Source organism: Gopherus evgoodei, chromosome 3, assembly GCF_007399415.2.
Source record: "Gopherus evgoodei ecotype Sinaloan lineage chromosome 3, rGopEvg1_v1.p, whole genome shotgun sequence".
NCBI lineage: Eukaryota > Metazoa > Chordata > Testudines > Testudinidae > Gopherus > Gopherus evgoodei.
In genome coordinates this window covers 217,376,197-217,520,375 of record NC_044324.1, presented here as the reverse complement: position 1 = coordinate 217,520,375, position 144,179 = coordinate 217,376,197, and the positions used below count along the sequence as shown (strand labels likewise).

Below are 144,179 nucleotides of genomic sequence, written 5' to 3'. Positions count from 1 at the left end.
GGAGTCCAAAGTCTTCGCTTAATACCTTAAATGCAAGTGGGGCCCAGGTCCTCCCCCAAGAATCTCTCCTTCCCTTTTTACTATAACTTTGGCATAGCTGGCATGTCTCCACTTATACAACACAAGGGAGGTGGAGGAAACGTATCTTCTCCCTGACAGAACTTTACTTTTGGAAATTTGTTTTTCATTGCTAAAACTTCTGCCAAACCAAACTGAAATAGTTCACAAAACTAATCCTGTGAATAGGGTTCTAGGAAAACTATGGTAGCACTTTATAAATTCATGTCAGGATAAATAGTAGCATTTTTTAAAATAAATTTAGGTTCGTAAAAGAATTTCATAGCAATCTGTAACACATGCAGTAATTTAAATCTGTCTGTCTTTTTATCTATAGTCCCCACCATGATCGATTGCATTTGCCAAATGCTGAGAGGGTGTATGTTCTCTTTCCCCATATAAATCATTCTGGATGTTTATAAAATCAAATAGAATTAATATTTAAAGTTTCATTGCTTTGTATTTCAAGTTGCAAATCATTTGTCTGACTCACAAAGGGCATATGTAGCATTAAGTAATCAGCATATGAACTTTTTAATATTCAACAGATAAGCAAAATGCCATTAGGTAATAACTGGAGATATACCAATCTAGAAGTGGTAGGGACCTTGAAAGGTCATTGAGTCTAGCCCCCTGCCTTTACTAGCAGGACCAATTTTTGCCCCAGATCCCTAAGTGGACCCCTCAAGGATTGAACTCACAATCCTGGGTTTAGCAGGCCAGTGCTCAAACCATTGAGCTATCCCTTCCTCCCTCCCATTGTTAGGAGTGATGTGAGAAAGTTACATTTTCAGTGTGCTTCCACTGCCCACCCCATAGTGGGTCCTAGATCCATGAACAATTTCTGTGGGATCTAGAGAGAGCAATCACTTACCAAGGATTTGTCCACATAGCGAAATTAACCAGCATAGCTATTCTGGAATAAGTATTCCGCTGTTGCTAATCCGGAATAACTTTCTCTAGATAAAATGTCCAGAGTAACTATCCCAGAATAAAATCACTTTAAGTCACCCCTGTCTTTTTGATGTGTTACTCAGTGCCGTTCATTGCCCTTGTTAGGAGTCGTCATTCAGTTTAAGGGTGCTAGAATTGGGTGGGGAAGACAATGTGCCCCCTTCCCTGGTGTGACTGGCTGCTCTGGCAGTCAGCCAGTTGCCCCCTCTTTTGGAGCTACAGCAGCCCCTGGCGGAAGAAAGGTGTAATTGCAATGCATCCCCAGCAGAATCTATTATTCCGTGTGGGGAGGAGGGTATGTGAAATCTGTGGGGGACATGAATTCTGTGCTTATGTTTCTTTTGCTAAAAAGCAGGGGGAGGCATGGCCCCTGGCCCCCCAGTTCTGGCATCAGGGCCATGAGTGCATCAGCATAGTGATCCTGGGTGAGCTTTAGAAACAGGGCCAGATCCTTGGGCCTTAACTCAAAATGAGAAGGGAGCCCTGGGGAGAAGAAGTTAGAGGAGAGGAGTCAGAATGCCATAGGAGTGGGGGAGGAGTAAGAAAAGGGGACATTGCAAAGGGGCAGCGACACCCGCAAGATACTAGAGGGGGAGCAGGCCTGCCATGCCAATCCACTCCCCCAACGATGCTTGAGGGGAGAGCACAGCTGTCCCCTCATTCCCTGCTGACAGATAACTAGCCACCACCAAAGCAAGGATAGGGGGGATTCAATGTCTGTTGGAGGGAGGGTTGTGGAAGCCTCTCTAGGACAGGAGAAGATTCAGAGACAAAGCCATGCCTCTGGATGCCAGGCCATCCCAGTGCTGAACTCCAGACCTTTTCAATTGCCACCCTTGCTGGTTCAGGGACATATCTTTGCTGTGTCGAGGCTGGTTTTACATAGGGTTTCCCCACACATTGCCTATTTTTTGAGGCTCCATCCTCTGTCCAGGAGGATTTTTCAAATAACAGGCAATGTCCAGGATTTTTGCAGGGCAGATATTGCAGCTCAGAAAGAGCCCCAATTGGTCTGCTTCCCAGTTGATCCCTCCCCTGCATCCATAGCTGATTGGTCCATTCCCCTGAAGCCACAGCTGCCAGATCCCGCCCTCCCGGCTCCCAGCCCTGGGGAGGGGGTCCCGCAGGGAGGTGCTGACTGACCACAGTCGCTGCCTCCTGGCTTTGCACCAGCCACTGTGCCACAGTGATAGGGAGTGACACTGCTCCCCACCTCTATTGAGTACCCCCACTGCAGGTACCCACTCCTCCCACTGTTCCCCCAGATTCCCCCCCAGCAGTGTCCTCTTTGGGGGAACCTGAAATAAGGTAAACCCTAGTTTTGTGGAGGGTCTTTCGAGGGCTTCCATAACATTCCATCATTGTGACATAACATCCTCCCACTCCAGTGCACTGGCACTGCACCCCACATACGCTGCTGGCTTCTTCTTGTTTTAATATTAAATAATTCTCTCCTTGCCCCCCACCCCCATCTAACTGAGAGGAGGAGGGGAAGAAGAAGTGAAGAGTTAAACGTTCTCCAAAACCATGCTCAGCCTCAATCTTCAGCCCCTGACTGGAACTTGGCAGATCTGCTTTGGAGCCATGAAAAAAGCAGCCATCTGCTCAAAAACACCATGGGGGTGGGATGGGACTCTCTGACCCAAAGCTATTTTATGTTGTGGATTTCTCAACTTTTCGGCTAGGAAAAGTAAACCTAGAATCAGCGGGTGGTTTCCTCCCTCAAATCTACACACATCATTAGCAGCTGTCAATCCACACCCTGTACGTCCATCCAGTCTTACTCCAGATGTCATCTGTTCAAATGGTTTAATTTTAAAGGGCCAGATTCACAACTGGTATGAATCAATTTTGCTGCATTGGAGTCGAGCTATTTTAATGCAGTCTTAGCTTTCAGTATTAAGACAAAAGTACAGTCAAATCATTTTGACTTGGGATCTGATCCAGCTCCCACTAAACTCCGAGGGCGAGCCAAGGAAGGAGGATAGGAAGAAAATTATACAATACCGAATGTTTTGCTGCTTTGTGATATTCCACAATTGCAACACAGACAAGAGGCTTCTTGCAATGTTCAGTTGATAGCCCTGATCCAGCTTAAGCATGTGCATAATTTTAACCATGTGATTAGTCTCACTAATGTCTGTGGAACCACTTGCATGCTTAAATGTATGCATGTGCTTAAGTGCCTTGCTGGATATAGCAATAAACTATACAAATAATACAATACAGCTTTATCTTTAAACAGGGCCTGATCCAAACCACTCAACTCAATGAGAGTCTTCCATTGACTTCAGGGGGCTTTAAAGCATGCCCATCTAAGGATCTTTACAAACCTAGGAGACAAGGTTGCACCTTTCCGGGGGAGGAGCATAGCAAACCCATCTCGAAAGGAACATGCAAGCTGCATCATTGCTTTGGATGATGCAGACTTACCCTTCTGGCTGGGGCAGGCCAGCTCATTGGCTGGGGCACGGACCTGGTTTCTGCATCTATTATTCTGTCCCTCCCAGCCTCTTTGGAGGTGGCTTGCCCTCCTTTGACCAGAAGGGATCAGTCCATGTTTATCACTGTGTGCAGGAATTGCAGCACAGAACTGGATTTGGAAGGGCTCTTTGGCCTTCCGCCACCACAAACCCATGTAGAGCCAGAGGAAGTCAAAAGTTAGGACATGGAGGATTTAAAGATTCCCATGCAACCTTAATTCTGCCCCCCTTGTGATGATGCATTATACAGTCTTTAATCTCATGGTAACATACCCACTCTGTCCCTCTGTGAGCAAAGATGGAAATGATATATAACGACTTAGGAAGAGGCTTGGCCTGGGAGAAGAGAAACATGCTATTTTCCAGAGCGATCGCACCACTCATGTAGCAAGAATGGCTTTTGTCAGTTCATCTGGCTTCGCACTCTTTTCTTTAAACATGATATTCTTGACTAGTTTAGGTAAGTGAGTGGCATTTTTACTCCTGGGGGAATTTTGTGCCAAAAAATTGAAAATTCTGCACAAAATATTTTAAAATTTTGCAAAATTCTGCATTTTTGGGGTCAAAATAATGCAATATAATCAAGCTGGTTTCAACTATTTTAGTAATTTATTCAAACTACAATACAATGGATGGAGAATGGGAATGGGGAGCATTGGAGGAAATCCCCCAAACCCCTCTTTCTAGCTAGTATCAACCTTTTTACTTCTAGTTATTAGTCAACAAATATATGCAGCCATATGCTCCGTGTTACGTCATAGGAAACTGAAGAGCAAGTGAGGGCTGGGCACTCAGAGTCACAATTTATACTGGCTACTGACCGTCTCCAGAAAGATCAGTAGCAAACAGTTCATGGAGCACATTTTGATAGGAAATTTTTTCAGTCTAAAAATTTATACCAGTTCTAATCACTAAAGCACCATAAGCATTTATAAGATCATACTGTCCTTTACAATAAGGCTCCTTTACACCACTCTGGCAATGTAAAGGAGCCTTAAAATTTTTACACCTGTTTTATGCTCCTAGGGGAATTCACTAAGAACAATGGGAACAATTCACTAAGCAGGCAAGCTGCTACATTCTGCTCTGTCTGAGGGAACAGAGCTTGCCCCACACCTAACTCTTGAGAAACATCCCAAAGCCCTGCCCGTTCACACCTAGCGTACTGCAATTGCAAGCGAGAGGGATCGAGTGTGTGTCTCTCTCTCACACTCATGACCACCCCGTCACACAAACACACCCCGTGGTGATTTACGTCTTTACCGGCTGCTCTGAGTGCCCAAACCAAACTGCCTGCGCTGCTGGAGAGGAGTACATGACTACTCTTGTGGCTTCCCTTTGCTTCCCCTTCAGAAGTCATTTTTGTGCAGGAAAGCAAAGAAATCAGCGGGGGCCATGAATTCTGCACAAGCACAGCAATGCAGAATTCCCCCAACAGTAAATCACTTTATGGTGCAATTCTTCCAGGCAGTACATTTTCACTGGAAAAGCATGAAAGAATAGTTTTTTAATGGTCAGATTTTGGAGAAGCCAGAAGGACGTAATTAATAACAACAAAAATCAATGTCAATGATCTAGGTAATTTTTGTGACATGGCTTTGCTTTTGGTGCATGTTCTGAACAAAAGCCAAAAGCTCCACATTTGGGTAGCTTTTTTTGCAGTGAAAAAGAAATGGATATCTACATGCTCATTGTATGCAGCAATGGCAATTAAATGTTATGGTTTACTCTTGCACAAATACATGTCTGCTGCATGGTCTGTAGGAAGGAGCTAATGCAGTGGCCCCAACGCAGTGCTCGCGGGCACCATGGCGCCTGCTGGGGCATCTATCTGCGCCCACGTACTGGCTGGCGGACAAGCATCCGCCGAAATGCTGGTGATAAGCAGTATCATCAAGAAGGGTTGCCACCGAAATGCCGCTGAAAAGCAGCATCACCAAGAGGCGTCGCCGCTGAAATGCCACTGATTTTTGGCGGTGACACCTCTTGACGTTGCCATTTCTCGGCGGCATTTCAGCGGATGCTTGTCCGTTGGCCACGATCCTTGGTGGCTCGTTGTCCAGCGCCTGCCACCCGGAAAAGGTTGGGGACCAATAAGCTAATGTGTATTGCATGGCTAGAGCTTCATGTGTCCGTCGTTGCTGGAAATGTAAGTTTTCCAAGAGCATTCCCTATTGGGCGACAGAACCCGGGCAGACACAGCAAATGATCTAATGCTTCATCTGCTGGAAGCACAATCACAAGATGTATGAGCAGGTTCCAGTTCAATCTCAGAATTCGTGACAGTGGGGTGAAATTTTGGAAAAGCTGTTGTCAAGGTTACTGCTGAACTGTTTGGTACATAGGGGTAGGGACTTTTCCTGACATTTCAAAGGCAATGTCGACATCAAATAACTAAGAATGGGGATATGACTAAGAGGGTGATCACGGACAAGATCTTGAGGGTTTAAACATCCAGGACAAAGAGATGGAACTAGGAATAGTCAGAGGAAACTGAGCAACCAAAAACCTAGACTGAATGTCTGGAAAATGTGTGGTTTAAATCAGTCTATTAGTAGTAGCACGGTAATATTTCAATAGCTCAGTTGAGCTCTGGACCCTATTGTGCTAGGTGGTGTACAGACACCATAAAAGCCAGTGCCTGCCCTGAAGGGATTACAATCTAAATAGACAAAACAGGTGAAAGGGGAAATGAAGGCACCAAGAGAGAAGTGACTTATCCAAGACCATGCAGCAGAGCTGCAACTAGAACCTAGCTCTTCTGAGTCCTAGTCTAGTGCCTTATTTGTTGGACACTGTTGTCTCTACTGGCCCACACTGATTTACAGCAGCTGGGGATCTGGCCCTACAAGTGACTTGGACTGCCTGAGCCTCAGGGCTGCCCAGAGGGCGGGGCAAGTGAGGCAATTTGCCCCAGGCCCCGGGCCCTGCAGATGTTCCCACGAGAATATAGTATTCTATAGTATTGCAACTTTTTTTTATGGAAGGGGCCCCCGAAATTGCTTTTCCCCAGGCTCCCTGAATCCTCTGGGTGGCCCTGCTGAGTCTCCAGAGTGTTATCTGGGGATGGTAATCTTGTTTCATTCCCTTTCCCCGATTTCTGTATTGACTGCTTTTACACTGCTTCTCTCCTATCTCTTTTTTGTGATTGTGTCTTCCATTCTCTTGGTCTGTTCTTGTACCATTCTCCCATCTGCTGGACTCTCTCTGTGCCTTTCCCTGCCTCCTCATGCCTGTGTTTCCCCTCCCCATTTCTCTCCTCACGTCCAGCCCTAGTCCCCCCTTGCCTTCATGAGCCTAGCCTGTGACTGGGACTACAGGCCATGCTGGGGAGAAAGAGGGCATAAGAACTAGCACCCTCCCACCCAAGCACGACCTACCCCTGGACATAGCAGGGGGGAGCAGGAAATGGCCAGTGCTGGCCTTCTCATTGGTGGAGGCCGGCAGCAAAGTACTGCACCCACGGAGCAGGGGAAACTGAAGGGCACTGTGCTTCAGAGGGAGGTCTCGGGGGCATAATGCCTCCTGAGGCTACTTTTGCAACACTGCTGCCCTTATTCAGGGCTGTGCACAGAGATGCAATCTAGTGCTTAGAGCAGAAGCGTGGTCCAGTGGTTAAAGCAGAGGATGAGAAATCATCATTTTTTCCCCATGATCCTGAGCATGTTGCTTACACCCGTCTCTATGCCGTATTTGCCCCAGCTGTAAAATACTAAACACCTCACAGGGAGGTTATGAGGCTTACTTGATAAGCGTTTTGAGATCCCTGGGCAAAATGTGCTATAAAAATACAAAGTATTGTTATTTGTCGTTTTCTTTTTTTATTCCCACTAGCCTGCACTCTGCATTTCACTGTGAATGACATAGTGGCTGCCATCCTAGTGGTATTTGCATTGAGAGGCAGATTTCGACACCAAACTGGCATTCTTATCGGATCCATTTTAAGAGGTTCTCTGGTTAAAAGCCTGGCTCTTGAAGTGAGCTGTTTTCTGCCCCTCCTTAGACAGGCGCCAACACTTCAAAGATCACTCCATAGAAAAAATGTCATTTTGCAGATTTAGGGGAAATGTATAAACTGGGAAACCAGCTAGAAAAATAATGACATGAGGGCATGCTCCAATACTGCTTCAGAGGGTCATAATCACAGCACTCGTCTAGGGAAGACACTTCAGTGTCTTTACCACTGGTAAGAAAAATCAAAATCACCATCACCATCTTTTGCCATGGATTTAAATATTCCAGGGCACCAGTCTGCAGCATGACTATTGATTAGTACAATTTCAAAAACAATAATAACTCTTGGGTTCTTGTTAACCAAAGGCAGAAGGCTGGTCCAGTGGTTAGGGTACTAGCCAGAGACCTAGGTTCAAATCCTTGCTCTGCCGCAGACTTTCCTGTGTGATCTTGGCCAAGTCTCTGAGGTCCAGATTTAGGCTCCGTAATCAGTTAGACATTACTAAGCTGAAATGTGTCCTAGTGGCAGTGCTACGGATCCATTCACAGACCAGGCATCAGTCTGTATGTCATAGGGGCCCATTCCTGAGTGTTAGCCAAAATGGAAGGGATTAAAAATGCAGCCAACATCCTTCAGGGAAAGCACATGAACTTAAAAACTCCTGCAAACACTTCAAATTCGGGACAGCTTGAAAGCATTATAGAAAATCAGCATGACGTTGAATATGAGTCCCACTTGGAACAGCAGGATTTCCTTGCTCTGTCAGAATCCATATGGTATCTTGGTCCTCCCCACTGGATTGATTTGCAAGTTACTAATGTATTTAACATGTCATACACTCACACTCTGCGTGAGTCCACATTTGTCATTGAGATGAGCCATCCTGCATGAATCTGTCATAAAGCTGTTTCTAAGTTGTTTAGTTGAGCTCCATAGCACATCAGCTTCTTCTTTCAAGACCTAAAGAAGAGCTCTGGGTGTAGCTTGAAAGCTTGTCTCTCTCACCAACAGTAGCTGGTCCAATAAAAGGTATCACTTCTCCCACCTTCTCTGTCTCTAATACCCTGGGGCCAACACAGCTACAGCAACACGACAAACATCTGTCAAGAGTGGCACTGCAGAATGGCAAAAAAGATCTGGGATCAAGTCGGAAATGGGCCCAGCGCAGATTGTTCTGTTGCATAGCCCAAGGTTCAATGGTATTTGGCTCAAATGTTTAGCTTCTGGCCCCTCTCTCTCATTTGATGAAGAACATATCAACACATATTTGACAATGGTAGCCTCAAGGGAATGAGGCCGACCATTTGCAAGATGACTTCCCAGAATCAGTGCTTGGCATGGTCTGAATTGCTGTATAGAATTAACCGTTAGTAGAGCTGTAGAGCTGATCTCTGGGGCATAACAATTCTGGTCTCCTATAAGGTCCCTGAAGTCACTGCACAAGTCAGCCCCCAAAATGGGCATCAGCTGTGTGTGCCTATGGCATCTCTTCACTGTCTAAAGTGTAGAGAGGCTAAATTAGCAGAGGACAAGATGGCCATTGGAGCAGCCTGGAAACAGCTATCAGCCCTGCATGCGGTGTCTCAGGATCTTCCTGTAGGTCTAAACATTCCAAATTCAGATGTTTAACCCGGACACTCCGCTGCGTCTTAATAAATCTTAGTATAATTTGGCTGCACTCGTAGGATGGAGCTGTGTTGCAATCAGACGACTCCTTAGACTCCTTATGAGCCTTATATTCCTGTACAGAGATGAGGTACCAAGAAGCTAAACAGGGAGAATGACAGCACCAGAAAGCTGACAAAAGAGTCTATTGAACAGATTGTCTCCCCTGCATTGGCGTGCAAAGAGGCAGCCACAAGTAGATGCCCAGGAGGTCCTGGCTGCAGGAGGAAACATGCACTTTCTGCTGATAATTTAGGTGCAAGTTATTATGGTTGTGATGACTGTTCATTAGAGTAGAAGCAGCAAGGTCCTGATTTAGCAATGCACTTAACTTGATCCCTGTGGTAGTTCCATTGAAAAGCTTCATTTACGTATCTTGCTGAACTGCAGCCCAAGAGAGGGGTTCCCTGCTGTGGACCTCTTAAGATGCACGAAGCAGGGAGTTCCAGAGGTGTGCACATTGAGCTTTTCCTGAAAATCTCCCACCATTGTCGCACCCGTGGAGCTGAAACAGGGCTAGGAACCATTGGGAATGTTTGCACAGACCACGTGCCAGTATTTTTACCACTGAGCTGTCTAGCCCTGATCTGAGCAGGGTGGTATTAACTCCTCTGTGAGCCTTTGTTAGCACTGATGGAGATGCAGTGGTGCCACAGGAGGGGTGGGAGGTGTCCAGAAGCTCTGTGTAGAATCAGCCTTACTTGCACATTATGGAAGTTTCCTTTTTTATCTTTAGTCTTTCAATAAAAAACTAAGCTGCAGAAAAATTGTGTGATACTTGACAGTAATTGGGGAAGAGTAGGTAATGGTAATGCTACTCTTGCTTACATTCACGGGTAGCTTCTCAAGTGTCTGTAAAAACCCATAGGTCTACAAACTAGGCCTGTAAAGCTACTAAGCAGCTTAAACCAATTTGTGCTCCACTTCCCATGACCCACCCACTGTGGTGGACACAGGCCATGGGAAGCTCTGCCTCAAGGGCTTGACAGACAGCAGCCCCCTGGCTCCTGGTTGGCTCCTGGCCCTATATAAACCCAAGTGTTGCTCCAGGAAGTGTCCTGGCAACAGTTTGGATGTTCTGTAGCTGCCAGGACCATTCCTGCTTCTTGCTCTTGAATTCCTGGCTTGACATCAGCTGATTTGGACTTTGCCTCCTGACGTGGACCCTGAAACTTGACTTGGACTCTGACCCTTGGTATCAACTCTGATCTGGACCTGACCACGAATTCCATGCCACTCCCAGCCTCAAGTTTGCCTCTGCTCTGACCCTTGCCCTTGACTGTCCTTGTTTGGATCCTGAGAGTAACCTCATTTAAACTAATTGGACTGCTTTCAGAGTAAGGAGCTTCTCAGCCAGAATCTGACCTCTTATGGTAATGCATATTCACAAGAAGACAGAGTTGAGATTCAGGGCTAGATCCTCAATTGGTGTGAATTGGTGTAGTGCCACTGAAGTCAACTTTGCCATGTCCTGACTTGCAAGTGATTAGCAGTGTTCTCCTAGGGTAGCTTTTGTTTGGGTGGTGGGTTAATATTTTGTCTGGAATAGAGAGTTATTCTATGTACACAGTTTAGTTCCATGTGCATATTGTACAGTTGAGAAATAAAATGACTGTGGCATTTGCCTGGTACTGGTCTGATGAGTTGATAAATCATTCAGATTTATTTTAAACCACATCTTGAGTCCTCAGAGAATAATTTCTTAAATGCAAATAATCTGCAGTGTTATAACATATTATGAAATTTTACTAATATTCATTTTAATTTAGACCTGGCCTACTCTTAAAAATTACATTGCCCAAGGCTGTGAAAAATTTCAGTGTAGAGGTGGCTAGGTCAGTGGAAGGGTTCTACCAGCTCTTGGACAAGTGGATTAACTACCTTGATGTAAAAACTCCTTCCATTGATGTAGGAAGTGTCTACACACTGTGGTGCCACAGCGGCACAGCTGCAGTGGCTATAATTAGAAATTAAGGATATGTCTAAATCTGAGCTAAATCCTCTCTGTTACAATGCTTGATGTTACCTACCACTAGACACATTTTTGAACTGAGAAGCATTGTCTGGAGTAGAGCTGTGTGAATAACTGAGTTTTTGGGTTGGTTAAGTTGAAAAAAAAATCACTTTGGATCACCCCAAAGTGAAAATGTTTTGAAATTTTAGGAGAAATGTTTTGTTTCATGTCAGCTAAAATGTTTCGGGCTGTCTGAAAACAAATGTTTCACTTAGATTTATGGGGCTTTGAAAGGGGCTTTAAATGGATATTTTTAAGTAAAATTGAGGGACATTCCAAAATTAAATACCTTTTTGAAATGAAAAGTCAAAATGTTTCATTTTGGAAATGCTGAAACTAACCATGTCAACACTTTTGAAATTATTTTCCAACCAAAACAATTTGCCGAAATTGACACAAACTCACAAATTGTTTTGATCAACTTGAATTTGCATTTTTTAGCAAAAACAGGTTTTGTGTGAAAATTTCACCCAGCTCTAGTTTGGAGGTTTCAGTTTTTAAAAAATGTGCAACACATACCATATTGTAGCTTCTCACAGTTCCAACACTGTAGATACATGTGGGTGGTATGATTCTTCTAGGAAAATGACTATATTGGCCTGGCAGTACACTAGTCTACATTACATACTGTAGAGTCTTGGGTTAATTACTGACCATATTTATCAGCGGTATGGATCTGGAAACACCACCCATAGCTAGCTTTGCACACAGTCCTGCCAAAATAAACAAGCAGGATTTTACATAGCTACCTTTAGATGATCAGGAAAAGGGAATTCCCATGATCACATTTGGAAATGTAATTGTTATGCTTCTGCCAGAACTTCATCCCCCATGCTAGCTCACAGCCTGTTTGACATCTGAAAGGCTGAACATTAAGAATTTACCTCCTCTGAGGGGCTGCTGTAAAGCTCTGCTGTACACACTGAGGCCCTATACCCTGTGAAACCATTGCAAAGGGGAAACTTACACACAGCCATCCAGGGTCAGATCATGGGCCTGACCAAAGTCAAGGGGAGTTTTGCTGTTGACTTCAATGGGACCAGGATTTCATCCCAGCATATCTTCATATCAACTCATATCTGATTGTTATTGTCCCTTCCTGGACTCATGATGGGGCAGAAGAAGGAATTGGTCATGGATTAAAGTGCAATTCATCTGCTGCTTACATGGTTAACCTGTGGAACTCATTGCCAGGGATTTTGTGATGGCCAAAAGTATAACTGCATTCAAAGAAGAACTAGATAAGTTCATCAATGGCTGTTAGTCAAGATGGTCAGGGATGCAACCCCATGCTCAAGATGACCCTAAATTTCTGCCAAAAGCCAGGAAGGGAAGACAGGTTTCTCTCTCCAAAATTGTTCTGTTCAGTACACTCCCCCTGAAGCTGTAGTAGAGGTCTCTGTCGGAGACAGGTTACTCGACTAGATGGACCATTGCTCTGACCCAGTATGGCCATTCTTATGTTCTATTCACACAAGTAAGTGTATCAGAATCTGACCCTAAGTTAGTTTAAACTAGTCAGAGTTTTATAAAATGCAAATAAGCAGCCTATATTGATCAGTTTAGGCACCACGTAAACATCACAGGGTCCAAACAAACCAGACTACAGAAGTTGTAGTCCCACATCCTGCTACGTGGAAGCATTTATTGGTGAGATATGAGATGAAGAGAAAGTACATGGTCTGAACAATCTATAGTATGGCCATTAGGAGTGGGTTTAAATAAATTATTTTATTTTCAATATAGTAAGAAAACCTGGACATTCACCGAAAACTCAAATTGGACTTTCTCCATTGTTTAAAATATGGTGGACAAACTTATTTTCATTTTCCTACATCTCTGCATTTGTTGACTCTGGCCAGGATTGGAAGAGAAACTGACGAAAGGCTGTTGCAGTGTGTGAGGGGGCTCGACTCACTGCTGTGGTACCTCCTGCAGGCTGTCCTGGGAATTAGCTCTGTATGCCAGTGTGCCCCCATCTAGTGACATCTCATCACTACCACATCTACTCCAGGAAGCGCGTTGTCACAACAAACACAGTGTCCTCTTCAGGACACAGTCCTCCGGCAATGTCACCCTATTTTCTCCTCCTTTTGGAGGCAACCATAGTCCATGCTCCATCCACTTCTTGGGGAGAACCAGGCCCATCCATTACTTCAGGTCCCGGACCAGGGATCCTGTAGATGGCAGCTACGTTCTGCATCCCCTCCAATCCCACAGTCTACTTCCCTGGGCCTTTTCCCCATAGCCCCAGCACCTTCTCCGCCCTTTGCTCAGGGCCCCAACATGTCAGCAGTTGACCAGGAGCTCGCCCTCACTCCCCTGATCCTGCCCAGCATGGCTCTATCCAAGGTGCTAGCTGCCCTCTGCCTGCAAGGCACTCAGTCCTCCTCCTCCCTCCCCAAGCTTCAGGGAGTGACTGACCTGCTTTGCCCTGTGGCTCTTCTTATATGGGCCTGCCCGGCCCTGACTGGCTGCTCCTCATAGCCCTCTCCAATTGGCTGTCTCCTGCACAGCCTCCCTAGGTCCTCTTTAATTGGCTGCTTGTTGCACAGCCTCCCTAGGGTTCTATTAACCCTTTATGGGCTGGTAACGGTGATCTGAAATGTCCAGAAACACAAAGTACCAGAAATTATTATTAATATTATAGGAATTCCTACAGACCTAGCCAAGATGGGAGCTCCACTGTACTAGGTGCTGTACAAAGATTTAATGACACATCCTCCTTGCCCCAAGGAGCTTATAGGTTAAATAGACCAGACAGACAAAGGGTGCAAGAAAGGAAGGATTATTATCCCCATGTCACAGACAGGGGAATGTGGCTTAGAAAGATTAAGTGAGTTGGCCATTTTAATGTTGTTATTTATAGTGCCTAGGAGTAGGGGTCCCACTGTGGTAGGCACTGTACAAATGTACAACAAAAGATGGTCCCTGCCCAAAATAGGCTATGACCTAGGTCAAGAGACAACAGGTGATAACACCAGATGTGGGAGCACAAGGTAATTATGCAAAGTGGGGGCCATTAATGGTGGTTTAGAATCTTGATGGCTCCCATTGACTAGGATAATTGGTTGTAAATGGTTTATTTATCTTCAAGTCTTCCTTTATATGTGCCAGCCACCCATGGAAGAATGAAGAATGAGGTCTTACAGTAACATGTGATCATGTCACCTGAACTGGAATCCATTTTAAACCTGGTGCTTCTCCATTTAGAAGGAGGGGTGGGGACACAGAGAAACCAAAGATTCCCACCTTGTGCCAAAGATATAAAAGGGACTGGAGCAGAACAAAAGGAGGCTTCCAGTCATGAGAAAACCCCTAGTTTCCACCTAAGATGTCTGTTGGAACTTATAAGGACTGTACCGGGGGATAGGACTGGGCCCAGACTAGGAAGGAGTCTAGTCTGTGAAAGAAGCTTATTGTAACATATCTGAGGGTGATATTTACCCATAATCAGTTTCTTAATGTATTAGGCTTAGACTTGTGTGTTTTGTTTTGCTTGGCTTGGTGACTTGCTTTGTACTGTCTGTTATTACTTGGAACCACTTAAATCCTACTTTTTATACTTAATAAAATCACTTTTGTTTTTTATAAATCCAGAGAAAGTGATTAATATCTGGGGGAGCAAACAGCTGTGCATCTCTCTCTATCAATGTTATAGAGGGCAAACAATTTATGAATTTACCCTGTGTAAGCTTTATACAGAGTAAAACGGATTTATTTGGGGTTTGGATCCCACTGAGAGCTGGGTGTCTGGGTGCTGTAGCTAGGTGACCTGCTGAGCAGTTTTTGGTTAAAGTCTGCAGATTTGGGGGCGTGGACCAGACCTGGGTCTGTGTTTGCAGCAGGCTAGTGTGCCTGGCTCAACAAGGCAGGGTTCTGGGAAAATGAGCTCAGAGGTAATCTCAGCACATCAGGGGACAGTCTCTGTGTCCAAACCTGTCACAACATTTTCCAGAGGAGAGAATTTCTCACCCTTAATTATAATGATTGATGGCAATTAGCAGCATGGCTGCCATGCGGCTTTATACATCTGTGCACCTTGTCCTAGTCCTTAATGTGCTCATGAGAATGAAAGAGAGCCAGAAAATGTTAGTTCTCTTTAAATAAGGGCATTTCCTAGCAGAGGCTTCTTAGCCTATTAATGGACATTGGTTATTCCCCAGCTCCAGATGGGTGTCTTGAACTCAAATCCTTTTAGTCTAAAAAAAAAAGGTGAAGCTAGTCAGTTGAGCTATAGTCACATGGATTCAGCTAGCTATAAACTTTTCCATTGCCTCTCTCTACCAATGCAGCTTCTTCTTCAATGGCTGTTTAAACAGCATGGTTCACATTTGCAGCATCTCCTAACAATACAGGGAGAAGAAATACTACATTATGTCCAGACACTGTACTTCCTTCTGGAGCTGTGAGTGGCACTGCCTCCTTTTTAAGTGCTCCACCCCCCCCCCCACCCCCCCCCCCGACTTCCAGCTGCAAAAGGCTTTATGTGGTTAGAGTGAATTTCACCAACAGGGAATAGAGCAGGGCCGATTCACCCCATGGTCCTTTCTGTACTTAACATATGAATGTTCCAGAGCAAAGGGGAATGTCACACTTGTGAGTCAGCTGTCTGAGGTTTTGTGCCTTCCCCAAATCATAGACACTGTATTCACTCGACTAGGCATCTGCTGCTCTCAATTTTTTCTGACCCTTCAAAGTTCTCCCCAACCTGCCTTTACATGGCTATGAGTCTCAGTATTGCAAGCCCCAGCTGTTCAAAAGTCAGGAGTCAGCCCCCCAAAAATCATGAGACTGGCTTAAAAATCATGAAATTTAAAAAAAAATAGGGTTCTCTGTCTTTTGCCTTCTGGTTTCTCAGCCTTTAAGAGAAGCTCAGGTCACATTTTCAAGGTTTTCTCCACCACTGCAAGGGCTAGAAACTTACAATTTTTTTTAAGTGAAAGCTGAGATTTCCACTCCAAGAGCTGGGACTTCCAGAAAAAAACCAACCACCAAATATCAGAAGATCACATAATTGTGAGAGTTGGCAACACTGCCATCTTAAGGACAGAATACCAGGCAGCTACACAAAACTTTGACCACCAAGGAGCTGTTATAAGCAAATGAAGCACCTGATCTTAGGTGCCTCAAGTAAGCAAACCTCCTATCTCAATGCAGCCTTCTCTGAAATCACACAGGAAGGCAGTAGCTAATAGATCCAGGATTGAAGCCAGATCTACTGAGTCCCCATCCTCTGCTATAACCAGGACACCAGCTTCTCTCTTATATTGTTGAGGTTTCTTTATTATTTAATATATTTACATTAAAACTGGCTATCGCTGATGTGCTCATCTGATCCTGCAACTTTTTCTTCACCCAGAGCTGCAATTAGATGTGAGCATGAGCAGCAGCATTAGGAGTTCAGGAACAGGAGCTGAGCTTTTCCAATGGCTTGAGGGGCAGAATCAGGAAGCAAATGAATTTCTAAGGAACAGACTGTTTTTTTTTAAACAATCAAACGTGAAGGAGGGGAAAAAATATGCACCAATGATATATGAGCAGAACAATTCTGTATTTATGGTTACATTTTCAAACAAAGGAGGTGCACAGTTATGTGTGCAACTGCACTCCTAGGACATTCAGTGACTGCAGTTGTGCATGCAAAATGGGCAAATGAATGCACAAATAGCCAGAATTGCATGTGCAGTTAGCCAGTTTGCACTTGCAAATACAGTATTTGAGCTCAGGAGCTGTACCATGTTATGATAGCAGAGAATGTGTGCATGTTACGCACCTAATTGGTTTGAAAAGCAGGACCCTGTATCAGTGTCCACATCGCACTCCCCATCAGTACCCAGCCTGGCCCAGGGAAGCTAATGATCCAACCAGCGGGCCAAATTTGGTGATGAATCCTGGTCACGTGCCACCTAAGGTACGTTGCACATGTGCTAAGAAGGAGGAACTTGAAGTGGGATATCAGACTGGCACTTTAACCACTGCATCACCCTTCCTCTCTCAGGTTTTGTCCGATGTAATGCCATCGTTTTTCCTCTGCATTGTTCTAGCCACCCTGAAATAACACTAGTGTCCCTGATTAAGCAAGGCCATCTGATGTCTGAACAAAAATCACTGTGGTCAGTGAAACAATGGAGGAAGTTCAAGAGTAGAGTCATCCAGCAACATTCCTATTTCCTTCATTATACACCCCACCTCGCCTGTCTGGGCAGGAGAATCATCTCTGCTCCCATTTCAATAAAGAAGTCCCCACAACTTATGATTCGCAGAGAACCTCTGCTGAATCAGCAGGAAGAGAGTGATAGGGGAAAGATTCTGGCTCACAGCAATGTGTATGTCTATGGTCATATCACCCTGAATAGTCCTAATTTTGGAAGCTAAGCAGGGTCAGGCGTGATTAGTACCTGGATGGGAAACTACCTGCTGGGAATACAACGTGTGACCACCTGCCCAGGCTCTCCATCTTCTCCAATGTTTTTTTTTTGCTTAAACCATCTATAAGAATTTGAAAAGGGCAGAGCTTACACTTACATTGCACAGAGTTACATTGGTCCCCAAGATGCTCCGTCATAGACCATTTACTTCCAGTTAGTTTTGACCTGCTATTATTTTCTCATGTGTAACACAGTAATACTTTCCACTTATGTAGCATCTTTCTTATGAGAACCCAATAATAATAATAATAAACAATAATAATAATAACAACAACAGTACCTACCTCTTATGTAGTGTTTTTTATCTGGAGAGCTCAAAAGCACTTTACAAAGGAGGGAAATATCATTATCTCCATTGCACAAATGAGGGAACTGTGGCACAGGAAGTGAAGTGGATTCCCCAAGGTTATCCAGCAGCAGAGCTAGGCAGACAAGCCATGTGTCAGTTCTGTGCTTAATTCACTAGACCATAAGCACTTTGCAAATATTAATTAAATCTCTCGTTGCTGTATGAATGCAGTACTATCCCACCCATTTCATGGATGGGTAGATGGAGGCCCAGTGAGATGTAATTTGCCCAAGAACACAGCATGTGAGAGCCAGAACTGAGAACAGAAACAGGTTTTGACTCCGCCTCCCTTGTTTAATTACAAAACCATGTGGCCTCCTGGCTATTCATTAACTGGAAAAAGTCAGCAGCCCCTCATCGTAGTAAATAAGAGTGGTCCATTTAGAGACACCAGGGTTTGAGAGGCAGCCCTGTGATGTATTTAAATTGAAGATTGCCAGTTAAAAGTCGTACCTTATCCTCAACAAGCAAAATGTGATTGGGGTTTTCATTAGTAGTTGTCTCATTTAAACAGATGGAGAAAGAGAGAAACTATGGCAGTGAAAGTGTAATCGGCTTGCTCATCTCTCGGCAGCTTACAAATCATACCACATCTGTCTTTGAGATAGTATAACTCACTGCTAAAGGACGTTATGTGTTATTTCAACTGGTAACAGCCCATAATTGCTTTCGATATGTGGAAAATTTGTGACACAACAGCATTTTTGCAGTTCAGTCACACAGGAAGGTGACTAAACTTCCTTTCTGTTCCGGGCAGTCAGGATTTTGAAAGGAATATCCCAGTTTGCCAAGGAGTGGGTTCCCCCCACCCCTTCCAAAAAAGAAGCACTACATCAGGCTGAAAAGTTATGGTTCAAAGCAGATACAGGTATATTTCTGTCTGTAAAGGAGGAATTTTTCCTCTCTACTGCCTGAAAGAGTAATTGTTGCAACATTGTATTTATAAAGAAGTTAGTCATGGATGTGAACATTGGTAAAATATGCTCTGTTTTACTATATATACTTACATGGCTGCTGTCATGGTCCTGGCTGAGTGAGCTCCCATTTGTGTATCTCACCAGGCAGCTGTGTTTGGACCCTCAAGCTGGATCCATGTTTTTCTAAGCTTGCTGGGTCTGTGCAGCTCCGGACACAGTCTCTGGTCTCACAGGTACACTTCCCAAACACGGAGTGTTTGTCTGGTACCAGTTCTAGGAAATAGGAGCCAGCTGCCCTGGGCCTCCAGGACATGTGCTGACTCCCCCGACTCCCCAGTTGCTCAAGCCCACCCTCCCCAGAGCTCCACCCTTGTGGGTACTCTGGTTTATAGTTTAACCCTTCAGGGACGTGTGATAGTTGAAACAAATACCCCACAGACTTTGTAGAGGACTTTCTAAACAAATCACACTTTACTCATAGACAAAGCACAAGAAAGGCACAAATCTAGGCAAAATAATGAACTCTTAATCTTGTATGCCATTCCCTCCCTTAGAGTAATGACTACTCTTGAGCATTCTTTGGGTTTGGGACACTGGTCTCAGGGGTCTCGGGTCCTCCCTTCTGCACCCCATTCCTCCACTTCAGTCTTCTCTTCCTGGTTCCGGACTCTCCTCTCCTGCAACAATCTTCCCTTCATTTGTTCAAGTCCAGCAGTACAAAGTTTCCCCCTCTTAGCTCAGCAAGCATGTCCCTTTTTAACAGCAGTTTCTAGCTTTTGTCTTTGTCCTTCTTTTCTGATGGCGATTTTCCATTGCTCCCACCCCCTGCAGACAACCGGGGGACATCTTTTTTCCCCTAGGCTGTAGCCTTCCTATTGTTCAGGTTAGTGATTCTTCATTGTTCCTGTCGCACCTGCCTAGCCCACATCTGCAAGGTGCATGGCACAAGCCCTGATAGCAAAGGGCTGACTCACTACACACTGAGGCGTTCAAAGATACACTTGTTGCATAAAATTAACCAGAATTCATAAGCTTTACATAAGCACGTTCCCCAAACCATCACAGCTGCCATTATAATAGTATCAGAGCACCACACAGTCCGTAATGTATTTGGTCAGCCAGCACCCCTATGAAGTATTATCATCATCCTCATTTTACAGGTGGAGAACTGAAACACAAACCATAAGTAGCTCACCTGAGGTCTCACAAGAGGTCTGTGGCAGAGCAGGGAATTAATCCTGGGCCTCCTAAATCCTAGGCTAGCACCCAACCATTGGAGCACCCTTCCTCAAAAACTACCTCTAGCCCAGGGGTGGGCAAACTTTTTGGCCTGAGGGCCATATCAGGTTTCAGAAATTGTATGGAGGGCTGGTTAGGGAAGGTTGTGCCACCCCAGACAGGCAGGCATGGCCCAGCTCCCACCCCCTATCTGACCCCCCCTGCTTCTCGCCCCTGATGGCCCCCCAGGACTCCTGCCCCATCCAACCTCCCCATTCCTTGATGGCCCCCCCCGGACCCTGCCCCATCCACCCCTCCTGCTCTCTGTCCCCTGACCGCCTCCAGATCCCCCACCCCTAAATGCCCCCTGTCACCCCATCCAACCACCCCTCTCCTTCCTGACTGCCCTCCAGGACCCCTGCCCCATCCAACCATCCCTTCTCCCTGACCCCCCCCGGACCCCTGCCCCTAGCTTCCCCCCACCCCAACTGCCCCCCACCGCCCTATCCAACACACCCTCTCCTTCCTGACTGCCCACCCGGGACCCCTGCAGCATCCAACCACTCCTTCTCCCTGTCCCCTGAGCGCCCCAGAATCCCCATTCCTGACTAGCCCCAGCCACCCTATCCAACCCCTCCTCTCGTTCCTGACGGCCCCCTGCAGGACCCCTGCCCTATCCACCACCCCCTCCCGCTTCCTGACCACCCCCAGAACCCCTGCCCCTGACTGCCTCTCGCTGCCCCATCCAACCCCTCCTCTCGTTCCTGACTGCCCCCTGCAGGACCCCTGCCCTATCCACCCCCCCCCACACACTTCCTAACCACCCCCAGAACCCCTGCCCCTGACTGCCTCCCGCTGCCCCATCCAACCCCTCCTCTCGTTCCTGACGGCCCCCTGCAGGACCCCTGCCCTATCCACCCCCCCCTACACACTTCCTAACCACCCCCAGAACCGCTGCCCCTGACTGCCTCCCGCTGCCCCATCCAACCCCTCCTCTCGTTCCTGACGGCCCCCTGCAGGACCCCTGCCCTATCCACCCCCCCCACACACTTCCTAACCACCCCCAGAACCCCTGCCCCTGACTGCTTCCCGCTGCCCCATCCAACCCCTCCTCTCGTTCCTGACGGCCCCCTGCAGGACCCCTGCCCTATCCACCCCCCCCACACACTTCCTAACCACCCCCAGAACCCCTGCCCCTGACTGCCTCCCGCTGCCCCATCCAACCCCTCCTCTCGTTCCTGACGGCCCCCTGCAGGACCCCTGCCCTATCCACCCCCCCACACACTTCCTGACCACCCCCAGAACCCCTGCCCCTGACTGCCTCTCGCTGCCCCATCCAACCCCTCCTCTCGTTCCTGACGGCCCTCCCCAGGGCTGAGTCAATAGTTCAATAGCAGCCCAGGCCCTGGGTCAGGGCGGGGCAGCAATCAAACAGTCAGGGACTCAGGCCTTTCAGCAGGGGCTGAGTCAATAGTCAAATTGTGCCAGCCTCTCCAGGCCAGGAAAAGGAAAAGGGGGAGCCTGTCACCCAAGGAGTGGGTGGCAGGGGGGGACGCAGGCCCTCCCTCTCCACTGCGTCCCAGCCCAGGGCCCTAGCAGCGGCAGAGACTCACTGTTTAGTCAGTGGGGATCCTGGCCGCAACACACCGACCTAGGTTCAGGCAGTGCTGCAGCCAGACTGGGGTCAGCTGCCCTAGGGCTACTTCCACACTCCCCCTCGTAGGGTACCTGGGTCGTGCTAGCGTCCTCGGTGGTCTCAAACACCATCGGTTCCTTGGGGTATGCAGCGAAGGGCAGGCTCGGCTGTTCCTTGGGGTACGCAGCCAAGGGCAGGCTCGGCTGTTCCTTGGGCTACGCAGCCAAGGGCAGGCTCGGCTGTTCCTTGGGCTACGCAGCGAAGGGCAGGCTCGGCTGTTCCTTGGGGTATGCAGCGAAGGGCAGGCTCGGCTGTTCCTTGGGGCATGCAGCGAAGGGCAGGCTCGGCTGTTCCTTGGGGCATGCAGCGAAGGGCAGGCTCGGCTGTTCCTTGGGGTACGCAGCGAAGGGCAGGCTCGGCTGTTCCTTGGGGTACGCAGCGAAGGGCAGGCTCGGCTATTCCTTGGGGTACGCAGCGAAGGGCAGGCTCGGCTGTTCCTTGGGCTACGCAGCGAAGGGCAGGCTCGGCTGTTCCTTGGGCTACGCAGCGAAGGGCAGGCTCGGCTGTTCCTTGGGGTATGCAGCGAAGGGCAGGCTCGGCTGTTCCTCGGGGTAGCTGGGAAGGGGCAGGCTCGGCTCCTCCTCGGGGTAGTTGGGAAGGGGCAGGCTCGGCTCCTTCTCGGGGTACCGAGCGAGGGGTAGGCTCGGCTGGCTCGGTGCGACGTCCGGCCAGTCGGGGCCTGCTGCTGTGTCCCAAGAGGGAGCTCGGTTGCAGACGTCTGGTCTCTCCGGCGGCTGGTTCTCCACTGAGCTCTGCTGGTGAGCTTTTATACATCCGGGTCGGCACCGTGAGCTCTGAGGGGTGGGCGCAGGATCCAGTGGCTCCGCCCACCTTGGTATTAGGACCAGTTCGTCCCTCAGCAGGGCTGTGGGGTATCCCACCACCTCGCTACAGACCTGCTGCGAAATTGCTTCTGACGCTTCATTCATTCTTTGGCGGCAATTTGGCTGCAAGTCCTTCTCTCCAAGAGGGACTCAGGGACCTGCCTCTGAGTTGCTGCCGAAGAATGAATGAAGCGGCAGCAGCAATTCGGCAGCAGGTCCTTCCCTTCAACAGGGACTCAAGGACCCACCGCCGAAGAGCCTGGAGGTGGCCCTTGCCTCAGGTGCAAAAATTCCTTGTTACGGCTCTGCCCAGTGTGGTTGGGCAGAATTTTCCTACTCTTGCGTCCTCAACTTAAAAGTCTTTTGCTCTGAATAAATACAGGCTATCCTAAAATAAGAACCTCTCAGCCATGAATGGAGGCTGATCTTCTGTCATATAGAGATGATGGTGGTATTGTTTTCTACCCCTCCGTTATCCTCACCACAGCAGCCTAAAGTTTCAGGCATACAGGGCCAGATCCTCTGCTGGTGTAAATCAGCATAGCTCCATTAATGTCAGTGGAGTTATACTACACCTCTACCCCAATATAATGCTGTCCTCGGGAGCCAAAAAATCTTACTGCGTTATAGGTGAAACCATGTTATATTGAATTTGCTTTGATCCGCCAGAGCGTGCACCCCTCACTCACCCCCCGGAGCATTGCTTTACCATGTTATATCCGAATTCGTGTTATACTGGGTCGCGTTATATCAGGGTAGAGGTGTATTTTCTACCAGCTGAGGATATAGTCAACAATTTCTGGACAAGAAAAAAATCTACATTTCAACCAGCCATTATCTCACTTTTTATCACTGTTGTCCAAGGATTACTTTCCAGATGAAGAACTAACTTTTTTCCCCCATATACAAGTGTCTTCTATCAGGCATGTGTTCTGCAGAAAGCCATTGTAAAGCATCTTTCTTTTCTATCCACAGCCATTTTACTATATCATCCAACTTCTTTAGTGGTCCAAATTCTTGCATTTCTTACAGCTATGAAACAGTGAGATACTTGCCCGCCCTGAGGCTGTGTGACAATGAAAGAAGCAGCCTTTTAAAAGATGACTGGATTGTTTACAAAGCCAACCATCTTAACGGTTGATTGCTTAGATGACTATAACATTAAGGCCACGGTTAGTTGTTTTAAAAACAAACACCGTCATCAGAATCATCTGTACTTTCCCCAGCACTAAATGAACTAACAGCAGGAAGCCTAAAGTCGCCCTGTGACAATGCACAGCTGGTTCTGTTCAAGAATGACATAACTGGTTAGTGGTAGAACCAGTGCTTAATTTGAAATGAAAGAGGTGCTGGCACTCAAGCACCTTTTTTTGCATTCATAACTGATGCAGCCAACCCAGAGGTCCCAGGGCTATGAACTGCCAAGCTCAGCCCTGGCAAGCCCTGACACAAATTAAGCACTGTGTATAACATAAAACGTGATTGCTATATGGATTGGGTTAGATATACATGTTATGAATCCAAATATACTTTATGGGCTTGGCTTGCTCCTCATTATGCTGAAGTCAATTGTTTTGCCATCATTTTCAGTGGGACTGGCTCCTTTATGTGCACAGAATCAATCTGCTTTAAAAACTGGCTTCTCTACAACTTGATGCCTAATCATGCAGGGACCCTGAACATTTTGGGCCGGGTTCTCTGCTGCACTACGAGGTGAAATGCAAATTGAGAGGTGGGGTGGCACGAAGGAGCTGGTTGCAGCTCTTGAATTGAGGGCCCAAATATCAGCATATTTTAGAGTAGCATTGAGTAGGTAGACTATGGTAGGTAGTAGAGGACCATTTGCCAGCTGAGAATTGCAAATTCTCAGTACAATTTTGCTACACTGCCTCTCCTTCCTGCCACTTCCCTTGAGCCATGGCTGCTTGAGGGGTGACGTAGAAGCCAGCTGCGATGGCTCCAGAGTCCAGACCAGTTGGGGACTACTCCACTGAGGGGGAATAGTCAGCTGGGGAGATCCATCCAGTTGACCGTCCATTTGCATCAGCAGAGCAACAGAAAGGGGCCATGGTGCAGGGAGAGAAACTGATTCATTCATTTTCTTGTAGCATTTCACGTAGCTCTATGTATACACACACTCAGAAGTGTAATTTCACTGCCATCCAGAACCCCTTTGGCCACCACTTTGGGTCCATGCAGAAGACTCAAGTTCAACATCCCTAAGTCTGCTGCTGGCCAGCTCAGTGCAATCTTGAAAGCAAGGTCTGCTGACTTGCATAATCACCTCCACCTTCCTCTGCTTTATATGCAATGATTTTTTAAGAAAAGAAACTGAATTAAACGTATTTATACTTTTTCTAATGGAAGTGAAACCACCCGACACATAAAATAAATAAAATAGATGGGAAAGCAATTGTAACATCCAAGGTTTTTTCTCTTGTATATTAAGAAAATAAGCAGTGCCATGTGATCATGAACTGAGTGCAGAACCCAGGGGAAATAAAAGAAATAGCTTGTTGAAGCATATTTTAATTATTGGCTGATTGCAGATTGGATACAGCTTTTTGTTTTCATTTACTGAGCCTGATCCTCAGCTGCTGTGAACTGGTGTCGCTCCATTGGAGCTCAGAATTAGCCTAGATGAGCCCAATTCCTTGCTCATTTATACTTGTGTAAATCCAGAGTAATCCCCTTATAGTCAATCAATTTCCAGTGCTCTCAAATCATTATGAGATCAGAATCAGGGGCCAGATTTTCAAGCTGGTGTCCATCAGTGAGGCTCCATAGGTTTCAGTTGATCTATGCCAGTTTATACAAGGTGAGGATCTGGCCCCAGGTCTTTGAATTTTCAAGCACTTTCTTAAGATTCCCTATGAGCATATGTAGCATGTTAGTTAAAGAAGGCAGATACCAAAATGAGTAGACAAATCCCCATGGTTTTAGATAATAAATGAGGGCGTTAGTTTGATTCATTATATAGCTTAGTTTCTGGCAAGGTTTTTTCTTTTTAATTTTTAAAAGCAACATAGAGAAATGGAATAACACACAGCCACGAATGTGCATAAAACTACTTTGCCTTTCAAAAAAGGGAGTTCTTCCCACCAGGCCTGATATTATATAAGGAATCTCCCCCCCATGAAATCCATCATCTTTGTGGGAATAGTTCCATCCTGATATTTTCTGTGTATCTAGCATGAATCATACGCTCTCACTCTGCCTTTACACTAATGTTTTGAAACAAGTTGTCCTAATGCCTCAACACACCCAGAAAGTCTGATCTGTATTTTGAGTTGAAGTTACAGCATGTTTCCCCAGCATCATTTTCCAGGATTTAGAATAGGCTGCAATGCTAACTAGCATCACTGGCTCATGTACAGCTGTCATATTCTGGTACCCAACAGGTAACATCAGGCTTCTGTGCATTTATTCTGAATGTGACCTCTTCATGTCATTCCAAGGAGAAGCTTCCCCTGGAGGAGACACATCCCTAGCTGTCATCATTCACAGGGTTACAGGAACACGGGCCTCTCATTCTTGCCCTGTTTACAGAACATTTCCTCAAAGGCCAGCAGCTCCGTGCAAGCGAAACAAAATAGTCTTCCAAGGAATTGTTTGATATTTATTAGAAAAACTTATTTGCCAGCCACAAACCGCAACATGGAAACAACCCACCCCAAAACACTTGCATACATTTACACTTTCCTTCTAGAATATAGATTATTATTCAGATGAGTTCACTGACGAATGAAGGCTGTGGCCACAAATTATTTCATTTTGCATTAGTCATCTTGGGTTCTGTTCCATTTTCCAGCTTTATGCACAATAAATAGGCTTCTGGGTGGCTTTTTTTTAAATATAAATGAAAGAGCTCTGGTACCTCACAATTATCAGAGCCAACTCCTCAACTGGTGTGCATCAGCTTAGCTCCACTGAGTTGACTAACACCAACTGAAGAGGTGGCCCACCAGCGTTTTGCTTTTATCTCTCGAAAAGCCGTTGGATCCCAGTTCAGTGATCGCGATAGGCACAGGGCATTTTTCGGCTTGAATAGGTAGCTGGGCCTAGGAGGTGTTCGTCCTCTCTGCTGTGTGACCTCTTATGCTCTGTAAGTGGGTGTGTGCATCATACAGAAAACTGGTAGCAGAGATGGAGCCAGATTGTGATCTAATGGGCAAAGCCTGCCCAAATTCAAGGATTTTGTGATCCGGGACTTTTGGCTCTGCCCCGTATAGAAATAAAGGCAAACAGTAAAACTGAAGTGCAGATCGAGGTTCAGATTCCAGCTCTCCCATCACGAAAGCTGTGAGGTTTCGGTTCAGGCCCATCTTTGGCCAACAGAGTTCACTAGCTGGATGAGTCCAGGCAGGTAATACAACGTGCACAGCCAAAGGAATAGCAAGATGAAGAATGTATTATAAGATACTCATTATTAGTAGCATAATTACCCCATACATATTGTCCTGGAACTATCTGTTGAGCAATCGGAAAGAATTTCTGTATTAAGAAGGTAAATGTTTCTTAAAGGAATAACTGATTTCCACTTATCACCGTGATTGCTGCCATTCTTTGTTCACTCAGTGGCACATGTACACACACACACACACGTGTGTGCACATGCACACACAGAAAAAAGTTACTAGCTTAATTCATTTAATAAAAATTCAACTGGCACTAGGGTGACCAGATGTCCTAATATTGGGGGCTTTGTCCTATATATACAACTATTCCTCTCCCCCTCCAACCCCCTGCAAAAAAAAAAAAGTGTCGTAATTTTTCACACTTGCTATCTGGTCACTCTAGTTGTAAGGTTTTTAAGAGCCAACAACTGTTTTTGTTCTTCAGCTTTTTTGCTTTTAAAGCGGTGGCAAAAGTAATTTTGTAGGCATTTATGTACTTGGGGATCTTGTAGAGGGACCCTGAATGGGCCCAAACAATATAGAATGTGGGCAGGGCTGTCTGGTGAAGGGGGCAGCCAGGGCACCAAGGAGAGGTGCCAATTTGGGGCCAGAGTCCAACATCCTTACTCACCTTAAATAGTATCTTACTCAATCAGGGGTACAAAGTCAATGGCACCATTTGTAGAGAAAGATGTTACTCTTTCGCAGATGGGGTATCAGACTTTGGCCAAGAGCCCATCTCCTGGGCTTTGGCAGCAGTGCACATGCCCAGTCACAATTCAAGGGCCAGACTGTAACTTTACACAATGCCTTGAACAAACGGTGGTGCACAAGCTGGCCTGTCCCAGGAGTAGCTCTGGGACATAATGTACTTCCAGGCCGCCCTGATGAGTCACAATTCCTCCCTGCTTCCTCCTTGCTTCAAGGGAGTAGTCATTTGCTGCTGCCCTATACCAGCTGCAAACGACAACACTTCCCGTGCCAGCTCAGCTATTCTGCCCAGCATGGGGGGGTATGGACCCAAAGTTCTACCCATTCCCCACCCACTTCCCTATCACCTGCTCGAGGATCCCAAGCTGTCAGTCCCCTCTTACTTCTGCACACCCAGGCCCAATGTCCCACACTGAGACACCTTAAAGTGGCCTGATTTTCAGAGAGTGCTGAGCATCTGCCCTTTGAAAATCAGGTACCTTTAAGATGTCTCATACTGCTGAGAGACCCAAAATCACAAGTCACTTTTGAAGATCTTGGCTGTAGCCCTCAGAACTCAGAGCATCCAGTGCATCAAACCAAACTCATACATAGAAGGCCAAATCCTCAGCATGAAGCAATATGGATTTACACCAGCTAAAAATCCGACCTTTACCTTTATCATTGGGGAGTCTACGCATCTGTTGAATGTTTTGTATTTTCCTTTTTCAATCCATGATTTTGACATTTCTGAAGTTGTTATGACATAAGCATATCCTTGTTGATGGATGATGGGCAGCTACACAAGGGCAAAGTTAATATAAAGCAAATTCTTGGCAAAACTAGTGCCATTTGCTGACTTGTAAGATAAGCTGTTTTCCAGCCAAGCATATGAGCTGTAACAACAATGGGAAAAGTGGCAAAATAAAAGCAGGACTTTGTACAGCCAAACAATTAAAGTTCCTTTGGTAACATACTCTTTTAACCCTAGAGTTGACATAATTTTTTCTGGGTTACAAAGAGGTGCACCATTTGCAAGTTACAGATGGAAAATCCTGGTCAAAATTGTTATTCTTTCATTGTTAGCAAGTGTTTCAGTAGTATAACTGTATCAGAGTTCAGGTTCTGGCAACAAATAGCTGCTATCAAATTTGTAAAAAGGTCCAAATTTGGCCCAAAACGCAGCTTGGTTTGGAATTTTTAAAGTATATAATATCTCTTGGTTGCAATTTTCAGACTCCCATTAATTTCAGTGGTTCAGTGCTCAAATCTCCTAGCTGGCTTGGAATATCTCAACTGATATAAACAGAAACATTCTCTTAATTATTATTATTATTATTATTATTATTATTATTATTATTATTTTATATGAAAGTAGTTCTTTATTGGGTCTAAACATTTATCCACTCCAATGAAGTGCTGAGCATTGTCAGTTCCTTCATTGAGAATGGTCAGCACCTTGCAGGAACTGTAACATTATTAGGAATAGTCATGTAGGGTTGTTATAAAATGTTGCTTGTTCTGTTTATCTAAATGTATAAGATCTTGGGGAAATGCATATTGTCAGCTGTGATATAATTCTTTTCAGTTGCTGATCATATCCTTAGTAAAGTCCATTCTGCCTGAACATATGTTTGATTCATTTACTGGTTACACATAACCTTGCTGCGCATATATTATATCCACACAAGCAAACCAAAATGTTGCAGTGTGCCAAACCATTACCGAATTGAGCCCGGACACTGCAACATTCTACTTTGCAGACAAGATGGAAAATTAAACTGACTAGAAAGAAACCATTCTATCATCACCATGTTGATGGCCTCCCTGTCTGAACTACATTTTCCATTAGGCACTGTGGCAGTGGTGGGCAGCCAATAGCTAGATCTGTCTCACCCCAAGTTTGAGTCCTCTAATGTTCTTGTTTCTTTTCTTTTTCTCTTTAACTTGACTAAACAAGTTGATTCACTTAGTAAGAATTCATTATTTGCTATCCAAATGTGGAGTCTTTAGAATACGTTTTCTAAAAGAAAACAATAGAAACATCATTCCAAGAATACCCAGTTTGGTGATTTTTAGCAGAAAACTCATTTCCTTAATTTCTGGATTTAACGAATGGGCACACTAGAAACAAATCTTGACTGTTAAACAATTATTAATCCTGTCTTTGATGATCTTGCACATTCCAAGTGCACAAGATCAAATGCATGCTTTGGACTAAACAGAGATTAGAATGATCTTGCACATTTCCCATAGCTATTACAAATATACATTCCTCTGTAGTGATTTGTGATCGTTGAACAGCACAGCTGGATTGGAGCGATTGCCAACAGAAATTGAATTTCCGCTCACTCCTGAGGAAAGTTAGCAGAGCTCAATCAAATTCACAGAGTAGAAACAACTGGCCAAGAACCTAAATGTCACTGTATTTATGGTGGTGAAAGGAAAAATTAGTTTGAAACAGGAAAAATAAATAAAGCAAAGACCCATTTTTAAAAATTGCTGGAGAAAATAATCACAGAGAGGAAGAATTGTCTTGCAGTTAAGGTACCTCAGAAGACCTTGATTTAGTTTTTGGCTCTCTCATGGACTCCCTGTTTGACTTGCGGTAAGATCCCTTAAAAGGGAATTGTACCACTGACTTCAGTGGGAGCAGAGTTAAGCTAACACTAAGCACTTTTCAAAGTCCCACTGGGTTGGGGTGAGTTGCCCTTTAAGATTTTGGGAGGTCTGAGGTGTATAAGGACCTAGGGCCAGATCCACAAAGGGATTTCAGTGCCTAAACCTCATATTTAGGTGCCAAAGTCCCAGTTTTAGGCACCGCTGTGATCCACAAAACCTCTGCTTGTCTGCCACCAAACCCTGCAGGCACCTAAATGCACTCAGTGCCTATGTTTCTGCTTCTAACCATGTGCATTGCTGCCTCAGGCAGGTGCCCACATGCTTAGCTCACCCCTAAGCCCCAGCACAATCCACACACTGGGGGAAGATAGATGTTCCTCCACCCAAGGGGACCTATCGGGTAGGCATGATCTCGCACTCAGGCTGTGACAGACCTGGTTCAACTCCCCCTTCTGCCTGACAAGGAGAAGGGGGCTCCCTACCCCTCAGGTGAGTCCCAAAGCTACTGGCCAATGGGATATTCGGATGTGGGTCTCTCTTGTTGCAGTTACTTTAGTTCCTTCATAGTCCAGTGGTGAGACCAGTCACCTAAGAGGTAGGGGAGCCCTGTTCACATCCCTTCTCATCAGGTAGAGGGGGGAACTGAACCAGGGAGGGTCTCCCACATCCCCGGTGAGTGCTGTAATCACAAGGCTAAAGATTATAAGGGAGGCTGTTACCACCTCTCGCTCTTTTCTGTGGGGTTAGACAAGTTCCAGAGTCCTCTGACTCCAGGAGAGGAGTCCCCAGTTGGGATCACTGGTAGAGCTAGGTGTCTCACTCCTGAGGGGTGGGGCTTAGGACACACACCTCTCAGTGGCATCTCCCATGGGCTAGCTTAGGCAGCTCCTGGCTAGCATGCTGGCTTGTGGTGATCCCATTCAGAGGTGCCTTGTGCATTGCACAGGGAGCCTAAACAACTAACTCAGGCTTTATGGATCCCGTTGTTGTTCCAGCGATTTCTTTGGTGCCTAAAAGTTAAGCATGGGCACAGCAACACCTGGTACATCCCTTTGTGGGTCTGAGCCTGAGGAAATACCAGAAGAGAGGAAGCAATCTTGGGAATAAGTAGTCTTCTTTGGGAAGAAAACCCATTACAGTCTCTTTTAAGGGCCCTGGACCAGGAGCCTTGGAAAGTCTACCCTTTCTCCCAGCCAACTGGGATGAGCTCTGGGAAGGGGACCAGCCTATCTGCCACCTCCTCTGTCTTAGCAGGGAGACACCATCAGGAGAAGATCTGCCTGCTGAAACTCTAAGCTGGAGGCTCAGTTGGGGAAGAGGGCCCAGCTGAAGGAGAAGCCGGCTAACGTACAACCCTAGCTCCAGGAGCAGGGCTGGGGGGACTCCTGTCCTAGGGATAGAGAGTGTTGACTGACTGTCTAAAGTATGACCCAACGGCACTCAGAGATGCTGGGAGGGCCTTGAGGAAGCTCCTCAGTAGCCAGATGGGAGGGAGGGAATAGCAGAGGACACCGAGGAGCAGGAAAATGTCGGAGCAGCCCAGGGAAGTGACGAGGGATTGGAAGGAATGGTTCCTAGCTGCCTAACACAGGGTCTGTGGGCTGGAACCAGAGGAGAGCGTGGGCCTGGGTTCCCCTCCTCTTCCCCAACAAGAGGGGAAGTACGAAACTCTGGACATAAAGAGGCAGAGACAGATAAGTCTCACAGGTGGCTGAAGGCCTAGCATAAAGGCTGTTAGATTCTGGGTTTTCTAACTGTACCTTTTCTGTTACCTCAGAAGGGGTCAGTCTCCTTTTGAATTCATGAAAAGCTGACAAAACTGGAGCAGTTATATGACAATTCAACATTGTCCTGTGAATCTCTTTAGAGATTTGCAAATGCACTGCCTTTCAGACACATTGTGAGACTCACTAACAAATGGAAAGTAATCAGAACACTTACATCTGGGTATGATCAGACACAGAACTGTGAGCCTCAGCCAATGTCAATTAAATATAACTGAGGCATTATTGAAGACTCACGGAGCAATGGCTGGGAACATACCTCATAATCTGAGGCTTTGACTGTCTCTCTAAACTCCAGATGTGACCTGAGACCTTCTTACTCAGGGGTTCTCAAACTTGGGGTTGGGACCCCTCAGGGGGTCACAAGGTTATTACTGGGGGTCGCAAGCTGTCAGCCTCCACACCAAACCCCGCTTTGCCTCCAGCATTTATAATGGTGTTAAATATATAAAAAAGTGTTTTTAATTTATAAAGGGGGTTGCATGCAGAGGATTGCTATGTGAAAGGGGTCACTAGTACAAAAGTTTAAGAACCACTGTTCTAAATGAATTCATTACTCAGATCTGCTTTAGTATAGAGAGGACTGCATTTCTGGTGCAAAGGCCAGCACGGATGCCTGAACTTTACAGAGGATCCAGAAGCTGAGGGGGAGAAATATGCACTTACCATCAGGAAGTTTCTGCCTGGAGTAAATCTTCTGAAGTAGATTTTCATTTCAACGAGGCACTGGAGCTATACCAAATATTCCTACACTCCCATTTTGTATCTTTCTATCATCTAATAATCCTACTTCACGCATAAAGCTATTGTTATGTAAATAGCCTAAATGAGTTTCAGTGGCTACTCTTGTCTTTTCTGTTTGGTAGCTGTTAGATAATTATGCCCCAAGAAGCAGTGTGTATTCCTGGTGTTGTCAGAGTGGAATGCAAATCACCAAAGCCATCAAGTCACTGGACAAATTTTGAGCTTTAGATTCAATGTATAGTTGAAAACGTTAAAAAACAAATGTCTGGAAACCTGTTAACTGAAAATGTTTTGTTTGTGTGACTCATACGTACTTAAATGACATGCTTACTTTCAAAGCGTGTGCTGGTGAAAATTACATGTTTCGTGAACAGCCACCGTAACAATTGCTGTAGGCAATCCCTGTTTTCTTCTCTGCAGGCTGACAGCTACTTTCTCTGAAGTGAGAGTCAGTGCCATGGTTTACAATGGGGGGGATCGATCTAAGTTACGCAACCTCAGCTACGTGAATAATGTAGCTGAAGTCGATGCACTTAGATCGACTTACCGTGGTGTCTTCACCGCGGTGAATCGACTGCCACCGCTCCCCCGTCGACTCTGCTTGAGCATCTCAAGGCACTAGACTACAGGAGTCGATGGGAGAGGGCTCGGGGGTCGATATATCGCATCTAGACTAGACATGATAAATAAACCCCCGCTGGATCGATCTCTGCCCACCGATCCAGCGAGTAGTGTAGACATACCCAGTGTTAGGACTGAATTCACTGGAAGCTCACAGTGAGAGCTAGCCTCTAACTGGCAGCATACATTTCTGATCTCCAAAGTCAGGTGTGAGGCCACAGGTTTACCTCACTCTATGAACATCTGTCTCTAAAAATCAGAGCAGGCCTGATTTCCAGATTCTGGATTCCACTGGTAGCAGTGCAACTATGACCCACTGATCAGTGTGATTTAGAATTCCCTTGCTTTAAGCCTGGCACGTCAGCTCAAGCTATCAAGCAAGGCTCATCTTTTTAACTCCGGTGGTCTCCAGTCCCCAGTACCAGTCAAAATTGTGGCTGCCGCACAACTTCATGCACATTGGCATATATGTCCTTTTGAAGCACCAGCACCCAATTGTTTTTAGGGCCCATGTGCAAATTCTATTGAATTAAATTGGATTACTGGCCGCTCTCATCTGTGTGCAGGTATTAGTGTCCCAACAATATGTGTGAACGTGGTGGCCTGTATGAGGGCCTATTGAAAATCAGACCTGATGCTTACTGCTTGCAACACATGGCATAGCTGCATCAAAGAACTTGATTAGGATTCTCAGGGTGACTCCGGGTACAAGTAACCTATGGTTATGGCCTTGAGAAATTCTTTTTATTTTTGTTTTATTTTTCAGGGACTTGCACATGATGTTTCTTCTGATCCACCTCTTGAATACAATTGAAACAATTGTAGACAAATCTACAATTACTTTCTATCATTCACGCTACTTCCTTTTTGCAGTTCAGCAAGCTTGGAACAGACCATTTAACATTAGGAAAAATAAAGAGGAGTCCTTGTGGCACTTTAGAGACTAACACATTTATTTGGGCATAAGCTTTTGTGGGCTAGAACCCACTTCATCAGATGCATGAAGTGAAAAATACAGCAGCAGGTATAAATACATAAAATTGCTTTTCCAGGTGCATCTGATGAAGTGGGTTCTAGCCCATGAAAGCTTATGCCCAAATAAATTTGTTTGTCTCTAAGGTGCCACAAGGACTCCTCGTTGTTTTTGCTGATACAGACTAATATGGCTACCACTCTGAAAGCTGTTAACATTAGGAAACACCCAAAAGCCCTTTCTTATCTTAATCACCTGTTAATCACTCTGATTATAAACAAAATTCTGACTCCCTGCCTCACAGGGAGAAAATACCAGGTATTAAAAGGCTCTTTAATCTTGCAGAGGAAGGCAGAACAACCCCCAAGGACTGGAAGTTAAAGCCAGACACATTCAAATTAGAAATAAGGTGCAGTGTTGTTGTTTTGTAACAGTGAGGGTGATTACCCACTGGTAAGGTTCTCCATCCCTTGGACCTTCAGATCAAGATTGGACTCAACACATGAGTAACTGGATGAAACTTTATGGCCACTGTAGTACGGGAGGTCCATTCTGGCCCCCAAATCTATAACTATGTGGGCAGTGTAAGATTTGTAACATCCTTAGCTATTGATTCCTTGCATCTAAGGGTTTGGGTTTTGTACATGATGGGTTTGGTAGCTGCAGTGTTGCCACTTAGCAAACTGAACTGGGTCTGGAACCAAGCTTTTTGGAGTATAGAATAGATTGTACAGCCAGCCAGGGTCACTGTGGGCATCGCAGGGAGGAAAATTTGGGTGCATGAAAGGTGCTACCACAGCTTTCTGACAGTGATCCTGCTAAGGAAGGGCTGGTTGTGAGGAAGTGGTGAGGAAAGCTCAATACCTGCCCCTTGTTCTATTGAAATAATAATTTTGATATTTATATGTGGATTTTGAATTAGGGTCTGATCCAAAGCCCATTGAAGTCAATGGAAAGGCTCCCACTGACTTTTAGAATGAACTTGTATCAATTACAGACATTACCTGATAGGCTTCGGGCGGTAGAGGGCATGGAGCATTGTCTCTAATCCGTGTGAGTTACTGACACAGCTCAGCATTTTCCCATACCATTTTCCTTTTGAGATCATTCCTTTCTGACACTAAATATCCCCAAAGCTGTAGAGATAGCATTGCGCTTGACTTAATTCACTACAATCTTGACACCAGTTTGATAAGTGGGGTGGAACGTGGATGGAAAATGAAATGTGACAAATGCATTAGGGGTGATTTCCTTTTCAGCTTCTGCAAGCTGTTGTTTATTGTACATATTACACTGTTGTCGTGTTGTAAACTTCTGTTTCTCTCTGTATTTTAGAGTAGCAAAATCTTTTAACCCTTACCAGGCCATGCATGAAAATCGTTAGTCAGCTTTGAAAATGGAGGCCTGAATGCTTTCTATCATATGCTGTGAAGTGCTTGAGGTTACAATATTGTTTCTGATATGTGAAGCACATTTTCCCTTTCTGCGCAAATGTCTCTTTTTCCACCAGGGAAACACTGGCTGCCGAGAACAATGTCATAAAGAGAACTGAAAGTTTTAACAAAAAAAGTAAACAGTTTTAGATATGCCAAGAACATAATGTTTGTTGAGACACCTGGGTCCTAAAGCAACGTTTGAATATATTTGAACAGGCATCATTTTTTGAATGGTTGCCAAAAAGGACAGCAAATTTTTTTTTCAAAGAGCTTCACCCACTGCAATAATAAATGATATCGCAGAAGGCAGGCTGGATTGTTCATTTTGGACGTTGCTTTATTTTAAATTGAGTGATGCTACGGGGGAAAAAAAAGTCAGGCTGAGTCAGATCACAGCTGGATGTATCTTTGGCTAATCACTTTTAATTTTAATGGATTATTAGAAAGTCATGAATTCAGCTGATTTCAAAACTTCTAGAGCTGCATGGGCAGCTATATGTATTAATACCTAGATCTTACACAGTAGATTTCACAGCATTTTACAAAGGAGAACAGCACCATTATCTCCATTTTACAGAAGGGGAAATAGAGACACAGAGGCGGTGAAGTGACTTGCCGAAGGTCACTCCACAGGGTGCTGGCAGAGCAAGAAATAGAAACCAGGTCTTCTAATGCCCAGTCCAGTGCTCTATCCACTAGGAAACCCTGCCTCCAATAGCAGAAAGAACACACTGTATTCTATAACTCAGGAAAATTGCCAAACTGTGATAATTATTGAAATTCAGGTCATAGGGCACGTTGGCACATAGTGATACCCTCTTGGTGTGCATGTTAGATTGACACTAATGGAAGTTTTGTATAGATAGCAATTCCAGAATTCATTCCTTGCAAACTGCAAGGAGAAGCCATTCCAGGTCTGATTTCTACCATTCAGGCAGCTTGGGCCCCATTCTTACTGCAGCACCGAGGCCATAATTAAAGATGAGGGGAGGGGGCAAGGTGGCAAAAAACCAGTCACATATTCAGGGATCTAAATAAGATTCTGGGAGTCTTACTTTAGGCTTCCCTTTGTGAAAGCCTCACCTGGCATTTTCAAAGGAACTTATGACAGTTTGGCACCGAAATCCCGTTAAGTTTCATTAGGCATGTGGGTGCCTAACTCTCCTGGGTTCCTTTGAAAATCTCAGCCTCAGCTTTAAAGTCTACATTCCCTCAAGGGTTGGTGTCCTCACTTTATGTAGTAGAATGGAGCAAGCTAGTTGTCATTTATATGTTCAGTTAGGCCTTGATCCAGCAAAGCACTTGAGCATGGTCTTAACTTTAAGCATATGAGCAAACCCACAGAATGCCCTGGGGCACCTGTTGATTACATTTAAGCACATGCTTACATGCTGTGCTGGATCAGGGCATTGCTGAGGGATGGAGAGGTCTTTATTTCTATTTTAAACATTTTGCGGGGAGGGAAGGGTTATTTAAGGTTTGACAGCCGGATAGCACTGAAACCGAAGGTCTCCATTTATCATCATGGTTGGCACGTGTTCCTTGTAGGAAATGATGCCTTTCCTGCTTGTTTATACTTGCTAAAATAAATGTAATGCAATCAGGAGTGAAAAAGGTTTTTTCCCCCCTTTCTTGTATATATAAAGCCAAATCAGCTGCAAAGAACAAATTAACGTTAGCACATCATCTCAGCCAAAAGAAATAAGACAAAAATCATAGCTATTCTTAACAAAAGTGGAAATCCAATTGCCTGCCAATTGTACAACTCTGGCCTATATTACTAGTAAGAATCACAGCTACGTAGGGCAGGAAGGGATCTTGAGAGGTCTTCTAATCCCATCCCCCCCGTGCTAAGGTAAAACCAAGTCTACCTAGTCCATCCCTGACAGGTAGATGTCTAATCTGTTCTTAACGGCCAGTGATGGGGATTCTTTAGTTTTGGGTAAGAAATTGGTTAAAACAACCAATCATTTGGGGACAGTGGTGCCAGATCTGCTCTACCTGAGCCCAGCTGTTGTCTAAAGGAAACAGATTTAAAAAGACAGGCTAAATCATTAAGGCACTTTGTGATTTAGGCTCAGACCCTGGAAACCATTACTCACTTGGGTACCCCTTTAATGGGGTAATGAGCACCACTGGCTTCACTGGGACCGCCCACATGAGGAAGGATTGCTCGCACAAGTCTCTGGCTATGTCTACACTGCGACTAAAAACCATGCCTGGCTGACCCATGCCAACTGTCTCGGGCTTGCAGGTTTTGGGCTAATGGACTGCTTAACTGCAGTGTAGATGTGAAGACTCAGGCTGATGCCCTGGCTCTAGGATCCTGCAAGGTAAGAGGGTGCCAGAGCCCAGGCTGCAGCCCAAGCCCGAATGTCTATACTGCAGTTCAACAGCCCCTTAGCCTGAGCCCTGTGAGCCTGAGTCAGCTGGCACGGGCCATCTGTGGGTTTCCAGTTGCAGTGTAGACGTGCCCGCCAGCTCTAAATGCATTAGACTGCAGACTGTGATTACAGGGACGGCTGAACTTTCTGTGGATACCTAGAAGGTGGCACTGTACTACATAATCCAAAACCCATTGAAATTCAAGGAAAGTCTCCTGTTGAGTTTGTTGGGGTTTGGATGGATCCTGAATGAGAAGTCAGCACTTACAATGGGCCTGTACTGTCCCCTCATGCAGATCCTTCTGCCATGGTTCCATTGCAGGGTCTACGCTGGCTCTCCTGTGGAGACAGTTGCATATCTCCAAGGATATGTGTGGATCTTTGGGAGAGGACAAGACCAAACATATGGAGACACTGGGCCTCCACACAAGATCTGGCTTTCATATGAACAGTGCTTTCATATGAACCCTGCTACCGTTGGTTTCCCGTGTCTGCAGCAGCTCCCAGAACCTCCAGTGGGAGTCACTGTGGAAAAGATAATACAGCCTGGGACTATAAAATCGACTGGGGAATCTTCACAGGGCCAGATGTGTAGGGGACAGTGTGTTTTCCGCCGGCCCACTACACCTTCACCATTCCTTCCATTCATGGACCCTGGGCCTGGGGAGCACCTTCCACAGACAAGGAGGAGTAATAAACACACACAGGGACCACTCCATGCATAGATCTAAGAACCACGATCCAGGCCAAGGTTCAACTTTAAATCCGATCTGAGTATACGACTCATTACTACAATTCCAGTAACTTGGCAAAGGTTAGTAGCTTTTTTCTTGAGCAAAAGGAGGATGTCTATTTCCAGGGTGAGTAGATACTGCTGCTTTCTTTGCTGTTCAGTGGTAAAATATAATACACATTACCGGACAGCTGCATCTCCAATTGGATCAGTCCAACAAACTGAAAGGTCCCAGGTGAGGCAGCACAGGGTGAAATATATACTTTAATTACGATTTTAATTACCATTGATATTTCTGATCCTCCTATGGGGGTGCAAAGATACTCTGAACCTGAATTTTTTAGCTGGAACCCATAACCCCTGACTCTTCCCCACTAGAGGCGTAGCGAGCGCCCTCCGTACCCTCCGACCAGAGGGGTCCCGCAAGGAAGGGGGCCCCTAAAAGTGGCAAAAAAAAATGTAAGGTATAACTAGGTAAGTGACATTTATTGACGCTATTGCACAATCCATGTTGGTTTTACTGACAAAACCGTGAAGTCATTATGATACATCATAATGCTATTGGCTACATCAGTTGTCTGTCGGTCAGTTTCGAATTTTAGTTGGACCCATTCAAAGAATGTGTATTTGCGTTCATAATGGCGGTCGGCGGATAAATGTTATTAATTTAGTTGTTTAGTTTTTTATCGTTTCCAACACAGAAGCGTGCTTTGTGATGTCTAGGAGAATGTATAAGAGCGGAGCTAGTAAACAAAAGGCAGCAAAAGATGCCGAGAAGGAACTTGAGAAAATTCCAAAGTTGTCAATGTATTTTGTACTGCAATCCAACATACAGGTACAGGCACATGAAACGGACAGCGCTAGCAGTGACGAATCGTATTCAGAAGTATCCAGAAGTGCTTCAAGTGAGGTTGAAGGTGAAGCCAGTTGTTCTACCAAACAAACTGTGACAGATATTCCAGCTGCTGCCGGGAAAGAAGTATCTGAATCTGAACCACTGACTGATGATCCAGGAGACTGGCCGTCTATAATATCGGACAGGCAAGTGTGTGACATTGTTGCACGTGGCCCACCGCAGCAGAATGAAAGTTACGAATTTCCATTTAACGAGGAAAGACGGAGGTTCACAAGTACTCATTTCTATCGAACTATGGCAAATGGCGAGAAAATAAGACGTTCATGGTTAATGTACTCAGTTCAGAGAGATGCCATTTTTTGTTTTTGTTGTAAATTATTTGGCACTGGCGACATACCGCTACGTCGTGGAACATCTACTTGGAAAGTACTGTCAAAAAGACTTCAGCAGCATGAAACAGGCAAAGGTCATCAAGACTGTATGGTGAAATGGTTTGACCTTTGGTCAGGCATAGTAAACCGTACATCTATTAACCAAATCAAATTGCAGGCTTTTCTGAAAGAAAGAGATTTCTGGAGAAATGTTGTCAAATGCATGGTTGATGTCATTATTTTCTTGTCCGAAAGAAACTTGGCATTTCGAGGAAGTAATGAAAAGCTCGGCGATCCTTCGAATGGCAACTTTTTGGGACTGTTTGAATTGCTTGCAAAGTATGATACTGTCGTCAGCGAACTTTTACAGAGGATTAAGAAGGCAGAGACACATCTTCAGTACCTCAGTCCACAGATCCAAAACGAGCTGATTCAACTTGTTGCCAGTAACATTCAAGAGGCCAACATAGCGCAGCTTAAAAAAGCAAAATATTATTCAGTTATTTTGGACTGTACTCCCGACGTGTCACATGAAGAACAGATGTCTGTGGTGTTACGCTTTGTTGAATGCAACGGTGAAGATGGTGTCAATATTCGTGAAGCGTTTGTTGGTTTTCTTAATGTTCATGATACAACTGGCAAGGGCTTATTGGAAGCGTTTCTTGAAAAGGCAAACAATTTAGGAATAGACATTGCTGATACGAGAGGCCAAGCTTATGATAATGGTGCAAATATGAGAGGAAAGAATAAAGGAGTACAAGCCCGCATGCTAGAAATAAATAACCGTGCCTTGTATGTACCATGTGGAGCTCACACTTGGAATCTTGTGATCTCAGACGCAGCAAAGTCATCGAAATATGCCGTTTACTTTTTCGGTCTGATTCACAGAATATACGTTATCTTTTCTTCTTCACCTTCACGTTGGGATATACTTCAAGAACATATGCCAATATCTGTTAAAGGGTTATCGGACACTCGTTGGGAATTGAGAATTGATGCTGTGAAGCCATTGCGTTATCACCTTGAAGAATTGTGCAATGCTTTGTCATCTTTGCAAGAATATGCGCTTGAAAAGAAATATGGCAATACAGCAACAGAAGCCGGCGAGCTTTTAGACCATGTTACTACGTGGCCTTTTGTTCTGACTGTGTACATGTGGTACGATATTCTATTTCACGTCAATAAAACCAGCAAATTAATTCAGTCACCAGATGTGTCAATTGACGTACTGCAGGCAGAAGTCGGTGCTACAATGAAGTTTTGGGAAGACTATTGAAATACAGAATATAACTCTGTGGTCACAAATGCACGCGAAATAGCAGAGCATATGGGTATTGAGCAGGTGTTTCCAGAAACCAGGGTGCGACGTAAGAAGAGAATGTTTGATTATGAATGTGCTGATGATTCGAGTCGTCTTTCTGCCGAAGAAAAATTCAAATCGCAGTTCTTTCTTGTTCTCACTGATCAGGCCATATCTTCTGTTTCGTTGCGATTTGACCAACTCGTGGAGTGGTATAAGTTGTTTGGACTTCTGTACAACGCTAACAGCCTGAAGCAGTGTCACAGAGAAAATGAACTGGAGAATCACAGCAAAAATTTTGAAAGAAAAATGGGAGACATTGATGCCAACGAACTCATAATGGAATTGAATCGTTTTATTTATGTCATTGAGAAAGAGAGAGAACTTGTCACGGCAAACAATTTTTTAACGTACACATACAAGAACAGCCTTCAGGAGATATATCCGAATCTTTGCATTTGCATCAGAATTCTTCTGACCACACCAGTTACTGTTGCTGGTGCTGAAAAGAGCTTCAGCGGAATTAAACTGATCAAGAATATCCTGCGCTCAACCATGACAGATGACAGGCTTTCTGTGCTTGCAGTTATCTCAGTTGAAAACAAGATTGCCAGATCTCTGGACTATGAAGCATTGATTAACTAGTTTGCGGAGAACAAGGCTCGAAAGAAGCGCTTTGCGTAAATACGGAATCCATGTACACTGTAGGCCTAAGTATACATAATATGAACCCTGTATATTGTATAAAATAAATACCGCATTCCAGTTTCTCCATTGTAAGGGGCCCCGGACATATGTTCGGAGGGGGCCATGTTCTTTGTTGCTACGGCCCTGTTCCCCACAGCTCATTAAACCTAATTCTAGTGACAGATACCACTTCCTTAAATACATTATAATGCTGAGGACTGGGCTAGTGAGACTTTGGTCATTGCAGCAGCTCTGAATGAGTGCTTGTGCAATGTGGTAGAAGATCTCTTCTTTAAGTTATCTAGGTTGAAAGGAGCCATTTTGTTTCTCCCAACTGCTGTCTCTCTAGCACTTTGTATTGGTAAACATGTTAACTGGAGCTGAAAACATGGTTTTTTTTTCCTTCTAGTTTTTGGCACAAAAGTCAAAATATTTTGGACTGAAATATTTCAATTCAGAAATGCCACCACAGTGTCTCATAGAAATTGCAGTTCATTTCTATTTCATGGGCAGTAACGTGAGATTACTCCAGGTTTCTAAACCTAAACTGATGCTGCAACTGCAGTTAGCATTCCAGCCCTGTGTAAACAGACTGATTTCACAGTGCTCCTCCAAACTCTTCCTTCCTGCAACCAGTGCTCTTCCCTCTAAGGGTTTGTCTCCACTTACAATGCTACAGTGGTTGTAGTGCTTCAGTGTAGACATTACCTATGCTGACAGAAGGGATTCTCCCATTGGTGTAGGGAATCCACCTCCTCAAAAGGTGGGTAGCTAGTCAATGGAAGAATTCTTCTGTTGACTTACAGCTGTCTCCATGGGAACTGAGGTCAGCTTAACTATGCTGCACGGGACTGTGGATTTTTCATATCCCTGAACGACATCGTTAACTGGACCTAATTTTCAAGTGTAGTGTAGACCAGGCCTAAATTCCATGCAGGCTGCTACAATCTCCCATGATGCACTGCCTCCCCTCACTGTTGATATGGGGAGGTGGTGCTTCCTGGGAGCTGAAGTCCAACAGGCAAGCCTAGCCCATTGAAGAGAATGGGAGAATGAGGTGCCCAAACTACAACTTTCATGAGGCACCACAGTGGCCTTTCAGAATTGAAATATTTCAGTTTTGGGCTGGAAAATTTTCCAAACCACTAGGTCTGAATAACTGGAGGTTGGGGGAATATGGATCAGAATCCAAATCTGGATCCAGAATCTGCAGCTGGTCTCTCTATATATAAATGATCAACTCTAAATCCTGGATTCAAATATCCTTGAGCTGTAGGTAAATTGGGATCTGGATCCAAACTTTGTGTCTTGGGCTCATCTTTACCTCCAGCAGCACTTGCCCAGATTTAATGTATTCCGAGAAAATGCCCTCACATCACCAAAAGTCTTGTATGTGACATAAATAAATATACAAAAGCAGCTGCCTTTAGACGTAAACACCTGGCAAAATATTTTCGAAAGTTGGTCATTAATCAATGTCTGTGTGTTTTATGAGGGTCACATCCCAGCTGTTTAATTATTATTATGGAGAGTATTTCTGGAGCTACATCTTTATTCAACAATTCTTATTTAGAAACTTGCCTTTATTTTTCCCATGTATGGAGTCTGGCTTAATCAAATCCCTTGGTTGAATCATGTGGCCAAAGCCTCAGAGGACAACTCAGGATAGGCTGCACTCTGGTTAGATCTGACTGAATAACTACATCAGTTTGAACACGTGTGTGAAAATGTTTTCTATGGCTTGCAGCACACTCAGCTGTTGAACGCTTTAAGGCTTGATCCTGTAAGGTGCTGAGCACTCTGGCTTGATCCAGCAAAGCACTCAAGCATGTGCTTAATATTAAATAGATAAGTAGTCCCTTTGGCTTCAATTTCCCTACTCCTGTGCTTAAAGTTAAGCATATGCTTCAACACTTTGCTGAACAAGCCAGGGTGTCCAACACCTGGCAGAACTGAGCCCTCAAGGCTGACAAATATTTGAATCATGATGTGAAGAGATCAGGGAACTGTTATAGGCCAGGACCTGCTCCCACTGAAACCGATGGCAAAACCCCCATTGACTACAGTCGTGCAGAATTCTGGCTCCACCACCCAGTGTGTATCTCTGAAGTCAATGGAATTTTACCAGCACAAGTGAGATAAATATCAAAGCTCGGACCCTGTTGATTGGTTGTGCTGTGTGATCCTCAGCCCACATCTTATGCAGCTCTTGAAATGATCTTTAAATTACCTTTCTAAAGGTACCATTGTTTTTAGAGTCTCTGGGCCAGATCTTCAGCTGGTGCAAATAAGCACAGCTCCACTGACTTCCGGCCATTTACACTAGCTGAGGATCTGGTAAGTGAAGGGTGGCTGATAGATATGACAACCTGTATTTGTTATTACACCCTAACTCTAAGACAAAACTACATCACAAAGCCCCAAAATAAGGACCCATGAAAGGCTTTAAATGAATGTCAGATTTATTTCTTGAGCATATAGAACATCTGCATTTCTAATGTGAATCACTCCCAGTACTAAATAATATGAGATGCCGGGTTTATATGGCACAGGGGGCAGAGGGTGGGTAACTGTGAGTCTAACACAAGGCAAGGCGAAGGCCAGTTGTGCTGAGTGTCAGACAGCTGAGATAATTCCTCACCTAATAAATATTCACATGAGCAAGCAGGTAAAGTCCCTGTATCAGAAAAGATCCCAACTGACTTGAGAGTTGTTGTAGTAAATGCCCCAACAAAGATTGGTGCCCCATTGTAGTAGGTGCTGTACAAATGCAAGGTGAAAGAAGTTCCCTGTTCCAAAGAGTGTTCAGTCTAAATAGACAAGAAAGACAAAAGGTGGGAGAAATTGATGGTTATTATCCCCATTTCACAGATAGGAAACCGAGGCACAAAGTGACTTGTCTCAGTCACACAGGAAGCCTGTGGCAGAGTGAACTCAGCTGGGACTTGAAGGCCAATACCTTGAGTTCGAATCCACTGCTTTAAGCACAAGACCATTCTTCTTCTTTGGCCCCAAGGGCATGGTCCTGGAAATATACCAGCTATATGTGCAATCAAAATGCACAGGCATTTTAGGAACAGAGACGCTGAGGTGTGTATAGACTAGGGTAGGGAATTTCAAAGGGGTCTAGGAGAGTTAGGCACTGAAATCCCTTGCCATTCCAATGGGATTTGGGTGTCTAACTCCCTTAGGGTCCTTTGACTCATATTAGGATCCTATTGTCGCCAACTCTCACCTCAATAGGACAGTTCTTTGTGCTGGGTTAAAATCAGCACAAACAGCTGCATGTGGTACACTGGGATTTTGTTCAAGAGACCTGACATATATGCTTCGAAATAAACAATCTGGCATGCAAATAGATAGCCGGGAACATTAAAGAAGGTTAAACATGAGAAAGGGAAGAAAAGTCAGAGGGAAAGATATAAGGGAGAAAGAGATGATAGAAGAGGGACAAAGTGCTATTTCATAGTGCAATATGAAAAAAGGAAAGGCATCTCATTTCAATGTGAGAAAAGGGTTGGCATTGTAATACCCCACTTCTCAATTAGTTCCACTGTAATCAAGGAAAAATCAAAGAGTCTGCTCAACGTCCCTTGTACCATTCATTGTTACCATTCATTGATACCTCCACCATGTCCCTCTTTATCTCCTCTCTAAACACAATGGGCTGGACTGAGAGACACTGCACAGTACCTCACTCCTGAGCACTTGCTATTTCATTTGAGCTAAGGCTCTTCCAGGACGTTCTTCCCTAAGAGGTATATGACCAGTAAAATACCTGACACGTTTGGTGTTTGTTAAACCTGCAGCAGTTCCTGACCTTAAACTAGATCCTAAAGCTATAGCAGTACTCTGCAAACAGTCAGTGCCTAGCAGTGGACAGCAAATTATTGTATGCATGCCTTACCTACCAAACACCTATACCTATAGGTAGGGTGACCAGATGTCCCGATTTTATAGGGACAGTTCCAATTTTGGGGTCTTTTTCTTATATAGGCTCCAATTACCCACCACCCGCTGTCCCGATTTTTCACATTTGCTGTCTAGTCACCCTACCTATAAGCCATAGGTGGAGATCATAGGTGGAGTTTGCAGAGGACAAAAGGGGCATTGCCCCCCCAAACTGTAAGCCACAGGCAGGCATCCTGAGTGTGCAATGCAATGAGTTCTGCAGAGGAGATAGGAGATGTGCTGTTCCCAGCTTTATACCACTTAAAGAAAACATTAACAGATTGAGCCAGATCTTCAGCTGGTATAAATCAGCAAAGGTCCAGAGAATTCAAGGGGGCATTACTAATTTACACCAGCTGGTGATGTGGCTTATTATCAAGTATAAAGAAACAGATGTTTCATCTCAACATAATATTGTAACCCTAACTTTGACACTTGGACTGATGAAGTCTGTTAGCGTACGTTTGTTATCTTGACATTGGTATCTTCGTATCTTCTTTTAAGGAATGCTGTTAACATTTCTCTTTTATTAGTTAATATATTTACCAAATGGCAGCTGACTTGTTTTATTTTGTTTATTTTTTAGCCAAAATATATGTAACTGCTTTTTTTCTGAGAATAATGTGTATGTTGCATGATGCGAAAAGGATAGAGCATTGTTGATGTATGGTAAAATTATACATACTTGTACGTGTTATGTAGACTTGCATTTCAGGCAGATCAATATATAGTTAAATAATATTATTGTGTTCATTTCACTGGGGTTTTGTGTTGAATATATATTTTAAGACAGCTGCTGAAAGAGTATTATTTTGGGGTCAGAGATAAGGTTGCTCTATTGTCATTCCAGCCCTGGTTCTGGGAAGCACCCCTGTTCAGGAGAGCATTTAAGCACATGCTGAACTTTAAGCACATGCTTAAATCCCATCAATTCCAATTCCTTGAAAAATGCATTTTAAAGCCCTTTACTACTCAAAGGCACTACAAATGCATAGGGTCACATTCCTCCATGGTGTAATGTCAGTAGCTTCAGCGGAGTTAAACCAGGGATAAATTTAGTCCATAAGGATACTATTACAACTGACTCTCTATTTCTTTTCTGGGATATTTCAACCCTTGGCTGCTTAACCATTTAATTAATCTACTGCCTTAGAATCCTCCCTTACTTGACTAGCCTCACACACTGCATCCCGCCTGAGAATTGGACAGTGGAGGATAAATTCTTACTGATCTCCTCCATTCTCCTCGCTACACTGTGAATTTGGCACTCTCTCTTTCCTGCCTGTCTAAGAGTCTAGCAAGCCACGAGAGCACCTGTGTGTCAGCGAGCTGCCAACAAAGATAAAAGTCCCAACTCACTGGGAAATATATGGTGTCTGAAAATTCTCTGTGAAACCAAAGAGAGAAATTCCCTGCCATACAGCACAGTCTAGAGCAAGTATCCTTTCATCTCTTATATATTTCTGTCTCATGTGTGAGGAGTCTATACTGTGCAGTAGAGAAACCTGCTTATAACCCCAAAATGATTATATATAAGACAGCACAACTACATTACACTGCTCTACTAGAGTAATGATCATTGGCTGTTTCCAAAGTCTACAGCTCCCACTTGTGGAGGATCAAGGAAGTGCTTACTGATTAAAGAGACCCGCACAAATATTTACAGTGATTATAAGTGCAAGGTTTGGAAAGATTTAGAAAAGAGAGTATGTTTGTCCAAAACTTATCCAGACTTCACTGAGCTGGAATCTGAGCTGAAAGACTTTTGCGGGCAAACCTTATTTATGAGATTTTCAGAATATACTGATTATTGTCCAGCAGGGAGTACATCAGAATAGCATTTCAGTGCCCTATCGTCCTCTCAGAGATGAAGGCCTAGATTCTGGAAAGATTGAAGAATGTTCTTAACTTGACAGGATTACTCACAGAGCATAGGCTTCAGAGAGTGAGCATGGTCTGATGGTTACGGTGCTAGTCTGAGATTTGGGATACCGGGATTCATTTCCCTGCTCTGCCACAGACTTCCTGTGTAACCTTGGGCAACTCACTTGGTCTCTGTGTACCTCCATTCCCCATTTGTAAAATGGAGAGAATACCTCTGCCCTACCCCACAGGGTGTTAGCAGGCTCTCACATGCAAAAGTGATGTACCCTTAGAGAGATAAAACAGGGCTGCCCACAGTGTGTAAAGTGAAGTGTGTGCTTAAGTCTTTGCCTGAATCAGAAACTGAAAGTAACAAACAAAACTCTTCCAACTTCAGAAATGGCCAGATTCAGTTTGAGATTCAGACCACCAGTTCAAATCAGTTTTCAAACCCCTGCTAATTTCCTCCCTTATATAAACGTTAGGGGTTTTTTCTGCCATCTTTTAAATGTTTATAGACTTAGTATTAAAACAGATAACAGAAATATATTTTGAGTATTGACTGTAAATAACATTTTACATGAACTGGTTTATAAAAGTGATCAACATTATTTATACTACATTGTTACTTTTTATAGGCGCTGCTTGGTCTCTGCATTGAAACAGTATTGAGTGTGTGGTAATTCTAAATGAAATTTGATAAGCACCTGCAGCTTCAGATAGCAGCTCTTTAAACCTAAATACATACATTTAGGCCAGTGTCGCTCCACTGATGTCAGACTTCAGTGGAACCGTGTTGATTTACAGCAGCTGAGGATCCGTCCCATTTTTGGCTCACTGCTATTCAACTGGAATCAGAACTAACAACTAACCTCTTCATTGATATCAAGGGCGCTTTAGCTGAGAACCTGGCCTGCTGTCTTGAACCTGTACATCTCAAATCAGTTGAGTTTCGTTGAGGGGTGTTGGGGAGGTTGCATGATAATTGTCTCTGGGATATATAGCATTGCTCAGACTTTTCTGGGACTAGCCTGGAGGCCTCATACTTTGCATTCCTATTCGGGACACATGGGTTTAGTTTATAGCTCTTGCTTTAAGCCGGAGCTGACAGCACGCTGAGTCCCTAAAGGGAAATGAAGAGCTTCATATTGCTCAACACAGATCATTCCAGCCAAGTGAGGAGCAGAGCCACTGAGCTACAAGCTCTTGTCTCGGCCTCCATCCTTGAGCAAGGCAGAGGTGACTGTTACCTAGGGTAACCAGAGGGCAGTGTGAAAAATCAGGAGAGGGGGTGGGGGTAATAGAAGCCTATATAAGAAAAAGCCCTCAAAATCGGGACTGTCCCTATAAAATCAGAACATCTGATAACCCTAATGTTACCAGCCAGGCAGGGGATGGACGATGGGGATGGGGAGAGAATGAAGGTAAGTAACCATTTCTGTCCCAGTGAGTAAAGCTGTCATTTAAACATTCACGTTGTAAGCTGTCATTTATTATGTAAAGTGAGTTTAAAAAGTGTATTGAGGCTATAAAGTATTACATGGCTGTCAAATATACACATACACAAGTTTATCCAGACTTAAAGAAACAATCACCGGTAAATCCCTACTTTCCGTGCATAGTGAAAATCTCATTTTGCAGTCAACCTTTGTATAATGCAAGGGGCTAGTGATACTCATTCATCATTATTAATACCAGCAGGGTACATCACTTTTGCATGTGCGCCACTCTGCCATGTACATTGGCCAAACTGGACAGTCTCTACATAAAAGAATAAATGGACACAAATCATATATCAGGAATGATAACATACAAAAGCCAGTAGGAGAACACTTCAATCTCCCTGGACATTCTATAACAGATTTAAAAGTAACCATGCTTCAACAAAAAAAACCCTTCAAAAACAGACTTCAAAGAGAAACTTCAGATCTACAATTCATTTTCAAATTTAACACCATTAATTTGGGCTTGAATAGGGACTGGGAGTGGCTGGCTCACTACAAAAGCAACTTTCCCTCTCTTGGTATTGATACCTCCTCATCAATTATTGGGAGTGGACCACATCCACCTTGAGTGAATTGGCCTTGTCAACACTGGTTCTCCACTTGTAAGGTAACTCCCTTCTTTTCATGTGCCAGTATAGTTACGCCTGTATCTGTAATTTTCATTCCATGCATCTGAAGAAGTGAGGGTCTTTACCCATGAAAGCTTATGCTCAAATAAATCTGTTAGTCTTTAAGGTGCCACTGGACTCCTTGTTGTTTTTTTAATGTACAGGTACTGTCAAAACCCCTGCAGATGCATCACCTGTGCACATCAGAGTTTCTCCTGCTGTGGAGCTCTTAGACACTTTTAGCCTCTGCACTGCTGGAGTGAAGGCTCTGCTGTGAGGGGTTGATGAAAAGCAAGATCTTCCTCCTGCTGCTTGCAGTTTTACTCCAGTTGGGTTAACTAGGGCAGTGGCGGAATCTTCACCCTTAGAGGTTTTTATGGCCCGGTTTGACAAAGCCCTGGCTGGGATGATTTAGTTGGGGTTGGTCCTGCTTTGAGCAGGGGGTTGGATGACCTCCTGAGGTCTCTTCCAACCCTAATTTTCTATTGTTCTAATTCAACAGCTTTTTAAATACATGCTAGAAGTCAATATCTGCTGTTGCTACATGCCTCTAGCCCAGAAAAACAAAGCAGCCTCCGTTAGGAGATGAAAGCATGTGGGTTTCAATCAGGTGAGTAAGCAGAATAAAAGATGCTTCTTTTTTGTAAGCAAGTGCTTTCTGTACTCACTTGCACTATATGTGACTTCATCTAAGCTTTCCTAGGAGGTTTCATCACATGACATAATCTTTAATTAAAGATTAATCTTTAATTCCTGGAGAATCCAGGGCAATCCTGGAGGGTTGTCAGCCCTAGTCAGATACTCCTAACAGCACAGAGAGACAACGTGGGTGAAGTATTGCACAGACAGGGGTTACACGTTTTCATTTTGTAAAGGCGCAGAGTCAGTGACGATAGGCACGAAAGAATAATCCTTCCTAAGGACACAAGTAAGTTATCCCTCAGCTGGCAGAAAGTGATGATGCTATGAGGCCATTGGGTTGGAGCCTGAGATTCTTTGTAAAAATGTAAGGTCATGTATTCCTGTCGATCCCACTAACATCAATAAAGGGCCTATGCGAGCACTGGTCACCATGCTGCATTGCAACAAGAGCCTGCATGGGAGAAGGTGCAGAAGGCGGTTGGCTGGGCACCTCTTTGCCCAGGAGTCGGGGGAGATGAGGGGCCCCGGCCCAGGGGCCGTGAGGAGGAGCAGGTTTCCGGGTGCTGATGCTGAATGGGGCTGTCTGTAAGTCACCAAATGCACTGGGGGGAGGAAGGTGGGGGTGGGGCTTAATTCTGTTTTGTTTCGGTGTCACCGGGGGCAGGCGGGCCGCGAACACCACCAAGCTGTGGGGGCTAGTTTACGTCCAGCCCCACGGGCTGCAGCCCCACAGACGGGACTCCCGGCCCGGAGCCTTGTGTGGATGCTGTGGGGCAGCTGGGGGAAGAGGAGGGGTTAAGCCATCCTCATGCTGGGGGGGCTCCTGACCCAATGCAGGGAGGGCACTGCTGGGGGGGGTGTCCCCATGGCAGGGAGGGGTGGAGGGGCCGAGGCTCGGGACTGGAGGGGCTCCTGGCAATTGCAGCCTTTTGCGGCCCACCCCTAGCCCAGATAGGGACTGCAGTTCTGTGCCCTCATCCAAGATGGCCGACTCGTTAGGTCCTTCTGAGGGAAAGCGGTCTAGCTGCCCATACGCAAGATGGCCGACAAGTAGGGCCCGGCAGCTCCCTGAGGGCATAGCTTTGCTGCCCAAACCCAAGATGGCCGTGGAGGGCGGGGTGACGCTTACAATGTGCACTTGGCGGCCATCTTGCATTTGGGCGGCAGGCCCGCGGCAGCGTCGGTGGAGCGGCCCCCGCGGCGCAGCTATGGTGGCCGTGGCGGGAGGCGGAGCGCTCGGCGCGCAGTCCTCCGGGCTGTACCATCGCGCGGGGAGAGGGGGAGAGACCTGCGCTGCTGAGTCCGGGGGTGCGGAGAGCAGCGCAGCGCAGGCAGGAGCCGAGCCCCATGAGACTGCGCGAGAGCAGCGCGCTCCGCCTGGCAGGGTAAGGCTGGGCTGCCCTATGGCTACCCCTGTAGCCTATAGCTACACCCTCCCCGCCCCTATAGCTACACCCTGTCCTCCCCTATAGCACTATGGCCCCTATAGTACTACAGCCCCTATAACTACACCCTCCCCACCCCTATAGCACTACGGCTCCTATAGCTATGCCCTGTCCTCCCCTATAGCACTACAGCCCCTATAGCTACACCCTCCCCATCCCATAGCACTACGGCCCATATAACTACACCCTGCCCATCCCTGCAGCCCCTATAGCTACACCCTGTCCTCCCCTATAGCACTACAGCCCATATAACTACACCCTCCCCACCCCATGGCACTATGGCCCCTATAACTACACCCTGCCCATCCCTACAGCCCCTATAGCTACACCCTGCCAACCCCTATAGCACTACAGCCCATATAACTACACCCTGCCCATCCCTACAGCCCCTATAGGTACACCCTCCCTGCCCCGATAGCACTACGGCCCCTATAGCTACACCCTGTCCTCCCCTATAGCACTACAGCCCCTATAGCTACACCTTGTCCGCCCCATAGTACTACAGCCCCTATAACTACACCTTCCCCACTCCTATAGCACTACGGGTCCTATAGCTACACCCTGTCCTCCCCTATAGTACTACAGCCCCTATAACTACACCCTGCCACCCCTATAGCACTGTGGCCCCTATAGCTACACACTGCCCTCCCTGATAGCACTACGGCTCCTATAGCTACACCCTCCCTGCCCCATAGCACTACGGCCCCTATAGCTACATCCTGTCTGCCCCTATAGCTACTTCCAGCCAACTCCTATAGCACTACAGCCCTTATAACTACACCCTCCCCACCCCTATAGCACTACAGCCCCTATAACTACACCCTCCTCACCCCATAGCACTACAGTCCCTATAGCTACACTCTGCCTGCCCCATAGCACTACAGCCCCCATTGCACTATAGCCCCTGTAGCTACACTCTGCTTGCCCCATAGTCCCTATAGCTACACTCTGCCTGCTCCATAGCAGTACAGCCCCCATAGTGCTACAGACCCTATAACTACACCTTGCCTGCCTCTATAGCACTACAGCCCCTGTAGCTATACCCTGCCCACCCTATAGCAGTACAACCCCTATAGCTACATCCTGTCCACTCCCGTAGCACTACAGCCCCTATAGCTACACCCTGCCCATCCCATAGCACTACAGCCCCTATAACTACACCCTCCCCACCCCATAGCACTACAGCCTCTATAGTTATGCTCTTCCTACCCCATAGCAGCACAGCCCCCTATAGCTATGCTCTGCCTGCCTCATAGCTCTGCAGCCCCTATAGTTATCCCCTGCTTGCCCCTATAGCTGTATAGCCTATCTAGTTAAATCCTGCCTATCCCATAGCTTTGCGGACCTTTATAGGTATACACTGCCCAACTCCTGAAGGCAGAAACTGTGCTGATTAGTAAAGGCTGGGGGATGCGCCTATAACTGTACCCTGCCCAACTCCATAGCTATATTCTGACCAGCCATGATAGACAGCCACTGTGCCATTGGATAATATGGCTGGAGTTGCTCCTATAGCTATATATTCTGCCTGGCTCCTATAGACAGACACTGGGCTGATGGATAATTTGGCTGGGGCTACCCTTGTAGCTATACCTGGCCTGCCCCTTACCTGTGCTAATGAGTAAGGTTGGGGGCTGCTCCTATAGCTGTATATCCTGCCTGCTCCTCCTGTAGACAGACCCTGGGCTGATGGGTAAGGCTAAGGGGCTTGCTCAGGGACCCTATCCCCTACAGCTAATCCCTGTGCGGAAGGATAAGACTTGGGTAACACTGGCTGCTACCGTCCTGCCTGCCACAACTGAATCCTGTGCTGAAGGGTTTGCATGGTAGCTCCCTGGCCCCTTCTAACTAAGCTCTGCTCTGATGACTGCCCCTGCCATTGCCGCTCAAATTGCTGCTGTACTGGACACATTTCATCGCCGGCACCTGCCCTCAGCTACACATCTTTGCTCAGTTAAAACTAGTACAGCTAGCAACCTGAGGTTGAGCATTCTGTGGTGTTGAATAGTGTTAGGGTTGCTGTCCCAGTCCCTGCCATGCCAAGCCACTCCTCACACTGTACTGGCTTGTGCCCCGATCCTGCAAGCACGTGATTCATGTGATGCGTGTGAATAGTCCCATTGACTTCAGTGGCAATGGTCACGTACTGAAAATTAAGCACATGCTTAATAATTTGCAGGATCGGGAACTAATTTTTAAAATTCCTGTCTGTGTTACACCAGCACCTTTAAACAATGGAGAGTAAGAGTATTTCAGTACAGTATCTTCTATTTTAAAGCCTAACATTGACTGACTGCAGGGTAAACAGGGAAACAGCCTGACTAAACTGCTGTAGTGTGCAAATTAAGCAGACTGAGAAAAGGGAGGCAAATAACGTTTGTCTCTAATCTCTTTTGATTAGTCATTTTAGGATGTGACTTGTAACTAGAATGGGCACAAAACTTTCAGATACAACTGTGATTTATTTGTTTTGCCAGAGGACAGTGTCCCTTTATAATGCTGCTGTCATCAGTTAGATGTGCAGGCCTGCCACGTTTCATACTTTTGGAGGGAGTCACCCCCATATGGGATACATTTTAAAGCATTTTATTTTAACTGCCTCTACTTTTGCTCTTAAAGTTGTCTTTTAACAAGACCCAGACAAATCAACCATTTTTCAGTAAAATACAGTGTCCCTAAATGGTCCAAGTTTTACAGTCCAAAACTGTGATGGTCCAAAAATTATGGAAGGGAGGTGCATTTGTTGTGTTTTTTTTCTTTTTAAAGTTTGTGTGAAAGATCATGCATTTGTTTTTATTCTACTAATCAGAGCCCCAATTCTGCATGCACTTACACATGTGCCCAATTTTACACAGGTAAACTCAGTCAGACCCTTCAGGCAAATATACTTAATCAATTGCTTAAGTGTCTGTAGGATCAAGGCCTTCTAGCTGTACTTTAATGGTCCTTTTCAGCAGGGCCGGCTCCAGGTTTTCTGCCGCCACAAGTGGGAAAAAAAAACCAAAACCAAATACCCCAAAACTGCAGCAGAACGATCGCGCAGCTCCACTCTTTGGTGGCGATTCAGCGGTGGGTCCTTCACTCTGAGAGGGACTGAGGGGCCCACTGCCGAATTGCCGCAGAAGACCCAGACCTGCTGCCCCAATAGCACCCGGAAGGTCGCCCCTTGGTATTGGCTTTTCAGCATAGTACTAATGCAAATTCTCTTTATCCAAAAGTCCTAGTCATCCAAGTCTAGAATGTGTCCCCCCCATGTTAGTTAATCCTCTGTTTATAACTTCTCCATTAGCCTCTTAGTGCTAAGATAATTTATGGCAATACATCTGTTGCACTGCTGAAGGGTGAGTTAATGTATACACTCACAATGTGGTTCTGTGGCTGCAACACTCTGTTCAGTTCAGAGTGCAGCATGTGTAATTATTGTGGTTGTATCTACAGCAGCATCTCTGCTCAGCGCTCCCCTCCTATCTCGGAGCCCCGCAGCTGAAACATGGCCCCTCCCAGTGATCAGTGGCGCAATCATCACTGAGAGACTGTGGTCAGGCAGCCTGAGCACTGGGACAGACACAAGGTAGGCAAGGTGTGCAGGGGAGAGGTTGGTGCATACAGCACCACCATTCATTGGCTCATAGTCTGGAATGGCAAGAGCAGCAGCCAATTGAGTAAAGCAGCATCCCTGAGTGACTCTTCAGCCTGCCACATCCAGCTGTTCTCGGACCTATCGGTATGTCTGCGTGGCGGCTGGGAGCAAACCTCCCAGGCCAGGTAGCTGCTAGCAGGGCTTGAGCTAATGTGGATGTTTTGGCTCAGGCTGGAGGTCGGGCTCTCCAGCCTACGGTTTGAGAGCCCGAGCAACAGTGTCCACACGGCTATTTTTAGTGTTAGCTTGCGCCTTTTGCTGTGTTGTTTACTGTACATTTCTAGAAATCTGTGTATGAACAATCCTGTGCTGGTAGAACTAAGATTAAGCAATCAAATGGGTCAATGTCTGCCTTCAGTGACATATTCCAATATACACGCACATCTTTTTACTCTTCTGAAAAGTACTTTCCTTTAACAAAGGTATTTTGCTTCCCTCTTTTCAAAATAAACCTTCTTTAAAATTCACTGGTAGGGAGGAGCATATTTTTTCTGTTTCAAATTAGGTTGATGAATAAGGATCTAGTCCTACAGACATGCACAGCTTATAGCTTTCCCAGCAGCTGTAATTCCATTGATTTTGATGGGACTGTTCACATGAGTAAAGTTACTCGTACATAAGTGCTGGCAGGCTTGAGCCCTCAATTAAATCAAAATTAATGGCATGGAGTGTTCAGAAGTATTCCAGGTTGCTTATTATCATTGTCTTTTTCTAACAGAAATCCCGAATAAAATCCTATCCCATCCTTAAAAATGCGTTCACTGGAAAAATATAGTTGGGCACAAGTTGCTAAGAAATCCTGGAATACATAGAAGCCAGGAAATAGTTACAGTGCCTTAGCATTATTTTAGAAGTCACAAATCATGAATTATTTATACCTTGCAGATTAAAATGTGTTTTAATTACTGCTGTTTTTATTGGATTAGCTTTGAGAATATTGCTACTGCAACAAGTGAGCTTTTAAGCTTGTTATTCAAACCCATTCGTTGTGGTGTATATCGATGTTTATGCATCACGGGACAGTATGTTGAAGGCAAGTTTGCCCTCTTATTTGCACATTTTATATACAGTAGTAACGGACTTCATGTCATGTCAAATATGTAATTCACATAAGGAACAAAAGTAAAACTTGATGTAATTTAATGCCGATTGTTACTACTGGGCTGAGAAGGAAACACTCCAACATCAAGGCTAAAGTAACTGCACCACTTAGCTTTTGCATCCTGTAAAACGGAGCTAACAAACAAGAGAGAGACACTCAAGCTATTTGCTTTGGCCTAGTGCTCCTCTCTCGGTTCTGAAATTTATTTGTAAAGAAGTTATACGATTTAGGTAAACACACATTAAATAATAAGACTTTTAAATCTTCTACTAGACCAGGAGTGTCAAACTCATTTTTGGAGTGGGCCAAATACCTTTTTAGTTATGGTTGGGGCATTCATTTAGGATTCCATACTGTCCTCAATCTAGAGTGGATCTCCCAGTGCTGTCAGTGGAAGATCCCCACAAAGATCAAGGGTGGAATCAGGTCTTGATTTAGTAACTAAATTTTTAGTTTATTGTTCTTATTAAAGCCACGTTCATCAATCACTCAGTTTGAAAACGAACTTACTCTTAGGACAGCCACTGTATCTGCCTTGCTTCTTTTCCTTCTCTATCTTTCTTTCTGTTTCTCAACTTTTCCCTCTTGTTTTTCCCTCCTGTCTTTTCTCTGCATATCCTTCCCATTGGCTTTCACTTCCACCCTTTTCCCCATATCATATAATGAAATTATCAGTGCTTATGTACCATTAGTTATTTAATGTGTCACTGTTATGCTCTCAAGTTAACATCACTGTGAGATGAATTGGAGAAAAGGAGTTCACACCTCCAAGTCATTGTTTCAGGCTGTCTGCAGACTCAGGAAGACAGCAGTGCATCACTGATTTCTAATTGTTTTGCATTTGGAAGGCTAATTTTGTATCCAGGAGTGCTAGAAACTTACTCTAAAGCCACATAAATACATCCGATAGGTTAGATCCAGCCCTCTGGCTGGGTGTTTAACATCACCGTACTACATTATACTACTAAGACCCCCTGTACTAACTAAAAGGTACCCAGGTAAAGAATTTGGAGTCTACCTACTCTGTATGGATAGGACTTGTAGCAAGGGAAGACCTACCTTTCACGAGACAGCAGCCTAAAGCTATTGTTTTCCTAGCACTATAAGGGAACATATGCCAAACAAACTGGAGCAGTTTAGTTTACTCCATGAATTATATACCATAGTAGGCTAAAGGTTATGAGGAATAGTAACTACCCACTGTATAGACATTTTGGTTCATACACAAAGGTTTGCCAGTTCAGGAGTAGATTCTGAAACCTTGGAGATACTAAATGGATAATATAGTCATCAAAATCAGTTCCTAGCTACGAATCCCTTACTAATGTCCTAGGTAATGTAGTGACTGTTTTAGCATTTTCATCACTTAGTTTTGAAATGACTTGGCATGAGCTGTTTGAACCTATATCTAAATCTGCTTCAAAGATCGGAGAACCCTGTCTTATCTCAGCTCTCAGACTGGGCACCAGTAGGGGGGCGTCTGTAACTTCCTATGAATAAAACTTTTCAGGGTGAGGAGTACTAATCGGGTCTCATAGGGCTAGTGGAATTGACATAACCTATTAGATCAATAATTTATTCCAGAGTAATAATGATACCCAGTACTATAATTGATGCATTTGTGTGATATTAGTAAACATTTATGGTGTCTTCCAAAGGCCCAAGTCAGTATCATGACACTGTTGTGCTGGGACCTGTACAAACACACACAAAAAGACTGTCTTTGCCCCTCAGGGTTCATAGTTTAAGATGCAGTGTTAGTGTCTTGTGCGGCTAAAGGCAGAAAAGCCACAGAGCCATCAAGCTTCTGTCTTATTGTAATATTTAGAGATGCCTAGAGATAGTTGGCAAAATGCAGAATTTTTTTTGTGAAAAACGTTTGAAATTTTTCATCACAAAATTTCAGTCTCTGTAGGCTGAATGAAAACCAACAAGAAGTTCTCAATATTTTTTTTGGTCAAAATACTGTCAGCATTTCCAAAATTTTAAACCAGATCTGTGTCTCTATTTCCTTCCATGTCCTATATATTTCTGTAAGTAATATCCATACAATTTAAGTTTTGCAAACAGTAGAACTCACAAACTTGTACCATTAATCTACAAGCCTGGGTATGCTCATTAAAAACCTGCTAGACTCTCTGCTCAACAAAGATTTAACCATCTGTTGCTATCATGCAGGTAGTGTGGCCTACTGGGTAGAACACTGGATTGGGACTCAGTTCCCAACCTGCCACTGGCCTGCTGGGTGACTTTTGGCAAATTACTTCTTGCTGTGCCTCAGTTTGTCCATCTGTAAAATGGGGGTAATGCCAATGAGTCTCTCAGTCACTCGTGTGAGTAAGTGTGATGGCCTACTTTGCAGTTAAGATGAATGTGAAGATGATTGGTGCAGGTGGATGAGATGTGCTCTAATGGACTCTCTTGGTGTTTTTTCTGGCAGGATGGAGAAGAAGAAAATTCTAATGAAATCCAAAGTTGCTGCTTCAAACCTTCTGAGTGCGCTGCATTCGCTCTATCAGTTTGGTCACTTCTGTGATGTGACAGTTCATACTGAGCACCTAGGGATCCAGGAGGAGTTTCTGGTTCATAAGGCTGTCTTGGCTGCTTCCAGCAATTACTTCAAAGGGCTTTTTCTTCACGGTGAGATGTTGGATGCTAAGAATTGCACCGTGACACTACAGGACATTTACTCAGAAGAATTCACCTCCTTTCTGGAATTTGTCTACACTGCAGAAGTAGAGATTGACGCAGAAAAGTTGCATCGGATGAAGGAGGTAGCTGAGAGACTCGAGTGCAAGGATTTGCTTGACATTTGTGAAGAAATGAAGGCAGAGGGTAGAAACGCTTTAGATTTGAGTGTCCATTTGAAAGGTCAGATATGTGAAAATGGTGGGTCCCAGTGGGCTCGTGTCCAGCAAGCAGAAGACAATGAAATGAATGATTCTTCCCAAATTGGGGTGACGTCCATGAAGAGAAAATTTTGGGACAGCCAGGAATGCAGAAAATTGCTACCAGACTACGAGATTGTTGATGAACAATGTGCAAATCCCAATAAAGGTGGGACAGATCTTCTGGAGTCGAAAGCTGGGATGGTAAAGTCAGACAAACGGAACAAAATAGAGACAGGTGAGATGATTAGCATGGATACAGTCAACCCAGAGGAAAATAAGACAAGCCATTGTGCCCTAAACCAGTCAGACTCAAAGGAAACCTGCATAGTGATTAGAAGTGTGCTACCTGGCCAGGAGGAGGATGAAAATAGTTTAATTTCTGAGCTCCCCAGTAAAACTGAACGTAGGAAATCACCTCGCAACGTATCAGAAGTCTTGCCACAAATGTACACGTGTGAGAAGTGTAACCAGTCATTCCATTTCATCAAACATTATCAGTCACACATGGAGCTGGAGCACGACATCAACATAGTCCTCAAACACAGCTGCAATATGTGCGACCAGCTCTTCTCGAATCGCCAGAACCTCAGGCAGCACCGCCTCACGGTTCACAATGACGAGCGACGCTTCCCCTGCGTGTTTTGTGAGAAGAGATTCAAGCGCCGGAAGGATATAAATGACCATATCCGGAGGGTGCATGAAAAGAAAAGGAATCCTCAGGCGTGTCCGTACTGCAACAAGGTTATCAGCTCCAAATGCGGCCTGACAGTTCACATTCGAACCCACACTGGAGAGAAACCTTATAAGTGTGAACGCTGCCCAGCCAGCTTTGCTCAGAGGTCTGCTTACAATACCCATGTAAGGTACAGCATTTTGTGTGAGTGTGTGTGTCTGAGCATTGAGAGAGGGGTATTTTCAAGATCCTGATCGCTTCAGAGCTAGGTTCTTTGGGCTCTTGGAAGATTGCAGCAGTGCTGGGCTGGTGTTTTCAAAGCCATGCAGGGGATTTAAATGCGTTGAAATTATTGGGGGTTGTGCAGCTAAATCCCCATTAATGGCTTTGAATGTCTCAGCCTTTGAGTTTTAAACATGAGTCTGGGATAACTGTGATGTGTTAAAAATGAACAAGACCCGGCTAACAGGGTGAGCACAAATCTATTTTTATTTGATCCTGTGCCCTGCCGGCTGTGTCTGGGTAGTGTGGGCATTCGCACAGGCCTTTTCCGCACTGACTGACTAGAAACGAATCAGTAAAATTTCACAGGAGTCTCCAGATCTGCAAACAGGGACGGAATTTGATTTTTATGACAGCATAAATATAGAATTCCCATTGGCCCAGGACAAAATTCCTGATTTTCAGCTGTTACAGCCCTCCTGAGTCCTGAACTGATTCCAAGACCCTCTTCTGACTTTTTCAGCGATTCAGTCCTCCTATTATGACCCTCATACGTTTGTCCTCTTTTCTGACTCCCTCTGGAGTCCTCTGCTTCCCCAGCCGTGGAAAAAGCCAAGTCAAATAAGTGATGTACATGTTTTGGAAGGCCCTGAGATATTGGCACTATTAAATATGGAGAAGAAATGTTAGGTCATATGAGAGATATTTAAATATATAAGTTTTTACTTTTCTCTCCTTCTGAGTCCTGTATAGTTGAAATCATGGGCCCAGATCTGCTGTGTTGGAGTCAACTCAAAGCAGCCCTAAAACTGTAGTAGTTGCCAATAAGAGGATGGCTCCAGTATGGAGGAATCCTTTGTTGAGACCATGCCATTGTAATGGCTCCTACTTCACTGTGCCCCCTGTGGATGTATAGGAAGTATATCCCTATACTCCCATTATCTGACTGCCATAACCCATATTGGAGCCACAGGCAGCTGGCATAGAGTAGCCTCCAGGTAGGAAACTGGTCTGATGATTAGCCTGTTGAATTGGAAATAGTTCACCTCCCCATGACTTCATAAATATCTGCTTCAATTACCTTTGGTAAATGAAATAACCAAACATTCATTTTCTGATATAGCTGTAAAACTTATCTGAAATTTTTTCAAAATAAATCACTTTAAAAATGAGTAGTGTGTACCTTCTAAAAATGAAACCTACATCTGTCTCTGAGTTGTGAAGAATACGTATTAAGATTATAAAAACCAACAAGAATGCACTTTTATGTAGACAACCATGATTAAATTGAGTCTTCCTGACTAGTGATTTAAATCAAATCCACCCTGCTGTATTATTTTCCCTACAGGGAACTAGGGCACAGAGAAATTGCCCATGATGACACGGGAAGCCTGTAGCAGATCTAGGAATTGAACCCAGATCTTCTGAGTCCAATCCAGCACCTTCACCACAAGACCATGCTTCCACTCAAGCATGAGGATTATTGGCCCCTTTAACTTTCTCCTAGCTAATGCAACTACAGAGAATAGTTTTATCTCTCTCTATATATGTAATTCTTTCTTGAATTTTATTAATGCATTTAATAAATCGATAACATTGATGCTTTAAAGAATCCCTCAGGAGATTACATATATAAAAAGATACTATCCATCTGTTTCTAAAGAAAATCTGCATTCAAAGACTTTTGTGTGACACTGATGTGTATAGTGAGAAAGAAACGAGGTACTCAGGGAGAGAAGTGTGATTGACAAAAGTGATTAGGTTCTGTATATTATAGACAGTGAGCTCAAAGAGGAGGGTTGAGTGAGGCTAAATTTTAGGAAAATGCAGACTGAACAGATAGGAGTAGAAAAATAAATGAAGTAGTACGGTAGGAGGGAAATCCACAATAGCAGGATGAGCAGATAATTCCAGACTTTTAAAGCATTTGCAGTTACCCAGTATCAGTCTTTTGTGTGCCCAGCACACAAACTGTAATCTTTCAAAACAATGCAGTGTGGCTCTCTGTTTCATTTTCTTTGTTATCTTATTGTCACATGCAGAGGGAAAGCAGATCGATCCCATGCAGAAATCTCCCAGACAATTTGTTTTAAATTTGTGGTTATTAACAGTTCAAACATAGATTGTGCAGGATTACCTATTTCTTTGAGACGGATGTTGATACGCTTATCTCAGTGTTCATAAGGATATCTTTATCTGGCCCTAAATTAATAAGAAAACTGTTGGTGTTGCAGTTTATACAAATAGAGGTGATGCAACCTGTTAGTATTTTTTATAAGAAAATGTTTGTGTTATGGTCTTGTTTGTTTGTATTATGATAGTGCCTAAGGGTTCTAGTTAAATATTGGGATTATCTTATGCTAAGTACTGTAGTAACTCTAGTAAAAAGACAGATTACCGTAATCGACTATCTGCATAAACAGTCAGCAGATTTGCTTTGTCTAATTGCATGCACAAAGCAGGCATGTCGTTGCATAAATTTTGCCCATTCAATGACATTTCTAACTTGTTTAAAAACCAAACACTGCATATCTTTCCATAGTCACTATATTGTAACAGGGAACTCAAGATTACAGTTGAAGGGTTGAATCCCAGGTCTGCCTTCTTATCCACCTACCCATGTGCATGTCCCGTGTGAAAACACTGGGAATTTCTTCCATGCATCTTAGAGCTGAATAGTGCCTTTGCGTTATGGGGAAATCATATATGGCCTGCAATGAAATTCTTAACCTGTCAATTAAAGCAAAACATCAGTTTTGTTGTTTAAGAATCACACAGTGTTACAGGGTCAAATATGGCAAATATAATGTGCTTCTTTAAGGAAGTGCTAAGGGTAAGATGCAGTAGATATTTAAAAGTATGCCATTTTGTATTTATTGTTCTTAATTTAATTAAAAGTAAAGCAAGAGGATCTCAAGTTGTATTTGTAAGAACCTATTTGTTAGACTGCATTTACAGTCTCTCATTATATTAATTAGGTAACACACAAGTTCACTGTAGAGGGGGTCCTTTCCTGAGGACCTACTGGTTTTAAACTTCTGCCAGGCCGTCAGTGTAATAGCCATTGCTAGCTGTGAAAGCAAGGATATCCAACAGTTTAAGTAATGCTTCTACAGAATAACTTGCATAAGACACTTCAGTTATCGTTGTTTATCTGGTCTCACCTTTCTGCAATATTTCGTTGCTCTCTTGTTCTAGATGTTCTACTAGTTTGTCAAAGGCAACATTAAAATGAATATGAGAAACCTGATTCCTTCAGTGTGCATGCATTTAAAACCAGGTGTTTAACTCTACTATGGTTGTGTTCTGTTTTTAACAGAAAAATACATGACTCTGGGCAAGACAGGAAGCTTATGCCAGTCTACTGGATGGTAGTTCCACCTGCAGATAGACCAGATGCAACATACTGTGAAACAGATATTAGCAAAGACAGATGGGATGGGGCATCAGATCCTGGGTTGCGAAAAGCTGCCAGGAGCAAAGACGCCATGGACTACGAGGAAGAACCAGGGAGCTCATCTGATGCACAAGTGGATTGCAGCAAAGCAGGGGAAGAAAGGAAGGGGCAATATGATGAATCTGAAGCTAACAGAGAAGATGAAAATGAAGACAGGGATGAGGATGAAGAAGAAACAAATGTGAAGGGGGAAGAGGAGGGAGATTACGATGCAGTTTATTCTGAAGCAGATGGTGGTAAAGATAATGAGGATGTTAGTACAGATGACGACGATGATTCCTCTAATGATAAAGATGCTGAAGAAAATGAATCGGGTGAAGACTTTAAAATAAAGAAGGTAAATAAGGCCCGGGTAACTAAGAAGTCTGCCTATGTTATAACATGCGATAAATGTGATGAGCAGTTTGTATCTCGAAAAAAATATGTGGATCACTGCAAAGATGTCCATCAGTCCTTGCCTGGTAAAGTCTATCAGTGTGATATCTGTAGCAAGTCATTTGCTAGCTACAACAGCTGGAAAGAGCACAGAGCGTGTGTCCATACTGAAGAAAGGCAATTTGCCTGCACCCTCTGCAATGCTACGTTTAAAAGAAAGAGAGACGTGAGGACGCATTATATGCGGAAGCATGAAGGGAGAGTGAAGCGCCCACTCTGTTCGGTCTGTGGGAAGATTCTGAGCTCCCGAACTGCATTGGTGTTTCACATGCGGACACATACAGGGGAAAAACCCTACGAATGTAGCGTTTGTCATTCAAAATTTGCACAGCCATCACAGCTTAAGATCCACACCAGGTCAGCCTACAGTCTTGCTTCTCCCGTTACTGAGCCCTGCATGCACCCTGCCTCAGCACTCCTTCCCTTGAACAACCTACTGTCTCCCAGTCATTTTTCTGCAGTATCCATGTAATAGAGGAATGCTGGGATTTATGTTGGCCTGTAATATCAATGATTAACGAAGTTTAGTTTCTTTTATTTATGTAAAGTTGTTTGTCTACTCCAGGGTCATTACCTTACCTTTGGGAAAGACTTAAAACATAGCAGTACCATTCATACATAGGCACGCAAATGGTGATTACTTCCAAATAAGATTGATCCAGATCCTCAGCTAATGTAAAAAATGGCAGGAGAGGAAGGATTACCCAGTGGTTAGGCTGGTCTCAGATGTAGGAGACCCAGGTTCAATCCCCTTCTCTGTCGCAGACTTTGTGTGTGACCTTGGGCATGTCATTTAATCTCTCTGTGCCTCAGTTCCCTACCTGTAAAATGGGGACAATAGCACTGCCCTACCTCACAGCTGGTGCAAATCAGTTTGTGTGATTTACACAGGTTGAGAATGGTAGCCCAGGACACACTGTAGAAGCCTGGAGAGATCTGCTGCTAGCCTAAGGAAAGAAAACACATCCACATTGTCATCACCACCACCAAAGCAGCAGCCGCCAGTCTTTTGTGAGTTCTGGCTCTTCTCTGCTGTTTGGAAATAGCAGACCCATCAATGAGGCCCAAGATAACTAAAACTACAGTAGAATTTTTTAAAAGCCAGTATTTAAATTGAGATCGATGGGACTAAATCTTCATTCAGTGGAGTGGTGCCAGTTTACACCAGCGGAGTATCTGTCCCAGTATGTTTGTCACACTTATAAATAGTGAGGTCATCGATACCCGCTACACTTGAGGTTTTTTTCCCTTCCAAAGACAAATACAATCTTGATGATAAAGTAAAGTAATATATTTGTGTAAATGTCTAGGAACCACGTGTTGTATGTAGTGTAATTGTAGACATGTTGGCCTCAGGATATTAGAAAGTCAGATAATATGAGGCAATATTTTACTGGACCAACTTCTGTGGGGGTGAGAGACAAGCTTTCAAGCCACACAGAGCTCTTCGTAAGGTCACCTCCTCTTGTCTGTCTGCACTCACTCCTTTGCCTCATTCACCTGCTAAGATAGGCAAGCAGCCCTTTTATTTGACATAACCCCAGGCTTTATCAGTTCCTGGCTGGATCACAGCAAGAGCATACATATATTCACACAAGGAGTTTATCAGTATCAGGAGCTTCTCAGAGGAGTAGGATGAACATATACCTATCTCATAGAACTGGAAGGGACCCTGAAGGGTCATCAAGTCCAGCCCCCTGCCTTCACTAGCAGGACCAAGTACTGATTTTTTGCCCTAAATCCTTAAATGGTCCCCTCAGGGATTGAGCTCGCAACCCTGGGTTTAGCAGGCCAATGCTCAAACCACTAAGCTACCCCTTCCCCCCTAAATGGGAGGTAATGGGACTGGAAGTAACCTGAGTATTATTGTGATTTTTGGTGTAAGGGACTGTACTGTAATGGCAAGCTTATCTGGGTAGCAAGACAGAATGGAGTTCTCATGCGGACTGAGGTGGTTGTAATGCCTGAGGAGTTCACATTTGGTTGGTGAATCTAAGTATAGAACTTAAAGCCAACTTAGGGCTTGTGCCCTGCTTCTTAATAGTCTGCCCTGAGGTTGGTATTCATGCTCGTGAGCCACTCCAGACAGCTTGACACATCTCATGCATGAATGTGTGAGGGGCGCTCATAGCTGGGGTGAGCCACAGAGTCCCCCCTGTAAGTGGGTGAGGGCACTCACAGCTGTGGGGGCAGTCACAGGGTCTTTCTCATCCATGTGAGAAGGATGCTCACAGGTGGGGTTGGGAAGGGGGAGTCACAGGGATCATTGTTTGTTTTTCCCTGCTTCCTTTCTCCCTTTGAATTCTGGTCCCGTCTCCTGTTTTTCTTGGGAAACTCTACGGGTGACTGGAGAGCTGCTCTGTTTAACGTTGTGCCCACAAAGTGCTGTAGTATAAGTAGAACTGGGGAAGGAAGTATAGGTAGTCTTGCTGGCCTGTTCCATGCTACCAAATTTCACAGGGCCTGAGTGTGGCTAGGATCAGTTATGCTTTACAGAACATTGGGTTCATCACTCTGGTGTATCGTCTAGCAGCCAATATAGGACAATATAGTTGGACTGTCCTTTTGGCCACAGAGTTTTAGGGCTGATCCTGCTGTTGAGGCACGAAGGAAGAAAAAGAAAGGAACAGCCAGAGGAAAATTTTGCATGCTCCTCTTTAAGGCATTGCAAGGGAATGATCCTGAGCCAGTGTGAATCAGCCGAGCTCCGTCAGATTAATGAAGCTACACTGACTTACTCGATCTGAGGAGTATGAATGTCTTTGCCAAGGGTTCTTTAGGCTCTCCTCTCCCTCCTCCCCCATCTATTCATGCAAAATCCAAAGCATCAGATAGGGTCATTCATTGCAACAGTACACCTTGGGGTCTGCATGCACCTTTGATGTAATATGCATGCAAACCTTTAATTTCCTTGCTGAGCTGAACACATTTATGCCAACTCCCACATAGAAAATCTAGGCAAAGTCTCCAGGACCGTAACATCTACAGTACAGGAAATTAATTTCAAGAGGAAATGCTATTTTAAACCCCCTGACTATAGTGCTTAATTTGTGCTGGGGCTTGCCAGGACTGAGCCCTGCCACATCTAAGCTTGGTGGTTCATAGCCCTGGCACCTCTGGGCTTGCTGCCTCTGTTATGAAAGGGGAAAAAATTACTTGTGCCCTGACACCTCTTTCATTACAAATTAGGCACTGCCTGTCTAGCTGTGTTTTCTCAATATCTCTGTGTTTCACTTCCTGTAGGTCTCATACAGGAGAAAAGCCATATGTTTGTGAGGACTGTGGAGCTTGCTTTGCCGACAAAGGCAAACTAAATGGTCACAAGAGGACACATACAGGTAGGAATTAAACACCGTGGGCTTCGCCCTGTACTGTTCTCACCCCTTTATTTGGTCAGATTGAATACAAGTTGTCTGCAGGACATCTCTGTAGAAAAGAAATCATCCAAATTCCTAAGCTTCTCGGCAGCAGGGAATAGGTGAGGGCAGAGAAGTGCACAGTATATTTGTAACTCGCAGGAGGTACTCAGATGATGAGGGCCATTTGGGTACGTGGATAGGTAGACATCAGAAAGCCTGTCTGAGATGCAAGACCAAAGAAAGAGCTTGGGAGAGAGAGATGGATTTTGGGAGTCATCTACATAGAAATGGCAGCAGAGGCCAGGTGAGTAAATAGTTAAGTCCAAAGCACACCGTGAAGAGTTGCAAAGGGATCTCGCAAAACTGTGTGACTGGGCAACAAAATTGCATTTATCAACATTGAATTTCATCTGCCAAGTAATGCACACTAGAAAACATAATGCCAACTATACAGTAGAGCCTCAGAGTTACGAACAGACCAGTCAACCACACACCTCATTTGGAACCAGAAGTACAGCAGCAGCAGCAGCAGACACAGATAAACAAATACAATACAGTACTGTGATAAATGTAAACTAAAAAAAAGGAAAATTAAAAAAAAGATTTGGCAAGGTAAGGAAACTGTTTCTATGCTTGTTTCGTTTAAATTAAGATGGTTAAAAGCATTTTTCTTCTGCATAATAAAGTTTCAAAGCTTCATTAAGTCAATGTTCAGTTATAAACTTTTGAAAGAACCATAACATTTTGTTCAGAGTTATGAACAAATTCCATTCCCAAGGTGTTCATAACTGTGGGGTTCTGCTGTACATACAAAATGATGGGATCTAAATTAGCTGTTACCTCTCAAGAAAGAGATCTTGGAGTCATTGTGGATAGTTCTCTGAAAATATTCGCTCAATGTGCAATGGCAGTCAAAAAAGCAAACAGAATGTTAGGAACTATTAGAAAAGCAATAGAGGATAAGACAGAAAATATCTATATAAATCCATGGTACGCCCACACGTTGAATACTGCATGCAGATCTGGTCGCCCCATCTCGAAAAAGATATATTAGAATTGGAAAAGGTACAGAGAAGGACAGCAAAAATGATTAGGGGTATGGAACAACTTCCATATGAGAAGAGATTGAAAAGAGACAACTAAGGGGGATGTGGCAGAGGCCTATGAAATCTTGACTGATGTGGAAAAAGTGAATAAGGAAATATTACTTTCTCTTTTGCATAACACAAGACCTAGGGGACTCCCAATGAAATTAATAGGCAGCAGGTTTAAAACAAACAAAGGGAAGAATTCCTTCACACAACACTCAGTCAACCTGTGGAATTCTTTGTCAGGGGATGTTATGAAAGCCAAAATCATAACAGGGTCAAAAAAGATTTAGATAAATTCATGGAGGATAGGTCCATCAAGGGCTATGAGACAGAATGGGTAGGAATGGTGTCCCTCGCCTCTGTTTGCCAGAAGCTGGGAATGGGTGACAGGGGATGGATCACTTGATGATTCCCTGTTCTGGTCATTCCCTCTGAAGCACCTGGCATTGGCCACTGTCGGAAGACAGGATAATGGGTTAGATGGACCATTGGTCTGACCCAGTAGGGCCATTCTTATTTTCTTAATGAGGTCATATAGGGATATGGTGAAGAGGGAAAAAAGGAGTCAGAGCCCTGAGACATGCCAGCAAAGCATGGTGGACGGGAAGCCAGTTGAAAACCAAGAGAGCACAGACTTATGGAAATCAAAAGGTTAATGATAGTCCAGGAGAAGGGACTGATCAAAATGTGTCAAAGGGAGCAGGAGTTTAAGCATGGGCAAAAAACAACAAAACATTGGACTTGGCCGGGAAGAGATTGTGGAAGTAACTGGTAAGAGAATTCAGAATCTCTTTTGTTTTTTTACAGGAGAGCGTCTCTTTAAATGTGATGTGTGTGGAAAACATTTTGCCACCAATGAATACTTAAAATGCCATAAGCGATGCCACATGGGAGCTAAGCCCTATAAATGCGATGTTTGTGGGAAAACGTTTGGATTGAGAGCCTCCCTAGCCCAACACAGTAATGTTCATGCAGGTAACAAAGCAAACAGATGCTGTTTTTGCCAGTAGGTGAGTAGATACTGGTGGAAATTTGGATCTGAAATTGTATGCAAAAGGGACGTTAGCCTTTAACTCAACAATCTTTTTGATGGGCTACATATGTATAGTGAGGGGGGAGTGATTTGGAACCAGAGTTCATACTTACTCATATTTTTTGTAACGGAAAAAAAATTCATACAGTATTTAAAAAATTAAAAATATACCCTGCATTGCCTCCTTGATACAATGTACGGTAGTTAGTTACATTGGGCCAAATGCAGTTTGACTCATTGTTTGGAAATTTATTTCTCGAAGACCTTTATCCTGCAAACACTTACACACATTCTTAACTTTGATTATTTGCAGAGACTGATAAAGCAATCCAGAGCCCAGGACACCCCTCCGCCCGCCAAATGCCCATCCTCCGTGGCCATCACCCTAGCAGAGGCTGAACTGGTGGCAGGAGCCAGTAGCAGGGTAGCATTCCCCAGAAGAAGGGCCTGATCTGCTTTAGTAGGGAGGATTGGGCCCGGTAGCTACCTTCCTGGTTCTATTGGATGTTGCACCTCCCTTTAGAGACTCAGGCAGACCCTGCTGGATCAGTTTCACTTGGGTCACATTTTCAAGCTTTTCTTCACAACCAGCAGGGCTAGAAATATTCATCACGTGATTGTGGGAGCCAGGGCTGTTGTGCAAGTGCTTTAACCCAGCATTGCTCACATAAATAGTCCTGTTACTCACATAAGAAAAGTCAAGCATGTACTGATGCGCCTGCAAGATCAGGCCTGAAAGGACTGATCTTCAGCGGTTGTGGGTTTTATTCATTTGCAGAGACACGTCCATATTTTTGCGAACAGTGCGGAAAAACATTTACTCAGCAAGGAGCTCTCAGGCGTCACCAGCGTATTCACACCGGTGAAAAACCATACAAGTGCAGGGCTTGTGAAAGAACCTTCACAGACATGTCCACCTTACGGAGACACGTATCGGTACGTTGCCTCTCTTTTGCCTTTGTAGCGATTAAACTGCGGTACAGAGGTTTAATTAGGGGTGAAGGGACGGGAAGGTACATTTCTGCAGCTGATTTTTTTTTTTTAATTTATTAGGGATTAGAGTTGATGCTTCAGTTTTGATTCCTTAAGAAAAATAAATTCTGTTAGGATGAGGGGGAGGATTAGGGTGCTGATTTACAATTACATTAGGCTTTTAATATTATTAGGGTTGCAAACAATTACAAAAAGTAATCACAATTAATTGCAAAATTTGAAAAAAAGTTGAGATTTATTGCAGTTTTAATTGCATTGTTAAATAATAATTCAATACCAATTTAATGTATTATAAATATTTTTGGATGTTCTACATTTTCAAATATATTGATTTCAACTACAACACACAATACAAAGTGTACAGTGCTCACTTTATATTATTTTGATTACAAATATTTGCACTGTAAAAAAGATAAAAGAAATAGTATTTCTTGTAACTTACAAATAGAGATTTTTTTTGTTACATAGCTACACTCAAAAACAAAACAATGTAAAGCTTTAGCGCCTACAAGTCCATTCAGTGCTACTTCTTGTTCAGCCAGTTGCTAAGACGAACAAGTTTGTTTACATTTACGGGAGATAATGCTGCCCGTTTCTTATTTACAATGGCACCTGAAAGTGAGAACAGTTGTTTGCATGGCACTCCTGCAGCTGGCATTGCAAGGTATTTACATGCCAGATATGCTAAACGTTCGTATGCCCCTTCATGCTTCGACCACCATTCCAGAGGAAATTATTTGCGTTAATTGCTTGAGTTAACTGCGATTAATTGACAGATCTATTATTTATAGAGTTGTAGCACGTAGTGCCACAGTCATGCACCAGAACTTGTTCTGATAGGTACTGTACAAAGTCCCTGCCCCAAAGAGTGTGCAATATAAAGATGTATTTCTGGAGCTGTTAGATTGAGGAAGAGAAACGCTAATTCCCAGATAATGTACCAATTCCCAGGCCTGACAGCCAAACTGGTCTTAAAATTCAGTTATATCCAGTTATTTTTAAACAGCAAAATCTGATCATACAGGAAATGAAACATGAGGAAAGACAAGAACGTAGCTAATGTAAAGAGGATGCTGCTATAGCTGGGTTGTTTTTGTTTTTTTAAAATCATAATTAGAGGTCTGCTCGGGCCTAAGTTTTAGGCCCAACCTGGACCTGAACCAGACCCAAGCCCACCCAACCCGAGCCTGAGACCCAAACTGACCCCAATCCTTCCTGCGAACCTGAGTCAGCGTCTCCGTTGCCTCCTGCCTGTGGGGCTGGCACAGTGGCAGCTGCGTATGCTGCATGGCTGCTTCCCTCCACGGTGCTGTGTGCGCTATGGAATGAGAGTCACTGCCACTCTGGCACGCTCATGCTGTGACTCTAGCACACGCAGCGCAGCGAAGTGGCAGTGGCCGGCAGGAGCAGGGGGCACAGCTGCCACAGGCCAGAGGAGGAGAGCCCACCCTAGCCATAGACCGTCCGATTGCTGTCCCACCTGATTCAGACCCAGCCCTTGTAATCAGGTTCCGTTGGGATTAGGTCAGGTTGCAGGGCTCTGATCACAAATGCTGTGGAAAGTGGCTTAGTGCACTTAGTAACTGCATACTGTAGTTACAAGATACAGTGTCTTACCATTTCTTGAAACTTCAGACGCATTCTCAGAGTTTTGATAGGACACACAGCTCTAGGTGATAAATTGGACTGCGAGCAAGATCGCTAGAATGCCATTTGGGTCCTTGAAGTGACCTCTTTGGGGAGGAAATCAGGACTTTCCCAGTTTCCCTTGGTCAAGTCTAGTTCCAGGTCCACTGTGTCATGGCAGTGGACCTGGAACAGAGTTAGTAATGTAGAATCATTCTCACATTTCAGAGCCCAGCTAATCCCTTCGCCCATCCTAGTGCAGCACTGGAATGTTAAAATCAACCCTATTCCGTTTCGAACATGGTTAATGAAAGTAAAATCTTCAATTGTTTTAAATTATTATTCAGAAACTTTTCTTTCCTCTATAATCTTTGGTTTTTCTCCCCCCCCCCCCAGATCCATGACCGGAATGCTCACTGGAGAAGTTTCTTAATAGATCTTACTACCAAAAAAGACCATAATTGGTCCAAAATAGAAACCTTATCAGATGTCTGTATGGGTGAGGACTCAGCACCTGAAATTTGGTCAGTTGACCAAGGTAAACTTTATAAACCAGAAAGTATTAGCGTAAAAAAAGCAGAACAGAGGCCATCTAGTGTTAACATGCGAGACGCTGATCACTCCCTTTTATACTTGTAACTTTTATTGCTCTAACCAGAAAATTATAAAATCTCTTGATACACTATGAACGAAAACATTTCAAATCTTTTTTCAGTATAGCTGCTTCATTTTTAAGCTATGTGAGATACTCTTATCTTTATGCAATCAATATAAGATGTTACATTGAAGTCTTTTATCTTGTTATGGTAAACTATTTATGCCAATTAGGTGTTCGACCTGTGCACAGAGTTTTAGTTTTAAAAAATATCTTGAATATATCACACAGTAAAATAACCATTTAATTAAAATATATGTTTGTTTTTGTGTGTATATTTATATATACATGCATAATAGTGTTATTGTAAATTGTCTTTATAATAAAGATATTATGTTTAGAGCAATCCACATAAAATGATAATCTATGCTGTATCTAATTTATTTGTACATATTTTATTGTAAAATATTTTTAACTTTCTTGATCAATACAAAAATGTTCAAATATTTGCTGTGTAATGTTATAAACCAACTAGAATGTAGCTGGTTAATAATAGAAGTCAGTGATATATGCTGTTTCCCAGCTTTCGATGGTTCGTTTTGTCTTAATACTGTGATATTTGCTTTTAACCCCTATATATAATTTCTTTGTATACTGTAAAAATAAACTTCAAAATTATTTCTTAAAGAGTGATGGGACACCTCTTAGGCCCATATGTAAAATAAATAATGAGCTGTGAATTATGGGCTCAATTTTGTAATTCAAAGGTTTGACTGCACAACCCTAGATTAAAATAAATCGGCTTTTGCATGGGATGTAGTTTTATTGGCCTCCTGAGAGTTTGAGCATTCAAATCCCCAATGGCTTTCATAAGAGTTGTAGATTCTAAACACCTCTGAAGATTACAATCCTTTTATTATTCAAAAAACTGCATATAATATTATTATTGAGATCTTAGATGTGCCGAAGTCAGGACATTCAGAATTTTGTTTCCGAGACCAATTGTAACACCGAGCACCGTTGCACATATTTAGTATTTTGCATTACTGAGAATGGTGTTAAATGCATGTCTTATTACACGGTGTGTTCAGTGTGGGGGGTTGAAGGTTGTGATGGAAACAGTACTTCTGAATTGCCTGATTATGGGCCAGATTCATTGCTGATGTAATTCCAAAACCAATGGAATTACACCACGGATTAAATTGGTCATATGTTCTAAAATCTCATATTGCATTAATACGATTTTTTAGAAAATGTGTGTGTAGGTGTTGGGGAGGGGCATGATTGAATTTTCTTGATTTTGGGATAGGAGCAACTTGATTGGTCAAACTGCTCCTGTGCTGCAGAACAACCCTCTCCCTGCTTCTCTGCCTTCTGTCCCCCCTACTCACACATACGGTGTCTCCTGAGGAGAGATGTGTCCCCTTTCTCTTGGTCTAAGATGAGCTGCAGAAATTGTAATGCTACAGCTCTCTCTGTGCCCTAGGATAGCTCCTGGATCTATCATGATCTTCCCCAAGAGCCCACTGAATTAATAGGATGGACTGATCTGACCCTCTCAACTCCTGCTGTTCAGTGGAGCCATCTACCTGGTAAGTGATGGGACTTGCTGCGGGAGGCATCAGCCTGCTCCTGTGATCTTTTTGTTTTGTGTCTGCAGCTCTGAGAGGTCTTATCTGTCACCCTCTCCCCTTCTCTTTTACACACTGTTCTTAACATGAGCAAGTACCCATTGTGTGAATGCAGGGAGCATCCACCTCTTTGGCAGATGGGAGTCTCTGCCCCATGCTCTTGCAGAGGGTGCTGCATTGTCTGAATGGCAGGATAGCAATAAATTCTGATCTCATTGTTCTCTGATGATTAAATGTTTTCTGCTCGCTTGGGAGTGAATAACTTAATTTGTGGGTGAATTGGCAGCTGTGTTCTTAAAGCTGAGAGAAATGCTATGCAGAGTCCTGGTCATGACTGAAGGTTTCCTGGACAAAATAGCTAATGTTTTGTGAAGTAGGACTCCTAAATAAAAGTAGCCTGATAATCAGGTGTACTGCGTACCCATAATCTCCACTGCAAGCACTTTAAGCACTTATTAGCTCTGGAAAAAATGAGGCCAATTTTTATTTAGATCCCTAAATTATAGGTGATACAGGTAGCAATCCCTACAGCTAAGATGCTGTTTTTTCAGTTATGTATAATGATTTAAGCTGAAATTTTCCTTGATGAGTATTTGCCTCGCACATGGCTTTTTGGTAAACTTCAGCAAAAACAGTTCAGCCATTTCTCAGAACGAGACTAGGGAAAAATGTTACTTTTGCCCATGTTAAAAAAGATCTTATAACCATTGTCTTAAGAAGCTCAAGCATCTTTATGCTTTGGAGCAGGGACTTGACATTTGGCAGGAGGAATCGTGATGTCAGGGTTTAACTTTTGCCATGCAATTAAAAATCCGCCCAAATTTGGCCAAGTTGTGAGTTGCTGGGAATCTCAGTTTGCACACGTTCAATAGAGATTCATTAGAGTTCAGTAGCTACATTCTCCAAAATTTCAGTCTGCCCTGAGCCTGCTCTAGGTTAGGGATGCAAGGGCTAAGCAGGACTTTTCCTCCCATTGTTCCTTGCAGCAGCCAGGGGCATCTCTGGCATGGCATGCAGGAACTGAGAGCAGGCTGACTGTCTCTCCAGTGCTCTAAATGCTCCCCCTGCTTACACCCACTCAGTGAGGAGGAGGAAGAAGCCTGGCTCAGATCAACAGAGGTGAGGAGCTGGGGCTGGGATATGGAGCCAGAAAGAGGGTGGACACTGGAACTGGACTGAGGAGTTGAGTGGGAGCTGGGAGTTGTACAGTAACTCCTTGCTTAACATTGTAGTTCTGTTCCTGAAAAATGCTACTTTAAGCAAAATGATGTTAAGCGAATCCAATGTCCCCATAAGAATTAATGTAAATGGGGGGAGGGGTTAAGTTCCAAGGCCATTTTTTTTTGCCAGACAAAAGACTATATAGATACATGCACATACACAGTGTAAGTTTTAAACAATTTAATACTATACACAGCAATGATGATTGTGAAGCTTGGTTGAGGTGGCGAAGTCAGAGGGTGAAAGAGGGTGAGATATTTCCCAGGGAATGCTTTATTGCTAAATGATGAACTAGCATTCGGCTGAGCCCTCAAGGGTTAACACGTTGTTAATGTAGCCTCACACGAATAGAGAGAGGGGAGACAGCATGACAGACAGAGACACACACTATGTGAGAGAGAGACGTGCATTCTCCCTTTAAGTATGCTGACCCCACTCTAAGTACATTGCCTTTTTCAGTAGATTAGCAAGCTAAGGCAGCAGCTGCTGCCAACCAGCTCCCTCTGTCCTGAACCATATTCTGCCCACCCCTGCTCTATGGAGATGGCTCAATGGGGTAAAAGAGCAGGGGGAGAGGGAGTCAATAGGGTTCCAAATGCTGGAACGTCTGGGTTTTTTTCAGTTTGCTCTTTTAAAAATATAGGAAATTATATATACACAGAGCTGCGAAGTCAACCACTCAAAAGTCAGGAAATGCCAGAACCAAGGTTGCCAGTTCAACTGTAATTTGGCCCTTTTGTTTTCATTCATTATAATAGTCTTTGCATGATCACACCCACAGGACCCCTGCCTCATTGCACAGTGTGGTCAGTGTTCAGGGAACGAATCAGGGTTGTGTGGAGAATGAAGATGTCTGTTAGGACCCCTGCCTTATTTGTTGCAGTCGTTGGAAGATGCGTGGTGGACGAGGGAGGGGACTTCAGGAAGAGAAAGGATGGTCTTGTGATTTAGGCAGTTGAGTGTCACTCCTGATTCTATCCCTGCATCTGCTACAGTTCCTATGTGATGCTAAGCAAGGTATTTAAACCAAACTCCTGGGATGGTTCCTCATTTTCCTGGGATGGCTCAGCATGAGACTCGGGGGTCCGATTTTCAGAAGTGCTCAGGCTTCACAGTTGCAACAGAAGTTCACAGGAGTTGTGCTTGGAACAAAGTGCTAAACTCTGAAAAATCAGGCCATGGACATTTTGATCAAATTAGCGTATACTTTTGACACTAATCTCACTGTGTCTCAGTTCCCCGTGTGGAAGGAAGGAGGATAATCCCACCGTTATCTCACCGAAGTTGGGGAATCTTATCTCGCTGTGGTTAATTTATGTTTGTGAAGCACTCCTGTGAAGTTTGATGATGTCCTTCAAGCCACCACTCCCAAGTTCATAGGATGCCTGAGAATCTTGGCTTTCATTTAAGAACAGACAGAAAAGGCTCTAGCCCATAGGCCTGAGATGTGGCCTGAATGCACCGAATGGGCTCATGGCCCAGAGCCAACATGCTTGTTTTCCTAACAGTTCCTGAGTTTTAAGCCAATCTTGGGATTTTGGGGGCCTGGCTCCTGGTGTCTGAGCATGTGGGGCAGACCCATGGGGGAGGGTGGGGTATGGGTAGGATTACCAGCTTTGAAACGCAAAAAATCTGTAACTCTCTCCCCCCCATAACGCAAGCCTGCCACAACCCCAACCAAAGGCAACTCTGCAACCCCTCCCCCTTCAACAGCCACTTATAGTATGTAGAGAGAGAACACATAGAGATAAGATTGATAACATCACCTCCTCACTCTCACATGAATCAAATCCTCTCCTTAGGTATGGGTCACATAGGCTGAGAACCATGGGGATGCAGGCCTCATGGGGAGAGGGGTATGGGATGCACATCAAGGGGTAGGTTGTGTGTATAAGAATGGCCATACGGGCTCAGACCAATGGTCCATCTAGCCCAGTATCCTGTCTTCCAGTAGCGGCCAGTGACTGGTGCTTCAGAGGAAATGAATGGAACAGGGCAATTAGCAAGTGATTCATCCTGTCATCCAGGCCCAGCTTCTTGCAATCAGAGACTTAGGGATACCTAGAGCATAGGGTTGCATCATTGACCATCTTGGCTAACAGCCAACATGGTCCATGAACATATCTAATTCTTGTTTGAACCCCGTTAAACGTTTAGCCTTCACAACATCCCCTGACAATGGCTTCTGCAGGTTGACGGTGTGTTGTATGAAGAAATACTTTCCTTTTGTTTGTTTTAAACCTGCTGCCCATTGATTTCTGTGGGTGACCCATGTTTTTTGTGTTATGTGAAAGAGTAAGTAACACTTTCTCCACACTGTTTACGATTTTGTAGACCTCTATCATATCCCCCCAGTTGACTCTTTTCCAAGCTGAAAAATCCCAGTGTTTTTAATCTTTTCCTCATATTTAAGCTGTTCCATCCCCCTATTCATTTTTGTTGCCCTTCTCTGGACTTATATCAGAATTGGAAAATCTTTTTTGAGCTATGTGACCAGAACTGCACACAGTATTCAGTGTGTGGGTGTACCGTGGATTTATATAGTGGCATTATGGTAATTACTGTCTTATTAACTATCCATATCCTATGGGTTCCTAAGATTGTTAGCTTTTTTGACTGTCACTGCACATTGAGTAGATTTTTTCAGAGAACTATCCACGATGATTCCAAGATCGCTTTCTTGAGTGGTAACAGCTAATTTAGACCCCATCATTTTGTATGTACAGTTGGGTTTATGTTTTCTAACGTGCATTACTTTGCATTTACCAACACTGATTTTTTACCAACATTGAATTTTGTTCCAATCTGGGAAAGTTCCTCAGATTTGTCACCAAAAAAGAATGGCTCAGGTATGGTAATCTTGGTCACATCCCCTGCAGTGAAGACTGATGCAAAGAATTCATTTAGTTTCTCTGCAACGGCTGTGTCTTCCTTCAGTGCTTCGTTAGCACCTCAATTGCTCAGTGACCCTACTGATTTTTTTGGCAGGCTGTTTATTTCGGATGTACTGTTTTTTTTTAATTGCTGCTGTTTTTTGTGTCTATCACTAGTTGCTCTTCACATTTGTTTTTGTCCTGCCTAATTATACTTTTACATATAGGGTGACCAGATGTCCCGATTTTATAGGGACAGTCCCAGTATTTGGGGATTTTTCCTATATAGGTGCCTATTAACCCCCACCCTATCCTGATTTTTCACACTTTCTATCTGGTCTCCCTATTTTCGTATGAGTTGCCAGAGTTTATGCTCCTTTCTATTTTCCTAGGTAGTATTAGACTTCCAGGTTTTTAAAAAATCCTCTTTGGCTCTAGCCCCTTCTTTTACTGTGTTGTTTAGCCACAGTGGCTTTTTAAATCTTTGTTCTGGTGTTTGGGGGTGGGGGGGGCTAGTACCTATAGTTTGAGGCTCGATGGGGGTGGTTTTGAACAGTTTCCATGCAGCTTGCAGGCATTTCACTCTTGTGATTGTGTCTTTTAATTTCCCGTGAATTAGCTTCCTCCTATTTGTGTAGTTCCCCGTGTTCCTGGGGTGTTTCTGCCCCCACCCCATGTTAAACTGAATTACGTGGCAGGGCCACCTGGCAAGGGGGCGAAGACCGTTTGGAGGCCGGGTCGGGGGGTGCAGGGTGAGCACACACGGGGGGGGGTCACAGGCCTCCTAGGGATGGGATGCGGCCCCACCCCTGAAGGGGGGGAACGTTGCCAGGCAACCCCGCGACGCGTGGAGGAACCGCCTGGTGGTGACGTCACATCCGCCCCACCCGCTGTCCGTTTGCGTCATGTCTCTGCGCCGCCGTCGTCCTGTGGCTCGAGCCGGGAGGGCGGCGCCGCTTGGTCTCGTGACGCCGATGGCGGCGGCTGCGCCGCGGCTCCGCCCGTGGCAGTTGCCGGAACTGGCTGGGCGGGGGGAGCGCCCGTGAGCGGCCAGCGCTTCCGGCCGCCGCGCGGAGCCCGGGGCTGCCCGGTGAGTGAGCGGGGCCCGGCTGGGTGTGAGCCCTACAGACCCCCCCCCCCGGCGCGAGGAGCCCCGGGTGTGGGGATGAGGGGCCGCCCCACAGACCCCTCCCCCCGCTGCCCCCTGGGCGCCCGCCGACCCCCTCCCCCACCGACCCCCGCTGCCCCCTGGGCGCCCATCGACCCCCTCCCCCCACAGACCCCAGCCGCCCCCTGGGCACCTGCCGATCCCCTCCCCCCACTTGGGCGCCCACCGACCCTCTTCCCCCCACAGACTCTTGGGCGCCTGCTGATCCCCTCCCCCACTTGGGCGCCCATCGACCCCCTCCCCCCACAGACCCCTGGGCGCCCACCAACCCCCCTCCCCCCACAGACCCCAGCCTTCCCCTGGGCATCCATCGACCCCCTACCCCACAGACGCCTGGGCGCCCGCCGACCCCCCTCCCCCCCCGGACCCCAGCCGTCCCCTGGACGCCCATCGACCCCCTCCCCACACAGACCCCTGGGCACCTGCCGATCCCCTCCCCCCACTTGGGCGCCCACCGACCTTCTTCCCCCCACAGAACCCTGGGAGCCTGCTGATCCCCTCCCCCACCTGGGCATCCTCTGATCCCCTCCTCCCACAGACCCCCACCACCCCCATGGTGCCCACAGACCCCCTCCCCCAACAGATAGCTGTCACTCTCTGGGAGCCCCCCGGCCCCCTCACAGACCCCTGCTGCTCCCTGAGTGCCCTCCGACGTCCTCCCCGCACCGACCCCCACTGCCCCATGGGTGCCCCCTGACCCCAGGGCACCCACAGATCCCTTCCCCCCATAGCATCTCTCACACACACACATATCCAGGTTCAAGGGGAGCACCACAGAGCCCCACCTCCCCCTGCACTCCCACAGACCCCTGCTGCCCCCTGGGCGCCCACCACCCCCTCCCCCCACAGACCTCTGCCACTCCCTGGGCGCCCACAGATTCCTTTCCTCACAGAGCCCCACCTCCCCTTGCACTCCCACAGACCCCTGCTGCCCCCTAGGCACCCACCACCCCTGCCCCCACAGACCCCTGCCACTCCCTGGGCGCCCACAGATTCCTTTCCTCACAGAGCCCCACCTCCCCTTGCACTCCCACAGACCCCTGCTGCCCCCTAGGCACCCACCACTCCCTCCCCTACAGACCCCTGCCACTCCCTGGGCGCCCACAGATTCCTTTCCTCACAGAGCCCTGCCGCCCCCGGGTGCCCACCAACCCCCTTCCCCCCAGACTACTTGCTGTCCCCTGGGCGCCCACTGACGCCCTCTTGCCACAGATCCCCTCCCCCCCCCGGGTTCAGGGGGAGCACCACAGAGTCCCACCGCCTCCTTCCCCCCCACCCCCTGGGCGCCCACTGACCGCCTCCCCCTCAGACCCCTGTCACCCCCTGGGCACCCATCAGTCCCTTCCGCCACAGATCCCTGGGTGCCCACTGACCCTCCCCTCCCCTCTCCTCTCCAGACCTCTGCTGCTCCCAGGCACCCACCAATCCCTTCCCCCGCCACCCCCTGGGTGCCCACTGACCCCTGCTGCCCCCTGATTTCCCCCCCCAGACTCCTCTTCCACCCCCGTGCCCACAGACCCCTTTCCCCCCACAGACCTCCGCCACCCCCTGGGTGCCCACAAACCCACTTTCCCCCACAGCCTGCCTCTTCTCCATGGGTGTAGAGGAAGCCCCACAGACTGTGGTTGCCCCCTGTGCACAGGGGGAGTTCCACAGATCACCACTCCTCACAGACCCCTGCAGCCCCCTGAGCACAGGGGAAGCTTCCCAAGTGTTTTTCTCCCCAGGAATCTGGGGATGAGGTGCTTCCCTATGGACAACTCCCCCTGAGATTGTGAGGACCGAGACATTTCCTCGCCAAGGAATGGGGCTGAGGGTTAACCCTACAAACACTCCGAACACAACGTGAGGGTGGTGGCACTGGATCCCAGAGACAGGGGTCCCTTTACAGAAGTGCGAAGTGCTCCACTTAGAAAGGAACAATCAGTTGCACGCATACAGAATGGGAAATGACTGCCTAGGAAGGAGTACTGTGGAAAGCGGTGGGGGGGTGATAGTGGATCACAAGCTAAATATGAGTCAACAATGTAACACTGTTGCAAAACAGGCAAACATCATTCTGGGATGTATTCGCAGCAGTATTGTAAGCAAGACATTGTAAGCAAGATGAAGTAATTCTTCCGCTCTACTCTGCACTGATTAGGCCTCAACTGGAGTATTGTGTCCAGTTCTGGGCACGGCATTTCAAGAAAGATGTGGAGAAATTGGAGAGGGTCCAGAGAAGAGCAACAAGAATGATTAAAGGTCTAGAAAACATGACCTATGAGGGAAGATTGAAAAAATTGGGTTTGTTTAGTCTAGAGAAGAGAAGACTGAGAGGAGACATAACAGTTTTCAAGTACATAAAAGGTTGTTACAAGGAGGAGGGAGAATAATTATTGTTCTTAACCTCTGAGGCTAGGACAAGAAGTAGTGAGCTTAAATTGCAGCAAGGGCAATTTAGGTTGGACATTAGGAAAAACTTCCTGTCAGAGTGGTTAAACGCTGGAATAAATTGCCTAGGGAAGTTGGACAAACACCTGTCAGGGTTGGTCTAGATCAGTGGTGGGCAAACTTTTTGACCTGAGGGCCACGTGTCATGCAGGAGTCTGGCCTGTTGGTCAAGCTTCCATGAGTGTCAGCCTGATAACTTCAGTGTTTTCCTGACCCCATTCTTCCAGCACTGTTAGCTGGGCTTCACATGCTCGCTTTATCTGTTGTCTAAACTTGGTGCCAGTCTTCTGTTCCAGTGGCCGTTCTACTGTGCGCCTCAGATTATAATAGTCACTTTAGCCATACTGGATTATGCCTGACAGAACTGGCTTTCTATCTTTTTTTTTGTCAGGCAGTTCTGCCTCTAGACCAGGGGTTCTCAGACTGGGGAGCGTGGAATGTATTATGGGTGGAGGGCATGAGAAGCTTTTGGGGGGGAGGGGGCGGTTGGGAAGGGAGACTTCTTGTGCACATTTTACCCACAGCAATGCGTAACTAGCAAAACGGATTCCTCCAGATATTGCAGGTCCTCAGTTGGTGCTGTGCTTTTTGACGGATTTCTGTTTAAGCTTGCATAGCATTATACAAAGTCGTTGCCGTCTGTGTGTTCATCTGTTTGCTATGACGCAGTGTGCACATTTAATTGTACATGTGAACCACAATCACACTTTTGCTTTTTCTCTTATTACAATGGGTCGTTGGCTCAAAAATTAACCAACGCAGGTGAAAAACAGAAGCCAAAACTGATTGAAGTGAAGCACCGCCACTGCATATGTTGGTATATATACTTGTGTGACAGGGTCAGGGCGTAAACTACTACAGACACAAAGAAGGGGGGGGCGTGATCAAATACGTTTGAAAACGACTGCTTTAGACAGTGGCACTTTAGTATGGCATGTGACTTGGATAACAGATAGCTGGCTGTACATAAGCACATGGTCTACAGTCCTACAAGCTGTTCCATGTGGGCAGACTCCCTGTGCCCACACAGCAGTTTGCAGGCTTCAGTGACATAACATCTTTTTTAGGAGAAATATATATGGATGTTTCTTTTGGCGGAGATATGTGCTTGAAGCAGAGAATGCTGCTAGCACTTTGAAGAAGAGTTTGTCACCCACTGGAAGTGAAAGCCTTTCATTGCACTATGTACCTTATTGAATATGTTAAATTGCTGTTTCCTTTTTGAACAAATTCCAGTAGAGTGGAAGACCAGTGTTACAAGAATGAGTGCATTCTGCATCTTGATGGTAGTTCTTAGTTCTATTATTACAGCTTTATGGAGAGTGTGGCTTATATGTTTTATAATGTTAGTATAATACACTGGTTTAATGATTTGGATAGTCTCTCTCGGGGCTGACTCTTGGAAACTAATAGCTTGGGTATGCAGTTTAAGGCATTCTGTAGCTCAAATAGAAGAGGGTGGTGACTTTGATGCTGAAGGTTCTGGGTTTACTCTCTGCTGATGACCATTGGTGTCCGTACACAGACAGTTTGTAATAATCACTTTTTCAGCTTTTGGTAGTTTGTTCAATGAGTAAACAAGTGGCTAATTATAAAGTAATACAGGAAGTATTGTAACATGTAAAGTGGTTAAAGGGTTGTACCTCTACTGAAAAACATTAACTTCCAACCTATGCTGATATCGAATGCTTTATCAATTAATGGATCTTTGCTTAATTAACCCTAAAACGTATAGTCTGAGAGGGAAAAGAAAATGTGTCTGGGATAAAGAGAAATGGAAGTTGTGTTTAGCCATCCAAGCTCCATCATTCATGCTTGGTAAAAAATGTCAATCTGCAGTAGGCCTTGCAAGAGGCAGGCCCATCATAAGAACATAAGAGCTGGCATAGTGGGTCAGACCATGGTCCATAACCCATGAACAGTTTTTCCAACTTGTGGAGATTATAAAACAGTGGGACTAATTATTTATCTCGTTGACTTTTGTGTTTTGAGAACTCATATTTTCACTTCATCCAACTTTTTTTTTAAAATACCTTTTTGTTTACCCCAAAAGCCTATTCTCAGGAATTATTCTATTTGGCATTGTAAGTGTGCTTTTATTATGCACCTTGCATTTCTTTTGATCCTTCTTTTGTTCACTTAGTCTTATTACATTTTAGAATCCTATTAGGCTGAACTCTAAACTTTTCTAGCATCTTAGTTCTGATTTCTCAAGGAGTGAATCTGCCAAAATGATGACTGAGACTTGAAATAGAAGTTAACTTTTGAAAAATCTAATTACTTTCTATGAATGGCTGCTAGCTTATTTCTAAATAGAACTGAGATACAGCTAATCTAGGCCAGATTTTCTGAAAATCTTTATTAAGGTGCCAGAATGGGAGTTGGGCTTTTAAATTTTTTTGGTTTGTCCATGATAGGCAACTAACGTGTGATGTTGTTAACAGCTGTTTGCAGAAAGAAGAAAGATGGAAAGTAATGCAGTTTTGCTAGAATCAAAGTCCTCACCGATAAATCTTCTGAACGAAATGCATCAGTTGCGTCTTCTGGGCCACCTTTGTGATGTGACGGTTAGTGTGGAGTATCAAGGTGTTAGGGGAGAGTTTGTTGCTCACAAAGCTGTATTGGCAGCAACAAGCAAGTTCTTCAAGGAGGTGTTTCTTAATGAGAAGAGCATGGATAGCTCAAGGACAAACGTGTTCTTGAACGAGGTCCAGGTAGCTGATTTTGCTTCATTTCTTGAGTTTGTCTATACTGCCAAGGTAGAAGTGGAGGAAGACCGAGTGCAACGTATGCTGGAAATAGCTGAAAAGCTTAAGTGCTTGGACCTGTCTGAAACCTGTTTTCAGCTGAAGAAGCAGATGCTTGAATCCGTGTTGTTGGAGTTGCAAAATTTCTCTGAATCGCAGGATGCTGAGGAGGACAGTGGTACCCAATCAAATGCTTTACTTGAGTTGAAGACAACTGTTGTGGCAGAAGGTGACCATACAGACTGTCTTCCTGATTCTCCCAGTTCCCCCATGGAAAGACCCAGCAATGGAGTGTCCCCTGAGAGGCCAACTGCCAAATCAAAAGAGAAGGTTGACAAGAAAAAAGAAACCATGAAGCCTCCCTATGCCAAAATCAGAAGGGCCAGCGGGAGGCTGGCTGGGAGGAAAGTATTCGTAGAAATCCCCAAAAAGAAGTACACAAGGCGATTGAGAGAGCAACAGAAGAATGCCGAGGATGCTACTGAAGAGAACAAGTTCCCAAAAGACCAAATCATGCATGATGTGGAGAAGGAAGAGGGGCAAGCGGAGAACAGTGTGAAGCCTGAGAATGAAGAGTGCAATGGCAACTTTGAATTAGAAGACAACTTTAAAAAATCAGAGGAGGAGAAGAAGAAACGAGGCGGCAACTTCAAATGCAGCACGTGCAAGAAGGAATTCCTGTACGAGAGGAGCTTCCTCAAGCACATAAAGCACAGTCATGGCATTGCGGCTGAAATCATTTACCGGTGCGAAACCTGCGGTCAGACCTTTGCCAACCGGTGCAATTTAAAAAGCCACCAACGCCACGTCCACACCAGTGAGCGCCACTTCCCTTGTGAACTCTGTGGTAAGAAGTTCAAGAGGAAGAAGGACGTCAAGAGGCACATTCTTCAGGTTCATGAGGGTGGTGGGGAGCGTCATCAGTGCCAACAGTGTGGAAAGGGTTTGAGCTCCAAAACTGCTTTGAGGCTTCATGAAAGGACGCATACAGGCGACAAGCCTTATGGGTGCACAGAGTGTGAGGCTAAATTTTCTCAGCCTTCTGCACTTAAAACACACATGAGGTATGAACAGACTTAAGTGGACTTTTTAGATTCTGGTGGGAAAGATAAAATCCACTGAAAGACATCCTGAACCCTCAAGTAGAGCAAGGATTTAAAAGGAGACTGACTGGAGGGTTCAGTATATCCCCTTTCAAAGTGTTTTCTTTCTAATTAGGGAAGCACTGTCATTTAATCTAAGCCCAAAGTATAGTGTTAGGCCCCGATCCAGCAAACACTTAAGCACAGAAGTTTACTCATGGGGGTGGTTCCATTGAAATCTGTTGGACTGCTCTCAAAAGTAAAACTACACACATGCTAGGGTGTTTGCAGGTTTGGGGCCTTATATTTTTTTGAACTGAATTAAGAAACACTAAAATTAATAGTAAAATGTTATGCAGTGGGAATGAAAATCTTGTAAAAAATGTAAATATCCCCAGTGGTGTGTGTAACCCAAATAAAACAAGCACCAGGATGCTGCAAAAATACCCAGGGAAGTGAAATTGACTAGAAACAGACCAATCTGGTGTCGCTGTCAGCAAATTAAGTGCACAAAAGTAGACAGACAGCAAGGAATGATGGGTAATAAAGCTTAATATTTATATGGCACTTAGAAAATGAGAACATTGTGCCTTTTCACATGGGACCCATGAAGTCCATGTGAGTTGCGTGATTGTGAAGGTAATTTGGTTCACTTGGGGCTTGAGACTGCAAGGTAGTGAGCGACTGTGGCCGATGCTGCAAAGCACTTAAGCATGTGTTTAAAGTTAAGTACATGTGTAAGTGTTTTGTAGTATCGGGGCTAATGCCTTGCAGAATCAACCCCTCGCTAACCCTCAGAGCACACTCTGAGGTAGGGTAAGTGTGGGGAAACTGAGGTAGATAGTGCATTCCCCAAAATGTCACTTCCAGAGCTGGAATAGAACTCTGGAATGTTCTGACATCACTAGGCCACTCTCTCCTCTGAGGTATGAAGTTCATTAGATCTTAGTCTCTTAATCTAAAAGTACTCCTCTACCCCGATATAACGCTGTCCTCAAGAGCCAAAAACTCTTACCGCGTTATAGGTAAAACCGTGTTATATCGAACTTGCTTCAGTCTGCTAGAGCGTACATCCCCGCTCCCCCGGAGCGCTGGTTTACTGTGTTACATCCGAATCCGTGCTATATCGGGGTAGAGGTGTACTACATACAGACAGGATGCGTTCTGTCATTATAGTCTCATTGAAATCAACGAGATTTCACATGATAGTAAACACTATGCCCCACAGTAAGCATTTGCAGGAGTGGGTCCTAAAATGTTGTTACCAACACAGAGAGAGATTTTTTAGCATCACTCTCTAAAGTGTTGTGACTGCTTGACACTGAAAAGCATTCACTAGTCAGGAAAATGAATGAGATTCCCCCTCTACCTGGTACCAGTATGAAGGGACAATAAGGATGCTATCTATGATGATTTTATTGTTTGTTAAGCATTGAGAAGGTGCTCAGCATTGTACGTGTCATGCATATCAAGACAGTCTCTGTCCCGAGAGCTTATGCTCTAGAGGACAGACCTAGAAAGACAAGATGTTTGGGAGGTCCAGAGGAAGGTGCCGCTTCAGATAATTACCTAATTTTTTCATTTTAATCTTTACGTATAATCTCCCCTGCTAATATTTAACTGTGAGAACTGATCATCTGGTATTTTTGTTCCTGCAGAACTATTCAAAGGAGTCAAGTAAATCAAGTGTGAAGTTCATGTGTAGGCAGGAAGTTAAAGGTAGATGCAACTGAAGTGCAATTATAGACCCTGATCCTGCAAGCTGCTCTGCATGGACACTGGACTTCACCCATGCAGATCTCTTTGCAGGACTGAAGCTATAATAAGGAAAATGCAAATGCAGTGTAGTTGTAGCCATGTCGGTCCCAGGATATAGAGAGACAAGGTGGGTGAGGTAATGTTTTTTATTGGACCAACTTCTGTTGGTGAGAGAGACAAGCTTATATCAAAATGTCATTTTCCTGTTCTGCTCCCTGTGTCTCTTCAGTTTGAGCCGTAGCCACTTACTTTACTTTGTAGGCCTGATAACCCTGCAGAGCCAGCACAGGGAACGGCAAGCCAAACTGTGGTCTGGCTCGGTAATCATTTAAAAAGAATTGTTAGCCAAGTTCTCATTGCAGAAAATGATGATGATGATAGCAGAGCCATAAAGATTACTGCTTGATTTTCAGATTCCAGCTGGAATTTAAAAGAACAGTTTATATTTTTATTACAGTTAGGTAACCCTCTATATCTTCCCCTCTCCATTTTTGTATTTGAAGTGTAAAAATTCAGTAGAGATTTTTAGGCTTACCAAAAACGTCTTTGGCTCAAATATTTCTGGATCCTGATCCCAAATCCTGGAATGTGATAGTCAGGGACAGCACTCTGCTTGTGTGGATCAGCTCAGAATCTCAGATCGATTAGGAAATCTTAGAAAGATAATTAGCACTGAATTCCACAATGCCAGTTTTTTTAGTCACATTTCAGAGGATAACCATACAGTAAAAGTGACTAGTAATGTACTGTAGAGAAGAGAGAACCTTTTAGCTTAATGGTATTTTTTTCATTTCAGAATCCACACTGGTGAAAAACCATTTGTCTGTGATGAATGTGGTGCAAGATTCACACAGAATCACATGCTTATATATCATAAAAGGTGTCACACAGGCAAGTTTCTTCTTTTGTCACCCTCTCCATGTAAAGGAACGTCAGGTGCAAAACGTATGTTATTTAGAACCTAACTGCTGTTGCAGTTTGTGACATTATGTGACATATGTTTGTGATATTTAAAGGAGGGGAGGGGCAGGGAGAGAGATCATGGTTTTGTGAATAGTTGTCTTTACTCGGGTTGCTAGGTTTAAGGAAATGTACAAAAAAAGGGTTAATTTTAATTAGCATTTCCTAAAGAAAAAGCCAACACAAGACTTCAATAAAACACCAGCTGTATAAATAATTGCAGCCATCTGGATACTGAGTAGATCAGGAGCTCCAGTGTGGAGCACAAGTATATTTTTGTTGCATATTGTGCTTTTCTGTATTGGTGTCAGAGCATTTTTGAGAGAGACGGGAGAATATTGTCAAAGCTTCACCCGTAGCATTTTCAGAATTTACTGCTGTAAAAACAAGTTTTTAAATGTGCCCTTATCAGAAATGTTGCAGAATTCCACACTTTTCCTTCATCACAGCTTTACTGCCATTTAGTTTAATGAACTAATACTGGTCTCAAAATGGTTTAAAAAGGAACTCTGAAGCCCATGATAAACCCAGGTATTTGCTGTGAATGTCAGTAGAAGGGGCTTTTTTGTTTTTGTTTGCAAAGGAGTCATTCATAGACACCTTTGCACAGTCTGCATTTTGCTCCCTTACTTCCCTGCATGGTCTTTGCTTGTGGGCAGGCAGTGGATAGAAGTGGGCAAAAACCTAGTCAAGGGAATGGAAGTTTCCCATTGGCTTCAATGGACTTTGGATCATGAGTAGCTGGAGACTGCTTTGGAAATTCAGTCCCATTGATAGTAAGGCTTTATCCTAATTATTAAAGCTAAATATGAACTCGCATTCTGGGCAAACATGCAGCAATTAACCTAAGAAACATAATTTTAAAAGTGGCTTATTTTAACCTCTAATTACCTGCTTCATGCACTTGCAATTAAAATCACATATGCTGGATTGACATTGTACTGCTAGGCTTGTGTCATGTGTGGGGAATTCCTTCTTTTCCTTTCGCATTTCTTACCCAGACATGTTAGAAATCTCTCTTTCCCCCCTGCTCATGGACGCTTCTCCCTTGAACAAATGTAAGCTGGCAGAAAATGTAAAACTAGTGACATGTTAACCCAGGAAAACTTGCCTTAAGCAACAACTGAACATCGGGTACTAAACAGAGTAGCCTTCTTATAAGAGTGAGCAGGACTCTGTTCAGTATGAGCCTGAGCCAAGGGCCACTAAGTTAGTGGAATGACTCCAGCTAACTGAAGAGTTCAGTGGCCCTACATTTGGGGATATTTTGGTATGCTCTGAGATGGGAGGTTGCCTTCTGAGAGTGGTGCCTCGCACAGCTTTCTCAAACAGGCATATTCCGTACCTGATAATGCAGCTTTTACTCCTCTGAGCTAGGCTCACTGAATCCTTTTTGACATTGACCCATGTTTAGTTTGTATATAATAGCTCTGTGTTTGCATGTAATGCCTAATGACATTCTAAAACACTCCTTTGTTTTTCCTTCTCCAATTCACCCTTGCTGTAGGGGAAAGGCCTTTTATGTGTGAAACATGTGGGAAGAGCTTTGCCTCTAAGGAGTACTTGAAACACCATAATAGAATACATACCGGATCCAAGCCGTTTAAATGTGAAGTTTGCTTCAGAACATTTGCACAGAGGAATTCGCTTTACCAGCATATTAAAGTTCACACGGGTAGGAAACATTTGTTTGGAAAGTAAAGTGTATAGGATAGTAACGTGTATCTATAGGTCTAAGTCTTAGGACTGTTTAATGTTGAGGGACTCCTTTAACCAAGAACTTTTATTACTTTTAAACGTACTAACCCTTTGTAGAACTCTTAAAACTGTTTTCAACCAATGGTGGGGTTTCCTCCATTCCTTTCCTCTTACCCCATCCTCCAAAAATGTGTTCTCTCTGCTGACTGAATAGCAGCAATTAACTGGCAAGCACTTCACAGAGCTGTGCTGATACCTCCTTACTGATGCTGATGCCACATGACACACAGAAAAGTTTATTAGTAAATAAAGAGCATCCATTTTAGCTCCATTCAAAACACTGCAAAGAGCAATGTTGTCTTTGCAGACTTGTCCTCCCACCCACCTTTACTGCTGGCTTCCTCTTCCTAGTTTGTGTTCATCTCTACCTGTACCTTGTTCTCTGTCAGTAGAAGCAAAATGGCCATGGGCACAATTGCATCTCTGCTCCGATGCAGCCTTGCGCTCCTACTGGTTCCACCTGAACCATGCAACTCTAGTCAGTGTCAGGTTGCTGCTGCCAGCGGCTCCAAGCAAACACTCTACTGCCTTTGCTGATTGTGTCCTTGACATTGTCTTTGACTCTACACTCTCCTTCACCCATCTCTTTTATAGCAATTGGGCTATCTCTATGGCTTCCTCCATAACTTCACCTGCATCTATATCAGCCTCAGTCCTACCCCTGCTGAAATCTTCATCCATGTCTTTGATCTCCTCTTTTGGCTGGTGGAGTGCGCCTTAGGTTTCAACACCACGGCATGGGGCGAATGTTTCTGTCTAGCTTTGCTGATGTACAAAGTGCAGCCTACACTATAACCATCTAGTTGCTCTCCGTTGCAAAGCCAGCTTAATATTGTCCATAGTTATAAAATTCTCCCTAGACTATCTTCAGCCAGCTCGAAGACACTCAGTGTACTTTCCTCTCCTCAGCTTGTCTAGCACTGGGCTCTTCTCTGTCCCTGCACACAATCCTACCACGATGCTGGAGCCTTCTCCCCTATATTGCCTGCCATCTGCAATACCAACCTGACATCTCTCTGCCTCATCACATTTGCATCTATTTTCAAATCATCTGAAACCCCTACTTACTTTCTCTGTGCTGTTATTTAACCCCGTGGCTGTATCACAAAATGCTTTACTGGGGTAAATAATAAATCGTGGGTGAAAGATGCTTTAGACTAAAGTGCAGTTTATATACTGAATGGTATTGTGATCTGCTTTGGTAGATTTAAAGAGAGAAACCAGAGGGTGTGATAAATCCCAGTATTTCTGCCTTAGTAAAATATTGATATAGGTAAATATGAAAACTCATGTATTTCAGGCCAGAAGCTTACCGATGTAAGTGCTCTGTTGGCTTCAACAGAGCTAAACCGATTTACACTAGCAGAGGATCTGCCCTGAAACTATAGAAATGATCTGTTTACCTTGGATGCATCAGTATAATTTTATGCAAATCTGAAATTCCCACAAATATGTTTGCATGCTTTGCGAACATGCCTGTACTTGCCTAGTCAAATAACTGTGATACGAGGGCATGTTATGAGATTACCAAAGGAGCAGCACTCCGGGTACAGCTCAGAGGTCACTCTAACCCTGTGTTCTGATTTCAGGTGAACGGCCCTATTGTTGTGATCAGTGTGGTAAGCAGTTCACACAGCTCAACGCATTGCAGCGCCATCATCGGATACACACGGGGGAGAAACCGTTCATGTGCAATGCGTGCGGGCGAACATTCACGGATAAATCCACCTTGCGGCGGCACACTTCAGTAAGGACCGAGTCTTGCTACAGACGCCACTGCTCGTTCCAGTGGGTCTTATGTTGCATCTCAGACATGCCCATGTAAAATGGGCCTGTTGGCTGTAGAATACTTGAGTAAATGCATTGTCCCATTGAGGCCGACAGCTTTTCTGGGTTACAGTCAAATTAATCTCACTACTGGCAGCTTAGCGCGCGCACACAGCAGGAAGGACAGTTATTTTTCTCACTCTTTTGCTGACTCACTATATGACCCTGGGGCTGCCATTTCCCTGCGAAATGGGAGTGATAATACAGGGAGGCTGTGTGCGACTTCACTCATTGGGAGAGATACTTTGCTTTGCCAAGTTCACACTTGATGAAATGGAGCAAGGGAGCCCTTCAGAGACCTGATTGGAGCTCCCTGATTTTCTACCTGGCCCTGGGACAAGCTAGCGCAGCATTGGGGCTGCTCTTTTCTGCGTCAGCTTACAATAGCTCAGGCCTCTTCTCCCTGTCTCCAGAGGGCTGCCATACAAGTCCACTTGGCCGACTGTGTGCCTGCTTCAGAATCCCCAGGTAGAAGGATATAGCAAGTCACCCTCCTTTTGACACTGCCTGAGCCGTATAAAAGCTGAGGAGCAGCACGGAATCTGCCCCACTATTTGTAAACAGATTTTTGGATCCTTGGCTGGAAGATTCTGTAGAAAGGCAAACAGCAAGTGCTGAAACTGTATTGTGTTTGTTTTTAGATACATGATAAGAATACACCCTGGAAGTCTTTCCTGGTTATTGTTGAAGGAGTGTCTAAGAACGACGAAGGTCACAAGACAGAGCTTCCTGATGAAGAGTATCATGTGTCACCTAAAATAACAGAGAAGTTGCTGTCTTTTTCTGAAAATGGCCACTATCAAAACTTGACTGCTGTCCCAGGGAGTGTGACTGCACTGCATGACAACAGTTCTTCTATCGGGACAGACTGCAAATCGGATGGGACTGTGGGACCCCAAGAAGCCCTCCTAGCTACCACCTTAAGTGAACTTACGGTACTACATACACAGACAGATGCTATTCAGCCACAGCTCCATGCTCTGGTGAATATGGAATAATTTGGTATTGTTCACCAACCCAGCCTAGGCCATACCTCTAATAACTTCTGACTTTGCCAGGAACCTAGTGATGTAATTAGGAGAAAGCATAGCCCCTAAAGGAAGAGGGACTAGTCGTGGATGACATTCATGTCCTCCTCACCCTTAAAACACCACCAAACTGTAATCTTCAATTTGCATAGTCTAGCGGTAGCTCCTTTTCCCGGCTGATAGTTGTTGTTCTACTTTATTCATTTCTTGATTTTTCTGTACCCTCTGTTATGAACGTGGGAAATAATACAGTCACTTCAGAGAGCAGTTAACCTCAAGCAGAGCATATGAAGACCTGCCATTGTTTTAATCTCTGGAAATCTGACTATGCAGTCTCCTCTTCGCTACCCTTCCTGCAAAGGTGTGGTAAGCCCTTCTTCCTTTTGTTCGGATGGCTTGAGTGCAGCTCCCTTAGAAAGGAAGGGATGTGGGTTTTTTGTGTTGTTTCTTTTCCAATTCGATTCCACAGGAGTGAACAAAACAGAAATATTGTGTTACTTGTGGGCCTAACAGTTAATCGAATAAATACTTTCCTAGTAAAAGTTTGTAAGTAGAAAATAAAATTCTGTTAAATTTCATTTCAGGAAGTGTTTTAATCTTGGCTTTACCAAAGATTCAAGCAGAATCATTTTAGTATTTGGAAAAACCAATGGGAACAAGAGTGGGAAATGCATGGAGTTACATTCCAATAGTGCTTATTTTTCCATAGCAAAAATGTGGAACTTGTAACCTGTGGGTTGGAACCAGATTGTGCTGTTATGGAACTCACTCCAATAAGAAGTGTCAATTGTGAATTAGCAGGATCACTAATCTATTGTTTAGTGAGTTATTTTAATAACTAAAGGTAAATTACTGCTTCATTGTCACCAACTTTTACACTAAATTTGAACTCAAGCTCTGATCTTGCAACTGGCTCTGCTGGTGCAGATCTGTATTGACTAATGTGGTTCCATTTAAGCACAAAGGGGTCTCTCCTGATAGATTCATTTGTGGGATAGGGGCTGTGGGGTACAGGTGATAAGTGGGATACATTAAGGCCATTCAAGTAGTTTCAGACTCCAAACTTTACTGTTGAAAACTTTTTATAGAACTTGTAAAGAAAAACATCTTTGTGGTTATTTCAAGAAGCCTTTTCTAAGTCAGTGTTGGAAATGCAACCACTGCAGCTTTGGGCTAGTGCCAAAAATAAATGACATCAGTGCAGTTGTTTATATTTTTTAAGCTTTTGTTTTCCTGATTAGAATGGTATTTAGTATCTGAGGTGAAAAATTTAACAGGAAGATATTGACAATGTGCCTTTTTTAAATGTCAAGGAAGGTAGTGCTTGCTCCAATATCTATTAAGGCATTAGGAGTCTTCCCATTGACTTCACTAGGCATTTGGAGCAGCCTTTATGGGTTGAATTCTGCAAGCTATGCTCCCATGAATGATCTGATGGTTAATGGCACTTCTCATGGGTGTTGAGTGTTAACCTAGTAAGAGACTGCAGGATCAAACATTTCTGTGGAACCCCCCTTCCCCATACCTTCTACAAAAATCTGGTCAAGTTCAGGGTGTTAGTCTCATTGTAAAATAAGCAGTAGGACAAAAACTATCTTACAAGCAGTAAAGGGAACACAAGTGGGATGTCTCAGTACAACCAGTTTCTTTCCATTGCAAGGGGTTTCACTTTCCAAGTTAAGATATACATTTTCCCTCACTAAGAATAAACTAATGTTCAGTTAACCTATCATTTATAGTGTTTTCTTTGTTCTGTGAGCAAATTACATGTGTTGGTGTGTGTAACTGAGCAGAGGCTGACTGGGTCAGTGAAGAAGGCCTGAGCCTGTTCCTACTGATTTTAAGTAGAGCAGAATTAGCCCTATAGTTAAGAGTATTTTAAGATGAAGCTTTCAACAATTAAACATCTTAATCCCACTTGCCTTTTTTCAAAAGATCACTACAATTTTCTGCTTTTGAAAGCATTGGTCAAGTAGTTTGCTACTAACAGAGCGATTAACTGTTCCATATCGGGCCAAATCTTCTGCTGTGTCAGTTTATAGCAGCTGAGGATCTGCCCTTCTGATTTTTGCAGATATTAAATTTTTTGGTGACGGTTTCTTAATGTGGGTGTTGTTTAAGTAGCAGTTTGAGAAAAACTTGCTGAAAGTTAAGCACATGCATCACTATCGCCCACTCCTAAAAGACTTACTGGTAGGCAAAGCAATAAAAATAACCAAACGATGGACCAGAGTTTGGGGGGTTTTTTGAACCTTAAAGGAGCTTCTGATGTTACCTTTGACCCCTAGCTTAATCCAGGAAAAGGGTTAAAAAAACAGCTTTCCAGGAGGTTATATTTGACATATTTATTCAAAAATTGTGTTCTGAGTGTTGAAGTTCAAATGATTCCTAATGACCAATGTACAGTGTTTGTAGATATATTTAAATCCTGAGTATTAGTACCTGTAGACAGGGGAAGTTTTTGTATTCCATGAGTGTATGGAAGTGAGTAACCTGTACAAACTATTAAATCCTATTAAAATATTGAACTAGTACTGCCCTTTCTGTAAGTGACTTGCTTGGAGTACCAGATGGGCCTCTTCCCTGAGAACTATGCATTGTATATTGCAGAGATCTGATGATTTTATGTGATTACAGTAGCAGGCCCCTGGGTACTTTTGCAGTAATTCTACAGAAGTTGCTACTGACCAACTGGTGCCTTAGGCCTAATCATTCCATTGTTTGTTACTCTGTTTTGCTTCCATAGTGCTGATAAACAGTTCTGCAACAATGTTAAACGTGCATCAGAAAACTCTAAAGGACTCATCACTTTTCACAAGTGAACAAAATCACACTGTAAACCTACGAACTTCAATTGTACAGGCTTATCTGTACAGGTGTTAGGTGCAAGGTGAAATTCAGTGCACAGCATTCTGAAGAGTTACACATTAAATATGCAGAATCTGGAACCACTTGCTGCAGAGCACTCTTTGAAGGAAAGGGGCTTTACTGTTAAAAATACTACTCCTATCAAACCAGGGAGTTTAAGTACGTAGCAGTAGCCATTCACCAGAAAAGAATGCATCACAATTACTTAATTTTTATTTTATTACTGTACTGCTTCACACAAAACAATCTGTTCCTGCTAAGGCCATTTCATTATTAGTTTTCATAGTAGATTCTTGACCCGAGGGAAGGAAAAAGAACACCCTGACAGATTTGCTTTATGATTTACATAAACTGGTATATCACAGTTTACAGATGACATGCTGCTATACAAAATCACCAAGGTTTGCATTTAGACAAAACTACTACATTATAGAGCGCATTAATAACAGATCACAGATTAGTACATAGAGTTCTGGTACATCATCAGCAATTTATGCATACTATCATAATTGTGCAAAAATACTGGTTTTTTGGGTTCTGGAAAAATAAATTAACCACACAAAGTAAAATGTAACCAGTGCCAAGTTGTGCTTAAAAAAATTCCACAATTTCTGTATTAACAAAATGTGCCTATCATGTGGTGATACCTGTGTAGGATTTTCACTAAAGTTGGCTGAACTGTGTTTTATCTGATCTCAAATTATATGTACTATGGCAAGACTATATGTAATCAAGAACTATGTTCCTTTCTGAATAAGGAAAGTTATGCAACTTGAAAAAAGTAATGCTCCTCTACTAAACAAAGCTTGACACCTCATTTCTTCTTATACAAGTGCTTTTTCAAATATTTAGGACTACTGTAGCCTAAACATAAGCATGCATATATTTTCCTCTCTGGGTTGTCTGTGTAGAGAATCAGCTGAAGCTGAGTCAATACAGATATAGCACTCAGGTGTGACAAATTCACCCCTGAGCAACAGCTCTGGTGCCTTAACCCTCTTGTAGATGCAGTTAGATCAACAGGAGAATGCTTTTATGTGCTAGTGCTCAGGGCCATGGTTTTCTTACAGTGACAGAAAAACCCCTTCCATAGCTGTAGCCACACGATAGGATTATGTTAGCATATATCCGTTTAAAGAAGAGTCAGATTTGTTCAGGCATGGTTCCCTAGAGGGAGATCCAAGTCAGTCATTTCTAATGGGACCAGCCCCTGTAAGCAAGTGTTAATTGTGCAAGTTGCAGCTTTAACATTTCCTAACACATCTGAGTCTCTTGCTCATCAGAGCCAGCCCCTCCCAGTCCCCTTTTGGCCACACATCTCCATCCGACAAGGAGGGAGAAAAGGCTTTTGTACAATTTCAATGATAACTCACTAGTGCTATTCATTCCAACTACAAGAAAAGTCACACTCCCTACATAGCACAAAGCCCTTCCTGGTTTAGTTTATAAATACACATCTAGAAAACAATCAAGTAGAAGAAAGATTAAATTGATTGTTGATGAGAGTTGAGTTGATATAACACATTCCAGGAAAGATGTTTTTTATCATTTGGTCTCCTATCAGTGTGCTGGCTTGCTAGGGTTACTATGTCGGTCAATAGTCATTCAATCCCAAAGCCAGCAGCACAAACAAAAAACAGATATTCGTAAAGACAACAAAAATGAAAGCCAGCTAGTACCCTGTCTGGAATGTGGGTAGGTCCATGCATATTTGTGGCAGGTCTTTCCTCCAAAAGAAATCAAAGACCAACCTAGGCCATAGATAGTAGCAGTACAGGTACTAACTATGGGATACTAGAGTTTTCTTATGTTAAAGTATCCAATATTTAAAGGTCAAATGACTAGTAGCATTTATGCAAAATAAAACTAGTACTCTTTCATTATGTAAGCAGCACTGGTGACATAAGAATGAAATAATTTCTACAGCTTATTGGAACTGCACTGAAATATTAAGCCATAACACTGAAACTGCATATGGTCATGAGTCTATCTTACTGTCATACATATATTGAATTATAGGTAGCTTGTCTACTTATCTCCATTGAAACTAGGATCTACACACACACAAACTGGGATTCACACACATTCTTCAAGATAATTAATTTCTACATAGTTTTAAAACAAGCCTGGGCAAGCTGTTGTCCAGCAATGCTGAAGGAGGGTATCTTAGCTAAGATAAAGCCTAATTCAATAACTATTGACACAGCTTTGCCAACAGCACAAAGGGAAAGTAGTAGTGTTCTGGAATATACAAAAAAACGGCAGCAAAGACAATAGCAGGAACTTAAGTAAATGAAAAGTTAGAAAAATATATTATTACCTGTTAAAGTCCTCTTGGAGAGATGGTATGCACCAAAAAACAACATAAGTGGAAAAATATATCCAAGAAAAAAATAGAAGAAACTTACATTTCATATATAGTTCTTAAATAGAAAATACATGATAAGCTAGGTCCTATTTAACGAATGGTTTGGGAGAAGGTAATTGATAATATATTATATACAGACCCCTCACCTATGAAGATTAGTGTTTTTAAACCCAAGCCATTATGTATTTATTCTTGCACATCTGTATGTGTATAGTATATACACATCCACACTGTATCTAAAAATCACAGGCATTTCACTGGCATTAAAATAGCTCTGTCGATTTTAAAAACAAAAATCTACATGTCTCACTAAGGTCCGTTAAAAACACAGAACTTTAGCAATACATTAGCATTAGATCAGAAAATATTGTGTGTACTGTATGTTATGGACAGATATTTACAAGCATGGATCCAAAATGTTGAAGACGATGAGCTAGTAGAGAAATGGCGGCCAAAAAAAAATTTTAAATGGAAGACTTTTGGCTCATCAGCTACTAAAAATAAAGATTTTTGCCCCAAGCATTTCTTTCACTGATCTCAAAAGTCTTGTGAATCCCTCTATTGCTCTCACATACGGAAGAGCTGTCAGCAACACCTAGGAGTATTATTTCTTATCCATCCATGTCATCAAAAAGACACCAGGATACTAACAATACAGGTCATTTGGTTCATAAGCAACAAAATTAAGCCAGGTGTAGTGTCAAGTATCCCATAATGGTCCCTGGCCATTACACAAAAACAGATTACTTAGGAGTTAGGCAACATGCCACATATACCACAAATAATTCACTTTAGGTCTCCATCACCATCTGCTTGAAGTGATTTTTTGATGCGAAGCAACATAGTCGTAAGCCACTGATCCAAGCGAGATATGGAATCAAATTCCTTAACCTAATTGGAAGGAAGTTGAACACAGTTTAACAGAGGGCAAACGGGAATATGGCTATCACTACTCCTAGGAGTAAACTGTGCTACGTTTCATTTGCGATTCATTTGTTAAATTTCTGTTAGTTAAATAGTCCTTAAACCACTGATACATGTAGTAAGGGCTGAGCCAAAGCTCATTAAAGCCTGTGGGAATTTCAAATATCAAGCACAAAGAAGCCAGGATTACTGGAAAAAGACCAGAAGAGGAAGGAACTAGAGTGGAGAGTAAAGAGTCCTCAAAATGCAGTGATCACCAGTAGGGGAGCCCTGGTAATTTCGAAGACCCTCACCCAAGGTTTTTTTTTATATATATATATATATATATATATATATATATATATATATATATATATATATACACACACACACACACACACACATACACACATACTTCAATGGGACTTAAGCGTGTGCTTCAGTGCTTTGCTGATGGGGATGGTTTGCTGAACAGGGTCCTTTAGACATTTTCAGCTGCTTCGTATTGCTGCAGTAGCCCAAGGCAGCCCACGCCCACTCGTGAATATGGCCCAGAGATGTTGAAAAACTCTTGGAACCTGATCTGCTACTGCACTGATTTCAGCAGCGTTACACTATAAAACTGGAGTAACAGTAGTGAATCAGGCCCTTCAATTGCAAACTCTTTCCATCAGTTCTTCAGGACAGAGACTTTAGCCTGAATTTTCATTCACACGCAGGCCTCTTTGCATTGCTCTGTTTACCCCTCCAGAGCAGCGTGAAGTGGCTTCATTGTAGGTGGCAATCAGCCTATGTGTTTCATACAGCACAGAAGATGCTGCCAGTGCTCAAAGAACAACCGTGCCCAGGAACGTTTGTGCAAGTAACTGAGCATGCAAAATTCACATGCAAAAATGAAGACATAGAGGGGGGCTCCTTTGAACTCTGGTCCTAGAATTATCTGCCACAAATGGATCAGTGTACAGCTTGACTACTTACTGCCTCAGTGTACGCCTCACAGTTTTGGTCCTCATGGGCTTCCAGCAGTTTCTAACAGAATTACAGTCAAGGGTTATACATTAATATTGAAAATTTATCACTTCAATTTACAGCAGACTCGGCACCCATTGTCTGGGTATTCTGTAACCCTGTGGTCTACAAATTACATGTAACGCTTTTCTCCATTAAGAAACCAAAAGAGATAATAAATATCCAGTGCTTGCACTTCACGCAGAACAACGACCTCCTGAACCTGTTTAATCCAGCAATATACAGACAGTGTCTGATACTATCCAACAGGCCCTTTGGATCTACTGTTATAATATTAGCTTACCCATAAATATCTACTTTCATTAAGATTATAATTTGTCTCATTTAATTGCCTCCCCAGTTACACAAGTTCTGTACAATTCATGTGGGTGTTCTCTAATATATACAAATAATATGAAACAGATCAACATAGGATATGGTGAGGGAAAGATAGTACCAGGGCAATTTTTTTATTTCCAGCCAATAACTCAACTTTCAGGGCATCTGTATTTAACATCAGTTCTACTTACTTTTACTAGCTTGCACTCTCTCGAATCTGTGAATGCTGGGAACATTTCTTCATACTTCTCCAGAGCAAGCTGAAACAGAGAAGCTAGCCTTTCCATTAAAACTACTAGAAAAAGCAACCACTGGGTTTCATCTTAATACAAGAGTTATTCTCATAGTTATTGTCTTTGTTGCAGTGTATTAGGCTTAGGTTACATAAACAGTCTAACATAACAGAGTCCAATAAAATCCCAAGAACACAAGGAAATTCAGATTGAAGGTCCAAACTGGTCTTTGCCTAACTGGGAATGTGTCTAAAGTATTGTAAGGGTGGAAGCAACATAATTAAGTGTCAAACCCTGTCATTGCAACAAGTGATGCTCCTGCCCCAGCTAGTCTCACAGCCTCTAAATGGGCTGTCCCCTTTCCACCTGAATTAACTTACATTTATTGGGGGGGAGGGGAGGGAAAGGGGGACGTAGCTGTTTGAGGGAGGATGCAGGAAAGGAAAGTTTGGATCTACCTTGAGAGAACTCCAAAAAAAGAAGCCGTTTCCCTTTCTTCCCTGCAGATTTTAGGCGAAACGAGACACAACGGAGACTGCAGAGTTAAAGGATGCCTTCCGCCATCCATGGGAGAAAGTATATGCTTTCTCTTAAGCAGAAACCAGACATGCTGTGGTCTGTTATTTTTTCAGCTTGAGCTGTGACTTTAAAAGGCTCTGTTAATTTCAATGTGTGTTGGACCAGGCCATGCAGGTGCAAGTCAGGTCGTACAACCCTGGCCTGATCCAACACGCACTGGAATCAACAGAACTATCCTGACTGACTTCAGCAGGTGCTGCACCAGAATGTTAACTACCTGACTGGGCCAGCAAGTCGGGGCATTATTTAGGTGCCTACAAAACAAAAAGAGCAACTCAATTACAGGCAGGATGGAAGTCAGCCCCTGATCAAAATGGGGACCAGAAACAGGCTCCCTTTTGGAGATGCTTAAATCGTGCCCTTTTTATGGGACTGCGCCCGCATGACAATTGTTTTATTTTGAACAGTACTGCGTGAGACAGAGTTCATGGGCCTGATTTTAATACCCGCTTCCTTTTCTTTTGCAAATAATTGCTGGCGCTATTTTGTGGATATGAATGTAGACATCTGTGTCTGCTTGAACTGTGGTAGTCACATCTCTACATGCTTTTGTCTGCACCCAAAACTACGGGCACCTCCTAATGTTGGCAAGCATAAAAAGGAAATCTGGCTTTGAAAAACAGGGCCCGCCTCAGCAATGATTCCCATACAAAAATAAAAATCAATTGTTCTTTTCTAATAGGAACGCACTTCCGCAGCTCAGATCCTACTGCGAATGTTTAATAGTAATCACTGCGTATCGAGAGAGAATGTATATTTCACCCCCAAACTGTGGAAATAGGAGATAGTTCAATCACATTAATTAATGTTGCAAAATTTCATTTAAGTGATGCTGCACATCCTAGGAGAATGTCACTAACCTTAGCATTCAACTCATCCACAATGAAGTGGCAGAGAGCAGCTTTAAAGAAATACTCTTTTGCACTGTACTTGAGCAAAGGATTATCCATGGTATTTGTTCCAACCTAGATATAAAAAGTTATAGTGACAGTCAGGTTATATGGTATCTTTTCTTTGTAAGACAAGAACAAAACCCCAAGATGATCAAAATTACATGCAAGAGCTCACACACGTTTAACAGACTGGATTAAAAACATGCAACAAATACCAGATCCTAAGAAAAAGCAACAGCTCAACAGGTTTCATCTAATACAACAAAATTCCAAAGTGAAACAAATCAGTCACAAATATTTGTATATATATAATAATAAAGTGATTTAGGCATTAAAGTTCCCACCTATAGTGATTGTAAAGACATATGTGTGCGCACACCCCCATCTACCCTCTCTAAGGGTTCAAACAGCACATATCCATGCAGCACTTCAGTGCTGTACAATGCTGTAATACCACCCAGAACAGAAAGGTGGTTCTCTCGGGTTCCTCCCGGGCTCAATCCTGCATGTTGCTGAGCGCTCTCTCCCTGATCCAGCAAAGCACTTAAGCACATGCTTAGCTTTAAGCACAAACAGTCCCCACAGAAGAGGCGTGAGACTGCACGTGTGTGCGCACGTTCAGGATTTTAAAAGAGCGCTGATTCTGGGGAAAACCACACGCTCGCCCTCTAACTAAGTGGTGTTTTGTACGCTGTGCTCCAGTCATCAGGGATGCACTCTGTCTAAGCTTTTCTGGCAGCCAATTGGAACCTAGCTCCTCTTATAAAGCAGAAAGCTGCTGGCAAAGGGAATCCACTCTAGCACCTTCACCAGGTTTGTCTGGCATTACAGACAGGTTCTGGAGCATGTTACATAGCACTATACAGACACATAGAGGCCAAACCACAGCTGCCCTGCACAGGGTCAGTAGAAGAGGAAGGAGAGTGAAAGGAATTGGTTTCCCACCACTGCACGCCCATGCAGGAGGCAGACATCATTTGGATGGCTGCAGTCCTAGAATGCAGGAGGTTCTTGTCAGCAATATTCCAGACCCCAAAAGGACCATATATGGACTGGGAAGAGCATAGCTGTGGCTTCATGTCCCTGCGCACTAGCTCTTGGCTGCTGAGTACTGGGGAGAGCAAAACTGCAGAGCAGATGCAGTAACTGTCATCCGTCAGCATCCCTGGAGGCATGATGTCGGCAAGCATAAGACTCCAGCTACCCCTACATTACAGTAGTTTGCTTCCCCACATCTTAATGCTTTTGGCCTGATTCAGCAAGGTGCAGGGAACCCTCAGCTCCTGTGGAAGTCAGCAGGAGTGGAGGATGCTCAGTAATTCTAGCTCAGATGCCCACAGAGCTCTATTTATTGTGCACTGCTTCACAAGTACAGCCTCTCTCTCAGTGCCTCTATTTGCCATTTGATGCAGACTAGGGAACAGTGACTTGATTCTGTGATATCCTGTACAAGTACTGGGTCCCTAAAGGGTTCAAAAGCAAAGAGCTGATTTAAAATACTCCCAGCCAAAAATCTTCATTACAACACAATAGCTAAGTTTGCAAATAGGTATCAATGAAAACAAAACAGGACATTCTTATAAAAGGTAAAAAATACATAAAAATAAAAATTTTGAAAGCCAGGAAGTTAACAGATTAAGTCCCACAAACAACCTTAGCTGATCTCATGCCATTGGTCATCCTCTAGCTACCTACCAACCCTCATGTCTGGAAATTCTGAACACAAAGAGTAATATGGTGGCAGCAAAATCTCTACTAAAATGATCCACTCAAGTGCATCGGCTGCCAGCTGGTCCGCCAGAGATTAGTTCTAGCCATGCAGTATAATTCCTAATTATTTCACAGATTCTCTTGATTATTAGTGCTATGCACTAGATATCATTAGGACACAAGCACTAACATTTGAGATTCCAGCCATAAGACTATTCTGCAGTGGGGGAGAGGTGGGAGGAAGAGAGGAGAGACTTGGAAACACAAGGCATAATTAGCTTTTGGAACAAAGTTTTCTAACTCTGCAATCACATGTCTGATCGCCCTCAAAAGTCTTTCCCCAAAATTATACCAGACAGGGAACCCCCAACCCAAGAAGTTATAGGCGTTCAAAACTAAGCTTAGAAAGTAAGTTAGAATTTAACCCTGGAACAACTCATAGAAGCAGTATCTGCCTTTTTAAGAAAAACAGCTATGCACTAGATCTCAAAGGAGTCTGGAACCAACTAAGTTTGAAGTGTCTAGGCCAAGCCAATTCCTAGATACAGTTTGACACACACACACAAATCACTCACTTTTTCAAAAAGTAAAATATATTTTTGATAAATTACATCTCTCAAAAATTTTAGAGACAAGGTGGGTGAAGTACAGTAATGTCTTTTATTGGACCAACTTCTGTTTGGTGAGAGAGACCAGTTTTTGAGCTAACACAAAGCTCTGGTTCAGGTAAGAACATATGCAATAACTATCACCAGGTAAGAAATGCTCTGTGTAAGCTCAAAAGCTTGTCTCTCTCACCTACAGAAGTTGGTCCAATAAAAGATATTGCCTCAGCCACCTTGTCTTTCTAATATCCTGGTACCAACATGGCTACAGCAACACAGCATATATCTACCAGTAATGGCTCATCTGATTCACAGCACAGTTTGACAAAAAGAACTCTACACCTGACAAAGTCCACATGTGAAATTTCACATCCAGTTCAGTTGAATGGAATGGGCAAACTCTCTCTTACAACGGGAAACTAGTTGCAGCCTCAACTACTGAGAGAATGCTGATTCTTTCCACAATTAGCGCAGGAAATGATCTCTTTAGTCCACATTCCTGAGACCAATGCAAGATTTAGGGCTTGTCTACACTGTCCTGCCGTTTGGACTACGGGGTAGAAATAACAGTGCATTAACGCATTAATGAAGTCCTGTTTGAAGAGGACTATGTTAAAATGAACTAGGAACACTTTAGTTCATGCCTGCAGTGTCCATGAGGGAGATTCACAGTGCAGCACTTTAGTGCTCGTTGCTATTCACAACCCCCTAGTCCAAACTGTGGGGCAGTGTAGACAAGCCCATAGGGTTCCAGTTTTAGTGACCACAGGTCCTGACTCAGACATCAGGAGCAGCATACAATATGACCGTTCTGTGACTTCAACTACGTTGTCCATTTTATAAAAAGAGTATATGTACTAACCTGCTCGTAGATTTCAATTGCCTTCTGGTACTGCTCTAACTGAGCAGCATATGCAGCCACCTTCAGCAGACACCTGTTAGCTGAACTACAATCAAGGACTTCAGTTAAAATAAGTAATGGTACATGTGTCAATTTCCCTACTTCTCTAATAGACACATCCCTAGTTAATGCATGTGAAAACATACCCCAGCAGTTACCTGTTAGAAAAAGGAGTATATTAAAAATACCAAAATTATTAGCACACTAAGGCCATATGTTGACTCTGAAAGCTTTCTGCAAATCTACAGAAAGTTCTCTTCCCAGTGACCTGTGGTATGATATTCAGCCCCAAGGAGACTAGAAAGCATGAGCATTAAACGGTATATGAAAGTCAAGCATTAAAATCTAAACAAAGGCAGAAATCAGTTTTTACATGCAAGCACCTTAATAGGTCTCCAAAGATCTGTTTGAATACTCATACTGACAGACAGATAAGTGAATGACAATTTCATGTACCTAAGTGACAATCTCAGCATCTTAATGCAGGATTTGGACATCTTATTAAAGAATTCACAAATTAGGAGAGGCATATAATACTTGCACATCTTATTATAGGAAAGAAAAAAAGGATAAATCCAGACTGTAAACTTCCCTTGTTTAAAATAACTATTCTATGAAGAAGACTTGCCTGTTGGATTCTTCTCCTTTGTAGTAATCTGCAGCTTGTTCATAATGTGCAATTGCCTAAAAGACAGACACAAACATTTTTCTCTCAACATGTTACTTTTGAGATGAGATTTTTGGGGAAGACCGTATTTACAAAGATTAGAATTTTTCAGAATTCCTCAGGTGGTTTTAGAGGAATACCATGACATCCTATTTTTATTGTCCCACAGGATTATACCAATATTGAAACACTGCAACCATCCCGAATGAACTCTGATTAAGAGCTCGATTTTGCAAAACTGGACTACTGACTATAGCTCTTACCACTGTATGTAATCCCACTGAAATCAAAGCTTTGCAGACAACCTACAGAAGAAAAGAACGAAGAGCAGAAAGGCCAGCAGGAAAAGGAAAGGGAGATGCCCCAGGACTAATGGGGCTTCTCCACAGCAAACACAGATGCTGCAGACTCTTGTGGACCTACAGGTTCAACAATCCCAGGCTCACCTCCCTTTGCAGTCCATGCAGAACTCCATTGCAGCATCCACCCTCAACATTCCACATGGCATCAAGGGCCACCGCCCTACCCCTCTACCACTTCATCCCAGGAGACATTACGGAAAACCACAGCTTCACATACACTGACCTGTGACCACCACAGTAGCTGTATGTGTAGCTAAAATGGTCATAAATGTTCTTTCATCTTGAAAAGTGCTATTCTACTAATTCATGACGTTTTTAATGTCTTTGCTTTTAAATTGCACAGATTTTTCTTTTCACTGGTTTTGTTACTGAATAAAATTTTATTATTTGGAAAATAATTCATCTTTATTAGTTCACAGCATATGTGGCAGAGCGCCTATCAGTTCTGAAATCACCTACTTAATTGTTACTGCACAGTGTGACAACTCACAGGATCAGTGACCTACATGGTCTAATAATGATAAATGTACAGCAAGTGCTGCAAAATTAACAGGTGTACTGACAATGTTATAGTTCAACATGTACCCCCAGCACCACACAATTCCTAATAGGCCACAAAACAGCAGGGCCACATATAGAGCACAGTACACCACAATGCGTTCCTGCAGCTCATTGTAAAAGTGCTACTTCAAAGCCTCTCTGAGTCATACAGCTACGATAAGCTCTTCTAACAATCCTAGTATCTGGCTGTTTGAACTCCGCAGACAGCCTCTCCACCTCTGCCCTCCATCCCAGTGGCAACCTTCCCCCCTTTGCTTCACAGATATAATGTAGGACACAGCAGGCAGCTATAACCATTCTGATATTTTTCTTACTGAGATCCAGTCTTGTGAGTAAACAATGCCGGTGTCCCTTCAGTCTGCCAAATGCACATTCAACTTCATTCTGCACTTCTGCACCTGCTGATCGGGTAGTTGAATCTTTTCTTGCTCCTGTCGACGTAGCTGGGGTATGGCTTCATGAGTAAGGCTCAGATTTTGGTCAGGGATATTTTTAGTAAAAATCACAGACGGGTCATGGGCAATAAAGCCTGTGACCTATCCGTGATTTTTACTAAAAATATCCCTGACACAATGGGGATAGAGGAGGGTCCAGCACCCGCAGTGACTGGGGGCTCTGGGGTCCCTGCTCGGCCCGCCATGGCAGGGCAGAGGCAGGGAGGCTCCAGAAGCCTGCAGGAGCTCTGGGGAACCCCACCATCCACGGGAGCTGGGAGCTCAAGGGCCCCTTGCTGCCCAGGGCTAGGAGCTGCTGAGGGCCCGCTGCCAGCACCGGCTGAGAGCTGCGGGGCTACCTGCTGTCCTTGGGGCACAAAACGTCATATCGGTCTCTGGAAGTCATGGATTCTGTGACTTCCATGACCTCTGTGACATAATCGTAGCGTTATTCGTGAGCCACCTGAGCAAGGGGTAGGCTAGGTCCCCGAGGATCACTATTGGCATTTCAACGTTGCCAACGGTTATCTGCCGGTCAGGAAAATAAAAGTCCTTCCTTATAGCTTTCTAAAAAGTCCTGTGTTCTTAAAGATGTGAGTGTCATGCACCTTCCCTGACCAGCTCACACTGATGTCAGTCAAGCATCCCCAGTGATCCACCAATGTTTGCATAACCACACAAAAGTAGCCTCTCTGTTGATGCGCTCTATGGCAAGGTGGTCTGGTGCCAAAAGAGGGATATGAGGGCTGTTTATTGCTCCACCACAGTTCAGGAACCCCATTGTTGCAAATCCATGCACTATGCCCTGCACATCACCAAGAGTCACAGTCCTGCGCAGCAGGAGGAGATTAATGGCCCTGAACTGAGGCTTGCATTACAGTCACTTGCATGACAGTGACCCCTGCAGTGGGTTTTCCCAGTCCAAACTGATTTCCCACTGTTTCCATGGTGCGATCACTCATTTGCTCACTGTCAGTGCCGCTCTCGTTTTGGAGTCCCTGCACTGGAGGTCTGGGGCGAGCTTGGCTCACAGATCTGGGAATGTGGCCTTGCACATCCAAAAGTTCTGCAGCCACTGTTCGTCATTCCAAGCCTGCATTACAATGCGATCTCCACCAGTAAGTTCTCGTGTCCAGAAGCAGCACGCCATCATCTCCAGCTGCTCCATGAATGCCAACAACCTTGCGTTGGTGCTTGCTATATCTCATAGCAGTCTATCGTCCAAGGAATCGTCACATTCCTCATTGATTTGGTTATTCTTGCAGCTCTGGATTGTGTGTCCTGTGCTTACAATGCTTACAGCAACAGTGCAGAGCTGGGCAGGCTTCCATGTTTCAGTCAGACATGGTGGATAGCAAGGAGAGCCATGTAGGTTCGTGGGATTTTGAAAAAAGGAGCAAAAATTATGGGATATAAATGACATTACGGGATGGAGACAGTTGCACACTGGGAAGCTGACCTCTTGATCCCAGTCACCCCAGAACAACTCGTTTAGGCCACATCATGCATTGCCAAAACTTCCCAAAAGACAGTGGTGGGTTACACACTGGGACTTCTACCCATGGTGCACAACATTGTGCATCGACAAAAGCACTCCTGGTGAGTACATGCATCACCGACACAAGGAGCCAAGTATGCACACGCACAAGCAATATTCTAACGAGCAGCTTAATGCCAACATAACTTGGGTCAACCAAAGTTGGCAGTGCACATATGGCCTTAGAGGAAAGACAGATATTGAGCGGACTCACTAAAAATATCACTTCTCATGACAAACCGCACTTTCCTTGTAGGGTAAAGGGAAAGAGTCTCTCATCCAAGTCTGTTAGCTCTGACATGCTTAGCATGCAAGGCTGCAGGCACCACAGACATCCTATCACACTTCTGCAATGATTTGTCAAATTATATTAAATGTGTGTAGCTTGATTGTCTCCCCTCCCTCCCCGAAAAGAGCTGTACCATAAAAACAACTTCTGTGCAATTCACACTTTCCTGTCAGTCTTTCACAAACACTTTTAAACTGACCGACAGTGCATTATCCTCATCAGGTCTGAAATATTTCAAGAGCACTTGCATAAATCTAGAATCACAGAATATCGGGGTTGGAACGGACCTCAAGAGGTCATCTAGTCCATGCCCCTGCTCAAAGCAGGACCAAGTCCCAACTAAATCCCCGAATCCCTAAATGATCCTCTCAAGGATTGAGCTCACAACCCTGGGTTTAGCAGGCCAATGCTCAAACCACTGAGCTATCCCTTCCCTAAAAGTGACTTGCTCAGTACATCTGCTTCAGGCCTCCATATGAGAATCAACCTTCCACTGATGATCATAAGAAAAGAAAGAGGTAACCTAAAAACATGGAAGAGAGAGGCACATCAAAGGCAAAGACCAAACAACTCATCACTGAGGCTTGATCCTGGTATCACTCACACCAAGTTTAACTACGCTAACTTCACACACGTTACTCCTGACATATACCCACATCAGCAAGATCAGAAACAAGCCGAGGGACTTCGAGTTCCTGGAAGAGCCTGATTCATGAAGTTCCTTAGGCCAGCAGAGTGAAGTTTCATAATCATATGCAATCCTGATAGCACATTCAAATGTACAGTTTCAATGAAAAGTTCTAATGGTTTAATCAGCTTACCTTTTCAATATCTACCAGCTCAGTCTCATAAATCTCTGCAATGGTGATGTGATGCTTGGCAGCAATAGTAAACCGGCCCTAGGATGGACAATTAAAAAAAAAGGTATACGGGTTTTTTTCCCCCTCTCTCCTTCAAGTACCTGTGGCATTTATTACTTTTAATAGAACAATGATTTAATACAACTTTTTTTAAATAAAGAGGCATCAATCTAAGTTGCCACACATTGGGATACCAACCCCAACTCCTCAAGGCAATACAATTTCTTACCAGGTCTGTGTAAATATCGATGGCTGCATTTAAGCAGTTCATAGCCTCTGCAGTGGAAGCATTCAGGAAAAACAATGAAAAATAAAATCAGCTGAGACATCCAGACATTGTTCAACAGATCAGCTTTCACCAAGGCAAAGCAGTATTTCTGCTGTGTGTCTGTTCTGACCAGAAACCTAAATAGCCAGCTCCTCAAACAACCAGCTATCCAGGTTCTGAAACTGCAGACATACATTTTAATGCCCCAAGTGCTGCATATACAAAAACCTTTGAGATGTGTGAACTAAAAGTGCATTTGTATTGGCAAATCTAGTAAACATACAATACCAAATTCCATGGAGAAATGCATATCCTATGTACAAACTGATTTTTCCCAGAGCAAAATTTTGGCTTTGAAAAAGTTACAAATTCAAAAACTAGCATGTGCAAAAAACTGGATGCCCACTCTCTTAGTTTGCTTTTGAAAATGTTGTCCAGAAGAAGCAAGCTTTTAGTATTCTCAAATACCTAGTGAATACATGGGAACTCTGTCAATACTCATAAGAACATAAGCATGGCCATATTGGATCAGACCAACAGTCAAACTAGACCAGTATCCAGTATTCCGACAGTGGCTAGATGCTTCTGAGGGAATGAAAAGAACAGGGCAATTAGCAAGTGATCCATCCTGTTGTCCACTCCCAGCTTCCACAGTCAGAGCCACTGATGGACCTATCCTCCATGAATTTTTCTAATTGTTTTATGAACCCCATTATAGTTTTGGTCTTCACAACATCCCCTAGCAATGAGTTCCACAGGTTGACTGCACATTGTGTGAAGAAGTCCTTCCTTATCTTTGTTTTAAACCTGCTGCCCATTAATTATATTGGGTGACGCCGGTATTTGTGTTATGTGAGGGAGTAAATAACACTTTCAGATTCACAATTGTCATACCCGTCATGATTTTATAGACCTCTGTCATATCCCCCCTTACTTGACTCCTTTTTTTAGATGAACAGTCTCAGTCTTGATAATCTCGTCAGATGAAAGCTGTTCCATTCTCCTACTCATTTTTGTTGCCCTTCTCTGGACCTTTTCCAATTCTAATATATCATTTTAGAGATGGGGTGACCAGAACTGCACGCAGTATTCAAGGTGTGGGTGTTAACGAATACTTATTTGAAATCCAATTGTGTCCATGTGGTTTCCCCATATTCTTAAGGCTGTGAGAGACAAAGGACACAACATGAACACATCTTTGCCCATGAGCCGGTGTCTTTTCTATCTCTAAGAGAGTTTTGCGATCTTTCCCCTTTCATTCGCCCTCCCTTCACTGGAAAGTCCAGATGAAAAGCTGAACAAGTCTCCTTACTTGAATCTGTCAATGATGTTTCCATAGGAAGTCAGAGGGGTCATTGTTACTTAATATGAAGCATCTTTCATGCTGTCTACTACAATTCTAAATCCTACTGGCTGAGAAACAGACAAAGGTCCAAATTCTGCTCTCAGTTACACCAGGGTAAATCCAGAGTAATTCTGTTGAAGCTACTGGATTCACTCCAGATGTATACAGGTATAAACAGAACACAATCTGGTTCACAACTGACATCGACAGAGACAAAGAACTACTTCTTTAGACCGGTAAATCTCAAAACACACAAATGGGTAAAACCAGACCTATTAAGACCAATCTTATTTCAATAGGCTCATGAAAAAATTGAGTAAGATTGCTTCAACCCAGTACAGACATGATAAATGTAGCATTAGTTGCAGAACATGAATGAGGAAACAGGCCTTAAGCAAACTATTTCTTGCCTCTCTAAGTACGGTCTTGGAGTGTGAGCATTTCATAAAGTACTTTATAGAAAAATACACTGAAGATCTTAAACCAAATACCTGGCTTACAAAAGGAAGCCAGCCAGCCTGCCAGTTGCTACACAACTAACAGGATTTGTGTATTCTTGTACAGTATTTCATTTGCCTTACCTTGTGGATCTGCCTTTTTGTAAGCATTCCCAGCATCCACAAAACCGATGGCTGCATCATGTTTACTCTGTAGTTGCATATGGAGCTTGGCTGCCTGACAAAATGCATTTCCTGCAGCTAGGAAAGAAATAAATCGAAAAAGATTAATATTTCCAGTATCATTTAATAAGCACGAATTTATGGACATGCCAACAGTAAAAAGATGAGCATGTATTTGCTTCCTGCTACCTGAAGAACTTTAATTGATATGGCAACTATGCAAGTGGAAGAAAAGGCATATGAATTCCAGTGACCAAATCATGCTCTCAGATACACATGCTTGTGATTTGTGGAGAACTGCTATCCTTAAGTCGGCAAAATCATGGTGTTAAGAACACATATGGCCAAATTTCAATGGACCTACAAAATTATAATTTTTGACTGTGCACCCTGATGTGCAAACAAAAAAAACTGTATTTGTAAGCAAAAATCAGGTCACCATCCATAAAACTACCCCAAATGTTTTCTTCCATGCACAGAAAGAGGAACATTCAGCGTTGGAGGCCCACTGAAAATTTAAGGTCACATTTTCAAAGAGACAGCTTTCCTTCTGCAGCTTCAATTTGCATATGCAAAATCTGTACCCTCACTTTTATGTCTGAAATTGGATGGTGTACTCAACTCTGAATACTCCTCCTCTAACGGATTTGTAAGTGCAATTAGGTAGTCAGAGGTGGGATCATATAGATGTACTTTGACTTGCTACTGCAATTAATTCTGTGGGTGTCAAACTGCAAATGGAAATGGCACCTGAGAAAAGGGAGGCTGAGACCTATCCCTTTTTGAAATTTTTAGTTCCTGCAACTTGATGGCAAATGAAGTAATAAAATCACTGCTTCTTACTCCTGACGGCATTCTGCATCAAAAAATTAAAAATTCTGTATAAAAAATATACAAATTCTTCACACGGTATTTTAAAAATTCTGCAAAATTCTGCAAATTGTATTTGTCAAATAAATGTGGAGGCTCCAGCATGGCATTGGGGAGTACAGGCCACTGGCTGCACAGATGTGGGAGATCACTGTGCAGTTCCCCCCTTGGGACACAGACTCAGTGGTGAGGCTGCACCCAACTCTGACACAGCGCAAGGACTGGGCCTGCCCAGAAACACCCCAGGCCCCTGTCCCTCCATGCCAGGTGCAAGAGATGCGGGCAGACAAGCTCAGCAAGGCAGGATCCAAGTGTGGATGGATCCAGGTGTGGGTTGAGAGGGTTCTGTGTGGGGCAATCTGGGTGTTGGGGGCTCAGTGGGGGATCCGGGGGGGGTTGGGGCCTGGATGCACAGGGGTAATGGTAATGGGACTTTGCAGGGGGGTCCAGGTGAAGGTGGTTGGGGCTTAGCAGGGCAGGTCTGGGTGTGTGTGGGGGGGGCGGGGAATAGAGCTCAGCAGGGGGTCTAGATGTTGGGGGCTCAGTAGAGGGTCCAGATGCTGGGGGAGTGGGGCTCAGTGGGGAGGGGATCCAGGTGCAGCTGGTTGGGCCTCACTGGAGTGGGGATGCAGGGGCGGGTGGCTTGTCAAGGCGATCCAGATGCAGGGGAAGTGGAGGGGTTCTGAGTGCAAGGGGGTAAGGGTTGGGGGAGGAGGGGTCTGGATGCATGGGGGTTGGGCGGATGGGGGAGCAGCTCCCTGTACAGGGATCCCTCCCCCTGCAGCTGAGGAGCAATGGGTGCAAGAAGTGGGAGCGGGCTGGAGAGGGCTGGAGTTCACAGAGCTTCCTGCAGCTGGCAGGGAAATTTGGGGGTGGGTCTGACCTGGCCCCAGATGCCATGCAAGGGAAGAGGAAGTCCCATCCTACCCAGCCCAGCTGGGATTAGCAGCTGAGCCTGGCACAGGGTAGAAGCCACCAGCCGGGTCTTCCCTAGTTCCGCCCCCTGCCCCACAGTGATTTATCTCTCTGCCAGCTGCCCAGGGCACCTGAAACATACTGCTGGGAAGGGTCGCATGACCACTCTTGTGGCTTCCCTTTGCTTCCCTGTAAGAAAGTCATATTTCTGTGAGGAAGCAAGGAAATCTGCAGGGGACATAAATTCTTCACATGTGCAGTGGCACAGAATTCCCCCAGGACTATGTTTCTGTTACTATTTCTACCCTATCCTAATATTGACCAATTCACACGTTCAGACTGTGCTACTCAGTAGCGTATGTGCATTTAGCAGGAGATTGTCAAAAACACAAGGCACAGCTAGGCGCCCTGCTCCCACTGACTTTCACTGGGATTTGGGCACCTCATATTTGTTTTGAAAGTCTCCCTCTTGCTGTGCTGATGGCACATCCAAGCATGATTTACAGAGACACAGATAAAAAGTTCGGGAAGAGGTAAACAATTTTTTCAGTTCCTCATCTCCCATTTGTTAAAGAAAAACTGGTAATATTTTGCCCCTTGTGAACAGAGTTTTCATTCCTTTTTTGCAAAAGCCTGAAGAGATACCAATGTCTCAAATCCCATGATTATGCCGTGCACAGGACGTTCACATTTATCTTGGGAAATTTATATTTGCATCAACATTTCCCACAGCCACCAAATATGGCACAGCATTTCCAACACAGAGCTAGCAATAACTATTCCACTTTTCCAGTGCTACTATTTCCCCCACAGCATAGCAGGGAACAGCTCTTCTCCTTGTATGCCTCTGATTTATAGCTCATCCAGAATATTAGATAATTTTAAAGTTTCTGGCCTCAGGAAGAGTGTATTCTACAAGACTTAAAAGCAAATCAAAGAGCCCAGGGAAGCATCTCTTGAGCAACTTCTTTGTAGGCAACTAGCTTTAATTATTTTAAAATCCTAATGTGAACTTGGACACAAGCTAGTTAACTCGACAGTCACCTCCCTTTCCTCGCTCCTGACATTTAATTAATTCCAAAGAGAACTATGGGGGCTTGGTGGTGTACAGAAATTAGATTGCCATAGTCACTATTCTCCTGGAAATACCCTACCAAATGGAACTGTACTTTGATAATTTGCAACAGGACACTTGAGCGTTCACAGGTCACTAAGCTGTTAGAAATGTTCTCAATCAATTATGCAAGCATTCAGCTGGGTATAAAGGTTTCCGTTCTTAAATTTTTGCTAATTTTGCTGGTTCTAGGTAACTTATGACATTTCTCCCTCCCCACCCAAAATATGGAAGATAAAAAGCACGAGTGGAAGTGTAAAACAGAAAGGTTGCCCCCTCGCTCTCCCTGAATACAGATTTTTTTCCCCTACCAAGGCTTTAATGTGTTTGCTTGCATGTAGAATCATAAAACCAGAGGGTTAGAAGAGACCACAAGGGTTATCTAGTCTAACCCCCAGTCAAGACGCAGCATCTAAATTATCCAAGACAGATAGCGATCCAGACTCCTTTTGAAAACCTCTGTGAAGGAGCTTTCACAACCTTCCGAGGCATCTGTCCCATTGTCCTACTGTTCTTATAGTTAAGAATGTATCTGTATAGATGGTGTATGGGCTTTATCTCCAAGATGAATCTCAAGCTTTAAGCCTTTCCTACAATTAACCTTATAAATTAAACAAGCTACTTACCATTCCAGTTTTTGGCGATCTTGAACAAGTTTGCAGCCCTGGTGTACATTTCACAGGCTTCTTCTACCTTTGAATTTCCTCTAGAGAAATAAAGAAAGTGCAAGTCGCTCAATTACTATTTGCACTGCAAAGAAATATAGTTATTTGGGGGTGGGCTAAAACACAAGAATAGAGTTTTGAATTTTGTGTTCTCGTTTGTTCTGGTGACTTGGTCCTTCCAAACTTTGTTGCATAAATGGGCAGCTCATCCCATTGGTTATACGCAGAGTCTGGTCAGATCCTTGTTTTGTTCATTTAATTGCCACTGCCCTAGTTGGAATCAACAACATACTGGAAGTTTTCACTCCAAAGAGAAAACAGCATGAGGTCAGAGTCACAACTGTTTTATCAATCTTGTTCATCAACAATATACAGTAAAACCTCACAGTTACAAACCCCTTGGGAAAGGAGGTTGGTTGTAACTTTGAACAAAACGTACTGGTGGTTCTTTCAAAAGTTTACACTCGAACATTGGCTTAATACAACTTTGAAACTTTACTGTGCAGAAGAAAAAAAATGCTTTTTTTTTTTTTAGTAGTTTACATTTAACACTGTACTGTATTTGCTTTTGAGGTGTCTGCTGCTGACTGATTACATACTTCTGGTTCCAAATGAGGTGTGTGGTTGACCGATCAATTTGTAACTCTGAGGTTCCACTGTACAAGGAATAAGGACAAGAATTAAAAGCCGCAGTGCTGGGACTGGTTGAAGAGCTGACCCTGAGCCCAGAGCGTGTGGCCACGGCTGAAGGGGTTGCTGGGCCCAGTGGTAAAGGGCTGGCTGAAGGCTGGAACCAGCAGCTGGTTCCTGCTGGAGTCTCACACTGAAAGTGCTGCTCTGTTAGGAACACAGGGGAAGCTGCGCTGTTTGTAGCTGTACTGAACACTACTGCCAGAGGAGCTGAGGTAGCCAAGTGGATGCCTTTGTCCGGGGGGGGGGGGGGGGGGGGGGGGGGGAAGAGAGAGAGAGAGAGAGACTATCCTTGGAACAGAAGCAGCAAAATTTCCTCTCTAAGCAGGACTGGGGAGAAATTGAACAGAGGAAGCATCTTCTGGCTTTAACCTTCCTTTAGGGCTGTCTGCCATCTTAAGGCCTTGGACAGGAAGGGAGCTGCTGCATGTGGTGAACCCTGGCATCCTTGTAAGGCCTGACGTTTCCAAGATAAAGGCCTTAAAACAAGGGACAAGGGAAAAGATAAAATAATTTTGGTGTAAACCCCCAAAATTTAAAGATTTGCCTATGCTCTGTAATTCAGGACAGCAGGATGTCTTGAGAACACTGGCCAGATTCTCCAGGGCCTTACATGTTGGGTAGTCATTGACACCAGCGCAAGAGGCATGGCGTGTGTGGGTAGGGTGACCAGATGTCCGGATTTTATAGGGACAGTCCCGATTTTGGGGTCTTTTTCTTATATAGGCTCCTATTACCCCCGATCCCCGTCCTGATTTTTCACATTTGCTGTCTGGTCACCCTATGTGCGGGGCAGAGGAGGGACAGCATCAGATCAAACTTAAAGTATTTAATACCTACTTTGCCCAGGTGAAAGTGACTATCTAACTGGCAAGGTTGGGAAGATTCACAGGCTGAAACTGGCATGAGGCAAACTAACTAGGGTTTTCCTATAAGAGGGGAAATAAATCTCATCTGGTCAGGGGCGCTGGAACAATTTCTATAATGTTTTTTATAGAACATTCAGTGGCTGAGAGCCACTGAACCAAACTATAAGCCCTGTATATAATGGAAACCACTTTAAGGCAGGGGGTGCTGCAGAACCCCCCACACTCCTAGTTCCAGCACCAATGCATCTGGTCCTGCTTCATGGTACTATATAATAGATGAAAATCCATTTCTGAAAAGGCGAGTCAAGATGTGTTCTTCTTGCACCCTTACCTGAAAAATTTGTGCAGCCTTGAGCAAGCCATTTAATCTAGTCTGCCCCTGCATTCCCTGATTTGTAAAAACTGAATAATGCTTTCCTACCTCACAGGGGAGTTGTGAGAATAAAATCCAGATACGATAATGATAAAGACCACAAAAGTATGTAGAGAGACAGTCTACACTATAATGACCAGAGAACCACTTAAATGGAGTAATTTTGATGTCCATTCATTGAGAATCAACTTAAGACACTAATAAACAGAAAATGCAACAGCCTACCTTTGCAAGATGCCAGAATCTCAAAGAGTATTGCGTGCCTAAGGCATTTAATATTGGACATTCACACCCTTTCATAAAGAAGCGGCTACGGTTACTTGTCTGCATACAATGCAATTCATCTGCTCTCCCGCTGTAAAGTCCTAGGTGAATGACTGTCTGGGGAGCTGCAGGACTGTAATTTAGGGAATAGCTACACTGCAGCTGAGAGTGAGCCCCCAGACCAGGGGGTTAGGCTTGGAATAGTGGGGCTCGAGCTAGCACACTAAAAAAGTCATAGAATGGCTGTTGCAGCTCAGGTTTCAGAGCAGCAGCTGTGTTAGTCTGTATCCGCAAAAAGAACAGGAGTACTTGTGGCACCTTAGAGACTAACACATTTATTTCAGCATGAGCTTTCGTGAGCTACAACAGCTCACTTCTTCGGATGCATAGAATGGAACACACATTAGTGTAATGACCCAACCATTCCCAGTCTCTGTTTAAGCCTGAGTTAATTGTATCTAATTTGCATATTAATTCGAGTTCAGCAGTCTTTCTTTGGAGTCTGTTTTTGAAGTCTGTCACTGAGTGGTTAGAGAGGTTGAAGTGTTCTCTCACTGGTTTTTGAATGTTATGATTCCTGACGTCAGATTTGTGTCCATTTATTCTTTTGCGTAGAGACTGTCCGGCTCTCTTACCGCTCAGTGACAGACTTGAAGGTGGCAATTTTGCAACAAAAAAACTTCAAAAACAGACTGCAAAGAGAGACTGCTGAACTCAAATTCATATGCAAATTAGATACAATTAACTCAGGCTTAAACAGAGACTGGGAATGGTTGTGTCATTACACCAACTGAATCTATTTCCCTATGTTAAAGTTCTCCTCACACCTTCTATGGGTCATGTTAATTATCACTTCAAAAGTTTTTCTTCTCCTGCTGATGATAGCTCATCTCAATTGATTAGACTCTTCCTGTTGGTTTGGCTACTTCCACCTTTTCACGTTCTCTGTCTGTATAAATATCTCCTGTCTGTGTGTTCCATTCTATGCATCCGAAGAAGTGAGCTGTTGTAGCTCACGAAAGCTCATGCTGAAATAAATTTGTTAGTCTCTAAGGTGCCACAAGTACTCCTGTTCTTGTTGCAGCTCAGGGTCTCAAGCCCAGCCGAACCCTTCAGCTTGAGAGCCCAAACTCCAGCTCTCAGCCACAACATCCACACTGCTACTTTTAAGCATGCTAACTCGAGCTCTGCAAATGCAAGTCTGTCTACCCAGGCTGGGCAGATACAACTTTAGTGGCCTTTCCGAGGCTGATCCTGCAGGCTGATGAGCACTGCAGGCGGCACAAAAAAACAGAAGTGTTAACCTCCAGCTTCACCATCAGCACCTGTGCAGAAAGGCTGCTTTCAGTATGCCTTGCATTGCACATAGCCCAGCTGACTAGAAGAGAGGGGAGCAGGTGTGATGGGATAGGGACTGGGGGGGGTGGGAAGGAAAGTCAGAGGTAAAGCCAGGATTCAGCCTTTAAAGCATAATCCAGTGACTGCAAATGTTCTTGTCAGCTCACCAGACTGCAGACGCCCCACCCCACTCCCCCCCGCCTACTTTCTCTTACTGGAGTGATTAACAAAGCGCTCTGATCAGCAGCACTACCTACAGCTCAGCACCGATCTCTCACAACCTTCTTCTATATCCTTATAAGCTGTAGTGGGCACTTTTTGGCCTGAGGGCTACATTGGGGTTGCAAAACTGCATGGGGGGCCGGGTAGGGAAGACTGTGCCTCCCCAAACAGCCTGGCTCCCGCCCCCTCCCACTTCCCAGCCCCAGACTGCCCGCCTCAGAACCCCTGAGCCATCCAACCACCCCCACTCCTTGTCCCCTAACCGTCCCCTCCCGGGACCCCACCCCATATCCAACTCCCCTGCTCCCAGTCCCCTGACTGCTCTGACCCCATCCACACCCCAGCCCTTTGACAGGTCCCCCAGGACCCCACGCCTATCCAACCCCCGCTGTTCCCCATCCCCTGACCCCCTATCCACACCCCCACCCCCTGACAGCCCCCCAGGACTCCCACATTTATCCAATGCCCCCACTCCCCATTCCCAGACAACCCCCCCCCAGAATCTCCACCCAATCCAACCCTCCCACTCCCTGTCCCCTGACTGCCCCCGATGCCCCCCGCCCCTTATCTAACCCCCAAGCCCCGGCCCACTTAGCATGCCGCTCAGAACAGCATGTCTTACAGTCGTGCCGCCTTGCCAGAGCCAGACACACTGCCGTTCTACTTGGCAGGAGAGCGCAACGCCGCTGCCCACAGCGCTGCCCACGCAGTGGCATGGCTGCAGGGGAGGGGGGACAACGGAGGCTAGCCTCCCCGGCCGAGAACTCAAGGGCCAGGCAGGATGGTCCCACGGGCCAGATGTGGCCCACCTCTGTTATAAGCACTAAAGTTACAAAGAGTTTCCCAAAGCCTCCAAGAACTGCTACAGCCTCATTTAGAATCATGTTTTAAAACTGACTGGTCATGGTCACTACATTTTATAGAGAATCTTGTCAGACGTTTTATGGATAATTCTAGTCTTTTTCTCAGTGTGTTAAGGACATTCGCCTGTTCTAACTTTGGGTGTGGGAGGGGAATAAGAGGGAAAGAAAAAAATCCCAAACAGAAGAGGAAGTTCTGCACCTGCACAGAAGACCAAGCACTGAAATATAAACTCTAAAAGTGAAACTCAGTCTAACTCCCACTCAAACTGGCAACTGTGAAATGCACAAGATATTCCCCAAGGAAAGAATCCAAGCAAGCCAGACAAAGGACTAATGGATGTTCCAAACTGTGAAATCAATGTTCCAGTAGCGTTTATCATAAGTGTTTTATGCCGTGAAGCTTGCTAATTATTAATGCAGATCTGGTTCTGAAACCTACACGCAGCTATCTGACACTGAATGCTTAAAATGCCCATATAACCTGGCCTCCTGTGAACTCAAAAATTAAGAGTAAGCAAATAGAAAATAAAGACAAGTCTGAAGTACACTTCACTGGTGTAGCTATTGTAGCACAAGCTATAATTAAATCAAGTGTTAGATTTCCAGTATCATTACGCCAATTGTTTTCAATATTATCTTTTACTTTGCTAACACTAAAGACCAGACCCGTCAAACACCAATGTGAGCTTTGTGTAAAGACTGGAAGTAGATTATGGTTCCCTAAATTCTAAGGACAATTTAAGGGACATCGGTTTACTTTAGAGGACTGCGAGCCAAGACTTCAGGCCCCAAATTAAGCTTCAACGGGGCAACTCACACACTTAAAGCTAGGTATGGTCTTATGTACCTTGTGGAACTGTGACCTCTATCTGCAGCTATGCCATTGGCTCAGTGTCATCTCCTGGATGAAGTCATGCAAGTGACTTTGTCTCAGTTTACCCATTTGTAAAATGCATATGACACTTCAGTAAGTTGGGTATGAAGGTGCTGGAAAGTTAAATTATTTGGTGTTCAAAAAGCACTCTGAGACCCTTAGATGAAGAAAACGTACACATGCTTACCCTTAAGAAAAGTATCTTCAAGGTAGCCCCCTGGATCTTCATGCATTCCCTCATAAGATACTTCAGAAATTATGTGCAAGCCTCTCCGGGCACTGTTTCAGGAGGATAACTTTGCAAGCTACAGTGATTTAGTAAATCAGGAAGTAGTAATGTATAACCATTTCAATCTCAGTTATATGTTAGACTAAATCGTTTTCACTCCCTACCTATCTGCAGGATTTTACTATGCTGGAGAAAAGGAAAATTGTGTGTCTGAATTCTTCCCCTAAAGCTACAGGAAGGCTGAAGCCTCATTAGCAGATATGTGAACCTTACTATCTCAAAGAATAAAAGCTCTTTGTAAGTGCATACTATTATTAAACAGACATGTCCAACTAGTTAACAAACACTCAATTTCTGATAAGCCATATCTTTGGCATTCCCTTTTCTACTCCATGATTAGTTTGTGGTATTTTTATTACAATGGCAGCATCTAAATATGAATTGTCATCTCTGTGTAGACAAGACTGATATGTTGAAAAGGTTTAACAGAAAGAAACACAAAGGATCATATTCTTTTCTCAACTGCACCAGTGCAAATCCAGGAAACCTAAATATAGAGGTGGCTACCCATTCCCTCTGTAATAAGTCTTGTGAAGTCAAATGATGATTGTGCGAATACAACGTATGTGAATCTGGAATAAAGAAAATAATTTGGACCAAAATGTCTATTCCGGGGGAACATTTCCTATTTAATATGGGCCACGTTCTTCCTTAACTCAATGGGGTTGTAGGAGAAAAGTGATGGAAAAAAATTAGCCCTGCTTGGACAAATACCTGTACGCATTGAGCAACACAAGCAGAAAGATGCAGCAAAATAACTACCAAAACTAAAAAATAATAAAAATAATAATTAAACCATTTAAGTTTCTAAGTGACAACACTGTAATTACCTACTACATTATTTACGAAACTTAAGCACTTAAAAACAGGGAAATGAATACAGATATCATCATTCTTACACTGCCCACATAATACACACATGCATATTATTCTCATCAAGTATAAATAATGCATATTTCATCACAATACTGACTGTGACTCATGGACTTTTTAAATCTTAATTTCTGTATCTCAATATTTTCTTTTAAGGGATAGTATCAAATGAAAATAATCATCAGTAAATCCATTTTTTTAACTGGCAGTGCAAGTTTCATGTAAAATATATAGAACTGTGCTTTTTAAAGAATAACTGTTTAACAGAAAAAGAGTTTTACATAGATTTACGCTAACTTTATATATAAATGTGTACATAGACACCAGCTTACTCAGATCCCGGGGGGTGCTCGACCCCTACTCTGCCCCGGGCCCTGCCTCCACTCCACCCTCACCCTGCCTCTTCCCGCCCTCACTCTGCCCCAGGCCCTGCCCCCACCCCACCCCTTCCCCCAAGCCTCAACCCCGCCCCTTCCCAGCCCCACCCCACCACTTTTTGCCTCCTTCCCTTGCCTCTTCCTGCCTCCGTTCCTCCCCCTCCCCCCAGTATGCTGTGGAACAGCTGATTGTGGCAGGCAGGAGGCTCTTGGAGGGAAGGGAAGAGCCGAGTGGCAGGGCCGTGGCCAGGCAGGATGTGCTGGGGGAAGGGGGCGGCACTGACTCGCAGGGCTGCCAGTGGATGCTGAGCACCCACTACTTGTTCCCCATGGGTGCTCCAGCCCTGGAGCATCCATGGAGTCAACACCTCTGTATGTGTAGCAAGCTGTGTCATCTTCACTAGTATAGGACTGTAACTATGACTGCATCTACACTTGGAACTGGAGGTATGGTTCCCAGCTCAAGCAGACACACTCACACTAGCACACAATAAATAGTACTGTAGCTGCAGTAGCACAGGCAGCAGAAAATGGTAGCCCAGATTAGCTGCCGCGATTACACACCCACGCAGACTCCACGGGCATGTAATCGGGGGCAGCTAGGCCATGCCACCACTCTCCATTGCCCGTGTTAGTTACACTGTTGTTTTTGGCATGCAAGCTCAATGAGAAAATAGATGATGAAAGGCAACCATCTTGAATGAAAATGTCATGCCACTAGTTAATACTAATTCCTATCTATATGCTTTGTTCACTCTAGCTAGATTCTTGATTTGAATAATACAAATATAAATTAGTGCTTCTATGGCCCCATAAGCTACTGTGGACTATTTCCCTCTTTATAAGCCTTAAACACACTGGGCTTAAAACTGCCATTGACTTAATTTCATCATCAAGTCTTTTGCTTCTTAAACAATTACTGGCTGACTTAGAACAACGCTTCCTCAGCTCTCGTCCCCTAATGCCCCTACTCCACTTGCGCTACATTGATGACATCTTCATCATCTGGACCCATGGAAAAGAAGCCCTTGAGGAATTCCACCATGATTTCAACAATTTTCATCCCACTATCAACCTCAGCCTGGACCAGTCCACACAAGAGATCCACTTTCTGGACACTACAGTGCTCATAAGCGATGGTCACATAAACACCACCCTATACCAAAAACCTACTGACCGCTATACTTACCTACATGCCTCCAGCTTTCACCCAGACCACATCATACAATCCATTGTCTACAGCAAAGCTCTAAGATACAACTGCATTTGCTCCAACCCCTCAGACAGACAAACACCTACAAGATCTCTATCAACCATTCTCAAAACTACAATAGTCACCTGCTGAAGTGAAGAAACAGACTGACAGAGCCAGAAGAATACCCAGAAGTCACCTACTCCAGAACAGACCCAACAAAGAAAGTGAGAGAACGCCACTAGCCATCACCTTCAGCCCACAACTAAAACCTCTCCGGCGCATAATCAAGGATCTATAACCTATCCTGAAGGACGATCCCTCACTCTTGGAGATAGGCCAATCCTCGCTTACAGAGAGCACCCCCAACCTGAAGCAAATACTCACCAGCAACCACACAACAAAACACACTAACCCAGGAACCTAGCCTTGCAACAATACCAATTGCCAACTCTGTCCACATATCTATTCAAGGGACACCATCATAGGACCTAATTATATCAGCCACACCATCAGAGGCTCGTTCACCTGCACATCTACCAGTGTGATATATGCCATCGTGTGCCAGCAATGCTCCTCTGCCATGTACACTGGCCAAACCAGACAGACTATACGCAAAAGAATTAAAGGACACAAATCAGACGTCAAGAATTATAACATTCAAAAACCAGTCAGAGAACACTTCAACCTCCCTGGTCACTCGATTACAGACCTAAAAGTCGCAATACTCCAACAAAAAAAAAAAACTTCAAAAACAGACTCCAAAGAGAGACTGCTGAATTGGAATTAATTTGCAAACTGGACACCATTAAATTAGGCTTGAACAAAGATTGGGAGTGGATGGGTCATTACACAAACTAAAACTATTTCCCCATGCTAATATTTTCCCCTCTGTTACTCACACCTTCTTGTCAACTGTTGGAAATGGGCCATCCTGACTATCACTACAAAAGTTTTTTTTCCTCCTGCTGATAATAGCCTTAATTGATTAGTCTCATTATAATTGGTATGGCAACAACAATTTTTTCATGTTCTCTGCATATACATCTTCCTACTTTATTTTCCACACCATGCATCCGATGAAGTGGGTTTTAGCCCACGAAAGCTTATGCCCAAATAAATGTATTAGTCTCCAAGGTGCCACAAGTACTCCTCCTCCTTTTTTCTCATACAGACTAACACGGCTACCACTCTGAAACCTGTAGAAGGATTAAAAGTGAAAAATAAACTTGACGTAAAGCGGTTGTGGTTCACTAGAGACACGTAGTGAAGCAAGACCCAAGGAAAAGGGTTGAAGGCCAAAATATTTACACAGCTCAGAGAAAGACAGTCATTAAGATTTTTCTTATGACTTGTAGTGCTCTTCAGAAAGGCCTTTGTTTAACTGTCACCAGTGACATACGGCCAAAGGAATGGGTTCAGACCCTGCAACTGAATCCACACACAGATCCTTAACCCCACAAGGATCCAATTACAGGACTGGGGCCCCAGTCAACTGGAAAAGAAGATTTCTCAACACAATTCGTATCTTGAATAAATAAGACCCTCTTATATTATCTCTTGCTGAAATAAATCGACCCTTTCACAGAATAAGGCTTCATACAAAAAATGTTGCTATTTTGACAGTCTGTTCTTGGTACGTAAAAATATTTTCCAGACTCTGGGACTGATCCAATCCTTATTGAACTCAACCCCCACACCCCACTGTACCACAGCCCGCCAACTTCAGTGGGCTTTGGATCAGGCCCTACGGTTTAGTTTTGAGAAAAGACAATTGAAGGGGGAGCCGACACATCTTCCAATATGTTAAGGGTTATTATAAAGAGGATGGTGATCAGTTGTTCACTCCACATCCACTGAAGGTAGGACAAGAAGTAATGTGCTTAATCTAATGCAAGGGAGATTTAGATTAGATATGAGGAAAAACTTTCTAACTATGCGGGCTGTTATGTTTTGGAATAGGCTTCCAAGGAAGGCTGTGGAATCCCCATCATTGGAGATTTTTAAGACCAGGCTGAACAGACATCTGTCAGGGACAGTTCAGGACTAGGTTTACGTGATCCTACCTCAGCGCAAAGGGCTGTACTTGATGACTTCTCAATGCCCCTTCCAGCTCCACATTTCTAGGATTCCTTTACTTATACACGTAGTTCCAATTACCTTTAGCAGGCCTACTTGTGTGCATAAGGGAAGGCAAGATCAGGCCCTAAAATGGCAACTGCACTGGAGAAAGAATGTTGCTCCATAAAGACTTCCACTTTTCCTTTAACTTTTCTTTTTAGAAACCCTCTCTTGCAGTTTATAAATAACTGAAATGTAATAACATTTGGGGCGGCAGGGAGCAGAGTGAGAGGAAAGGAGAAAGAAAGGACAGAAAAACAGCGATATTGCTGCAGACAGTATAAGGGACAGGTAAATGCCTTCTCTTCAAGGAGCACAAAAGTAAAAAAACAAACAAACAAAAAAAACCTTACTTGCTGATGCACACAGTATACAGAGTCATTTAAAAAAAATTAAAATACAGACAAAGTTTTAAGCCAAGGTATCTCGTAAGATCAACAAGCACAGATTCAACAAGGCCAGAAGGTATCAATGTGATTATCTAGTCTGGCCTCCTGTATAACACAGAACACAGAACTTCCCCAGAATAATTCCTAGAGCAGATCTTTTAGAAAAAATATCCAGTCTCGATTTTAAAATTGTCCACGATAGAGAATTCACCATGACCCTTGCTCCGTTGTCCCAATGGTTAATTCCTCTGACTGTTAAAAATGTATGCCTTATTTCTATTCTGACTTTGTCTAGTTTCAACTTCCCACCATTGGATCATGTTGTACCTTTCTCTGCTAGACTGAAGAACCAAATATCAGATATCTGTTCCCCATATAGGTATTTATAGACTATGACCAAGTCATCCCTTCACCTTCTTAAAATAAACAGATTGAGCTCCTTAGGTCTATCACTATGCGGCAGGTTTTCTAATCTTTTAATCATTCTCGTGGCTCTTCTCTGACTCCTCTCCAATTTATCACCTTCCTACTTGAATTGTGGTCACCAGAACTGGACACAGTATTCCAGCAGCAGTCACATCAGAGCCAAATGCAGAGGCAAAATAACTTCTTAACGCCAATCAAGATTTGTCGTTTGTGCATCAAACGACCACATTAGCCCTTTTGGCCACAGCATTGCATTGGGAGCTCGTGGTCAGCAGTTTATCCACTATGATTCCCAAAATCTTTTTCAGAATCACCACTTCCAAGAATTACTCTGAGCAGATTTCTACACCAAAATTGTTTTTAAAATTCTGCAAAAATCTGCTGTTTTATTTGTCAAAATAAATAATATAATCACAACAGTTTCAATTATTTTGGTAATTTATTTCAAAATATCTGTCAGCAAATATGTCTGTAACATTACAGACAACAAAAAATATTCAGGAACTGTTTTTTGACAAATAGATTCCTTACAAGGTAAATTAATATAGAACTCTGAGTAATAATTCATTTAAACTATGATACAGGAAAGCATTTTCTGAACCCCTTCAGAAGTACAAAGGCTTGGTGGAGTCAGGAGTAATGGAGGTTCTAAGGGAGAGGGAACTAACTGCTAGGAAGAAACCTGGGTATGAACCTGAAGGGTTGATAGGAGTGGGCGGAAAAAGTGTAGAACAGGTTTTTTGTGTGGGTGGGGAAGGATTGTTAGGGAACCTCTCCCATGCAGACCCATTTATTCAGGAATATCTACCCCTGTCCCCATGTGTCCCTCCTTCCCCACTCATAAAACCACTCCCCCCCATCCTCATGTGGCCGTACACCCCCACTCAGCCACCCCCACGTGGCCCTGCATCCCCTTCTCCTGTCCCCATGTGGCCCTGCACCCTGTCAGGCAGCCTCCTCCCCCCTTCCCATGTCTCTCTGTGCTCCCACTCAGCCATCCTCTCCCATCATATCTCCCAGCACTCCCTCTCCCATCCCAATGTGGCCCTGTGCCTCCACTCCCATTCAGCCCTTGCCCATCTGTCCTCCCCACTAGCCCTTATGAACCCCAGTATGTGGCCCCCTAGCAGCTCCATGTGCCCCACACTGTCTGTCTTTTCATATCCTTTGTCTCCTGACCTGGCCCCACCCACGCTGTGAAGAAGGTAGCCTCAGCTGGGGCTCGCCCTGGAGCCTCTGCTCTGTTCTAGTGCCACAGTAGTCCCTGGTGGCCAAAAAGCATAACTGTAGCAACTTTCCCACAGAAGTTATTTTCTGCGGGGGAAAAAATTATGTGCGGCACATTAATTATGCACGCACATGGTGCAGAATTCCCCCAGGAATAAAAGCTAGAATCCCCATCCTCTGTGTATGTCTCTGTTCATAGATCTATATACATTTACATGTAGTTGTATTCAAATGCATATTGTTTGCTTGCGCCCAGTTTAGCAAGTAACCCAGATTGCTCTGTATCAGGGACCTGTCCCCTTGACTATTTACCACTCCCCCAATTTGTGTGTCACCTGCAAACTTTATCAATGATGATGCTATGCTTTCTTCTAGGTCATTGATAAAAAAGTTAAATAGCATAAGGCCAAGTACCGATCCCTCCCAGGACCCTCCTAGAAAGTGACCCATTCAATGATTCCCCACTTATAATTAAATTTTGAGATTTATCACTTAGCCAGCATTTAATCCCTTTAATGTGTGCCGTGTTAATTTTATATCATTCTAGTTTATTTTTTAATCAAAATGTCATTTGGTATCAAGTCAAACACCTTACAGAAGTCTAAGTACATTACATTAACACTATTACATTTATTAACCAAATCTTTAATCTCATCAAAAAACATATCAAGTTAGCATGACAGGATCTATTTTTCATACATCAGTGTCTATTGGCATTAATTATATCACCTTTATTTAATTTTGTATTAGCTGAATCCCATATCAGCCACTCTATTATCTTCCCCAGCATCGGTGTCAGACTAATAGGCCTAATTACCTGTCATCCCACTCACCCTTTTTAAATATCAGCGCAATATTAGCTTTCTCTCAGTCTTGTAGAACTTCCTTAGTGTTCCAAGACATAGTGAAAAATCAAAATTAATAGTCCAGCAAGCTCTTTTAAAACTCTTGGATGCAAGTTATCTGGACCTGCTGATTTTAAAATGTTGGAGTTTAGTAGTTGCTGTTTAACACCCTCCGGAGATACTAGAGGAATGGAAAGACTGTTATCAACATCATATGATATGACTTCATTATTTATTTTACTCCCCAAATACAGAACAGAAATATTTATTGAACTTTTACCATTTCTGCTTTATTATTTATATTTCTACCATTTCCAACTAGTACCATTTCCAACCACTACCAGTGTTAGGATTTGGTTTGTTCCTAACAGTTTAAAAAACCTCCTCCTTATTGTCCTTAACTCTGATGCCACAGATTCCTTCCTGAATCCCTTTGTTTCCTTTACCAATTTTCTACAATTCCTAGGTTCAGATTTATATTATCATCAACTTCCCCTTTCTTCCATTTGCTATATACTGCGGCCTTCACTTACCCTCTAAACCAGATCAGTTTTTTAACCAATACAACTTTCTTCCTCAGTTGTGGGTTTTGAGGCATCTAGTTACGCGTTCTTGAACAATTACCATTCATATTTTTCAGATTAAATTCTTCCTCCCAGCTGATATGGTCATAACTATTGTAAGCTTTGTGAGACTGGCCCTTTTAAAGCACAAAATAGATATGTTACTGGTAAGGACTTTACTCTGTTAGTCTGTAGACTGATGAAAAATAGACACACAATATTTAAACTCCAAACCTTGAGTAAAATTCCTCACATGGTATTTGCTTTATTGAGAGGCCAAATAAACAAATACTTAGGCCGTGTCTACCTTGTCTACATACAAGGTTTCAGTGTTTTAGCTGATTTAGTAAAATGGTGCAAACCCCTGTTTGGACATTCTTATTTTGATTTAAGAGTTACTTATTTCAGTTCAGCTTCAACCCGTTCCTAACGGAATTAAGCTAAACCAAAATAAGCTCTTTTTGCACCAGGTTAATAAAAATCCATATAGAAATCACACCTCAGGTTTAACCAGTGAAACTCTGCATACAAACTAGTCCTTACAATGGCAAGACTCAAGCTGTTGGAATCAATGTACATGTTAATTTTAAAGTAGGTTACTGCATTTGACTAATACAGCCCATAAAATAATTTATTAAAGCAAAGAGGCAAAAAAACTCACTAAAGGCCTTGCCTTGTACCATGATCTCAGACTAAACACATTAAGAGTTAAATCTTGCTCAGTGCAGAAGAAATTATATTTAATTTAGGGGATTAACATTCTATAAGGATATGCTAAAATGAAGCATTATTTTTGTTCCAACCTACTAGAGCAGGCCTTCAGCACTGCTCTCAGCAGAGAATATTTTTCCTCCATGAAAAAGAGAAATTAACTTTCAACTCCTTGTTTCTTAAATAACAGACTCATTTCATAACATTAAAGAGACCTCCATCACAGCAGTAGCAGCAATCTGGCTCCAATCCCCTTAGCTTTCTGTAGGAGGGATACCAGAATCATACATTTGAACTAATAGCCTAATGGGATTAGATTCTTGCTAGGTAATTAACTGATCTTGGATCAATATTGTTTACAAACCATGCCAACTTTTATTCTAGAAATATGACAATTTCAGCATCAGATTATGTCTCTCCAGAAAGGAGAGACATTAGAAAATTGACAGACACACATAAAATATCTTTAAAGTACTGGCTAAAAATCAGGAGTTATTATTATGAATGTAATGATGCATTAGCTGCTGCGTAGCAGATTAAATGGTGATATTAGAAGGGCAGAAGAGGAGAAATCATCATTCTCCATTGTAAAGCCCCAATAACGCAGAGCAGCTGCCTCCACTGCCACTAGAGGATTATCAAAAGCGAGTCTCCTCATTGTACAGAAGATGGATTACGGGCTAAAAATGCTACTTCCTTCAGAAGCAACTAATCACTATGGTGGTTTCTTACATAAATGATGTCTGTTAAGAAACAACTTGGACAGAAAGAGAAAGAGGGGTAAATGCAGGATGTTTCCCCACAACCCCATCTCACCCATCAAAAGCTTTAATCACTGCAGAGTGCTCAGTGATCCGATTCCATGCCCGGCTTTGAAACATACTGTCATCATTTAGAGAGCACTGGAACTTTTGCATCCGTACAAGGCAGAACAACATACAGGCGATGAGGGGAAATTATACAGATACAGCCAGGGAACCAGGAACTAAAGGCAACGTTTTGTTCTCCTCTCTTCCCTCCCAGCAGCAACACAGCAGAGAGAAGGAAGCTTTTTCCTGATGGCAGGCCTGGGAGGGAAGTTAGAGGGATTTTCCTGTGTACCATCTGCGTAAGAACACCATGGGCATCCTTATGTTATAGATCAATACTTCTAGGGTGGCAGGAATACAGCCAACTGTGAATTACAAGAGTGCACCCAGAAACAGGGCACAATTGGAGAGGCACCTTTATGGTAGTAGGAATACAGTCGACTGTGAATTACCAGGGTACACCCAGGAACAGGGGACAACTGGAGAGGCACCGCCAGGGTGGCAGGAATACAGCCGACTGTGAATTACCAGAGTGTACCCAGGAACAGGGCACAATTGGAGAGGCACCTCTAGAGTGGCAGGAATACAGTCGACTGTGAATTACCACGCTGCACCCAGGAACAGGGCACAATTGGAGAGGCACCGCCAGGGTGGCAGGAATACAGTCGATTGTGAATTACCACGCTGCACCCAGGAACAGGGCACAATTGGAGAGGCACCGCCAGGGTGGCAGGAATACAGTCGACTGTGAATTACCAGGTGGCACCCAGGAACAGGGCACAATTGGAGAGGCACTGCCAGGTGGCAGGAATACAGCCGACTGTGGATTACCAGGCTGCACCCAGGAACAGGGCACAATTGGAGAGGCACTGCTAGGTGGCAGGAATACAGCCGACTGTGGATTACCAGGCTGCACCCAGGAACAGGGCACAATTGGAGAGGCACTGCTAGGTGGCAGGAATACAGCTGACTGTGGATTACCAGGCTGCACCCAGGAACAGGGCACAACTGGAGAGGCACCGCCAGGGTGGCAGGAATACAGCCGACTGTGAATTACCAGGCTGCACCCAGGAACAGGGCACAACTGGAGAGGCACCGCCAGGGTGGCAGGAATACAGCCGACTGTGAATTACCAGGCTGCACCCAGGAACAGGGCACATCTGGAGAGGCACCGCCAGGGTGGCAGGAATACAGCCGACTGTGAATTACCAGGGTGCACCCAGGAACAGGGCACAATTGGAGAGGCACCTGTAGGGTGGCAGGAATACAGCCGACTGTGAATTACCAGGCTGCACCCAGGAACAGGGCACAACTGGAGAGGCACCGCCAGGGTGGCAGGAATACAGCCGACTGTGAATTACCAGGGTGCACCCAGGAACAGGGCACAATTGGAGAGGCACCGCCAGGGTGGCAGGAATACAGCCGACTGTGAATTACCAGGCTGCACCCAGGAACAGGGCACAACTGGAGAGGCACTGCCAGGGTGGCAGGAATACAGCCGACTGTGGATTACCAGGCTGCACCGAGGAACAAGGTACACAAGTATTAGAGAGGCAGCTCTAGGAGGGCACCAATACAGACGATTGTGAATGAGGCGTGTGGGTGTGCACGTAAATATTGTACCACACACACACACACGAGCCATACGCCTCTCTCATGTCTGTGCACGAGCCGCCCGAGCCCAGCGATCACACCTGTCACCACACGGCCCTCCCACGCACGTCCCACCGCCCCCTCAGCCACACGCGCGGGACAGAGAGAGACCCCCGGGCCCCGGCCTGCAGACCCGCCGGCCCCGCTCACCCGAAGAGCCCCCTGAGGAAGGAGTGCGAGGACTTGACCCGCTTCTCGGCCTCGGCCATGAGCTGCACGGCCTCGCGCTCCTTGCCGCTGCTGTCCATGGCGGCGGCTCTGAGGGGATGCGCGCGCCCGGCCTGCCGCCGCCCCGCTCCGCACGGCGGGGGAGGGGAGAGCCGAGCCGAGCCGAGCCGAGCGGTGTCGGGAGATGTAGTCGGGGGGGGGGGGCGCGGGACCAGCGGCTAAGGGGGATGGGTGTGTGTGTGTGTGTGTGTGTGTGAGAGAGACTGTCATTGAGCATATGACTGTGTGTGATGGTGCCAGTGTAGTGTGAGTGCACGTGTAACAACGTGCGTGTATGACTGTGTGCATTTGTGACGGTCTGTGTGTGATGGTGTTAGGGGGAGGGGTGTATAATCGTGTCAGCCTGTGATTGTCTCAGAGTGTGTGTGTGTGATTATGTCTGTGCGTGATACTGCGCGTCTCTGTGTGTGTAACTGTGTCTGTGTGATGATGTCAGTGTGTGCGCACACACAATGGGGTCAGTGTGATTGTGTCAATGTGTGTGATTATATCTGTGCGTGATACTGCCCGTCTCTGTGTGTGTAACTGTGTCTGTGTGATGATGTCAGTGTGTGCGCACACACAATGGGGTCAGTGTGATTGTGTCAATGTGTGTGATTATGTCTGTGTGATACTGTCAGCATGTGTGAGCGCAAAGGTGCCTGTGTGTGCTGGGGTCAGTCTGTGTGTGCATGCACAATGGTTTTAGTGTGGCATGTGAGAAATGGTGTCAGTGTGACACTGTCATGGTGTGTGTGATATTTAATATTATATTTATTATAATATTTTGGCACTATCAGAATGAAATGTTTTTATTTTATCAAAGTGAAACAATTTAACAATATTGAAACAAAGATTTTCAGTGTTTCTGAATCAAAAAAATTGGAATTTCCATTTTGTGGAAAATTTTGACATTTTGAACAAAAACAAACTTCAGAATTTCCCACAGAACAGAAATTCCATTTTCCAACCAGATCTAGTTTTAGGCTTTCACCCTTGAATGTCCTGTTGTCCCGCAATACATGCAATCAACACTTAGTAAAGTTATACAGTAAAGGTATTAAGAAACATATCTATGGAAGAACATGGTTTTACACGAAAAATAAATTGGGATTAGCTGGCTGTACTGTATTTTTCCATAACCATTTTCAAATGTCTTCACATGCCTACTTTCTATAATTTATGATAATCCTAAATGCAATTGAATGCACATCTCTAATGAATGAAATCATTCTGAAAAACATAGTTCAGGTGGAAGTACACAGCAATACAAATATTGGCCCTAACCCTTAATTGTTGCATTAAGGATATGTCTGAACTGAAATTAGATACTGGTTGTTGGTCTGTTCCAGCTGACTTGAGCTCAAGGGATGTAGGCTAAGGGGCTGTTTAATTACAGTGTAAAGTTCCTGACTGCAGCCTTAGCTCTGGGACCTACCCACCTCTCAGGGTCTTAGAGTCGAGGGTCCAGCCTGAGCTCAAACATCCACATCGCAATTAAACAGCCCCTTAGCCCAAGCCCTGCAAGACCAAGTCACCTGGCATGGGTCAGTCACAGGTTTTTAATAGCAGTATAGACATACCTTGTGTAGATGATGAGTAAAACATCATGCACAGGCACAAGGGAATAGTATTCAAAATATATTCCATGAAACTGGAGGTTTATTATTTTGCTCAACATGCACTGTACAGTAGATTAATCGTAAAGCAAGTTTACAGAGACAGCATCCCACAAGCAAAGGGCAGAGACCTTGAAATCTAAATAGGGAAGAGAACAAAAAGTGCAGAAAACTCTGTTGGAGAAGCTGGACAACAGATGAGCAACTTCAGAGATGGACGGAGCTTTTCAAGCTTACTGAGGCTTTCTGTGGAGTAAATCTTCCAGTAAAATCCATTGACAATGTAACCCTGAAGGAGTATTTAGAATGCAATCTGAAAAATGTTGGAATCATACCAAGTTCAAGACATCTACAGCAATTCTACTTGCCAACAGTAGTTGAAAATCATGTAAATTAAATTAAAGAAAAGCTGAAGACATGTGATAGATAGAATATTTGAACTCCACTAGGCTCATTCGGCTATGTCCTATAGCTGAAAAATTAGTTAAAATAAAATACTTTTTAATATAGCCACATACAAGTTCAGACATTTAAGTAAGGATAATAGATGTCATACCAACAGAATGAGGGTCTATATCCTGGAAAGGAGTGATTCTGCAAAGGATTTAGGAGTTATAGTGGACCACCAATGAAACATGCGGTCCCTGTCATGTATTTCTTGTACACAGTAGGTTACAGGGCTGCTACTAGCAGATCAGGCTTTTGTACAGATATGAACTGGCTACAGAGCTTCCTTCTCAGAGAAATACACACCAGAAATTTCAAAATAAGATCCTTGAATGTTCTGCCAGGTGTGGTCGAGGTTAGCTTAAATAAGGAGTGTTTCACGCAGTGCCAACTAATGGCTGAACTGCATATTATAGTTTAACAGTCCATTACATCTCCCCTTTTAAGTTCTACATTCCTACCATATGCAAAATGTACACTATCATGATATCTTTGAAGTTCAGTATGCATCAGTCTGTTAAGTGTCCCTGAATCATACTGGCTTTCTAATTACATGACCTGAACACATAACAACTTGGGCATCTGGCTGTCCATTAGTTGCAATCACCGGCTGGGGTTGGTTTGGAATCTTTGAGTCTTCTTTTTGTTCTACACCTGCCATCTGTAGAGTTTGCTCTGTAAATTGTTCCTTTTGAGGAACAAACTGTAGATGTTGATGGTTTCTGTTGAACTCTCCACTGTTGGTCTTGATCACACATGATTTGAGCAATTAATTTTTTTTCTTTGCAACAGCTGGACCTGTCCATCCTTTTTCTCCATCCAGCTTGACACAAACAAGGTCACTAGGTTCTGAACATGACAGTTTTCTGAGTGTTGTCTGTTGCAAATGTGTTTGTAAGCTTTTTTGCCTTTTGATTTGCTCTGGTTACACTCTTCATGTCTGGCCACTTTGGATTTTTTTCTAAAGTCAGAGCAGCAGTCCTGACTTGTCTTCCCATCAGGAGTTGTGCTGGACCACATCCAGTAGCTGCTATTGGTGTTGATCTGTAACTCAGTTGAGCAAGGAATGGATCTTCCTGCTGCAGGATTTTCTTGGCTGTCTGTACAACTCTCTCAGCTTCTCCATTCACTTGTTGGTAATATAGGCTGCTGGTAATACGATCAAATTCATAGTTCATTCAGAATGACTTAAATTCTGCTGCAGTAACTGCCTGGCACCAAAGCCGACTCCAGGGAAAACTGCATCTTGGAATTGCGGGAACGATGAGTATGGAGACAACTCCACACAGGAATGGCTGGGAGAAGCAAAGTTCAAAGCAATTGTTACTCAGGCCTGAGCCATTGCACAGCATCCAGTGACTGCTGCCGTAACTACATATTTTAGTGACCAGGGTGAGCTCCTGGTCCTGGCTCTACTGTAGCTCTTCAGCCCAGAGATGACATGTGGGGTGATCACATAACCACCACCAGTTGCCCCCTCCCCCCCCGCCCGCTATCAAGATTTATGCATCACCTCCGGGCTGAGGAGTAGCAGCAGAGCCAGAAGTGCCAGGACAACAGCGAGTGAGCGCCTCGGGGAACATCTCAGGGCAGTTGGGCTCTGCAGCCAGGGGGCGGTGCTGGCCGACACCAGCCTTCTTTGCAGGAGAGGCAAGAGCACATCGGGGCGCAGCCTGGAGCTGTGCCACCCGCCCTGCCTGGGGAGCGCCTGGCCATGTAGAGGCAGCCTGGGTTGGGAAGCAGGGCAGGCAGCCAGGGGCTCAAGCAGGCCAGGCAGCTCCCACCAGCTTCTGATCCGCCAGCTCCTGGCAGGAGGCGATGGTTTTCAAACTGTGAGGCGAGCCCCACAGTTTGAAAACCTCTGTGCTAAATGGAAGGCAGAAATCGCCCCCTTTTTCTATCCCCATGGCATTGCACACTGGACAGTTGCTCTGCTCACCCCACCATGGTTACAGCCGTGGGAAGATCATCATGTCTAGGTTATTTTAGTCCAATAATTTCTTTATAGGATATTATTATTTCTGTTTGTACAGTGTAAGGAGCCTCCACTCTTAAGCCTCTGACTCCACTGTTTCCAGTTCCCCCTTCCCATGCACTCCATCACTTATAAATGGCCTGAAAATTCCTGGGGATATTTTATTTTCATTTAAACTCAGATAGACTCATAGACTTTAAGGCCAAAAGGAACCATCATGATCATCTAGTCTTACCTCCTGCACCTTTCAGGCCACAATCCCTCATCCACCCACTCCTGTAATAGACCCCTAACCTCTGGCTGAGCAATGTGGGTTCAATTCCCTGGTCTGCAACAGACTTTGTGTGTGACATTGGGCAAATCACGTATCCTCTCTATGCCTCAGCTCCCCATCTGTGGGACATGAACAGTAGCTCTTCCCTGCCTTGCAGAGCTGTTGTGAGAATAAATATATTAGTGATTGTGAAGCCCATTGAGCTCTGCTGATGCAAAGTGCTATATTAGAGATAGGTTTTATTAGCAAGCTGCAAATCTCCAAGTACTTCATGAGCCCATTTGTTCCTCAATAGACAACATTACCACATTTCCAAAACTGCCACTCTTCAAACCACTTACGCTGAAAAAGACATATCATTTACATTTCAGACACCACACCATTTAAATACAAAAGAATGATGCATATTGGACCAAATGTCTCTGTGTAAGTGAACTGACTTAAATCTATTTTACACCAAGATTGGTTTGGGCCTAATCTGTATTTTTGATCATCAGTGTTTAAAAATCATAATCCAACATGCTGGTATTACTGTAATATATAGTCCCATTAAGAAGTTATAATTGTGTTAAAATAGTTGGGGATAACTCCTCACAATCCCCTGGAAGGTAAGTAAGTGTCTTTACCCTCATTCTGCCTCTGTAGCAAGGCAGAGGCGTTTAGAGCCCAATTCAGTGTTGCCAGGTCTTACAATTTTATCACAAGCCTTACAGTATTCAAAGATTCATATTAATAAAGTCTTTGAAGATGAAAACTCTCAATATGATTAATACATGCAATCTCTTCTCCTGGTCATGTCATGTCAAAGGACCATTGATTTCAAGGGGAACAGAGCCAAGCCCATTGTTATTACAGTGAATTTTCTGTCTCTGCTTTGTGCTGTGTTTATTGATTCCTAATTTTTGTTTTTACAAATTTTTTTTTTAAAAATGATGTGGAAATTCTGTAAGAATTAAAATTTCTCAAAAGCCAAAAAGAAGAGAGATTTGTAAAAAACACCATTACAGGATGCAAAGGAATTTATGTCCTTTGCTTTGATTAAATCTACTGCATAAGAGAAGATTAGGAGGAATACTGCAGCAGAAGAATGAGAGAGAGAGAGAGATTATTTTTAGTGTAAAATTGACAGAGCTGGAATCATTTTTTGCTTGCTTGTTTTTAAAAACAGCCTTAAAAAAACCAGCAAGTGAACTTGCAGGTAGAACTCATTAGAATTCTTAACGAACAGAGAAAAATTCTTTACAAAGCAATCGACATTATGGGCCCAGAAGGGAATCCTGGCGAGAGGACACCTATCCATGCCAGAATAGCACAGTGGGCAGGTACTTGGGTTATGGGAGACCCAGGTGCAAGCTCCTACTCTACTTGATTGAGACCACAGACTTGAACCTGGGTGTTTTCAGATACTTAGAGAAAAGGAATGGCAAGTGTAAACCACGAGAGTCGTGAATTTACCTAAGGATAGGCCATACCAATAATGCCAGCTGTCATTGATGATTTCACAGGAAGTGCTACTTAAAATTCAGTGGCACTGTATGGCTCTCACAATAATTTACATCCATGTTTCTGTTATTTTAGTGACCACAAAACACAGATTTTATGAGGAAAAACTATTTGAGAGCAATCACTATCTCCCAGATGAGTATAAGTACGGCCATCAACAACCATAGCTGTGCTTCTTGACCTTGTGTCTTGAGGTCGCAATATGATACGACTATTAATACTGCTATGTCCCCAGCGACACTGACTTGTTGGTGTTCCATTATCCTTTCTGGATATACAGCCTTCCAGAGAGATACGCCCATATGTTTGTTCTTTCCAGGGATCTCCATTGCTTTCCACTTGGAATCAGTACAACTGAGATGGACTCAAGGAGGAGCTGACATAGCCAGTGAGTTTATTTTTTGATCTACTTATTTTATTCAAACTCAGTTTAAGTAAATGAGCTTGGCCTGGAATTCTGTGTAAGGAAAGTGATTAAACTACTGCCCTAATGCAGGCTGGCAATGACAGGCACTTTTTCAAAAGGAGCAATCAGGCTTCAGGTTGGCGCAGGTAGCCCGGCTTTTTGTCTCTCTCTGTACAGCGTACCCCGAACTCCCCGCCACGCTGAGGAGAATTGATATGGCAATTGAGCTACGCCTGTTGCCTGTTCAGTTCCCTTGGGAAATGTTGTTAGTGCTTTAAGGTGAAAAGGGAAGAGGGTGTCACAGGGAGAGGGGGCAGCAGCAGGGTGAGGAGGTGAGGGCCAAGCCAGCTGCACAGCAGGTGGTGGTGGTCTTGTGGCGCCCAGGGAAAGGGTCGGGCGGAGGGGCGAGGAGGCGAGCAGCAGGTGGGGGAGTGGGAGGCAGGTGGGGGAGGAGGGGAGCAGAGGGAGGGTTTGGGGGGGGTAACGAGGTGAGTGACGAGTAAGTGGTGGGTGGGGTGGAGTGTGGGTGGGGCTATGGGCAGAAGAGGCAGGACAAGGAGCTCGCCTCCCCCAGGGGAAGTTTCACCCACCGCCCATGGCCGCTCCCCAGCAGAACTCCCAGGAAGGGCGGTAGAGCATTTCCCCCTTTCTGTGACTGACAGCAGGAGGCACCAGATGGCAGTAATGTTCTGCATTAAAATATGAGCTACAATCAACTCAGAAACACAATTATTGTGCATTTACCAATGGAAACGGCCTATATGGAAGCCAGAGGCTGCACCGGGGTCAGAGAGTCTTGGGAACCAAGGAGCTCTATGCAGCTTTGTGGGAGTCATTCGGGACACCAGATTGGCTGGCTGGACCTCAGTGCAGATGCTTTCAATGGCACAAGAGTGTGGATCTAGAGTTCCAAAACCGAGGCTTAGGCCTGGTCTACACTACGCGTTTAAACCGATTTTAGCAGCGTTAAATCAATTTAACGCTGTACCCGTCCACACTACGAGGCCCTTTATATCGATATAAAGAGCTCTTTAAATCAGTTTCTGTACTCCTCCCGGACAAGCGGAGTAGTGCTAAAATCAGTATTACCATATCGGATTAGGGTTAGTGTGTCTGCAAATCAAATTGGCCTCCGGGCAGTATCCCACAATGCACCACTGTGGCTGCTCTGGACAGCAATCTCAACTCGGATGCAGTGGCCAGGTAAACAGGAAAAGCCCTGCAAAATTTTGATTTTCATTTCCTGTTTGCCCAGCGTGAGCTCTGATCAGCACGGGTGGCGATGCAGTCCCAAATCCAAAAAGAGCTCCAGCCTGGACCATACGGGAGATACTGGATCTGATCGCTGTATGGGGAAACAAATCTGTTCTATCAGAGCTCCGTTACAGAAGACGAAATGCCAAAGCGTTTGAAAAAAAATCTACAGGCTACACAGTGCTGCTTGACAAGTGTAACGGGAAGTCAGAGACTCAAATGGACGCTCATAGAGGGAGGGAGGAGGTACTGAGGACTCCAGCTATCCCACAGTCCCCGCAGTCTCTGAAAAGCATTTGCATTCTTGGCTGAGCTCCCAATGCCTGTAGGTTCAAACACATTGTTCGGCGTGGTTCAGGGAATAGCTTGTCAATGTACCCCCTCCCCCACACCACGTGAAAGAAAAGGGAAAAAAATCGTTTCTTGACTTTTTTTAATGTCACCCTATGTCTACTGAATGCTGCTTGTAGACACGATGCTGCAGCAGTAAAGAGCAGTATCCGCTCCTCTTCCCTCCCCGGTGGCAGACGGTACATGCTTGATAACTGCTGAATACCCCTGACTGGCCTCAGGGGTGCCTGTGTAAAAATAGGAATGATTCCTGGTCATTCCCAGTAGATGGGACAGAACGGCTGGTAACCGTCTTCATCATAGCCACTGGGGGCTGAGCTCCATCAGCCCCCTCCCTTTCCTGTGTAAAGAAAAGATTCTGTCCTGCCTGGACTATCATAGCAGCAGAATGCTGGGCTCCTCTCCCCCGCACCACTTAATGTCCTGCCTGGACTGTCATAGCACGGGGAGACTGCCTCCTCCTCATTTTATCTTACTAACAAGTCACTGTTTCTTATTCCTGCATTCTTTATAACTTCATGACACAAATGGGAGGGACACTGCCACAGTAGCCCAGGAAGGTTGGGGGAGGAGGGAAGCAATGGGTGGGGTTGTTGCAGGGGCACCCCCCGTGAATGGCAAGTAGCTCATCATTTCTGCGGGATCGGACATGGAGCAGCTGTGCTCTCTGATACACTGCTTCTCTAGTACATTTGCCCCATAAAAAAAACTGAACGGGCTCCATAGTTGCCATGATATGGCATCTGCCAGGGTAATCCAGGGAAAAAGGGCGCGAAATGATTGTCTGCCGTTGCTTTCCCGGAGGAAGGAATGACGACATTTACCCAGAATCACCCATGACAATGATTTTTGCCCCATCAGCCACTGGGCTCTCAACCCAGAATTCCAATGGGCTGGGGTGACTGCGGGAACTATGGAATAGCTACCCACAGTGCAACGCTCCGGAAATCGACGCTAGCCTCGGACCATGGACGGACACTGCCAAATTAATGTGCTTAGTGTGGCCGTGTGCACTCGACTTTATACAATCTGTTTTACAAAACCGGTTTATGTAAAATCGGAATTATCCCGTAGTGTAGACGTACCCTTAGTGAAACAAGCTGAAGTGATTGTAAGAAGCCCTGTCTGCCAGATTCCTTAGGCCCTCAATCTTCTCTCTCTGGCCTTGAATCTGCAAGGCTTGGAAGAGGTGCTGTAATTGTCAGCTTCAGTGCAATGCGTAACAGACACCCTTTCAGTGCCGCACCCTGCCCCCTCCCACCCCCCGGTGGTGGCTGGGTCACAGAGAGAGGTTGATGAGCCTGCTTCAGGCTTGGCTGACAGAAGGGGGATTTTTTAGCTCAAGCAGTAGAGGATTGTGCTTTTCAATCCCAAAGTCCAAGGTTCAAACCTCCACCCATGACCACGCTTCGTGCAGGGCCATCTAGGCATCCTGATCTTGGTGTAACGGGAGCCAGGTCAATGATACACAGTGCCAGAGCGTAGCCTTCCTCCCAATAAGATGCTCTTCCACAGTCACAGAGCCACCCCAGTTGCCTTCCCCTGAGCCCCGATCCAGTGAAGTAGTTAAGCTCATGTATAACTCTGAGCATGTGAGGAATCCCATTGGCTTTTACTCACATGCCTGAAGGGAAGCACCCATCTAAGGGCTTTGCTCAAGCAGGACCCTCATGTGACATTCAGTTTAAAGAGGGATGGATGAAAGAGCTCCATCTAATTTCAAATCCACCCTACCAGCATGGGTGGGGAAGTTGGGGCAGTAGTATTATTAATGTTGTGTTCTACTTAGGAGAGACTGCGAAAAAGGCATCAGAAAGAAGAATTCTAATCAACAACAGAGTAAAAGCCTTGGGTCCCATTCCCAGCTCCACCACAGCCTGCTGAGTGTCCTTGGGCAAGTCATGTGACTGCTCAGTGCCTTGGTTTCCCCTCCCCATTGGGTGCTGCCTCTATTTAGACTGTAAGCTCTTTGGGGTAGAGACCATCTCTAACGATATGATTGTACACTGCCCAGACCCACTGATCTCTGTTGCGTGCTGCTGCATTACAAACAATACACACATAGACCTTTCCAAGGAACTCTTGCCCCTAAAGGGAGGAGAGAAGGGGAAGACAGCAGCTGTTCCCTCTCCAAAGCCAGGAATGGGGTTTCTCCCCCCAAAAAAGAGCCAAACCACCAGTATATCAGAGATTCAAAATGTCAGAGGAAGTCAATTTCTATAATATTTTAAAATATATCATGTCTCCCTCATCTTTCCTTTCCTATCCTTCACTTTTCTTAGAAGGCAGAAACCCTCCATATATTTGAGACTTTCCCAAGTTTCCCCTTTGACTAACTTCTCTCTACTTTCCCTTCTTTTCACATGTATAGTACCCCCCCTCTCCTGCTGACCCCTCCCTTTCTTCTGGATCGTTCTCTTTTCTGATTAGTCTCTTCTGCGCCTGTTTTGAATGTGAAAATTTTCAGGCTGGAATTTTCCAAC

General features: G+C 44.2%; 3 protein-coding genes across 12 annotated transcripts; 2 read left to right on the top strand and 1 right to left on the bottom strand.

The window, feature by feature from the left end:
• The first annotated feature begins 51,910 nt into the window (after positions 1-51,910).
• Positions 51,911-74,863, top strand: LOC115649254 (GDNF-inducible zinc finger protein 1-like). Of its 6 annotated transcripts, none has more exons than XM_030558063.1 (8): positions 51,911-52,115; positions 59,358-60,671; positions 64,023-64,952; positions 67,839-67,933; positions 69,853-70,020; positions 70,857-71,014; positions 73,094-73,235; positions 74,779-74,863. In XM_030558063.1, the coding sequence occupies exons 1-8, from the start codon at positions 52,078-52,080 to the stop codon at positions 74,781-74,783; spliced, it is 2,850 nt and encodes a 949-aa protein (XP_030413923.1). In that variant the 5' UTR covers positions 51,911-52,077; the 3' UTR covers positions 74,784-74,863. The 6 variants fall into 6 exon arrangements, with proteins under 6 accessions (XP_030413923.1, XP_030413922.1, XP_030413921.1 ...); XM_030558062.1 differs by lacking the exon at positions 74,779-74,863 and adding an exon at positions 55,614-55,746 and having other exon boundaries at positions 73,094-74,102; XM_030558061.1 differs by lacking the exon at positions 74,779-74,863 and having other exon boundaries at positions 73,094-74,102.
• On the top strand, positions 74,797-107,567 carry LOC115649255 (GDNF-inducible zinc finger protein 1-like). 5 transcript variants are annotated; one of them, XR_003999789.1, is made up of 8 exons: positions 80,040-80,107; positions 85,063-86,429; positions 89,002-89,096; positions 90,673-90,840; positions 92,513-92,670; positions 93,392-93,733; positions 94,031-94,139; positions 107,022-107,567. XR_003999789.1 is itself a non-coding variant. In XM_030558068.1 (7 exons), exons 2-7 carry the CDS (start codon positions 85,084-85,086, stop codon positions 107,070-107,072), a joined length of 2,160 nt encoding a protein of 719 aa, XP_030413928.1. In that variant the 5' UTR covers positions 74,797-74,884; positions 85,063-85,083; the 3' UTR covers positions 107,073-107,567. The 5 variants fall into 5 exon arrangements, 4 of the variants coding, with proteins under 4 accessions (XP_030413928.1, XP_030413927.1, XP_030413929.1 ...); XM_030558068.1 differs by lacking the exons at positions 80,040-80,107; positions 94,031-94,139 and adding an exon at positions 74,797-74,884; XM_030558067.1 differs by lacking the exon at positions 94,031-94,139.
• NAPB (NSF attachment protein beta) lies at positions 99,471-133,941 on the bottom strand. The gene is made up of 11 exons (XM_030558072.1): positions 133,811-133,941; positions 116,654-116,733; positions 113,090-113,206; positions 111,125-111,171; positions 110,857-110,934; positions 106,814-106,869; positions 106,147-106,231; positions 102,937-103,041; positions 101,456-101,524; positions 100,896-100,946; positions 99,471-99,905 (listed from the first exon to the last, which is right to left on the bottom strand). The coding sequence occupies exons 1-11, from the start codon at positions 133,906-133,908 to the stop codon at positions 99,801-99,803; spliced, it is 891 nt and encodes a 296-aa protein (XP_030413932.1). The 5' UTR covers positions 133,909-133,941; the 3' UTR covers positions 99,471-99,800.
• Between the last annotated feature and the right edge of the window lie 10,238 nt (positions 133,942-144,179).

What these genes read in the sequence shown, in the direction of transcription:
- LOC115649254 (XM_030558061.1), top strand. Translation starts at nt 52,078, where the DNA reads ATGAGACTGCGCGAGAGCAGCGCGCTCCGCCTGGCAGG. An exon ending in TCACAAGAGGACACATACAG is followed by an intron (nt 67,934 to 69,852) that starts GTAGGAATTAAA and finishes GTTTTTTTACAG; the next exon opens with GAGAGCGTCTCTTTAAATGT. An exon ending in ACACAGTAATGTTCATGCAG is followed by an intron (nt 70,021 to 70,856) that starts GTAACAAAGCAA and finishes ATTCATTTGCAG; the next exon opens with AGACACGTCCATATTTTTGC.
- LOC115649255 (XM_030558068.1), top strand. Translation starts at nt 85,084, where the DNA reads ATGGAAAGTAATGCAGTTTTGCTAGAATCAAAGTCCTCACCGATAAAT. An exon ending in TCATAAAAGGTGTCACACAG is followed by an intron (nt 89,097 to 90,672) that starts GCAAGTTTCTTC and finishes CCCTTGCTGTAG; the next exon opens with GGGAAAGGCCTTTTATGTGT. An exon ending in AGCCACAGCTCCATGCTCTG is followed by an intron (nt 93,734 to 107,021) that starts GTGAATATGGAA and finishes ATTGTCCCACAG; the next exon opens with GATTATACCAATATTGAAAC.
- NAPB (XM_030558072.1), bottom strand. Translation starts at nt 133,908, where the DNA reads ATGGACAGCAGCGGCAAGGAGCGCGAGGCCGTGCAGCTCATGGCCGAG. An exon ending in TTCCTCAGGGGGCTCTTCGG is followed by an intron (nt 116,734 to 133,810) that starts GTGAGCGGGGCC and finishes TTATTTCTCTAG; the next exon opens with AGGAAATTCAAAGGTAGAAG. An exon ending in GATCGCCAAAAACTGGAATG is followed by an intron (nt 113,207 to 116,653) that starts GTAAGTAGCTTG and finishes TTTCTTTCCTAG; the next exon opens with CTGCAGGAAATGCATTTTGT.